At 50.4% G+C, this 137304-nt stretch overlaps 7 protein-coding genes and 1 long non-coding RNA gene across 20 annotated transcripts; 4 read left to right on the top strand and 4 right to left on the bottom strand.

Annotated features, from left to right (window-relative positions):
• Positions 1-25614: 25614 nt before the first annotated feature.
• TAFA3 (TAFA chemokine like family member 3) lies at positions 25615-41378 on the bottom strand. Of its 5 annotated transcripts, XM_088180224.1 has the most exons (7): positions 41305-41378; positions 36702-36786; positions 36508-36581; positions 36318-36414; positions 29191-29340; positions 28138-28262; positions 25615-26854 (listed from the first exon to the last, which is right to left on the bottom strand). In XM_088180224.1, exons 2-7 carry the CDS (start codon positions 36733-36735, stop codon positions 26843-26845), a joined length of 492 nt encoding a protein of 163 aa, XP_088036350.1. In that variant the 5' UTR covers positions 36736-36786; positions 41305-41378; the 3' UTR covers positions 25615-26842. The 5 variants fall into 5 exon arrangements, with proteins under 5 accessions (XP_088036350.1, XP_088036349.1, XP_014748744.1 ...); XM_088180223.1 differs by having other exon boundaries at positions 36318-36581; positions 41305-41369; XM_014893258.2 differs by lacking the exon at positions 36508-36581 and having other exon boundaries at positions 36318-36436; positions 41305-41360.
• Positions 41379-46985: 5607 nt separating this feature from the next.
• Positions 46986-55611, top strand: PPM1J (protein phosphatase, Mg2+/Mn2+ dependent 1J). Its single transcript, XM_014893267.1, has 10 exons — positions 46986-47251; positions 48587-48713; positions 49186-49509; positions 49842-49954; positions 51201-51285; positions 52813-52931; positions 53108-53171; positions 53339-53446; positions 53589-53740; positions 54003-55611. Exons 1-10 carry the CDS (start codon positions 46986-46988, stop codon positions 54148-54150), a joined length of 1506 nt encoding a protein of 501 aa, XP_014748753.1. The 3' UTR covers positions 54151-55611.
• Positions 55612-57069: 1458 nt separating this feature from the next.
• On the top strand, positions 57070-65855 carry RHOC (ras homolog family member C). Of its 4 annotated transcripts, none has more exons than XM_014893450.2 (6): positions 57070-57167; positions 58390-58462; positions 63996-64153; positions 64405-64525; positions 64812-64942; positions 65084-65855. In XM_014893450.2, the coding sequence occupies exons 2-6, from the start codon at positions 58456-58458 to the stop codon at positions 65255-65257; spliced, it is 591 nt and encodes a 196-aa protein (XP_014748936.1). In that variant the 5' UTR covers positions 57070-57167; positions 58390-58455; the 3' UTR covers positions 65258-65855. The 4 variants fall into 4 exon arrangements, with proteins under 4 accessions (XP_014748936.1, XP_014748935.1, XP_088036724.1 ...); XM_014893449.2 differs by having other exon boundaries at positions 58390-58656; XM_088180598.1 differs by lacking the exon at positions 58390-58462 and having other exon boundaries at positions 57092-57167.
• Positions 65856-66227: 372 nt separating this feature from the next.
• MOV10 (Mov10 RNA helicase) lies at positions 66228-72909 on the bottom strand. 3 transcript variants are annotated; one of them, XM_014893453.2, is made up of 22 exons: positions 72708-72909; positions 71915-72008; positions 71686-71819; positions 71366-71604; positions 70963-71203; positions 70659-70778; positions 70428-70581; positions 70185-70339; positions 69889-70065; positions 69666-69813; positions 69411-69572; positions 69213-69316; positions 68886-68983; positions 68678-68797; positions 68488-68590; positions 68177-68300; positions 67906-68097; positions 67691-67765; positions 67444-67569; positions 67179-67267; positions 66934-67055; positions 66228-66711 (listed from the first exon to the last, which is right to left on the bottom strand). In XM_014893453.2, the coding sequence occupies exons 1-21, from the start codon at positions 72839-72841 to the stop codon at positions 66941-66943; spliced, it is 2904 nt and encodes a 967-aa protein (XP_014748939.2). In that variant the 5' UTR covers positions 72842-72909; the 3' UTR covers positions 66228-66711; positions 66934-66940. The 3 variants fall into 3 exon arrangements, with proteins under 3 accessions (XP_014748939.2, XP_088036722.1, XP_014748941.2); XM_088180596.1 differs by having other exon boundaries at positions 66608-66746; XM_014893455.2 differs by having other exon boundaries at positions 66632-66770.
• A 1390-nt stretch (positions 72910-74299) lies between these two features.
• On the bottom strand, positions 74300-85351 carry CAPZA1 (capping actin protein of muscle Z-line subunit alpha 1). The gene is made up of 10 exons (XM_014893446.2): positions 85026-85351; positions 80817-80880; positions 80508-80559; positions 79614-79677; positions 78108-78314; positions 77639-77718; positions 77145-77223; positions 76590-76661; positions 75951-76013; positions 74300-75357 (listed from the first exon to the last, which is right to left on the bottom strand). Exons 1-10 carry the CDS (start codon positions 85176-85178, stop codon positions 75217-75219), a joined length of 975 nt encoding a protein of 324 aa, XP_014748932.2. The 5' UTR covers positions 85179-85351; the 3' UTR covers positions 74300-75216.
• Positions 85352-85632: 281 nt separating this feature from the next.
• On the top strand, positions 85633-107292 carry ST7L (suppression of tumorigenicity 7 like). Of its 2 annotated transcripts, XM_014893443.2 has the most exons (16): positions 85633-85839; positions 87172-87254; positions 88196-88355; positions 88858-88912; positions 89437-89552; positions 91433-91511; positions 92325-92479; positions 92603-92700; positions 93116-93230; positions 94970-95042; positions 95712-95814; positions 98939-99089; positions 99226-99318; positions 101557-101696; positions 106466-106533; positions 106762-107292. In XM_014893443.2, exons 1-15 carry the CDS (start codon positions 85653-85655, stop codon positions 106517-106519), a joined length of 1662 nt encoding a protein of 553 aa, XP_014748929.2. In that variant the 5' UTR covers positions 85633-85652; the 3' UTR covers positions 106520-106533; positions 106762-107292. The 2 variants fall into 2 exon arrangements, with proteins under 2 accessions (XP_014748929.2, XP_088036316.1); XM_088180190.1 differs by lacking the exons at positions 106466-106533; positions 106762-107292 and adding an exon at positions 101822-101981.
• Positions 107293-114578: 7286 nt separating this feature from the next.
• WNT2B (Wnt family member 2B) lies at positions 114579-130127 on the bottom strand. 2 transcript variants are annotated; one of them, XM_014893451.2, is made up of 5 exons: positions 129868-130127; positions 118816-119036; positions 117027-117304; positions 116387-116651; positions 114579-115606 (listed from the first exon to the last, which is right to left on the bottom strand). In XM_014893451.2, exons 1-5 carry the CDS (start codon positions 130029-130031, stop codon positions 115377-115379), a joined length of 1158 nt encoding a protein of 385 aa, XP_014748937.1. In that variant the 5' UTR covers positions 130032-130127; the 3' UTR covers positions 114579-115376. The 2 variants fall into 2 exon arrangements, with proteins under 2 accessions (XP_014748937.1, XP_088036406.1); XM_088180280.1 differs by lacking the exon at positions 129868-130127 and adding an exon at positions 119993-120105.
• A 749-nt stretch (positions 130128-130876) lies between these two features.
• On the top strand, positions 130877-135513 carry LOC148220957 (uncharacterized). 2 transcript variants are annotated; one of them, XR_015808734.1, is made up of 3 exons: positions 130877-131256; positions 132317-132473; positions 133703-135513. It is a non-coding gene; the product is annotated as an uncharacterized LOC148220957 (long non-coding RNA). The 2 variants fall into 2 exon arrangements; XR_015808733.1 differs by having other exon boundaries at positions 132314-132473.
• The last annotated feature ends 1791 nt before the right edge of the window (positions 135514-137304 follow it).

The raw sequence follows: 137304 nt of genomic DNA, 5'->3' as shown, positions 1-137304 counted from the left end.
ACAAACCCACCACTAAAAAGAGAACAATCCAATATTTTTTCTCACCATGTTAAGCCAATTAGCCAGTGGCTATGGAGCAGAAGGGATTTTTCTTATTGGCTACTCATCAGCAGGGGAAAGGAAAGTTTCAGGGAAGAGCATCTATCTCTTCAGAGACCTTTCTTGTAAGATTGAGCCATTTCTCCAGTCTCTCAGTTCTGCCCTGGCTATCCTTTTCAATTTAGCCGTGGGGGTTTCCACTGTTTTTACTTCTTCAGCTTCCTGCACTTCTGCAGTGTTTTCATGCTGATGATGGCACCAGGCTTGGTCACCTCCTGTTTCTGCACCCAGTGGAAGGAAGGGGAAGAGTGAGAGGACCGAGACACCTAAACTCACAATTCTTGGACTGTCCCGGTCTCAGAGCTTGACGTGTTCCCAGCTGGTGATGCAGCAGGTCACAGCACCCTCCTGCAGGTCCAACAGCCTCCACTGCTCCTGCTCCAGAGCTGCTCCAGACATCAGCTCTCTATGTCCTAGATTTAAACAAATTACATTTCCACCTGTCCAGGAGATCACAACAATATGCATGGGATGAATCCCGCTTACCTCAGCACTGGAATTAAGGAGCAGAAATGTGATTGTTCGCCACAGGAAAGAAGTTCAGAAAGCTGCATATTACACATTGTCATGTTATACATGATGGCTTTGCACTGCAGTCCTTGGAGGTTGTAATGAATAAAATCTTGACAACATTTTCTCCTGCATTAATCATTTTAAGCTGATCCTACAGGATACAAGGGCAAATTAAATTCTATTTGCAATTTCATGCATGGTGCCCGGCACGGCCAATGCCTGAGCCAGCAGTTTTTCAGTAAGACAAGCGTGTAAGCTGCAATTATGCAGTTACTTTCTCCCATGTGCCAACTCTCTTATTACTGACAAATTCATAAATGAAAATGTATGATTGGTATTAAACTCACCTTCAAGGACGGAGCAAATTAAAATTAATAGTTTATAAGACTGTATTTGAAGAAAAACACTACTTTTAATGGTTAAAATGATAAATGGAGCACGTGCCTTTACACACTGCAGGCACCAGGAGGTTCTGATTCCAGCCTGCTGGAACCACCACCCAGTCTCACACCTGCAAATAAGCACAGGCATACCTGGCTGCAATGGGATGGTTATACCCTGTCCTGAGGTGGTGGAGCCTGGCTATGGAGCCCTTTGATGGGAAAGGGGAAATGACTAAACTGACAGAGAACAGATTTAGATTGGATATTAGCAAGAAATTCTTCCTGTGATAGTGCTGAGGCCCTGGCACAGAGTTCCCAGAGAAGTTGCCCCATCCATGGAAGTTTCCAAGGCCAGGCTGGGCAGGGCTTGGAACAGCCTGTTCTTTTGGAAGCTGTCCCTGCCCATGGCAGAGATGATTTTTAAGATCCCTTCCATCCAAACCATTCCATGATTTAATGATTACCATGCCCTGACAATATTAGTCATCTCTGGAGAGGGCAGGAAAGGAGCCAGATAACAAACCTTCATCTATGGGAAATGCCTTAAACTTCCCTTGAGAGGAAATAAATTCCTGCCTAAGTACTCCCCAACCAACCAGCCCTGGGGTCTTCTGTCCCTCTCCATGGCACAGCATATGCTGATAATGCTCTGTGCACAAGTTCAAAGCTGTTTCCTGCTTCATTTGTAAGGAGCCTTGTCTTAATCAGGTTAGAACATAATATGCTTTTAGTCTTCTGGAGGGGAAACTTACACTTTTCTTCAAAGCAGTTTTCTCTGATAACTTAAAATCTTCTCCCCTCTGCCATTCTTCTCCTTTGGTGTTATTTCCCCACTGGGAGGAAGTGAGTTTTGTGAAGTTATTGTGTAGAATACCATCTACCAGACTCCTCTGCTTTGGTCTTTCTCAGAGCCCCAAGAACACCTGGGGCCCAAAGCACTGGAGCACATTCCACTCGGGATAATGCAGCTCCTGCCCCACTTCTCATGACAGCCCCCCTTCTTCCCTCCTTCCCATTCCCATGGAGGACTGTTGCCTCTCCATTATCTTAGATTAAGGAACTCATTACCTGAGACTGCAAAAAGTTTAGCAAGACCAAGGAAAAATCAGGCATCAGTACAGAGGACAAGGAAGCCTGGAAACAAAAAGAGGGCAGGCGTAGATTGGATATTAGGAAGAAATTCTCTACTGGAAAACATTGCCCAGATCAGCTGTGGCTGCCCCATCCTAGGAAGTGTCCAAGGCCAGGTTGGACAGGGCTTTGAGCAACCTGAGACAGTGGAAGGTTGAAATAAGATGAGCTTTATGTCAGCGGGTGGGAAAAAGATGGTCTTGAAGATCTCGTCCCACCCAAACCATTCTGCCAAAATGTGAAACCTGGGCTCTTACAGTGCTTGCCAGCCCCTCACATCCTTTGCTCACCTCTGCTTCTCCCTCCCTCTCTCTGCTCTGTGTGTCGTATTTATCACTGTAATTAGGTCAGCCAGCTCTGCCGTGCAGTCAGGAGGGATGTGCCTGAGAGATTTTCTGTGTGACCCAGCAGCAGGGTGTTAGCAGGAGCCTGGTGCCACTGGCATTGTCACACACCCCATAGCAGCTCTGTGAGACCCATCCTGCCCAGACAGCCTGCGAGAGCAGCCATGACTATCAGATCCCTCGGCAGGGAAGCCAGCAGCATGTGGTGGTCCCATGAAGCCCCCAGGATGCTGGGCTGGAATCTCGGTGGCACAGACTCATCCCAGGGCTCCCGTCCCCGGTGTCCACTCGCCCCGTGGGCTCTGTGGTGGCAAGCAGCAGCCCTCCTGCTTCTGGGGCTTTGTGAGGCACATGAAATCCTAAATGTGGCCTCAGGCACCCTGAGAGGGAACACATCGGGGCTGACAGCAAGTGTGCAACAGGCTGAACCCTCTGCAACAAAGCGTTGTGCCCCACTCTGCGGGTCCGAGTAAAGCTGTGAGCTCCCTGCTGCAGCTGCTCGCCTCTCAAATTTGCCTGACCCTGGAAACACAGTCCTGATTCAAGTATTGACAGGAGGAAGTGGAATCAATCAGCAACTGGCAGACCAGGACCAGCTCTGCATTAAGTAGAAGGTGCTGAGCTGCAACAGGTTCCTCAGGTGACATTTAATGGTGTTTGTACAGGAGCAGAAGTGACCCCCGGCTCAGTGGTGGCAACAATTAGCACCGAGCACACCACAGCATGAACGATTTTAATGTCAAATAAAGTCTCCTGGTCTTCAGCATCCCAGCAAAAAGCTGAGTTTCATTTTTCAAGGATGAGGAAGGTCCCGTTCTCGGGGCTCTGGAGGGCAGCTCTGTGTAGATCAGGCAGGGTGGTTGCTCTTGGCTGTCACCCTGCAGCAGCTTCCCCTGGCTCCTGGCACAACTAGGGGCAGAATTTCTCATGTGCTTTTAGGGAACAGCAGCCAAACCTTGCAATGGAGGGAGAAGGGCCAAGGGCTTCACTGAGGGAGATGTTGGGGAAAGCGGGTTCCCTCCAGCAAAGCAGGGTGAGATGTGGGCATTTCAAGGCTGCACTCGGTCCAACTCCATACTTGCAGGTAATAATGGGGTTCTTTTCCCCTCACTGCCCTCACCAGTGCCCCAGCTGTGTGTGCACAGGATCAACCAGTCCAGACTGGGCTCCAGATTCAGCCGGGGGTGCGAGTGAGAGTGGCTTGGCCCCCCTCCTGCCTGGCACACTGCTACTGAAAAATGTAGAAGCAGTGTTAGAGGAGCATCAAAGGGACCAGAAGGGATTGTTAACCCACATCAGAGATGGAGACCCAAGCAAGAGGCTTGGTGGGGGCAGCGAACACCACGGCAGCCAGATCAAAGGGAATAAAACACCAAGGTGTGCAGTATTTCTCTGACAGTCAGACAGATAACTAAGAGAGCTTCAAAGGAATCTTCTGCACTCGTGACTGAGCTCCTAACCCTGCTTGATGAGCCCGTTGCTTCCTACCTTCCTGTCTCTGCTCCACACAGAAGCAATAATCATGGAATCACAGAATGCCAGAATGGTTTGTGTTGGAATGGACCTGAGGCTTGACCCAATCCTGCCCTGGGCAGGGACACCTTCCACTGTCCCAGGCTGCTCCAAGCCCCCTCCATCCTGGCCTGGGACACTTCCAAGGATGGGGCAGCCACAGCTTCTCTGGGCACCCTGTGCCAGGGCTTCACCACTCTCGAAGGGAAGAATTTCTTCCTAAATAACCTAAAAATGGGTAAATACTTGATGGGAAACACCATCTGAGGTTTTGCCTTCACTGTATATTCATTTCCCTTGCATGGTCCAGGGGTCTCAGGCCCAGAGAGAAGGTGATGTTCCAGGCCCCTGTGGCAGAGCATTCCCAGTTGCCCGAGCCTGGCATGTCTTGCCTTTCTCTTTCCCTGCTGTCTGTGGCTTTAAGCTGATTCTCTTTGAGACTACTGTGACTCCCTGGGCAAACTGTCCTCTCAAGTGTCATATTAAAGGAGCTATTAAAAGACTTCCAGAAGTGTAAGTTTTCACACTCCTGTTACCTCCAGCGTCTGCCAGCAGTGGCACCAAGAGCTAATTAACAGCCCCTGTTACCAACATATGAAACTCATTATTTGCAAGCAACCTCTTTCCTTTTCCCAAGGTATGTTCAGAAAATGACACATCTTGTCATGAGTTAAACCCCATTTTCTAGGTATTTTGAGAAAGCACCATGGGTTTCATTCCTTGGGAAATGGGGGTTTTGCCATTTAGGAGCTTAAGTGGCCCTTTTGATCCCTTTCCCAAATACTGATTCTGTACCTTGAGCCTATGGCTGCTTCCCAAATAACAATCCCCTGATCCAGGGAGAAAAGCTCCAAGGGTGCAGAAGCCTCCTGTGGGGTGGGATCATCCATCAGTGTTGGAGCACTAGGGCTCATGCCTACCTTGGCAGTGGATGAACCTTCCCAACACACATAATCTGTTGGGGCCTCAAAATGAACCAAATGATCAGCATCACTGAGAAACAGCTCTTGCTCATCTTCTTCTTGTTTTGGTGGCATTATGAGGCAGAGATGACACAGCTCAAACAGTTTCCTTTTAATTCCAATAGCTTCATTTCCTCTGTTCTCATGGGGCAGTCACACATCCACCAGAACCAGGGGTGGAGGTGTGACTCCCTTTGGAGGTATTTTGCTGATTTTTGGACATTCTTCCTGTCAAGGAAGCTGCAGCAGAAAGCCCAGGGCTGCTGTTGAGGAGGGGAGGCAAGTCTTTCATCTAAACAGAAAATTCAGAAAATAAGCAGGGAAAGAGCTTGGCTTAAAAACTCTGAGCAAACTGCAAATTATTCTGTTTAGAAGAAATGAGCCTGTTGGAAATTTCCACTTGGACAGTTTGGTTTTGAGTGTTGGCCGATCAAAAGCTGCTTGTCCTTCATGGCTGGAGGCAATGGAGTGGCAGAAGCAATTCCCAGGCTCTGTGGGGTCCCTGGGCTGGTTATTTGCCTGGTGGCTTTAACAAGAGCTCGCTCAGGCTTATCTGTGATTATTTGGTCTTTAGACTAGTGATGGTGAAAATGAAATCACAGCACAGACAGACTGAGCTTCCTTTGCTCAGCAGACCTACAGCCCTCTCCCTGCTGGGCCACCAGAGCACAGAATGGTCCATTTAACACTGGAACCCAAGCCAAACAGGAAGAAATTTATCCATGGCATTTTTGCAGCTTTTGTTTGGAATCTGCAGGGGGAATTCAATGCAAATGTGCCTGGTTTGGCTCTTCCTAACTCTTGGATTTCTTTGAGTAAGAGAAAGGGAGCAGCAGAGCTTCAGGCAGATGATGTGGCTTCTGGTGTCCTCTAAAAACCAGGAGTAAATTCCTGGAAAAAATTTCCCTTGAAATGTGACACAAAAGCAGACAGTGGAACAAACAGGCTGCTCCTCAGCTCATGGGCTTACTGCTCTAATTCAGCACCACTGGTGGCACAGGGTTCACATCTCCCCTGACCTGGGTGATTTCCCATCCTGGCAGGGCTTTGGGACCTGATCCTGCAGGTTAGTGTGTGCTCCATTCAGCAAGAGGCTCCCTTAGAGTCTCCTGCCCTACAAGCTCTTGTTCTCACTACAACACTGAGGATTGTTTTCCTGATTTTTTTCCTCTTTGTTCATTTTCTCATTAATTCTCCAGTGCGTTTGAGGCACATTTGCATTTGCAGCATTTATGCCCCATCCCTGGAAGCACTCAAGGCCAGGCTGGATGGAGTTTGGGGCAACCTGGTCTAATGGAAGGTGTCCCTGCCCTTGGCATGGGGTGGAACAAGATGAACTTTAAGGTCCCTTCCAACCCAATCCACTTTGTGATTCTGTGACTCCTCTTGCCTGGCTGTTCCACTGTCTGACCAGGCTGCCTTAGGCTTGCCTGGAGGCTCCTCAGAAAATCTCAGCAAAGGACTTTGGCACCAATTTATTTCCTTGCTGATTTAGGCTTAGGAATGTGTATTGTCACCTCAGTTGTTTCACATCCTTTATGGTTTGGCAGTGCAGCTTCGTCCCCTGACGAACACACAACAGCAAAGGTGAAGAGCCTGGGAGGGTGAGGCAGTTAAAGGCTTAGAAGGTGACATTCATCAAAAAAGGTCTAGAATAAGCATTTCCTCCAAGCAAAGGGGGCAGTATCCCCGCTCAACCAGCACAGGAGGGAAATAGGAATGGTCATAAATGCACTGGTGGTTCAAAGTATCCTGATGGACCAAAATATTTTAGTTTTGTGGGTAAACATGTCACTTCCAGAACAAGGTTAGAGTGTTCAGCCCTGTGGAGTGGCAGCCAGCTGGTGTTTGAAGTTCTGTACATTTGCATTATAAAGGATCAGATTCAGATGTAAATTATATCTCTTGTTTCAAGAGAAGTTTTAAGCAAGTGAAAATTGTCCTTTGAAGAGCTGATTCCTGTGATAACAGACCTGCACCACACTTGTGAGGAGCTCACTCCCTTGGCAGAGCAGGGATGGCAGAGGGGTGCATGATGTGCCCCCGAGAGCTGGGGTACAAGTAAAACCAAAATCTCTTGCCAAGAGCCACAGCAAGGTAGGAACAGCAGCAGAGCAGGATGGATGGAGCTCACCTGGCACTGCTGGGCTCTGTGAAAACCTCCCGTTTGCTGCAGCCTTGGCATTAAAAGCTATAGAAGTCCAGTGCTGCCCTCATCTGCTTGAGGGACAGAGAAAACTCACTGTCATCATCCCAGGGACTCGCACAGTAATTTCCCAGCTACATCATTTTCCTGAGCCTGCCCGTGCCCATTGCCCGTCACAGGTGTGGTCAGGAGGAGGCAGAGGGCAAGGAGACCCCAGCTCTGCAGTCACTCCTCATTTCTCCACTTGGGCAGCATGCAGTGGAGCAGACCTCTCCCCAGGTGGAAAAGAGAGAAAAAAATGAAGATAGATGCTGTGGAGCTGGGGCTGCAAACAAATCCTTTGCTACCAAACAATTCTCTTGATATGGGTGTGCCCAGAGCTGTAACCCCAGCTCGGCTCTCCTCGTGCCCTTCAGTGCCCCTCACCTGGCTCCCTTTGCTCCCTGTGCCCCTCACCTGGCTCTCTTTGCTCCCTGTGCCCTCCTGTGCCCCTCACCTGGCTCCCTTTGCTCCCTGTGCCCCTCACCTGGCTCCCTTTGCTCCCTGTGCCCTGGCACCCAGCCCTGCTCTCACCCAGAGCCTCTGGCAGCTCTGCCAGCCTGTCTGGAGCAGCTCCTGGGAGCCAAGTCCAGGCACTGGCACTGCCCACTCTGAGGTGTAGCTGTGCCTGTGGAGCTCCAGCTGTTGTACCACAGCTGGAATGAGAGCTTTTCCTGTGTCCATGGGGAAATGAAGGAATGGTTTCCAGCCTGGGAGCCACAATCTGTCGTGTACGTATTTTTGTTGTCCCCTCCGAACATATTTAGAGGATTAGAGAAAACCCACATCATACAAGGGATTTAAAGGTTATTAAGGGAGAAATGCATTTTTCAGCACCTGCTGCCTGGAAAGTGTGCAGCCAAGTGCTTTAAATACCATGGTGCTATTATTCATAGGAAATGCTTTTCTTTTATTTTTTTCTATCCCATTTTTTCCAGTGTAGCTGTAGTCATCACTCAGCCTTATAACTATAATGGATGGTTGCTAGAAGCTTTCCAAACAAGGCAGCACAATAAGATACAGACAGTTAACCTACATCAATTCTCTAAGGAAATTTCATGTTGAGCCCTTTAATTCGCTCCTTTTGAAATTATTCTGATCAGTCAGTGCATAGGGCACTGCTGTAGGGAAAAGATTGAACCTGGCACAAAGTGGAACGAGATTTGAAATAATAAAAATAAAGAAAAAACACAGAAGAGAGATTCAGGTACACTTCCAAAATTCTAATGAGCTCATTTGCAGAGCTAAAAATTTCTCAGGGACTCCAGTTGATTCAAAGAGAAATGTATTTAATTTAAAACAACTCACTTCAGGGAGATCTGCACTGGGATGAAATGTATTAAATAATTGATCAACCGGGGAATAAGACAGAAGGGGGAAAAAGAAACAAAAAAAGAAGGAAAGTAAGATACCTGGATGGTGTGTGACCTGGAAACGAAAGACACTCTGCCCAGGGGGTGGGTGACACATCGAAGGGGTGACAGGATTCCCAGGGCCACCACACTGTCCCCAAGGCTTGGTGGCACCAGCCAAACCAGGGACACATCTCTGTGCCCCTCCAGCTCTTCACCTCATCCCACTGGAGTAACACGAGCTTTATTATATTTCCTTTCAGTCCCAAAGTCACATCGAGACCCTGTGTGGCCTCTGCTGTGGGGTTGGTTTCCTTTCTGCTTCACTGGGTGTTTTACAAAGAGCTCAAAATGAAACAAATATACTTCACCCCTTCTCCTCAGCAGCTCTAAGTCAAATCTAAATTACGATGGAGCTGATATGAAAACACACACACTGATAATTTTTCTGCAGTGGCTCACATTTGGATTTAAAATGGAAATGCACATTTAGTGCTTGGCTGTGGCACTGCTGTGCATGCAAACAGCAATTAAAACCTTCTGCCAAATGCCATAAATCCACCAGTGACAGAGTAAATGCTGTTAAAGATGGAAAATGAAAAGGAACTGCAGCTCATTTGCATTTTGTAAGAGTAATTTTGTTCAGGCTACAGTTGTTCTGAATGAAATTTAACTTCTAAGTACTGTTTCCCTGCACTGAGGCCAGTGTGTGGGTGCAGGAGGCTCCAGAGCACAGATGGGCTGCTCTGGAGCAGGGATGTGCAGAGCAGCAGGCGTTGGGGACCATCAGCCCAGCCTGGCTGGCCACCAAACACTCCCTCCCTCTCTGCAGGGAAGTTCTGAGCAGCCCCATCCTTCCTCCTCGACAGCACTGCCTCTCTGCACACCCTTTCCATGATTTTTATTTAGGAGATTCCCCTTATTAGCCAAAGCAGGAGGTGGCACAGCCTTACAGACAGTATTCTTGCTGCCAGCAGCAGGGAGCTGGTGCATTAATACTTGATGGAGTTCAGATCCATCTCTTTTTGCTGCAGACTTTGCCCACTCCTTGTTGGGGAGCCTCCAGACAGATGGGCTGGAGAGAGCCTGTGTGAGTGTTTGCTGATGACAGGAGCAAAAAAAGGAGCAAAGCAGATGGGTGCCCTTATAACCTCAAATAATTAAATTACAGGCATAAATGTAATTCTTATCCATTTAATTTACTCTTGACTGTGATATTCCTGCTCCATAAAACTGAATGAGGGAAACTGTGATGCACCTTGGATCATGGCTCTCCCCAGCAATGACCTCTGCATAAATCACAAATAAATGCTGCTTGCTTGAAGAAAATGAACTCAAATTGTATAGCTTATAAGGATGGGAACAGGCAGAGATGGAAGTGGATGTATCATTTTATTCATCTTAATAGCAGATGATGAAGCCAGTTTTTAATCAATAGGTAGAGGAACCAAGAGGACAAGGGGGAATAGCTTCATATTGACAGAGAGCAGGTTTAGATTAGATATTAGGAACAAGTTCATGCCTGTGAAGGTGGTGAGGCCCCGGCTGCCCCATCCTTGCCAGTGCCAAGGCCAGGCTGGATGGGGCTTGGAGCAGCCTGGGACAGTGGGAGGGGTCTCTGGGCACGGCAGAGGGTGGGATGACCTGGCCTTTAAGGTTCATTCCAACCCAAACCATCCTGGGATTCTGTGGTAGTGGCTGTCCCTTTATCAATAGGCCAAGAAAAATCCATAGATCAACCCTCTCCTGCCTCCTCTCTTTCTGTTTACTGCACCACCCTGGATTATTTTCTTTTATACGTCATTAGGACATATTAAATATGCAAAATTGTAAAGAGCACAAAAAGATTTTTGAAGATTTGTTCTTCTGCCTTTGTTCTGAGAGTGCTGATGCCAGAGATTCCCAGCAATGTTTGCTTTTTCTCCACAACACATCACTGTCAACACTGACATCACTGATGTTTGGGACATCAGTTGTGCTCCTCAAGAATGCAAAAGTGTTTTATGTTAAAAACCGCAAGAGCTTTGTTTCATTTTCCCTTTCTTTCCAGATCCTATATAAAGAGAACCATTTTGTTTTCTCTCAATCAAATGCCCAGGAGTATTTCAGCTCTCCAAGATATCTCAATTATCCAGCAAGCATTGGTGCTCCTCAGCAAAGGGTAAAACAGAGGGTTAAAAGGTCAGAAACATAACTGTCAAAAACAGGGACTTAGGACAATTCCTGAAACACCAATTATTTTTATCCTACAAGGATGTGCATATGTGGCATCATTCAACAAGTGAGCTAAACCCTTGGGGTGTAAAGCACACATTAAAATACAGGACTAAAGTCAAAGTGACAAATTAAAGGAGATTATTTCCATAAGTGTGAATGTGAATTTTTTGTCCTTTTCTTGCACGAATATTTTTATATTCCTCTTCACACACCCAATTTCCATGGCAAGCTAATTCTTGTAATTGCAACCAATTTTTTTGTATGTAAATTTAATGAAACTGTTTTCAATGTTTAAACCAGCTCATTAGAAGGTTTTATCTTTGTGAAAAGGAAAAAAAAAAAACTAAAAAACCGTGCAGAGACTGAAACCCTGAGGGGATGAGCCTCTATGGATCAGTCTGAAGCCAAGGGTGCATTTCATCTCCAGGGGCTGAGGGGTCCCTGGGCTGGGGATGCTGGGGAGGCCATGGCACTGCTGCTGCAAGGAGGGAACTGCAGGGAGAGGGCACTGAGGGACAGGGGTCCCACCCCGGGGTCTGTCTGGGCTTGGAAATGTCCCCAGGCACCCGAACATCTCTGTCAGGCTGTCCCCAGGGAGAGGGGCTGGCGAACAAAGCTCGTAACAGAGGGATAATGAGCAATGAACTGGGGACTACATCTAGGCTGGAAATCACAAAACTGTTTCTGAGCTTGTAGCAGGGTGGGTCTAGGCTGTAAAATCCTTCCAAGAACAGTGGGGAAGAAATCCACCCTACTTCTCCTACTCTGAGGTTTGATGAGTTTCCACAGACACCTGCAGGGAGCAGCGCTGATGGTGGCACAGGGCTGGGCTTTCCGAGCATCCCCAGCTCGGAGCAATCAGAGGTGGGCACAAAGCAGGCATGTCACCCTGGGCACCTGTGCCACCCAGAGCAGGTGTGTGTGTCACCCTGGGCACCTGTGCCACCCAGAGCAGGTGTGTGTGTCACCCTGGGCACCCTGGGCACCTGTGCCACCCAGAGCAGGCATGTCACCTAAAGCCTGGCTGGAGTGTGACAGGAATGTCCAAGCCCTGCAGGCTGCGAGGGGATGATGACCTGGGCACTGCCAGGGCAGCTCTGGGCTCTGCTTTGTAGCAGGGTCAGGAGGGAGAGGTTCCAGGGAACGCTGAGGAAGCTGATCCACATCCTCTGCTGAACGGGACTGCACTGCTCAGCATGGGGAGAAGACAAAAAATAATCCCAATAATTCACAAAAAAACAACAAAATAAAAATCAAAACCAAAACCAAAACTACCACCACCACCAAAAAACCAAACCAAAGAACAGAAGAAAGACAGACAGGGACAAACGAAAATCTTCTTGCACTCTCTAGAAACACCAGCAGAAGGAACCCTGTGCAGAGCACTGTGCACTGTGATCCCTCCTGGGGCCAAACGCATCTCTTGGAAAAATTACTGACTACATGGAAGTGGACTAACAAGAGGCAGGCAGCATCAATGAAAGCAGTTAACTGCTTATTTTGCTTTCCTTTGCCTGATCCCTGGTGATTTTCTCACCACTGAATAATTCAACAGCCACTGACACATGAGTAACATCTCCTGATTTGCATTGAGCATCATTCATTAGGGAGAGGAAGAAAACCTCATCTATCTGCCAGCTAACACCCCCAAGGCCAGGTTGGACAGGGCTTGGAGCACCCTGGGATAGTGGGAGATGTCTCTGCCCATGGCAGGGGGGTAGAACTGGGTAAGCTTTAAGGGCCCTTCTCTTGCAAGCCATTCCATGATTTGATGATAATGCTGGCTCCGTTTCTGGTCCAGGACCTGGCAGCACAACACATCCTTCTGTGGGCAGGAGGGGAGCACCATGTCCTGATCCCAGGGAGTCCCCACCCCATGGAGAGAATTTTGGGACTTCCACCCCATCCAGTGCTGGCCACATGTGGCCACCATGGCAGGGATGGGAGCCCACCTCTCCAAATCCTCTTTATTTCCAGCATCAGCCTTTTGGTGTTTTAAATCACTGAGTGCTGATAATCAGATTTACTGATGGAGCTTCACTGTCTCAGAGGCTCAGCTAATCCCTTTTAATCCTTTTCTTAAACTCTTTCTTACAAGTGCTTACAACAGACTTTATCTTTCAGCTTTGCATTAAATTTTGGTTTCCAAATATGGTTTGTTTTCAAGCAAGCATGTAGCTCTACTCGTCATTTCTAAATGGCTGAAGTGGAACATATTAGACATGCTTTTCAATTATTCCACTGCTCTCCCAGCTCATGTACCATCCTGAAAAATGCATCCAAACATACCAAAGGGGCTGGGAGAGACATGGACATGGAGTTTGGCAGCAGCTTTGCCTTGCTAAGGAGTATGTGCCAGCATCTGCCCAGCATGGTGCCAGGGCGTGTCCAGGTTCCAGGCTGACAGAAGGAAGAGTTTTTAGCTCCCTTTAGGTTTTTAGGGATCATTTTTAGGAAAGATTGCTGGTATGTGCTGTGTGATGCACTGTCAGGATTGAGGCTCAGCAGTCCCATGGCTTCTTTTGTTCCTTCCCATAATCTCCCAAATGGAAAAAAAATTCAATTTTTAACCTGTGACCAATACTGGTGAGGTCAAGGGGAGGAACCGCCTCTTGCCTTCCCACCAGCAGCAGATGCTCCTCATGCCTGAGCAGTGACCTTTACAAGTGAGGTTTAGATTGGATATCAGGGAAAACTCCTTTGCTGGAAGGGTGGTCAAGCATTGGAACAGGCTGACCAGGGAAGTGGTGGAATCACCATTCCTGAAAGTGTTCAAAAAACATGTAGATGTGATGTTGAGGGACACGATTTAATGGTAGAACTGACAGTGCTGGGTTAATGCTGGACTCGATGATCCTAGAGGACTTTTCCAGCCTTAATGATTCCATGGTTCTAAGTTAAAGGTAATTTAGAAACTAGTGGACAAAAATAAATCACCCATTTCCTTTTTTTTTTTTTCTTTTGAGTAGGCGCTACAATAATTTCAACAAGAGATGAGATGTTCTCCTGTGAACACCTCCTCATTGCATTCCAACTCCAGTGCCCAGGCACCTTTTGGGATGGCTGCAATTATATAAAAGCCCAGCCTGAGTCACACCAATTAATCTCTGCATCCGCAGCCCCACTCACTCCTCTTGCCTCTCCTGCATGTGGGCTTCCAATCACCCAGCTCAACCTGTTCCCATAGAAACTGAGCAGCACATCACTGCACAGTCAGGCTGCTAGGGCTTTTTAAGTTCTCATCAGATCTTTATTCCACCCCTCAGAAAGCCAAGCTGTTTGCTGTGGCTGGGGACAGCCACTCTGCCTTGGCTGCCAGCGGAAAATGGGACTCAGCAGCCAATGGTCCCATGCCAGCACCTGGGAAGCTCAGGAGCTGCAGTCTGCTGCCAGTATTTCCATCTCATTAATCTATTCCAGCTGAAGATGAGGCAAGAAAGAGAGGAGATAAGAGAAGGTAAAGCCAGGGATGTTTTCTTGCTATTGGCACCAATATTGGTTCCTTTACCAGTATGTTAAAAACTATTTTCATTATCTGCTATGAAGATCTTTAAGGTCCTTTCCAAGCAAAACCATCTATGATCCTATGATTGTAAAACTAGCAAAATTGCACGTCCTCTTCCATCTCAGCCTGTTCCATGACTGTGTCCAGTCTCTGTCAGGTATGGGCTGAGTGCCAGCTCTTGGAGCAGCAGGAAGATTGGGGCACTTTAGTCTTTCTGCATCCCATCACTTCCAGAGCATCCCACAAGGGCTTGAACCAGGCTTGGCCAGCAGCAGCAGCAGCTTCCTGGTGTTTCTCAGGTGGGGGTTCCAAAGGGCTTTGGAGAAAGGAGGTGATGGCCACTCACCAAGCCCTTCACCCAGGGAAATTGAGTTTAAGGCCTCCAGTTAGGGTGACAAGTTATTGGGAGCAAAGTTCTTTGAAAGGTGCTTCTGAAAAAGCACTGTCTCTGGGTTCCAGGGGATCCCTCTACATAAAGCTGGGCAGAATCACCCCAAAAATCCCACTCCACTTGGGAGAGCAGCAAGAAACCAGCAAGTCTCAGAGCTGCATCTGATACAAAACCTTAGATCTTCTGCCTGGAGTTTTGGTTTTCCATCTGAAGCGGCTAATAAAAATATTTACTAGCAATTTTCCCCATTCTATTAATGACAGCACTTTGTGCAGGCTGAATTTCTTAAGGAAATACTTTAAAATTTTACTTTACATGTTCAAATAATCTCCAATGCTTTTATTTATTTATTTATTTTCCCCCAGGAGTGGAACTCCTGCACATCTGGATTTGCTTATAGTTTGATTAGATCTGCTTATAGTTTGCAACTAGTTTGATTAGATTTTACATTTCCATTTGTAATTTATGGTAAATTTCCTACAGATTCATTAAAAAACCTATCCTTTAAATACGTCCTGAATAATCTCTTCTATGCATTTTATATATAGAACAAAAGAGAGGTGATTCTGTATTCTAAAGGGACATCTACTGATAAGAACACGTTGCATTTGTAGCAGTTTAAATGCAGGATGTAGAAAACGTCTATCTCATTGGGATTTTAAATCCCCCTAAAATGCATTTCAAGGAGTCAATCAGTATTAAGTCAATCTACAAGAATTGCTTTAATAAATCTAGAGGTGTCAGACTCTAAGTGAATTGCACATTAAATAAAATCTGATTCTTCATTGAATGTATTGATTATTATCATTAAGAGCAGATCTGCTACTCTTGGTGAGCAGGGGGCTGGCAGAACGACAGCAGCACTGCTGAGCTCCAGAGAAAGGATGTTTTGTGTGCAGCCTGGGAAGTACCACAGACCCCAGAATAGTTCGGGTAGGGAGGATCCTTAAAAATCACCTGGTTCCACCCCCTGCCCTGGGCAGGGACACTTCCACTAGAGCTCCAAGCCTTGCCCAGCCTGATCTGATCTGAAGGTCAGCTCCATGCACATCTTGTGGATGAGAGCTCAGGGGTAAAGCAGGAGCTCATGGCTGGGATGGGGATGGCTCACACCTCTGCTCTGGACACAACACCGTGCCCTGCACTCACCTGAACCACTGAGCCATGACTCTGGCAAGTTCTTAGTTCATTGCCTGCACACAGATGATTGCAAAACAAAATGTTCAACCCACTGCCCTTGCATTTTCTTTAACTCCTTTAATCAGTTCAGGACAGATATTCCATAATATACATTCTCGCCAAAAGTGTGGATTTGATGCAAAACAAACGATTCCAATGTCTGATTTATAAGGCATGTGAAGTTTCTCACTGAAAAAAAAAAGAGATGATGAATTTCTCAGGTGTCTCACTGATTTATTTGCCATGTGGCAATTGATTAGTCATGTCAGCAACTTCATAAGTAACACAATTAATTCTGAAGTTATCCTCAAGTTATCTAAGTCCTGTGTCCCTGATGAATATGTGATGGGTCTGAGTTATAGGTCGTCTCTGAACTTGACTGACTCGAAATAAGTCACCAAGCTGAGTCGTAAATCACAAGAGATGGATCTGAGTACATCGCTGAGTCACAAGCAGGTTAGATCACACACAGGCTGCTGAGGTGGCCTCTGCTCTGTCTCATGGTTTGGGAGTCGATGTCAAAGTGTAAATGTGGGATGCCAATGTCAAACTGCACCTCCCCTGGGGACACGCAGCCAGGACGCTCCTGTCACACACAGGAGCACGCTGGAATCAGCACTGGTATCTCCTCCCTGCAGAGGCAGAGCTCCAGGTGTGCCCCACATCTCCTCCTGAGGTACTGACTCCACAGCGAGCCTAACTGGTGCTGGCAGATATTGCAGATTATTAATTAAGATGTCATTTACAGGCTCACTGGGTGACCTTAATTAAGCTATAAAATGGCAAACGCTAATAAGACAGATCATATTCCTGTGGGGGGTGAATCAAGCACATTAACCTCCTGGTGAGGAATTCTTTCTTCATCTGACAGACATTAGAGACCTCACAGCTTGGTGCAAGGCGTCCTCAGGGTCCCTGCTGGGCTCTTCATGGGACACATTCCTCCTGCCCAGCCCTGGTTCCTCCCGTGGAGCACAACTTGGTGCTGAACTCCTGCAGACTTCACACAGGCACAAGGACGGTCCTTGGAGCTTTCCTCAGGGCATCAGACTCTGCTTTCCAGGAGCATCACCATGGGGTTCCTTTCTCCTTGCCCTTCTCCTTCTGAGGATCTTCTCCCTTTTCTGTTTGTTACACAGACTGAGGTGGAGATCGCCGGAAACTCCGAGGATGTACATGAAGCTCTTCTGTTTGTTTTCCTTCCTGTGCATCGCTCCAATGCTGTTACACTAAACACTCATTTCATATTCCCAGGAGGTGAGAGAGATGCCATGAGAGACACATTTACATCTGTAAACTGCAATCAAAACTAATTAAACGCAACACAAATACCGATTAATAGAAGAGGGAACCTGATGTCAAGTCCCATGGCCTCATCCCAAATAACAGTGGCTTCTTTTTTAAGACACAGATTTGCTTGTTTTCTTTAATTCTCAACATCTGGTGGCACATCTCCAGCTCCTGGCTCCAAGGCAGCTGTACTGCATTTGGAAGTGATACAGGGAAGATCATTTGACAGCCAGAGCTCTGCCTGAAAACCAGCTTCTCTTTAAAAACTCACCACTGGGACACTATAATATGACATAAGCTCCATCCTTGTGCTCATTTTCGCACCAGGCCACTGGTTTGATTTTATTTCATTAAAGCTGAATTTATTCCAGCAAAGCAGTTAAAATATTAATTAATAGCCTTGCTGCCTTGAAGAGTCCTAGATTTTCCTCCAGGCATCAGCTTTCCAGATGAGGTCTGAAATGGAATAGGTGCTAACAGCAGAGATGAAGGGGCAGAAACAGCTCACACTGGAGTGAGTGGCCACACCAGCACCTCAGCAGCAGCCCTGCAGTGAGCACAAGCAGCAGGAAAAACCCCCTGCACGTGGACTCAGGAAAAGCACAGAGCATGCCACTTGTTAAATACGTGTGGAGCACTGAGGGGAGCTGGGGGGAATGGTACTCCAGGGGAAAAAAGCCAGTTTGTTTAAAAAGCAAATTATTGATTATTGCAGAGACAAAGCAAGCAGAATCGCTGGGTGGGGCATGAGTGATGGACATTTCAAGGAATATTGATTTGGATTGACTTGGCATCAATCGTCAGCTGTGTCCTGGCAACCACAGACCCTCACACCCAAGGATGGGAGTCAGGGAGCAGCAGCCTGGGGCAGGACACAGGCAGGGACAGGGGTACCAGCACCGGGATCCTCAGCGCTCCCCTCTCAGTCCCAGGGGAGGCAGATTAGTTCTCTTTCATTCCCAGCATCTGATGGCACATTTCCAAGTCCTTGCTCCAAGGCAGGGGTGTGCCACAGACAAGCAATTAATGTCAGGGAAGAGCCGCTCTCACACCGGCTCGTCTGGCTTTTCCCTTCACAATGAGTCTTTATGGGACAGCGCCTGACAGTCGCTATTGTCACACCACAGTTTTTCCACGGCTAAAGGCTACTTTCTCCCCGACAGCCAGTGGGGATTTTATTGTTTAAATAGTGTGAAATCCTTCTTTATGAGGCCACTTGCCTTGGTCTACAAGAACGGCCTTTTGCAGCATCCAACGCTCCCTCATTAACCCCAGTACTATTTTTTAGAGAGACAGCCTGTCCTCCCCTGCCCCACCATCTCACTCCACAGGTGCTGCTCTTGAGGATTTAAAGATAAAGTGAGGGATGCTGCAGATGAGGATTTCCAGGCACTGTAGCCACAGGTCGTTAATCTTCCCATTTCTTGCACAGGATTTAAAAAACATTTCCTGGTGGAAATGAGAGGTTTGCTCTGCTTGCATTTCTTGGGCTCTGCTGTGCAAGGTTTCCGATTCAAATTGGAGGCAGAAAAGCCAAACCCAAATATTAACCAAATATTGACCAGACCCCCAGGGTGCTACAGCTCACTCTTGCCTTTTCCCGGGAACGATATCAGCTCGAGAAGGGCAGAGATGGGGCTGAAGTGGGAGGCCTTTCTGCCCAGGGCTATCCCTGTGCAGGGCAGACACTTGGGTGGGCAAAGCTCTGAGCTCTCCTTGCCATCAGCCCATTCCAGTCTCCCACATTGGGTGCTTCAGACACCCTGCACGGCAAGGGCTCACGGTGATCGCTGGCAGTCTGATCACATAACGTTGACATTCCACCTCAAGCTCAATTTATTAACCCGTTGTTCCTTTCAAACAAAATATCACATTGCTTAATTATGTCTTGGCTGACCATTTGCAAATGCCAGGTATGGAGAACACGACACCATTGCCTTTTGCCAAACACTGGAATCAGGATCTGTGTCACCCTCTGACAGGAGTAGGGTAAAACTGCATTAATCAAATTGTGAATCAGTCACAAAAATTAAGGAGTAATTTGTCAAAGTCGTGTCTGGGCTCAATAACCATTTGGAGATGACTAAGTAATTAATCAATAATGTGTTCTCACCTTTTCATTTCCCCGGGTTCCTGTGACTTGCACAGCAGAATGACTGGGAAATAACGGGCTGGGCTGTGTGGTGGCTTCAGAAATGCAGGTTGGCGTTTACAGGGGAGTGCATCCAGTCCCACCTTCCTTCCTGGGTGGCACCCTGCAGCCCAGGGGACCTCACAGCCATGGGTGCTGATGCACAGAAGCCCGTGTCAGGCCACATGCCATCAAACAGAGGCCAAGGCATGAGCAGAGGGGTGGAAAGCCTTGCCTAGTGCTTGTGTTCCCAGCCAGACTCCTGGATGGAATCCTGCCCAAATCCTCTGGCAGGATGCTTCACCTCAGAGCTAGACAGAAGCTGCAATTCCTCAATCAAAACCAGGCTTTTAACCTCAAGGCTCAGCCCATAATTTAGATAACTGTTTACCAGAGATCCCGCTAGTCTAATTTCTTCTTTCTTAATGTTTCTGAAAAAACACCCTCTAATGCAACCCCAGAATAACCCATCATTGCAATGAAAAAATTTACCCACGAGACTAAGTTGCTACTTCTTCAATGCTGTAAAAATGATAATTTGATTTAAAAAATGGTCAGATTTGCAGTACCACAAGGCTTTCCAACTCAGAATCAATTGCTTTACATCTACTGCTCAATGTTGGATTTACTGAACGCGTTGTTGAACTCACTGAAAGCTGTGTAAGTAATATTAAGTAATTAGTGAGATTAATGCTGTTGCAGAGCTATAACCTGGGCAGAGTCAAGATTATTTAGAGTTAATTATCTTCTGCCTGCTTAAATGATTTATATTCTTATTTCCCTGTTATGTAAGAGCAGAGAACCTGAAGGAAGATTGCTATCCTGATGATTCACGTGGGGAGGGTGTTTCAGAAAGACACCCTTCACCAGGCAGTCACTATCTCATTCTCTTCCTCCTCTTCCTCTTTGTCCTCCTCCAGGTCAGGTCAGTTAATTTTGTGTGTCCAGAGCCCAGTGCTCAGGCCCATGATCCATCTGCATCCTGAATGGCTCAGGCACCTCTGTGTCCACTGCAAAGCCAAAATTCTCTTCAAAGCCAAAATATTCTCAACTGGACTCATGGATTCAGCATACTGTTTGGCCCGGAGGGTGGATTCAGCAATTTATGCATGATCCTGGTTTTCTAATCAAAATTTCATTATTATGACTGATTGCAAAAGTTTTCCTATTTTACATTTTGTCTTTGCAGGGAATTTTAAACACTAATTTTGTCCCTTGGTGCTGGTGTATGTAAAAATCCTGCTGATCCATATTCATGTCCTCCCAGCCTTGCAGCTCCTGCACAGTTTTCACAATTCATAGGATAAAGTCCTTACAGAACTGAGTACCCACAATATTTATTATTGTTGTTAATGAACATGGTCTCAGCCCCTGTAATAATCACAGGATTCCCAGTGTATTTAAGTATTATTGTATTTAAATAATTGATTGACTTAGAGCTCATTAATATGACTGCATCCAAGAGTGTTTAATAGGATCATTACTTAATCCTGGCTCCGTGCACTATATCACATTACCAATAAATCAATTATGCATCTCTCTGCCTGTAGGATCTCACTGCTGGTGGCTCAGAGGACCAGGCTGGGCTGGGAGCATGGCAGAGAAGGTGACACAATGGCCAGCCCTGCTCCACAGGACTCCAGGCACAGCTGGCTCCTGACACACGTGGGGAAGCTGAGACCAGAGTAAAGCACATTATTAGAAGGAAATGGAGCATGTGTTAATTTGTCTATGTTTTCAATTAGCAGGCATTTATTAGGAATGTCTGACTTGCTCATATCCAGGTCATATATAATATGCCAATATATTAACCTCCAGTGCCACTGACGTGCACAGGAAAAATTCAAACCACAATTCACAGGGATTTTACACACTGCCCAAGGCACCTCTCAGCACTGGCAGCTGGAGGCACCACTGGTTGCCACCACAGCATCCATCACCCTGACAATGGAGAGAGGCTGGGGCTCCTGACTCTGGGGCTCTGGGTCCAACAGCAGAGGACTGGGACCCCTGTGAGACTGGGAACAGGGGACTGAGATGCCCATGAGACAGAGAAGAGGGGATTGAAACTATCCTGTGATGGGGAGCAGGGGGTTGGGACCCCTCTGAGACAGGGAGCAGGGTATTGGGAATCCTGTGAAACAGGAAACAGTGGATCAGGACCCCCATGACACAGGAAGCAGGGGATGCTGAATGGGTCAGGAGAGCCAGTGCTAGATCACAGACCGAATGCTCCTGCAAATGTCAACAAAATCATACACATATTTTCATTTCTACCTATTTGACCCATTAACTAACTGCAAAATTTCTCAGTAATCCCTAGCAGATGAGCATCAGAGCAGACCTAAGGTCCAGACTAATCCCTTTATTATGAAGCAATGCTACGGAAATTGAATACCAGCAGTAAGTCGGGAGATTAACAAGCTGGGAAATGCACAAATTAAATTGCATCCTCCCTCTCTGCTCTGCCCCAGCCAATGGCTCTTTTTCTGCTGTGGCCACTGCAGCTGCCCCAGCAGGAAAACAAGGCTAGAAATCCCTTTATAAAAACGAGCCTCTATTTAATCCCTGATCTAGGCAGTAAGCAGAGTCTGCCCAGGATGAACCCATGTCCGTGCAGTCCCTCATGTCCATGTGCCCTTCTCCTGGGGAGGGGAGAGCATGATTCTAGGATTCTAGGATTCTATGAGTCAATGATTCTATGATTGATTCTAGGATTCTATGAGTCAATGATTCTATGGTTCTATGACCTGGCTTTGCCAAGCATACAGGGATCCAGACGTGGAGGTGGACGTATGGTGCTTGGGACTCCTGAGTTTTCCTGCCAGCTTGGGGTGGGAGTCAGGCATGGGGTTTTGCCTGCAGTAAGATGTGACATGGGCACAGGTCCATGGTGCAGTGCCACCTCTGCAGCTCTCCCCAGGCTGTCCCGTGTCACCTGCCTCAGTGTGGCACAGACAGACCCACCCTGGACAGAAGAAATTACACAGCAGCAGAATCGTGGAACCCTGGAATGGTTTGGATTGGAAAGAACCTTAAACATCACCTTGTTCTGCTCCTGCCATGGGCAGGGACACCTTCTACAAGACCAGGTTGCTTCAAGGCCCATCCAATATGGCCTAGAACAATTCCAGGGATGGCAGAGTCTCAGCTTCTCTGGGCAACCTGTGCCAGTGTCTCACCATGCTGTTAAGCAGTGACTGTTCCAGGGCCAGAGGGATCCATGAGTTCTGCATGGAAGGCTGTGCCACAGCCTCTGGAGAGGGCTGGGATCTCCCAGGCAGGTGGCAGCAAGGGCCAGCATCCCTCCTCAACACCAGGCAAATGCTGGGGTTCTGTGCAGGGCCAGGAACGGGACTCAATGATCCTCGTGGGTCCCTTCCAGCTGAGGATATTCTGTGATTCTGTGATCCCCAGGGATCCTCCTGGGGCCTGTCAGGAGTCAGCCTGCCTGCAGGAGGGCCAGCTCTGCCCTGACCCAGCAGCATGGTTTCTGCCTTTATTGCACTGTAGCATCTGAATGAATATTTTATTCATTCCCTTAAGAACATCTCCACAAATGCACATTTGAATAAAACATGAGGATGCATTTTTGGAAGAGCCATCTAATGCTTCAAACAGCCCCATCACAGTGTATTAACCAGAGAAAAAAAACTGTGCTGTTGTGTTTTTATCTTGTGATTCTAATGGAGTCCCATGGCATACAAGGCAATGGGGAAGGTGCCCATGGCCCCATGTCCCTACAGCCACATGAGGCCACATCCTGGCACTGGGGGCTGTGGCTGCTGTTAGCTTCTGTCCTGAGTGCTGGAGGGATAGGGCAGCATGTCTGAATGCTGAAGCCATTTGTTTCACATCCCCAAAACAGGGATATATCTACTTACAAACAAGCCAGAGAGGAGGGAAAAAAAAAAAAAAAAAAAAAGAAGAAGAAGAAGAAGAAAAAGAAGTAGAGTTTCTTAGTGAAAGGTATTGGCAAAGTAGAAAAAAACCTGACCCACATGCTCATGTCCAAACACACGAGTGCCAGAACAGGCACATGCACCTGCCACCTCTGTGAATCCTGTAAGCTGCCCCAGACAGATTCTGCTTCTCATCAGTTAAGCCAATTCCAGGTTTCTCTATTCCTGAGCACAGCAGGGAGATGCACAGGGATGTTTTTGCATAGCTGAGGTGATTCTAACAAAAATCTTTGCACTTCAGGAAAAGATGATTCTTTTCTTGTTTGAATTCATTGAAAAGCAGCAATAAAGCAAATGGGCAGAGAGGAGCAAGCAGGACAATGGCAGGAGGGTGGAGGGGGCAGAGGTTGTAGGGAATGGGAGCCAATTAAGCCTAGAGAAGGGGAAATTTAGCACAGTTAAAGAAAATGCTCCTACAGCCCTAAACAGGACTTCAGGCCATCAGTGCAAGAGGCCACAGACAGTAGGGTCCCTGTGAGATGCCATAGGAACAACACCTGCAAAATCAGAAGGCTTGGCACGAGTTAGAGCAGCAAAGCATGAGGAAAAGGGAGCCAGCTTTGGGGGAGGAGGACAGACCAGATGTGGCCTGAATGCACCATGGCTGGGTGAAGGAAAGGGCCAAATCACCAAAAGTGTGACCCTTGGAAACATCACCTGCTCCTACAATGACACAGAGTCCACCACCCAGGGGAGCACAGCAGCCCCAACCTGGACAAGGTGAGGTCCCTGTGAACAGCATTCCTTGGAAAACTCCTATTCTGGAATGGCTTGGCATCACTGCTGACAGGTAACACTGATTTATGAAGTAGAAATAAATGAGCCTGCTCTGCAATTTCACCTAATTTTGTCTCCCATTTCAACTTGCCATCTTTCAGCATAATGCTGGGTGGTTAATTATGTTTCCATCTTATTTCTCTGATAATACTGCACCTTGTACTGCTCAAAGGGTTTCATTTTACCTTTCATTTCACCTCCTAGCACAGCTCTAAATTTAGTCAACTTGTAATTTGGGGGTATTTTATGCATTATGCTTTTAGTATTTGTAGGTAAAATGGAATCCTTGTCTTTTAATTCTCTCTCTAATAATTCTCCACCAAATCTTAATACAAAAGACTTCTTTTTTCCCCGAAGACTAATTGAATGGGATGTAATTATAATACCCAGGGAGATGATATCGAAAGTACATTAACTGTGACAGTTTCCTCTAACTAATCACCCCCCGGGCAACTTCAAATCTTGTCTGTGCAAGCTCCCAGTCAGCTGCTGCACAGATGTGCCAAGAGGGGACTCGGCACAAGACTTCCCCACCAAGATGGGGACTTGGGCAGGGTGGATGTGGGACCCTGGTGTGAGACCCTGGGATTTCCAAGCTGCTGATGCAGCTGCAGGGTCTGAATTGCCCTTCAGGGACCAGCAGTGTGCTCACGTGTAGAGAAGGAATTGGGGTGTCCGAGGTGGCTGGGGACCGTGCAGGTGGCATTGTCCCACTGAGGCAGCGAAGAGACAGGGAGCAAAGTCCTTGCCTCAGCCCAGAGATGTTCCCATCGCCATCACCCTCTTCCTTGGTTTATCACTCCCGCTAAAACTGTCTGCTTGGCCAAAGGAAAGCATTGAAAATACTCCAGTGAGTGGAAGAAGGGCAGAGGGCCAGGAGCTGTGGCAGGAGCATCCTTCTCTGGCTACTCAGGAGTCAGAAATAACACCAGCAGTCCTGCAGGCTGCAGCGTTTTCCTTGGAAACACTTCTATCTGCCAGGAGAGGAGCAGCAATTTGCAATATTTGTGTACTCTGATGGTGTGATAGCAGCGAGGTCAGTACTCAGCAGAGACACCAAGGGGCTATTTCCTCACTAAACTGTGCACTGCAGTAAATGAAAAATAAGCTTCAAGGGTGCCTATTATGCAGACAATAAAATGTTTTTATATCAATGTAGGTGTCAACCCCAACACTTCTGCAGAGTGGATCCCTCACATTATGAGCCAACTACGAAAATGCTCAGCCAAGCAGGGATGTTCCCATCTACATCCTGGTGTTTGCTACTGGAAATAAGAGATTCCCACTCTGCATTCGACAGCCTGGGTTCTCAGAGGGGACAGGAGCCCAGGTGGGGACCTAACAATCACAGTCTGGCCTTTGCTAGGGGTAGCAGCTGTGGGGACATGGCACTGCAGCAGTGGGAGCTGCCACACAAAGGTGGAGGGATAGGACAAGAGAAAAGCATCCAGTAGAAATTAATGCACTTTTCTGTAGAAATTAATGCACTTTTCTTTAGGATCACTATGAGATAATCAGCCTTTGCTGGCCACAACAGGCTTTCAGCTCTGGTCCCAAGCCACCACTGAACAAGCTGGTTGGGATTGGAATGGCCAGGGCGGAGTCCCCAGCCCCTTCACCTCAGATTCAGCAGCACGAGAAACACTCCCAGAGCCTCCCCTTGCTGCTGAGTGAAAAGATCTTCTGCAGAGATTAAAATTAATTTATTATTTCACAGTCTGGTATTTACATCACATCTGGAGAAGATATTACATACCCCATTACAAAAACGTCTCAGTAATGAGTCCTGTGGTGGGAGCCAGGGCAGGGGGCAGCAGGCAGCAAATGCCAGCGACCCCCTCCCTGCCATGGCCCCCACATCATCTCCAGCCCCTCCTGCACATCCCCTGCAGGGTCCCAGAGCAGTCCCAGAGCAGGGCTGGAGACGTTGGTCCCACAGCCCCAGGGTCCCAAGCACTCTGACATCGGGGGCACGGAGCATCCTGCCCCACCTTGAGCTGCTGCACCACAAGAAATTGTGTGTCCTGGAGAAGGTCACGAGCTCAGGGCCAGGAGGTGGTACATTTTTCTTTATTTTGTATTACTGCAACAAAATCTAGCTCAGTCTGAGGCTCTGTCTGGGCATCTGCATGCCCCAGACAGAGAGATCCCCTCACACAACTCTGAAATTTAACTGAAACACAAGCAGAAACTCAGTGCCTGGGACTTGCATGGTGGAAAACATCGAATTTGAAACCTTATTAATGCAATTACTGAGGAAGGAGAAACCAGCAGCATGTGCCATGGAGACATCTCACCATCCCTGGGGCCAACAGGGTGTCAGACACCCTCTGAGCACGCTGCCACATGTGCACAGCAGGAAGGCTGTGGGCAGGGAAAGCCCAGTGCTCCCAGGGCAGAGCAGCCCCCAGTGACTCAGGATCAGGCTGGAGCCAGCAGCCACATGGGGAAGGATTTCACATAACCATTGACTTCCTGATTCCTGATTGCAACTTGGATTCAGCATCTCAGGAGATAGGGAAAGGCGACTCACAGCAATGATTTCAGCTATTCAGATTAAAGCCCCTTTGGGGGGCCTGCTGCCTGTCTGTCTCTGTATTGTCAGCAGCTCTCTGGGAGTATTTTATGTAGGAGGATTGGAAAACGAGCCCCTTTCTTGGTGAATGTGTCCACAGAAAAGGAGGAAACCGTGGAGTGACGGGGTTCTGGCAGCTGCACTGGGGTCCCTGCCTGCAGCCTCCAGGGAAGCTGGGGCTCAGCAGATGCTCCTCTCCAGCAGCTGTCACAGTCCTGCTGACGGGTGCAGGATGGTAGCCCTGGAGCATCCCACCTCTGCAGGCACTGGGCCACATCCTGGAGCACCAGGACCCAGGCCCAGGCTGGCCAGCCAGGGCTGCTCTGCACAGAGGCTATCGAGTGACCTGCAGGGGAGAGGAGAAGTTATCCAGGGCATCCAGCTGATCTCCATCCATGAATTATCAGCAAATAGGTGCCAATAAGATTTGCTCTTCACTTTCATTTAATGGAGTGGCCATTCCAAAGGTCACCTTATGGATGGTTTGTGATTTCTGTGCCCTGGCTGCAGCTCCCATTGAGGTCTATCTGCATAGGGGACTGGGATGCAAATTCACCCTTTGGCACCATTCCAAAGTCACTAAAGTCACCCAAAATTACCAGAAGTCCTTTTGAAAACATGGGTCAGTGTTTCCAAACTGCCACCTCCCTAAGGAGGGCATGGCACCCAAAAGGAGGTTGGCCATGGAGGGGTCTGCTGGATGAGGCAGGAGAGCAGAAGCTCCTGAGTCTGAGTCTTACTCCCGTTCCACATGGGTCCCAGTGAAAATTCAAGACAGCAAAGCCAGAGCAGAGGCTTTGGGCTGAGTTAGTAGCTGGAGGAAATCAACCAAACAACACTAAAAGGGGAAAAAGACAACCAGCTCAATGTAATGCTGCAGTCACTGGTCAGTGATGGATGCTCAGGGCAGGAGGAACCTTTTTGGATGTCCACAAAAACACTTCAGCATGAAAATGCTTTCTGTGCACAAAAATAATAGCGGCAATGAAAAAAAATCCCAACATTGCTTAGTACAATAATTTTGTGGTGGGGGATGTGGGGCGAGGAAAATGAAAGCATAAGGAATAATTACACTCAACAGTATGAACAATGATTACAAAATTATGCAACTGATTAACCGTGGCATATATGTAATTACTAATGAGTTTGATAAAATTTTAATTACACCTTGTTCTTTGGGGCATTCAGCAAGCCATGAAAATAATTGTGTAGTGCTCTGTCACAAACGATTGCCTCAGAGGGGTAACGGGGACACATTCAGGAATGGGGTGGGAAGGGCAACCTACTGCCCCTGGGAAGCAACCTGGACACCCTGGGAGCGTTGGGATGTTACAGAGACACACCTGGGATGTCTGCTCAGGGGTTCAGCCACCCAAAAGAATTATCAATTGGAAAAGCTGTGGGATCCACTCAGGGTTGTGGCACACCTGGCAGCCCCTCCAGCACCAGTGACAAATGCACAGCCCAGACCCTCTGCTCTGCTTCAGTGAGTCCTTATCAAACAGTGTGTGCCCTGAAGGAGCTGGGGCTCTCTCCTTCCCCACAGAACTGTGGGTGCACTCCTGGGTTTGCTTCCCCCAGACTGGGGAAGGCACAGCTGGGCTCCCCCATCACCTGCCAGGGACGTACCTTGGTCGTCTTCACTTTGTTGCCACTGCTGCAGCTCCATCCCGAGAGGTCAGGCAGCACTTTGCATTCCTCCCCTTCGAGACACGGCTCCATCTGGCACCACCACTTCTGCAGCACGATGGAGGCTGGGGAGAGGAGGGGATCAGCAGCCAGGCTGTGCCATCAGAACACACAGCCCCTCTCTCCAGCACAGCTCACATCAAGGAGCCCTGGCCAAGGAGCTGCTCGTCACCTGCCTGCTCTCACCTGACTCCCCTGCTCTACCTGCCTCCAGAACACCCTGTTTTCTCTCACTACCCCAGGAAAAAAGAGCCCAATGTCCTCGCTCCCAGCAAGAGCAGTGCTGTTCAATAACCTGTGTCAGGCTCCACTTACAGAGCAAAGGGATTGCCTCCTACCACTCTGCTTGTTTAGGGTCTTGTGATTCATGCCTCCAGTTTGGGCAACCAGAGGGGGCTCTCTTATATTTGGGAACGATATGACCTGAGCAGCTGGGGACAACATGAGCCTTTCCTGACAATTCATTCTGGCATTACTTAGTCTGCACAGAACTGCAGCCCCAGGGCATTGGCTGCCAAGCAAATCAATACCATGCTGGCAGGGGCTGGCAGTGCTCCCGATGGCTCTCTGGTCATGGCACGTGATGGCATTCAATAAAACATACACAGTTTGAGTTTTGCTTGGTGCCCCTCACAGGAAAGGTGCTGCATGGCTGCAAACACATCCCTGCTTCCAGCTGTGGCAGCAGGGTGAGGAGACGTGCAGGGATCCATGCTGCAGACCTGACCCCAGCACAGTGATGCTGGAACCCCAGTGACTCCCCCACAGCACATAGCCCAGGGCTGCTCAGAGTGGAGTATCACAGCCACACCAACTGTGTGAGTATCCACAGCATCCCCCAAATGTGCCCCCTTCCCCACTGCCATGCTGCAGGATCCCTGGGCAGGTCTCCTGTGTTAATGCCAGGGGCATGGACACCCCACACCAGTTGTACTGGATGCAAAGATGAGGCCAGGGACTGAAAAGGACGGGGTTGCACCATGAGGCACTCACCGTCCACGCAGGAGGGAGCTGCCCGTGTTGTCCCTGCCACCTGTCCCGGGAAACAGGAGCATTTCACCGTCTGCGAGCGCTCCTCGATCTTGTTCTTGTTGCAGCACCGGTGAGCCGCGATGACTTCACACGTGCCGGGCTCCACTTGCACTGCAGGAGGAGAAACAGCCCCTGTCAGACCCCAGAGACCTGAGGCCATGTGCTGCCCAGTGCCTTGAGAACACACCCTAGAACACCTCCTGCCCACTGCCCTGGGCACGCTTGAGCTGTGCCAAGGCACCAGCAGAGCCCGGGGTGTCCCAGCCTCGGGAATCATCTCCAGGGCTGCTGGTGACATACAGGTGTCTGGGCTCAGCATCTTCCCAGCCCACCTGTAAGGAAAACTCCTGGCTCCTGCTCCTAATAACCCTCACACCCATCCCACCCTCCAAAATTCATCCCCTCTTGCTCACAGCCAAGAGCTTTATTGAAACTAATGAGCACATTAACTAATTGCAGCTGATAACGAGGTGCACTTTGCTACAAAAGGGGATGGTGCATTGTGCTGCTTTTGGCTTCAATTAGAGCACCATCACCTCCAACCCCAGCTACAGCCAATGAATGCCTCCACCTCACCACCACCCACTCTCTGCCTGGAGAAGGAAGGATCAGGATGGGTTTCCACCCTGCAGTGGCAGAGAAATGTCATGGTGTTCATCAGCAATCCAAGCTGCTCTGCTGCTCCCCCTCCCAGCACCATTAAAATATTAAGGAAAATAGAAAACTACTGTGTTGGCTGATCACCTCTGGGATCAGAGTTTAGAGCTGGTTAGCATCTCAAATCAGTGTTTCGGCTGGGTAATGGCCCACACAAGCACAATACAAATCAGCCAAAAAGGGCTGAGAGACTTCATTCCCATGACCCCAGAGATCCCTGCAGGTCCTGCTTAATGAGCACTGGAGGAGCAGTGCAGAGCCACACACGGCCATGCCCTGGGTCCCGTGGGTCACCAGGAACAGCAAACAGGAAAGAGCTATTCCCTAGCACACAGGAACCAACAGGGCAGAGGACAGGGAAGCTGCATTCCTGCAGTGTGGCATCCCAAAACAATATGCAGGAAAGCAGGTGTCAGGGCATCCATCCCTTGGCTCGGGACACCTCCCACACTCCGGAGTGCAGGCACGGCCCCCCAGGAGCTGCAGGCAGAGGGAAGGTTTGGAAGGAGGTGCAAGCAGGCCATGCAGGGCCGCGTGGAGTGATGTGTGCTGCTGCAGGGAGCTGTGAACACGAGCCCACGCTCTGCCCTCTCCCAGCACATCAGGCTCCAGCAGCTGCTCCGACCCACCCTGCGTTTATCCCATCCTGGCCCCTCCCAGCTCTGCCTCAGCCCCGTCACCGCTGGAGCGTCCTGCTGGGGATGCCATCCACCCCCAGTGCCACAAGGTCAGGGGGACCAGGGGACCTTGGCAGGTCCCCACCTGCTCAACAGTGCCACAAACACTGCCCGGCTTTGGCAACGCAGCCGCCTCGCCTCTCCGAGGAAAGCAGAGGGAAATGGGCTCTCTCCCCCACTGCTGGGGGAAATCCTTTTGTCTTGCAGACATTTTTTCACATCGCTGCTCAGAAATGCTTGTCTAAGTGTACACGGCCGGCTTGTGGCAGCGGGGCACGGCTGTACCAGCTTCCAGCCAAAGCACTCTGTGCCTGCCCTCCTGCTCCCCCGGGTCTGACAGGAGACAGAGCAGGATGTGAGGAGCTGCTCCAGGACACAGCCCTGTGCCCTGCACCCCCACACACGGGCACGATGGGCTGTGCAATCACCATGTCTTTAATTTACTTTATTTATTGCTATTTCATGGTCAGTTTCTTTTAATGAACCCTTACTTTCATTTCTGTCCATAATAATTACACAATTATTATATGGAATATTTTGTAATAGCATCTCTGGCCACAGATTTTATCTTCCATTTGAAATGCCATAGTAATTCAGCTTTAATAATGAATTCCATTCTTTTTGTATAAAGAAATGGTAGACTTCAGTAAAAGTGAAAAGAAAAGCAACTCTTTGCAGAACAAACATGACTCTTTTGCCCTTTCTTTATGCTTCATGAGATTTTTTTAAAGAATTTGAGGAAGAAGTAGATATCCTTGGCTTTGGCTGCCTGTGAGCCCACATTCCTGCCACACTGTGGTCCAGGACCACAAGGAGTCACTCTTCCATCCCGTGCAGCTCACCAGGGAATTTTACACCCTCAAGCCTCAGTGTTAACAAGTAGTTATGGTTTTGACTCATTTTCAGAAAAGCTTCATTAGCAGAGCTCTTCCCGGGAGGGCTGCCCAGGCAACCCCTCGGCTCCCTTGCATTCCTGCTCTCCGGCTGCTCATTTTCAGCTAATTTTAAAAGGTTCAGCCGAGGGAGAGCCAGGCAGAACTGAGAAATCGCTCATTACAACCATGCTATAGCAGTTTGCTAACGTGTCAAAGCCCTTTTAATTTGCTCCGAAAGGTGCAGCTCAGAGATAAAGAGAAATTTGACTCCCTCTGCCTTACTGCAGCTGGCTGAGCGTGGGACACTGCGCTGCTGGACCTGCAGCCTCAGAGTCCCTGCCCAGGAAGAGCTGTGGGACAGGTACCCCAGTGCCCCGGCACAGCCACACAGCCCCTGGCACAGCCACACAGCCCTGGCACAGCCACACAGCCCCTGGAACAACCACACAGCCCCCGACACAGCCACACAGCCCCCGACACAGCCACACAGCCCTGGAACAACCACACAGCCCCTGGAACAACCACACAGCCCCTGGAACAACCACACAGCCCTGGCACAGCCACACAGCCCCTGAACAACCACACAGCCCTGGCACAGCCACACAGCCCCTGGAACAGCCACACAGCCCCTGGAACAGCCACACAGCCCCTGAACAACCACACAGCCCCCGACACAGCCACACAGCCCCTGGCACAGCCACACAGCCCCTGGCACAGCCACACAGCCCTGGCACAGCCACACAGCCCCTGGAACAACCACACAGCCCCTGGAACAACCACACAGCCCCCGACACAGCCACACAGCCCCTGAACAACCACACAGCCCTGGCACAGCCACACAGCCCTGACACAGCCACACAGCCCCCGACACAGCCACACAGCCCCTGGCACAGCCACACAGCCCCCGACACAGCCACACAGCCCCTGAACAACCACACAGCCCCTGGCACAGCCACACAGCCCCTGGAACAACCACACAGCCCCCGACACAGCCACACAGCCCCTGAACAACCACACAGCCCCTGGCACAGCCACACAGCCCTGACACAGCCACACAGCCCCTGGCACAGCCACACAGCCCCTGGCACAGCCACACAGCCCCCGACACAGCCACACAGCCCCCGACACAGCCACACAGCCCCCGACACAGCCACACAGCCACACAGCCAGGGCTCTATTGATGACAGAGCTGAAGGAGCAGCATGCAGCCCCAGGACCCATCCTGCTCTCAGGCCACAAAATATTTCCATTTGCCTAAAGATCTTAGACCTGTAGAATCAGAGACTGGTTTGGATTGGAAAGGACCTTAAAAATCACTTTATTCCATGCCCTGCCATGGGCAGGCACCTTCCACTAGACCAGGTTACCCCAAGCCCCATTCAGCCCAGCCTTGGACACATCCAGGGATGTGCTCAAGGGCAACCTGTGCCAGGGCCTCTCCACTCTCACAGGGAAGAATTTCTTCTGAACATCTAATCAAAACCTGTCTCCTCCCACGTTAAAACCATTCCCCATTGCATTGTCTTGTGACCATCTGGCACCCTGCCCTAGGACACGATGCCACTGGAGATTTGCCCCCTCCAGGTGCCAGCCCCAGCCCTGCAGCAGGACACAGTGCATCCCCTTCCCAGGCCATGGCACTGGGCAGAGGTGGCATGCCCATAGGGACGGCAAGGGCCACCCCAGCTGCCATAAAGTACCTCAGGTCAGGCACACCAGGGTCGCTTGTCTTCCTGCAGGTGATGTGAACCATGCCAGACCCCAGCGCTCCGTGAGCACGGGAGTTTGGGGGATGTAACTCAGAGCAAAGAAATCCCTGTGCCTCAGACATGGTGATTCCCAGGAGGTCACTGCTGTTTCCTCGCTGCAGAGGAGATGAGCATGCCCATGAGGATCCAGCAGGAGAGCTTTCATGTCCCACTCCTGGGAAATGCGAGCAGAGAGGCTGAGCCCTCGTGCAGTGCGAGCAACGAGCTCCAGAGCTCCCTGCAGCTGCTCCTCCTTTCGCTGAGCAGCAGGCAACTTGGAACAAAATGCATATCAGATGGATGGTGTGTTTAACACCGACAGCAGGAAACCTCCCGGGAGCCTGGGATAAGTTCCAGAGCTTCTGGCATGCTTCTCCCTCCCATTTAACTGGTATTTCCCCACTGGAACCCTTTTTAAAAAGACACAGCTTATCTCGTGGAGCCATAAAAGAATTTTAAGAGCAAAAGGCTTTTGAATCCTGCATGCAAAAATAAAATAAGAATGCTGTCCTACTCTGGTTGACCTTTAAATGAGCAGCAGAACATGGGTTTTTTATGGCATAACCTGAAATGACACATTTTGAGTGTCTCAGGGAGCGTGGGCACAACTCCACATGTTCAGTGTAAAATACTGCTTGCTGGTGGAGAGCTACAAAATGAAGAGAAGCTGGATGCATGTAAGTGCCAGGCAATGCCCAGAGAACCTCGTTTTCCAAAATAAAAAATCCCAGCTGATTTAACTCTCTTTTACTTCTGCTTCAGGTTGAGTGATGAACAAAGATAAAGGCAAAGACAGCCCTTTGATAATCAGTATTAGAAGATGCTGGGGCCACCTTGGTGGGAGTTGGATCCAGATATTCCAGCCTTGTTCATCATGAAGACCTCACCATGTTATACAGGGGATTAAACTGCTGGTGAATCATTTGTCAGCAAGGAGTCTCCTATTCTGTTCCCAAATGACTGTGCTTGATTCATGTGGCTCTTTAAATCCAACCACATTCTGCAGGAAGCAGCACTTTCCTTGGACAGAGCAGCATCTCCACGTGCTGGATGGGCACAAGGGATCTCAGGCACACACTATGATTTGTGTGCAGTGCCAGGAGTTGGACTTAATGATCCTTGTGGGTCTCCTCCAACTCGAGATACTCTGTAATTCTATTATCAGATCTGGTTGCCACAGTCAGATGTGTCCCTGGACAGCAAACAGAGGGTTTGCATGTGGACTCTCTCTTCAAGAAATTTGTAAGTTTGAGGTCACAATTAAAGATCTTTCTCTGCTGTTGATAATTTTTAGGTGGTTTTACCTGTGAATAAACACAATTCTTTAACGGGAGGAAAGCTCTGGATGAATCTGTCCCTCAGCATCTCTGATTCTGGGGGTCTCAGGAGTCAGTGACACAGTTATCCCTGTTCAACTCCACGCAGAAACATAACTGCAGCTTCCTCAGACATAAATGTCACTGCCACTGAGAATGCAGCATTATGAAAGCAGCATTAGGAAAGCAGTATGATTATGCAGCATTTTGTTTCAAGCCTAACCTTCACTGAAAACTGTCCCAAATGCAGCAACAACAGAGCAGACAACAGGAGAGTAAAGGCCATGGCTCAGCAAGCCTAGAGCTCATCTTGCTGCACTCCCTGCCATTACCAGGGCCACCTTCCACTAGAGCAGGCTGCTCAGAGCTTTGTCCAACCCGGCCTTGGGCACTTCCAAGGCTGGGGTATCCAGGGCTAGGACAAGGGAAAGGCAGGTAGCTGCTGACTGACTGGGTGAGGGAGTCACTCCAGAAGATGCGTTTTGGTTTTAAGCAATGCTGGTGGGGATTACAGGATTAGAACTGCTTTAACTGTCAGGCAAAATTGACAGAAATAGGACAGGGTCAGGTGTGGGGTCAATCCAGAGCATGAATTGTTTCAAATTAACCCATAAATTCCCTTTCCAAGCAGAGGCACGTGGAGCAGACAGCAGGTGCCCCAGGAGCTGAGCGTTTGCCTGTGCTGTCAGGTGCACAGCTCTGCCAGTAACACCAGTACCACCAGCAACACCAGCATCCAGCTCCCCATATTTCCTCCTACCATGCTCCAAGGAGCCCCCAGCCCTGGGTCCCCCCACTGGCCCATCAGGCTCCTGTGTGAGGGAGGATGGGCACAAAGACCTGAGCACAACTTCTCAGATGCTTCTCTACTCCAGACACAAACTTCAATCATGGCTCACATAACCCCTCCAAAAAAATCACACTCATGCCACAAATTCCAATGCTCAGAGAGGAAATCTCAAATTCACAGCTGGTAATAACAAATGAACATCTCAGACCCACAGTGATGTTTTCCAGCAAGACTTTCAGTTCTACATCACTTTACATTTGTTCCATCTTTCTAGATGATCTTTGCAACCAGGAGATAACAATTTTTATTTCTAATATAAACCTGGAGAGTGTCCACCACATAACAAGTGGGGTTTGTGATACTCATAGTAACTCAGGTGGAAAGATTTACATCCACTACTCGCAGACCAAGAATTACTGCAACAATAGATTCACAGATGTATCAGATGGATATGGATCATTATATGTGTCTCAGATTTTGTACAGACATGAAGAAATTCCTTCTTTAACTCCTCAGACCATCCCAAGTCACCAAGCCACGGGTTTGAAATGCCCCATGATGAGTATTCACAACTCTTCAAGGAGCAGCTTTACAGCCCTATGGCTGCACGTTCCTGCCCGTCTGGAAGCAGCAGCCCCGGGAGTTTCCTGCACACGTGGACACTGCAAATGCCCATCCAACAGCTGGCACAGTGGCACAGCGTTGGTGCCTCTTGGTGTCGGTTTGCTGGATGCTGCCCCACACATTTGGCACACTCATCCTTGCTGCCCAGACGCCAGAAACAGGGATGGACACTGAGCTCCCTGGGGCTGTCAGTATTTGGTCCCAGAGAGACGCCCACCACAGCCTGGAACTCCTCCTCCTCCCACCAAGAAATGTGACACAGAACTGCCCCAAGCATCTCATCCTCACGTAACCCCCGCCCCAGGCATCCCCCAAAGTGAAGACCCCAAAGGACTGCCATTATCATGGGGACCCAGATGATTGCACAAGCATGTGACACATGCAGGATCTTGCTCCCCTACCTGAATGGCTTCTGTGATGATGTGTGGAGGCCAGCGTCAGTCGTCCCCACAGCGTGGTAAGGCAGAGACTGAGCACCAAAACCCATTTGCTCAGGCTCTGTATATCTCTCTCACTCATTCTACCAAAAAGAAGAAGAGATATGTGGAGGAAGAGGGACTGAGGAGGGCTGGGAGGTGCAGATCCACTCACCAATGCTCCTGCACGCAGTGGTATGACTCCTGAACGTTGTGAGGACTGGGGTGTCCTGGCTGTGGGACATGGCCCTGGGAGATGAAGTGATTCACCCACCACCCTCAGATGACCTCAGACTTCAGCAGAAGCAGGCCATCTCAGCAGGACAGAAAGAGATCCCACCAGCAGTAGTAGAGGTGAGTGATGGTTACCTTTTACTGGGGATTCACGCTCACATCTGTGCATCTGCCAACCTCAGGTGGGTCAGGTCTTTGCGAGGAGCAGACATCAGCACATCTGAAAGGAGAAAAATGACATGGGCAGTGATACCTGCCACCAGTGTGAGCCACTGTGTCCCTGGGAGTGGCTGGGGACACCTGGGAATCCCACCAGCCCAATTCAGGACACAGTCTCAGGTGCATGAGCATGTGCCCATCCCACCACTGAAACTTCTCCTGGAGCTCAGCCCATAACCCTGCTCACCCTTTTGAACAGCAGGACCTGCAGAGCTGCTCCTGATCTTCACTGCTGAGAGCACAAAATCAGGTCCTTTATAGTAGGTTATTAAAGCAGATGACAACACTAAATGCACACCCAGTGTGTGTGGGAAGAGCCAGGGTAGATCAGCAGCGAGTCATTTCAGGTTCTGCCTTCTCTGTGCTGTTATTGACCTTGTGTCACTGAGGTCCCTTGCAGGGTTTGGCATTTGCAAACCACTTGCTGACAAACAGAAGGATGGGCTGATCCGGCTGGATGTCCTGGAGCCAGCACCCCAAGGAAACCAAGGAACGGGGCAGCTGATTGCCAGTGGGATACACAGAGCCCATGGCAGTGCCAGGACCTGCCAGGACCTGCCAGGACCTGCCAGGACCTGCAGTCCGCTCTCCCAGTGTGTCACCTTCTTCTGGGGCTGTTTCTCCTTCTAGCACAGAAGCCAAGTTCGTGCAACTCAAAAGTGCATCGGCTACCCCTGGACACACCAAAAACCTCTCTGGACACCACACTGGCATCACTCCCACTCCAGGCAGCACGTGCTGGGAAGAAGCCCAAGTTTTACATCATTTAGAGCCCCTAAGGAGAAATGTAAATCCTAAAAGATTTTGTGTTTAAGTGCTGAGTTCCTTCAATATGTTCTTTTCACTATTTAGAGCCACAGCCCTTCAGGTGGGAGCAGCTCCGGCGCTCAACAGGCAGCAGCACCAACAGCAACGTCCCCACTTGGCACCTGCCAAGGGACATGGTGACCTCCCAGCCTCCACTATCACCTCTGGGGTCTAACCAGGTCCAGCAAACAACCATTTCCCCTATAAAATTTTAGTGCTGGACCATAACTTACTAACACGAGGCCACAAAGCCGAGTGGCAATGATGCTGAGGCTGGGGAGTGCTGCCAGGACCAGCAGCAGGTGCCAGGGGCACCCCTGCCCTGTGCCAACCTTGCACTCAGAATCCCCTCCACAGGCAGTGCAGAGTTCCAGCAGTGCACTGGACAAACCCACACCTCTCAGAGAATAAACCTTCACTTTTTAACTGTGTTTGAAAATTCTATCTGCTCTGAACCACAAGACAGTGAAACCACAGACTCCTCTAATGAAGATTCAGGACACAATATGCTAACATTTTTAATCAAAACAAAGTGATATGAAGTGGTAGAAAGGACATTTCTTGTTTTGAAGCATTTAAAAAAGAATTTTCCTGTTTTAAACTGACATTTCAAAATGAAAAGTGTTTCATTCCAAAGTGGTGATTTAAAGTGATATTTTGCACTTTGATTCTCCCATCTGGAAAACAAAAATCAGAAAATGCCATCAAAAGTGTTGACATTTGCCCAGGAAAAAAACAAAGGTATATTGACAAACCCGCATATTTTATGCTAAAAATAATTTAGAGTAAGGAAATACTTCTAATTAATGCTGTGGGATGGTCAGCTTGGCCAGGAACAGACTGAAGAGTGGCTGGCAGCATCCCACTTGCTGTCCTGACTCCATCCTTGCCCACTGGGTGATGAGGAGCTGCTCCTGCTCCAGCCCCTCCATTGCCAGAAAGAATCCAGTATGGCTCAATGTGCAGGAAAACCCCTGCTCCTCGAGGTGTGAGACTCTCCTCTGCAAATCCATATTTAGGTGATCTCTGGTGCTGCAGCAGAATATGCTCTGCATGAGGCTTCTCAGGGGAGCATCATACAAGAGCCAGTACTGTTGGACTCCCGTTGGAGACGTGACAGCCCACTGTGTAAATACTGATGTCAGCTTAAAACATGCACTATTTGCTCAATGACAAAGCAAACAGCTCTCTCAGAGCTGCTCAGTCCTTCACCCGAATCCAGAGTCAGGGCTGCATCCAGCTGGGAGTGGGGCACGTGTCCTGCTCCTGGGCCACCCCTGCCCCTCCAGGCAGGAGCTGTGTCCCAGCTGGACAAGCTGTGCCCATGATGGGCACATCAGGCAGCCCAGATGTGAGGACAGCAGACACAATGCTAGTGCAATTTTTGCAACAGTGAGTCCCCAATGCCAAGGAACCTCCCATGTGCCTTCCAGCAGAGCAGCCAGGTCCCCATCAGGAGAGCCTGGTTTCCTGGCTGTTGCTCCATGCCAGGGCACAGCCCAGCTCCAGGCACCAGCCCGAGCCCCAGAGCACACACCAGAGTCCCTCTGGAGGAGCCCATCTCCATGTGAGTTTCCAGGAGACATCCCTAAACCTCTCAGGTGGACCAAAAACCAAGCACTGCACTGGCTGCTCCATCCACAGAGGACAGCAACACGCTCCCAGTCCAAAATATATTTAGCTGAGAAAGGCTTGAGCTGTTTGCTATAGCCAAGGAAGCATAAATAAATTACCATGTTATCAATAATGCAATCCACACTGTCCATGCCACCATCCAAAAGGAAACCACTGAGCTGAGCAGGAACCATGCTGGTGGCCAGAAGAGCACGTGTGGTTCAGGGGAGCACGAGGACAAGGTGCCTCCCGGTGCTCCATGCTGGCAGAGGCACTCAGAGCTCCCACTCATTCCCAAACTCCCATTAGAAAAAACAGCTCCGCAGAAATTGCTGTTTTGACAGTTACCAACCTCCAGTGTCGTGAGATTACAACTACAAATGTTTGGTCTGAATTGAGATTTTTCAGCCTGGAACGTCAGTGAAATGAAGAGTGGTATTCTGGCATGTCAAAACACTTAATTTTGATTGAAAATCTCGGTATTCTCCATTCTGTTATGTGCTGTTTGGAATTTTGTGGATTTATTCACTAACATTTTTAGCTGCTTTTGGCTTTTGGGTCCTGAAGGAACTGTCAGGTTCCCCAATCTCTCAGACTATCAACTTCAGTTGCAACCAGTGTCCTTTTGCATACTTCATTTTAGCTCTTAATCAAGACATAGCCACGGTGGTCCAGGCCCAGATGTGCTCATGAGGGCGGCATGAAGGATGTGCCCTCTGACCAGAGAGGTGGACTGGGAGCACAGAGAAACACAAAGGACTCCTTCCCCCAAGCGTGCTCTTTCTTCTTCTTCTCTACACTGGTTTATTTCCAGCTTCTTGCTCATTCCTCCAGCATCTGCAGCATTTCCTTCCCAACCAAGATGAGCAGGAGAGTCTTTAATTCCACCAAGCATGGGCCTGTTCCTGCTCACTCACAGGTGGAACCCACCACCACACTGCCATTGGCATTTTGAAGGTCAGCTCTGCCAGCAGTCCAAACCTCAGCCTCATCCAGTGCCAGGATTGTTTCCTCAAGGGATACAACATCTCACCTGTGCAGGCTCTTTGCTGGGGTGTGAGTGTCCCAGCACAGGTGAGCTCTTCCAGGTAAAGGGCACCCAAACACTGAACAGCCCCCCAGGGCTCTCAGAAGCGATGGCTGATGAGCAGCAGGAGCCTCCTGCTTCCCTGCCTTGGCACCCACGGCACTGACAAACTCGTGACTCCAGAATGGGACTGATACAGCTCACAGTCTCCTCTGGGCCACCGAGCCTCTACTGGCGGTGATGGGGACATCTGACCCCTGCTCATCCTGGGCCCCCCGAGCCACCCCAGCGAGGCACTGGCTCTCAGCGCCACTGCCCTACTCCAGCCTGGTGCTGGCCAGAGGCAAACCCATCCTGGCTGGAGGAGCTACAGCAGAGAGGGAGGAAGCAGAGGGAGATTAAAGCTCCCATCCCATCCTGTCCTGCTCAAAGCTTTGGCTGCAGGGACAGCTTGTGCTGAAGGCAGCCGCAGCTGGGGTCCATGGCCCCTTCCAGAGCAAAGGAGCATCCTTGGCTGCAAAAACTGGAATCTCTCCAGCACAGCTTCACCTCCCAGATAGGAGAGTAGCTTCGCAGTGCTGGCAAAACAGCATCCGTGACGAGCCCACTCCCGGAGCCAGTGGCCGGACAGGGCCCCAGCGGGTCCGCATCCCCGCACAGCCCCGGGGCGGGCAGGGACCGCGGGCGCCGCTGCTGTCGGACTCGCCGGTAACGGGCGCAGGGCAGAGCTGGCCCCGAGAAACTCACCGCAGGGCCCTCCCGAGCCCCGCAGCGGCACCGGGGAGCCCCGGAGGGCGACAGGGGACCGGGACGCGCGGGGACCGGGCAGCGACGTGCGGCGGCCGGGCGGAGCCGGGAGCGCCGGTCCCCACGGCGGAGCCCCGGACCGGCACCCGGAGCCGCCGGTGCTCGCTCGCACTCCGATCCCGGCCGCTCCCCGACCCCGGCTGCCCGGCCCTCGTCGGGACTCAGCGTCCCCTCGGAGCGGCGCCGGGCCGGCGCTCGGTACCGCCACGGGAGTCGCCCCGGGGGTTCCTTCTCGTTTCCCCCCGGCAAAGTTTCCGCACGTACCTGCCAGAGGCCTCGGTGCGGCCGGGGGCCGACGCTGCCCATGGCCGGGGGCCGCTCCGCTCCGCCGGTCAGCGCCGCCTCCGCGGGCCGCAGCCGCCGGGGGCCGCGGGCATCGCCGGGCGGCAGCGCGGGGCTGGGCGGGGGCGGCAGCGCGGAGCCGAGCGGAGCCCGGCGGAGCCGGTGCCGGCACGAAGGGGCGCAGCGCCGCCTGCTGCTGCTGCCACGGCCCGGGGACCGGCCCCGCGATCCCCGGCTGGCACCGGCACCGGCTGCTGCCACGGCCCGGGGACCGGCACCGACACCGGCACCGGCTGCTGCCACCGCCCGGGGACCAGCCCCGCGATCCCGGGCTGGCACCGGCACCGACACTGGCACCGACACCGACACCGACACCGGCTGCGCACCGAGCCGCCGCCGCCGCCGCCGCCCGCGAGGGCGCTGCCCCGCCCCGGTCAGCCCCGGTGCCCGTCAAGGCGGTCGGGGAGGAGGAATGGGCAGAGAGAATTTACCGGAAAATTACTTACACATGTAAACCCTTTCTCTCCTGCCTTCCCCCACCCCTCCAAAAAAAAAAAAAAAAAAAAAAATAGGGAGTGGGGTGATGGCCCCGCGAGCTCGGAGGGATATGGAATGGTGATGGGATGGACGGACGGACGGACAGACAGACAGACAGACTGATTGCTGGCCCTGGCATTCTCCTCCTCCGAGGATGAACCTGGTAAGAGCTAATTTACCCAAAAATTAATTTCCCCCACCAAAGAAGGTGTGATGGTTCCTCAAGCACGGAGGGGTGCTGAATGGTGTGGGGATGGACAGACAGACAGATGGACCCACTCTTGCAGCCCTCTTCTCCAAACGTGAGCCTGTCTTTGGTGTCAAACCACCAAAACTCAGCTTTCCTGAAACTGAAATAGCGTCACCAGCCTGGATCGGGCCCTGCAGGAGACTTTCCCTGCCACAAGGAATTCCAACACCTGGGACCACAACACCAACCTGGACCAGTTCTTCCCCCAAGGCAGCTCCAGGCTTGCGCAGAAAACCTCTCCTGGTGCCCCCAGGACACAGCTTGCATGGCTCCTCTTGTAACAGGCAGCAACCAGCTTTAAAACACCAACAGACAGCAAGAGCCAAGGTTGAATTTTCACATTGTTGCCACGAATTAGACCTGCAACCTCAGCAGAGCTGAGAGGCTGAAGTTACATGCACCCATTTGCATTGCTCTGCTGAAATTCTCTGGCACATGGACGAAAGCCTTTGGTTTCTGAAGGCAGCTCACTGCTTTCTCCTGGACCTTCCAGCCCACTGCTCAGCTGGAAGTGTGCAATCATTTCCAAGACCAAGCTGAGTTACAGGTGAACAGCAGCTGTCCAGACAAATCACATGGGGATTTTTTGCAGTTCCCAGATTTCCCAGCCATTTGCTTCCCATGGGATCCCCAAAGCCTTTCCATCCTCTCTCCCTTCCCCAGAAAGCAGCCCTTGGGAAGGGCACTGCTGCGAGCCCCAGCCAAGGGCCCCAGCCAAGGTGCCCTGAGGTGGCCCACCTGCTCCTGTGGGACCACAGCCCCCAAAATGCACGCAGGTAGCCAGGGGAGAGTGGGCCCTGAGTAGAACAAGTTACTTTGCTATTTTGTCCTAGGAAACCCGAGTTCCTTTTCTCCCTTTATAGAGTCAAAATTGCCATATGTTAAATTCCAATTAGTTAGACTTGGTTACTCAAAAGAAAAAGGACAAGCTCTACAAGATTAACCCAAACCCCAGTAATAAGATATTAAGGAAATACAAGTATCTCATTCTTCAGATCAGAGGGTTTTAATAATAATGACAAAAATCAATATGAAACTAAATTAAATCTGCTGTTTATATTCATCAGGTAATTTGATCAAGAGCCTGCCAATGCAGGTCTCTAGTGCTATGATAAGTAAATACAAACATACTTCTTTCAGATCACAAAGTTTTAGTGGAATGATCAAGAGCAAACGAAATCAAAGCTATTTTCCACACCAGCCAAATTCCAATTAAATCAGGCCAGATTATTTAATATGGAAGCCTACAAAACTCCAGCTCTTTATTGATGTAATGATACAGAAATATAAACTTGTTGCTTTCCGGATCACAGCATTTAAATGCCGGGGAGGAATTAAGACTTCAGTAAAACTGATTTAATTTAAATTCTGCTGGAAGTGAACGCAGTAATTCCTTCTCATCATCATCCTGACTTCTAATTGAGTGTCCAGCAGCAGCCTTCAGCCTTGCCCTCTTCCCTGGCTGTGACTCCTGTGACCTGCCCAAGGAAACCCTTCCAACATTTCCTGATGTATCCTTAGTGATAAATCCTGTTCCTATGTAAGAAATTTGTCACATCCCTGGAATCCTTCTGTACCTTCCAGGTGAGCAACCAGCTTTTTTTCTTTTTCAGGAGGAAAACTCATGGATTGAAGCTTGGGCTACAAGAAGGGTTAGGGGCAAATGTTTATGCAGAGGCAGACAGACATGGCAGAAGACTTCAAATGCTCAGTATGATCAACTTATCTGCAGCTGCTGAAAGGCAGAAGGGTAAAATTATTTTATTAAAACTGGAAATTATTTTATTAAAACTGGAAAAAGCAGAACTCCTGACATTTTATTCCTGGGGAAGATTTATCCCACCCTGTTTTCAGTGGATCACTGAATTAAGATTGAAGTTGATTTATCCTCTTCATCTGAGGAGGCCCCAGTGCCTCCAGGCTATCTCTGAGGATTTTGTTCCCTTTTCAGCAGGTTTTGCTGACAACAGGGAATTTCAGTGCAGATTCCCAGCCTGTCAAAACAGCAGTCCAGGGAGAGGATCTCTGGAAAGCCTGGGCACTGCTGCAAAAGCAGGGAGAAGTCCTGCTCCCTGCATCCTCTGGAATGAGGGTCTGAGCTTCCAAATTGAAAAGTAAATTTCCCATACGCTCCATAAATTCCAGTGAGTGTTTTTGTTATACATTTATTATTCTTCTCCTGTATTTCTGCTGTCAGGTAATATTAAATGAGACCAGGAGGCTCCTGAAGACTTTAAGAGCAAATTGCGAATGAAGATCCCTTGGGAGATATGAAAATGGTATGGAAAATTTTGAAGCAGCAGAGGGGGAAAAGCCAAGTGACCCAAGGAGGTTAATGTGCCCCCTTCTCCCCTCCCCTTTGCAGGAGGGAGAGGAAAGGGTAACACCCTCTGGGAGTCTGCACCAAATCCAGGTCATCTGCTCTGCCAAACACGGATGTGCTCACCTGCAGGGAGGTCACAGACATACCCAGAGCAGCAACGCCCCAAAGGCTTCTCTGCACTCCAGCAGAAACAGACAGGGAATAAAGATGTGTGTTTGCACTCAAATTATTCCTTCAAAGAAATAACAATAAATGCTGAACTTCCCAATTACAGGGGATACACAAAGCTTGGAAACCATTAAGAAGCGCTTCTTCTGCTGATGAATTATCCAGAGTGCACAGAGCTATTTGCTGAGCTTCACTGTATTATGCTAATTATAAATTAATATATTACTCATTACACAGTCAGGCTCTACAGTCAACTAATGCAGTGCTGCAGCCTGTTTTAAAACATCCTCTGGTACTTTTATGATCTAGATGCTTAATTGACTTCTGTTCTGGCTTAAATGCCACCAACATGTCATTCTTTCACAAAGAAATATAACTGGCTCCATCCTACCTCCTCTGGAGCTCAGCAACATAGATGAAAGATGAAACTTAGAAAGGCTTTTTCAATGCTGAGCAGCTGCATGAGAAATTAACTAAAATAGCATAATTTAGGATGAATTGCTGTGTTACTAATTTTTAAATCACTGTTTATCATGGCAGCAGGCTGGAGTGCTTTGCCTGAAGCTGTGCCCATGGAAGGTGAGAACCTGACACCCCTATGCTCAGAGAGGACACTTTGGGTGAGATGGGGAGACAGGGAAGCCATGAGCATCCCAGGCAGGACTCCCAGAGGGATGGGAAGAGCGAAGGGCAGAGCTGCTGGCATCCGAAGTGGCTGTTTACCAGTGCTGGCCTCCCCCGAGCCATTAGTCTGACTCAGTCTACAGCACCTGCATCCCCAGGCCTTGTGCCAGGCAACCCTGTGAAGAGGAACATCAGCCTGTTAGATAAGGAGAAAACTTCACATGGATCCGTCTGGCAGGATGAATAGGGGGAAATGGAGCCCTCTTTCTTGGAAAACAGTCTTTAGCACCACGTTGTTTCAGGGAGCATTCCTGCAGGAACGTGTTTATTTGTCAGACCATTCTTTCCATGCCGCGCTCAGCATAACGGAAATAACAAATATCAAGCAGGGTCACAGAAGTCAGTCTGGAAATTGCCATTTCCTTCTTTCCAAGGAAAGCATCCTGGTGACTCAGCAGTGCGGGGCAGACTGGCAGTCCCACAGCAGGGAGACATTCTCTGGAGAATTGTCAGCCTTAATAACATGATGATATTGCACTCAGAAAATCTAAGAGCACCCCATGTGTGATCAGCAGGTAGACAGGGATGCTGTGAGGGGAAAGCATCAGGAGCTGAGGAGAGGACCCGTGAATGCTGGAGAGGAGCTAGAGGGGTGCTGGCCTCAGGCTGGAAGGGTTGGTTTGGAAGGGACCTTACAGATCACCTATTTCCAACCCCTCAGAAAGGACCTTAAGGATAACCTGGTTCCAACCCCCCGCCGTGGGCAGGGATGCTGCCCAGTAGATCAGATCCTGAAGGGTACTGAATGAGCTTTAAAGTGTACTGAAGACCTTAAATCTTGGGATTAGAAGGTGGGAATACAGGTACCACTGAGGCACTTCTATACCGTGATCCTAATAACCTGGTACAGTTTGAAGATCTCTGGCTGAAGATGGCTAAAGCCTGGACGGCTTCTCAGTGCTGCTTCTGCTTGAAACTTACAACGCAAAAGGCCCGTGTTGAAGGAATCAGAGGTTCCTCTGTGAAATTGAGGCACTGGGGCACATAAAGTTTTAGAAACAGCCTCAATTTCCCCTTACAGTAGGCAAGTACCGTGCTTTTTCATCTTTTTTTTTTGCTGTCACAGGAGCCCAGAGGCAGGGAGGTGCTGAGGTTAGGCCGTGCAAGCGATGGTGTTTACGGCAACTTTTCCCCTCTCAGCCAGGGAGGATGTGTTGCTCTGATCAGCTAAATCCGCATCCTGCTCCCGCTGGAGCGCAGCATCCTGGGTGAGAGGGGGGGAGAGGTTCGGCTTCCAGCCCTCCACGGCCCGTCCTTGCTCCTCCGCAGGCTGCTGGTTATTAATAGCCCGGACCGTGGGCTGAGGGGTGCGGGAGGGGTGACAAAGCGCCTGGAGCTGGACGGGAATGTTGTCCCGAAGTCGGTGGCTCTGCTGGAGCCTTGGGACGATGCAGTAGGGAAACTCACCTGTCGGAAAGATTTTCCCAGAGCATTTTCTGCGCCGGGATGGCTCCACCCGGCTGCGGGATCGCGGCGGGGGTTGGTGAGCCGGGAGTTCGTTCTCCGCCGGCTGCGGGACAGCGGCGGGCGATGCGCGAACGCGCTGCGGCGCTCAGCGGCCGCGCCTGGCACCCCCCCATCCTCACCGCACCGCACCGCGGCGGGGCGGGAGGCGGGGCGGGGCGGCGAGCTCGGCTCGGCTCGGCTCGGCTCAGTTTGGCTCCGTTCGGTTTGGCCGGGCTCGGTTTGGCCGGGCTCGGGATGCTGCTGCGGGTGCGCGCTGCCGTGGCGCAGCTGGCGGCGGGGCTGGGGGCGCAGCCCCCCGCAGAACCCCGGGGCGGCGGGGCCGGAGCCGGGGCCGGAGCCCGGGCCGGCCGGGGATCGCCGCCGCCAGCCGCGTTCTGCCGGCCGGCCTTCCTGCAGCTCACCCCCGAGGAGCTGCGCCGCGCCGATGACCACACGGGGCGGGCGGTGCAGAGCCCCCGCGACAGCCGCGGCCGCCTGCCCTGGAGCACGGGATACGCAGAGTGAGCGGGAGCGGGGCCGGGAGCGGGGCCGGGAGCGGGGCCAGGAACGGGGCAGGAACGGGCCAGGAACAGGGCAGGAACGGGGCAGGAGCGGGCCAGGAACGGGGCAGGAGCGGGGCAGGAGCGGGGCGGAGGGTCGCAGCCTGGGGAGGGCAGGATGGCACCGCCCGGCGCTGAGCGGGGACCTTGGGGACGAAAGTGGGTCGCGGCGGGCGGTGAGCTGCGTCTGTCCCTTTTCCAGCAGCAGCAGCAGCAGGGAGGAGCGGGCCCAGTGGATGCCCGTGATGAGAGAGCATCAGGGGCTGTGCTCTTACCTATCCCCGAGGGGTTTAGGCTCTTCTGTACGTTTTGTTTTCTGCGCTTTCTGCACAAAACCCGCTGTCACCGATGGGTACCAAGGGCGAAGGAGCTGAGGCACCTCTGGCAGGACTCGGGGGGAGCAGGGAGCTGGGGCTTTCTTGGGAGTGAGACTGCTTGAGACTTCCCCTTCAAGGACCTGATTGTCTTCTTTCACTAGCTGCGAGTTTCAGCCCTAACTGAAAGCGGGCAGGAATGGTCAGACTTTGAGGGCTTTTGCTGCTTAGTGCTGTCAGCCCATTCCCGCATCCCCTCCTCGAGCTGATCTTCCCGATATCACAGAGAGCTTTATGAGTTGTTGATTTGCCCCTGGGGCAAGATAGTGGGGTAGTACATAGGGTGAAAAAAATCTCCTTTTCGGTGCCCCAAGAGTTCTTTCTGCAAACCACTTGGAAAGTCTGCCCAAAAAAAAAATCACCCTGCTGTGTACAGCTTCTTCCTGTGAGCGAGCAGGTTCTGCAATCTAGACCTGAAATCTGCTGTGTCAGCACAGGCTGGGAAAAGTCAGCGTGAATCTTTTTGCAAAGTTCTGCCGGTTTCATCATCGTCACCTTCTCCCCTCCTTCCTTGAGCCCCCTGCTCCCCCCAAGAGGTGATGGGACATGGGTGAGGCTATGATTCTCTGTGTCCCCCGGGGGTGTATTTTTGAGGCTGATGCAGATTTGGGGGCAATTATTCTGCCTGTAGCAGTGCTAGGGACCTTCAGCAAACCCAGTTTATTTCTGGTCACCTCCCTTGGTAGGTCTGTGGACAACTGCTCCCCCCTGGGCCCAGCTGTGGGTGGGACTCAATGCTGCTCAAACCTGCACAACTGGTCTGGAACACCTGGGACAGGACAGGAGCACCTGTGCAGGGCATCTCTGGGGACATGGGGACGTGAGTGGAGGGTTGAGGGTGGGGGGAAGAGGTGCTGCGAGATGGCTTTGCTAGAACATGATGTGAAAGAAAGGACCTTTACACCTTTTTTCCTCCTGGCAGGGTGATAAATGCAGGGAAGAGCCAGCACAATGAGGACCAGGCATGCTGTGAGGTGGTGTTTGTGGAGCAGAGGCCCAGCCCAAGGGGCTGGCTGTCGTCCAGGGAAGGCAGCGGGGAGCTGGATGGGGTGAGAGCTGCAGTGGTTCACAAGCAGGGACACGACAGAAGATGCCCAGCAGCAGGGCATGTGATGGGACACGTGGCAATGTGTGCACACTGGGGATTCCCTTGGTTCTGGCCCTTCTCTCTACCTGCTCCTACCATCCTCCATCCCCGTGTGACTACCCCAGGGCTGGCTGGCCCAGGGAGACCAGTGGCCCACGTGCCCTGGGAGGCTGCAGAGGTGGCTGCTGTGCTGGTGCTGTGGTTCCTCCCCTTTGGAGGCCGCTGGAGGCACGAGGTGTCTGACACAGGGCTGGGCTGCAGCCGGGGATCAGCTGTGTCCTGACACCCTTGGTCAGCTCCAACATTGCTCCTGCCTGCACCGAGACCTGTGAGACCCGTGTCACTGTCCTCAGCTGGTGGCCCCAGCTGCTCTGAATTCCCCATCCCATCTGCTTCCTTGTAGGCTCATTTAAGCTTCCCTCTTCTTCCTGCAGGGCAGAAAAGGTTTTTATTTCCACTACTGGGCCTTGTTTGATGGCCATGCAGGCAGTGGTGCTGCTGTCATGGCATCTGAGAGGCTCCACCTGCACATCTGTGAGCAGCTCCGGGACCTGGTGGAGATCCTGCAGGACCCCTCCCCACCTCCCATCTGCCTCCCACACGACACAAAGACCAGTCCTGCAGATCCAACCCAGGTGTCCTACACAGAGGACCATGGGGAGGTCCCGAACGATGCAGTGCCACGGTTTCACCTGGAGAAAGCAGTGTCCCATGAGAGCCTGGTGATCGGTGCCATTGAGAACGCCTTTAAGCACATGGTGAGGATGCTGTGCCTGCAGGATCACCTAGGCCATCCCCTGGGAGCACCTCTTTGCTGTCTGTGTCTGCATCAGCTTGACCCCACTGGCAAAAGGCAGCTCTGCAGCAAGGAGGGGACTGCAGGGAGGGCTCCAAGCATGATGATCTCAGAGAGGGCTCTGTGATGCTTCACAAGACCCCTGGCCCCCCAAGCCCTACAGCCACTTCATGGCTGTGTGGGGAAGGATGCCCTGGCTCGCCACTGCTTCCCACCTGGAGCCGAGGTGCTGCTGGAGCAGCCAGGTGCTCTTTGGGGCTGCCCACCTAGCCTGCAGCCTCTCTGTCTCCCCAGGACGACCAGATCGAGCGGGAGCGGGCGTCCCAGCACCTCGCCGGGGGGTGCTGTGCCCTGGCTGCCATCTACCTCATGGGCAAGTTCTACGTGGCCAACGCTGGTGACAGCAGGTACAGCCCCACAGGGCAGCCCTCACCTTTTGCTCAGTGACTGGGGACACCCCAGTGGGTGGTGCCAGAGGGATGGGTGGTGAGGAACACCCAGCTCCAGCCCTGTCTAAGGGAGGGTGAAGGTGGCAGAACTGGGCAGAATCATCCCCTGCCTGCTCCGTGCCCCGGGGACAATGTACCCTGCTGTGATCTCTGTGTTTGCCAGGTGCACACATGGGCTGCGATAGAATTGCCTCCCAAAATCTGGGTTGTGCTCCCTTCCTTCCTAACAAAATCCTCTCTGCTACTCAGATGGCTCTGGATCACACCCCAGCCCCTGCTGCTGGCACTGGCCTGGGCTGCAGGTTGGAGAGGGAAAATTGTGCTCAGCAAAGCTTTCAAAACTGTGCAAGACATCATTTTAGAGTACACTTCATACCAGTGACCTGTTTCATGAGAAGGACACAAATCTGTGCTGACAAGTGCAGTGGGAGCTTGGAGCCCAAGAATTTAAATTGCCACGTGTGTTTCCAGGGGTGGGCTAATGAACCTGCACATGTGTGTGCCCACACCCCCAGGCAATGGCAGAAGGGCAGGTCCACCTTACACTAAAGGTGACACTGCAGGTGAAGCTGGTTTGAGCTGCCCTGTATTTATCATTGGATCAAAGAATGGTTTGGGTAGGAAAGGTCCTTAAAGCTCATCTTGTTCCCCCCCTGCCATTTGCAGACACATTCCAGCCTGGTCTTACATCACTGGAAGAGACTGACAGCACCAGTGTTGGAGATCCTTGGGCCTACCAGGATCATCTCATAATCAGACCTTTATATTTTTTGAGACATCAAACTCTAAGAGCAGCCCCAGCAGCAAGTGACAGTGCTGGTGTGGGATGGGCACGTGCACCTGTGTCCTGCTACAGGCAATTTCTGCCCCTGCTGTGTGCAGCTCCCCTCTGAAGGAGGGTGACCCACCTTTGTGCTGCTCCTTTGATAACCATATCCTGTCCTTTCATTTGGTCTGCTTCATTCCCCTCTGTCTCATGCTTGTCTCCCATTTCCCCTTCCTTCCTGCCCCTCTCCTGCACAGCAGGGAGGTATGCTGTGCCCTGCCCAGGGGGGCAGTGAATCCAGGAAGCAGCCCCCACCTCAGGGGGAGCACCCCCGGAAAAAGGGTGGGCAGCAGAGGGGAATCAGCCCTGGAGATCCAGGCTCAGCTCCTCCACCAAGTCTCCTTCTCTCTAATCTCATCCTTCCATGTCTCATTGCAGGGCCATTATCATCCGTAATGGGGAAATCATTCCAATGTCCAGGGAGTTTACTCCAGAGACAGAGAGGCAGAGGCTGCAATTTTTAGTAAGAAAGACCTTTCTTCTAACCTCATTCCTGCTGAAACACCTCCTGGCCTCTTCCCAGTCCCCCGTGCTGCCTGCTGGGCTGCTGCCCTGGTGGGGTTCTGGACCCAAGGGCAGCCCCATGGCTAGACCCTGCTGCTGGCACTTGTCCATCCCAGACTGCTGCCTGGGATGGGAAGAGGCACTGAGATGCAGAGAGCTGGCATGGGGGCATTTTGTGTGTGGCAGAGCCCTGCTGTGGGCTCAGTGTGAGGGTCTGTGACTGCGAGCCTGGCACAGACAGGACATGGAGAGCCCAGGCTTTTGGCATGGGGCTGGATTGACACGTTTGCATGGAGCCAGTTTGGTCCATCTTGTCCTGTTGCTGTTCAGGGAGCAGGGAGCATCCCCTGCCTGGGCTGCTGTGACCTGGAGGAGTGCAGCTCTCCATCCACCGTGCTCCCTTTCAGAGTTGCTGCAGTGCCCCTGCTGAGTCCTAGTTTCTTCCCTGGCTGCTCCCTGGAGAGTCAGAGCTGATGTGTGCCAACGGGCTTCTGAATTTTACCCTGAATGCTCCCTGTTCCTCTCCTGGATGAACCCCCTGGTGCCACCCAGGGAGACTCTTTGAGGTTATAAAGACCTCTCTGAGGGCAGCACAGGGGAGGAGGAGTTTGTATTGGAGAAGGTCTTGCTGGATGAAATTTCCTGGCTTGCAATGTACTTGGAAAAACACTGAGGCGTTTTTCCTTGAATCTATTTTGGAATGACCGAGAGGAGGAAACTGCTGTGATCAGAATCCTCTTCAGCTGGCTGTGAGGGGCGGGGCACAGGCTGGGGACAGGCACACGCTGCTCTGCCACATGATGCTGAGCCTGAGCTCAGGGCTCCCCCAGAGTGGGCTGGGGGTCTCCGTGCCTCTGCACCAACCCCCTGCCACCCCATCTTCCCAAGGGATCTCCTTTTCTCTTCCTGCTTTTCTTTCCCCTTCAGCACTTTCCAACACTCCCTGTTCCTGGTCCCCTCCACACTGTGCTCCATGAGGGCTTGGGGCTGCCCTGGGTAGGGCTCTGTGCTGCTGCTCATCCCTTGTCACACTCACAGCTGGGACACTGTTTCAGAAAAGACCCATCACTCTTTTCCTTGGGTGAGTGCCATACCCTGCACTGAGCCTGGGATCCTGGGAGGTTTGCAGCTATGACTCCTTCTGGGTAAATTCCAGCTTCTCCTGGAATTTTCTGGGGTTTGACTGTTTGATCCATTTTTGGAGATCGTTATTTCCCCAAAACCCTCTTTGCAAAACCTTCAACTTCTTGCTATGTGCTGGCATGGCTGTCCTCAGCTCCAGTTTCCCCTCTGGCTTAGCACAGGTGGATGGTTTGAAGCTGCTTTACCAGCACCTATTCAAGTGGCTCCAGAGCAGCCAGTGTTATCCCTCCACGGAATGTTGTAGCCAAAGTCCTGGTGGGTGGTGGATCCTGATCTGGGCAGGGCTGGATCCACAGATCTTGCCCTCCCAGCCCTGTGGCTGAGCTGAACCTTCTTCCTGCAGGCATTGCTAAGGCCCGAGCTGCTGGGGAAGGAGTTCACCCACCTGGAGTTCCCCCGCAGGATCCAGCCCAAGGAGCTGGGGAAGAAGATGCTCTACAGGGACCAGAACATGAATGGCTGGTAATCCCCAACCCGCTGGTGGCACTGGGGTCCTGCTGTGGTGGCTGCTCCTCTCTGGCATCCCATCCCACGGGGCAGGGGGCTCTGGCACACTGGGTACCCAGGTCCCAAGTAGGCAGCAGAGCTGCTGGAAGCCTTCACCTGCTGACACCTTGTCTCTGGCTTATTTTAACCAGGGCTTACAAAAAGATAGAAGAGGATGACCTGAAGTTTCCACTTATCTTTGGGGAAGGCAAAAAGGTAAAGTATTGTGATAGAAGTTTGGCAGAGGTTGTTTCATGCCTGCTCTCACTGTTTTGGGTGATTTCGGCCCATTTTTGGTAGTGTTGTCATCACCAGTTCTCAGCTGGGAATGGAGCTGGGGATAAAGCTGCTTACAGTTCTCTTTTGATTCCATCACTGTCCAGGCTCGGATGATGGCCACAATTGGGGTCACGAGAGGCCTGGGAGACCATGACCTCAAGGTGTTCAGCTCCAACATCCACATCAAGCCTTTCCTGTCCTGCTTCCCAGAGGTGAGCCTGGCTTCCAGCTGCTTCCCCCCAGGGGTTCCTGCAGTGGCCGGAGCCACCTGGCAGGACCAGATCCACGATCTGCCCAGGGCAGCAGGAGCCTTCCCCGCCTCTCACCCTTGCATCTTGCCGTGTTGCCTGCCAGGTCAGGGTTTATGACCTCACGCAGTATGAGCACTGCCCTGACGATGTCCTGGTGCTGGGCACCGACGGGCTCTGGGATGTCACCAATGACAAGGAGGTGGCTGCTGTGGTGATGGAGGTGCTGACGAGCTATGAGCCCAACGACCCGTGCAGGTGAGCTGCAGGTGGGCAGGGGTATGGGCATATCGTGCACTCCACCACCTCCCCTTGGCTGGCTCCTCAGAGCAGTGTTGTGGCCACACGTCCCTCTGGGCTCTGCAGCGTGCATTGCTCTCCTGGATGTGCATATCTGAGCCTGGATCTCTCCAAGGGACTCTTTCCTGTACTTCTAGCTGCTCTAGCTTCTCCCTCCTTGCCAGGATGCTGCATCAGAGGTCTGGGATCACTGCTGAGCCGTTCTCTGCTGTGCCTCCAGGTACACCATGGTGGCCCAGGAGCTGGTGGTGCGCTCACGGGGGGTACTGAAGGAGCGAGGCTGGCGGCTGGCCAACGACAAGCTGGGCTCTGGTGATGACATCTCTGTCTTCGTGATCCCCCTGGGTGGCCCCGGCAACTACACGTGATGCTGAATGAGCCTGGGGCAGTGGGTCTCACCTTGCCTGGATGGAGACGAGTGGGACACTGTCGCTGCCTCAGGGCCACCCCTCCTCTAGGCACTTGTTTTTTGAGCCAACTGCAAGAAGAGTAAGAAACCTGGACCCTCAGTCTGTGCCCCTGTCCAGAGCATCCCCCTCCACCTGCTTGCATCCCAGTCCCAGGTGGACACGGAGAGGCCTTGGATAGAGAGTGAACACTGGGGTTGAGGGATGTTTTTATGCTGCTACTTTCTCAATGCTGTGAGAAGCCTGAAGGCTCCTGGGCTCCTCAGCATATCCTTTGCCTCTTGCCATCGCTGTGTTGACTGCAGTCCTGTGTGGCAGCCATGGGGCTGCTGGGGTACTCATACCTGCTGCAGTCACCCCCAACTCCTGCCCTGTGATGCTTTGGCCAGTGATACTGAAGCTGCTGCTGGAGCTGGGAGCTGGGGTTCACACAGGGTGTGACTGGGAGTAAAGTCCCACAGATAGCTGGGCAATGCTCAGCTTGGCACAAGTCCAGTTGTGGCCCCACAATGGTCATCCCAGCCTTGTGCTCCCAATTTTCAGCCCCTCACACCTTCATTCTGTTGTGGACCTTGTCTCAGTCTCCAGTCTAGGAGACTGGAGCAGTGACCCAGCTCTGCTGTGCACCCAGAGCCCTGAGGAGGGATAAGCCATTGCACTGGCACTGGCTGTGCCCCAGGTTCTACCCCATCCTCTCATGCCTTGGATCACTGCAGTGCTTCTGGAGCCAATTATTTATTAACTGGAGAGCTGAGCTGGAAGATGTCTAAATCCTTTCTTGGTATGGAGTCTATGAATGTATGTCTATATTTTCGAGTGGTTCTGAGTTAGCAGCCTCACACAGAGCAGCCCTATTCAGGTGAGCTTAACAGCTTAACTGCACTGGATCTGCTTAACAGGGCTGGGAACCCACAGTAAAAGCAGCTTGGTGTGACCAGGGCAGGGAAAGACAGTGCCCACATTCTCCTTAGTGATCTCAGAACTGGTGCAGAGGGGAGCTGGAGCAGTTGATCTCTGCACAGGATTTTTGCATCACATCTCTGACCTGGAGCATCCATTTCCCAGACTTCTGCAGAGTGTTGCATCCTCCTAAACTGTGAGGGATTGTCCCATCCTGACAGTATGGGATGGGGAGAGCTGGGCCATGGTCTCTCGTTTGGGAAAGGCTCCGTGGCACCAGTAGTTTGTGTCCTGTCACTAGGTGCAGCCAGCTCTTGTCAAGTGTCACCTCTGGTGAAGGTTGTTTGTCTCCTGTAATCAGTGAGATGTAAATAAACTGGGTACACATAATGGAAAATGAAAGTTATGCACGAGGTTTGAACCTGTTGGCATCTATGCTGAAGGGAGCAGGGAGTGGTGCTGGAGCTGAGAGCTTGTCCTTGTGTAGCACTGTGTGTTTAAATAAAGATTTTGCCACTCGTAGTCCTACTTCAGTCTTCCTCTGCAGAGCTCCTGCAAAGAAGACTTACTGAAAAGCCAATTAGTTCTGATTAATTTATGTAGGCAGGCAAACAGGCCTGTGCAGAGCCATGTGAGCTGCTGTCCATCTGCCCTGCACTGGTGAGAGCCCGTGGAGTATCCATCCGTGGGCACTGGGAGCCACTGGTGTGCTGCCAGCCTCAGCTTGGCGCTGCCTGGGGCTCTTGGAGCCCTGGCTCTGGCTGGGGGGCAGCAGCAACGGCCTCTGGTGGGAACAGGAACATGACTCACGGAGTGCAAGGGAGAAAAGGCAAATGGTTTTCCTGCCTGTGGGGAGAGAGTGGGGCAGGCTGTGGCTCTGAGGAATGTGGCTATCCCAGGGAATGTGGCTGTCCCAGGCACCCAAGCAGCAGCTACCTCTGCCTCAAGGGTGGGCTGCCTGCTGGAAGCATCCCTGCTGTCCCACGTCCCTCTGATGGCCATCTGGTACCCCGATACTCCTGGTGCTCTCTTCACACTTGTTTGCACAGCCCTGTTGCCCTAGCACATTCCTTTTCATGCTGGTGGCTGAGAACTGGCTCTGCTTTTCCAGGTCACTGCCCGGCTGTTGGATAAGGCAAGGAGGCAGAGGCTGCTGCATTTAAAGCTTCCTCTGTGGTTCCCTTTTTTACTAAGGAAACATTTCCTTTGGAACAAACTCCTGGCCTGGGGCTTGATAAATTAAGAAAAATTGTCTGCAAGCCCTTAAAATAGCAGCGGTTTATGAGCCTGGGTCTGGGCCAGGCTCCTGGGGCTGCCTTTCCCTGGCTGAGGGACAGGAGCTCTGCCCTGCAGCTGGATGTCCTGGGGACAGCGGCCGCCTGGTCCTCCCTGCCGCCTGCCTGTGCTGGGCACGGCGAGCCGGAGCCCACCAGTGGCTCTGGGGTCACACCACGTCTGCCAGTGCCCTTGTGCAGGGGACCCTGGCGTGTCCTCAGCCCCCTCTGTGTCTGTCTTGGCTGCCGCTCTAACCTGGCACGGGCGGTTTGAGGGAGCTGGGATCGCCCCCTCCCCACCTGGTCTCGGGAACCTGAACCGGTGGAACGCCCCGGGGGCGTCCGGGGGCTCCGCGGGGAAACACCGGGGGGGTCCCGGGAGTCCCGGAGCCGGGCGGGGGCAGCGCTGGGACGGGCTCGGCTCCGCACGGCCCGGCACGGCTCGGCACGGCTCGGCACGGCTCCGCACGGCTCGGCACGGCTCGGCACGGCCCGGCACGGCTCGGCACAGCCCGGCACGGCTCGGCACGGCCCGGTACAGCCCGGCACGGCTCGGCACGGCTCCGCACGGCTCGGCACAGCCCGGCACAGCCTCGCACGGCTCCGCACGGCTCGGCACGGCCCGGTACAGCCCGGCACGGCTCCGCACGGCTCGGCACAGCCCGGTACAGCCCCACGCCCCCGCTCCGCCCTCGGCACGGCCCCGCTCGGGGCGGTGCCCGGAGCCGCGCGGCGGGGCCGGGGCTGAGCGGGCTCCGGAGAGCGCAGCGGGCTCGGGAGCGGGACGGGGCACGGCGGAGAGAGGTGCGGGGAGATGTGCGGGGAGATGTGCGGGGAGCGGGGAGAGGTGCGGAGTCTGGGGGAGCCGAGCGGGGCGGGGGCACCGCCGGGGACGCGGGGGACTGGCGTCCGTGCTGGAGGGGGGACACTGCTGGGGTGGGTGGTACTGGTGAGGAGTGGGGCCAGAGCTGGGATCTGGGGGAGCTGAGGTCTGGATTACCGCTTGTATTTGGGTCTAAGTTACTGGTGGAGTCTGGAGAAACAGGGCTTTGTTGTTACTAGTAGTGCTTGGGGGAACTGGGACCAGGGTTTACGCGTAGGGTTTGGAGGGATTGAGATCTGGGGTTAGTAGTGTGATGTGGGGTTACTGGTTCTGGTAAGGTGTGGGGTTCCTGGGCTGTGGGGTCAGTGCAGGGTGGGGAATGGGTCCGGCCGGGCTGCTGGGTGGGGTGGGTGTGGTGAGGGATGGGTCAGCTGCGCCTCAGTTACTGCAAGTTGTCACCCTTGGGCTGCGGGTCCCAACTCACAGTTGTCTCCCAGGCAGTGTCTGACCTGGGATGAGAGCCTGGGGGCTGCTGCCCCATCCCTCATCCCTCCCCACAGCCCCCACTCCAGCAGTGTCCCCATGTACAGCCCTGCTCATGGAGTGGCTGCTCTCTGTTTTCTTCAGAAAAAGGAAAAAAAGTTCCCTTTCCTTACTGCTGAGCTCATTCTTAAACATTTATATTAGGGGGGCTTTCGGGGAGGGGAAATAATTGTGTAATGTCTTAGGAGCAGGGGAGCATTCCAAAAGCATGACTGCGTGGCCTTTTCCAGCACTAGCAGTCTGGCAGCCAAGTCTCTCAGTGGCCGCCAAGCTCCCTAAAGCCAGCCCAGCCTCTCAACCCCCCCGGGAGAACCGGACTGTGATCCCTGGGCTGTGGGGTGGGCTGGGAGCAGGGGCCAGGCTGAGCCCCCCGAGCTGACATCCCCAGGAAAATGTTCCAGTCGGGAAACTGGGCACTGGCAGTAGTGGATTGGCTGGCTGGCTGTCTGTCATGGGGACCAGTTGCATTTTGTTTCTATTTTGCCGAGTGCTCTTGGTATCCAAACAGTTTTAGTTTACGTCCAGCTCCTCCTCCTCAGCTCAGGTAGAGACTCTGCATGAGATTTTGTGGACTTTCTCTTGCATCCAGGTTCCTGACAGCTACAGCTTCTCCAGGGAAAACATACGTAGAAAATAAGTCAAGTCACTGTCTTCCAACAGGTTATCAGGAGCGTTTAACCAGGCTCACCTCCCAACTTGCCGTTTGCACTGGAGAGGCGTGTTGACATGAAAAGTAAGGAATTGTATTAGCAAATATCGATCGGCGCTGGGGCAGGCAGGCGTTGCACAAGTAGAGGCATCTGCAGACATTGTGGCATGTTCTTTGGAGCTTTCAGCAAGACACTTGTGCTACCGTGAGGCTGGGAAGGCTGTCACTACTGCAGGAGGTAAAATAAGAACATGGCATGATGTCCTTTGGAAAAGGAGGTAAGGGCAGGCAGCTTTTCCCACAATGCTCAAACACTTGTGGTTTGAGCTTTGTTTAAGCTTTCAAATTCTTCTGTTCCAAGTTCCTTTCTCTGTTTTGCTTGTGGATGGTTTTTGTGGGATTTAGCAATGGAAACCAGCCAGCCTGGACACTCTGCTCCGGGTCTGGGTCTGGACAGTTGCCCTTTGCCATTGGAGTGTGTGTTGAGCCCAGCCTGCCTGGTTGTGCCCAGAGAATATCTCCAAAAATATGGGGAAGGTCTAAACTCGGGCACTGGGTTGAGCTCCTATTTGGAGGATCACTTGCTGTTTGGATGTATGAGGTCTGAGGAAGGTTTCAGGCAGCTCCCTCAGTGGTGGCACAGGCGTTTCCCTGGTGCTGGGTGGTTGTGGCAGCAGAGGCAGGCGAGGCTGGGGGCACTGGGCAGTGGTGGGTGAGGTCAGCCCTGGGTGTTGGCGAGGGCTGCTGGCCTGGGCAGGGCTGAGGGTCAGGGTCGGGACTGGAGTGCACAAACTGCACAGCCTAGGGCTGCATGGGCAGGAAATTACAGCTGCTGCTTTGCCAAAGCCAGCACCACTTGGATGGTCTCGAGCTGCAGTCTGCCCAGGAGCCCCAGCTCTGCCCTGCCCATTGCATTTCCCCTTAGCATCGCTGTTTGCTTCCAGCCCTTTTTGGAATTTTTTTCTGCCTTTCAACCTTAATGACTCTGTGATTCTGCAGTGAGAGTCCCTCTGGTGCTTGCAGCAGCAGCTGAGACACTTGTCCTGTCCTACCTTGGCCATGGATTTGGTGTCTCAGCAAATGAAATTCCCCTCAGTGGGCATTCCTGTGGGGTTTTAATTTGGAAGTTTACTTACTTTATCATTGTACCAGTGAGTCCAAACTGCTAAAACCGTTTCTGTATGGTCACACCGGCCCCACAGCACTGGGGGTATCCCTGTGGGGAGGTGTCCCTGCCAAGGGGCTGCTCGCAGCACAGCTCTTTCCCCCCCAGCCCTACCCAGATTTCAGAGCTGTGCCTCTGGCCAGGGCTGTGATCCCTGGTGTGACCGGTCTGACCGGGGTGGGGCCGTCAGCAGTGCTTGGGAATTCCTGCTTTAGAACAAAACCCCTCTGTTACCTCTAGGAAGTCGAGTCTGGCCAAGGAGGTTCATTGAAAGATTTCTGTCCCTGGTTGGAGTCCTTCAAAGCATTAACATCTTTCTCTGCTATTCCTGAGTCCCCGTAGCAGACACTGGATGATGGACACATCCTGCTTCCAGAGGAATTCCCCATATCCTGCTCAGCAGGAACTTCACAATTTGAGGCACAAAGCTGGGAGAGACCAGCAACACAAGGGCTGCCCTGGAGCCTGGCTGATTTTATGGTGATGGCTTTAGAATAGTTGCTTGGAAAGTAGAACGGAGCAATTTGGGGTCATGTTGCAGCTTTTTGGTGAGGTGAAGGAGATGCTTGCTCAGGATGCTGGCAGTGATGGCACAGATTAAACCCACAGCCATCCCCATGTGGGCCCAGGCTGCAGCAGCAGCAGGTGCAGCCCTGTGGGGTTTGGCAGTGGGAAATGCTGGCACACAGTTGCTGCTCCCTTTTGTTATCTCCATGGATGAGCAGGAGGCATCTCCAGCGGGGCCCTGCGAGTGCTGCTCACACCCCAGAGCTGCCAGTTTGGATTGCCAGCTGGGCTGGGCAGCACTGGCTGTAATTTGGGGTGGTTGCTACTTGGCAGGGTTTAAAATCTCAGTTTCCATGTCTGTCGTGGATGACTCTGTGCTTTTAATCATTTGGCCTGATGGCAGTTGTAGTAAAGCTGCCCTCAGATTATCATAGAATCCCAAAGTGTTTTGGGTTGGAAGGGACCTTAAAGCTGATTTTGTTCCACCCCTGCCCTGGGCAGGAACCTCTTCCACTGTCCCAGGCTGCTCCAAGCCCCATCCAATCTGGCCTTGACACTTCCAAAGATGGGGCAGTCACAGCTTCTCTGGCACCTTGTGCCAGGGCCTCACCATCCTCTCGGAATAATTTCTTCTGGAAGGGGCTCTGAGGTCTCCCCAGAGAACACTCCCAGCTCTCCCAGGCTGGCTGCAGAGAAAGGGGCTCCAGCTCCACGACCTGGCTCCAGCAGCTCTGTGTTCTCCCTGTGCTGGGCCCCAGGGCTGGGGGCAGCTCTGCAGGTGAGGTCTCACCTGAGACAGGGTGCAGAATCCCTGCACAGGGGCAGAATCCCCCCCTGCCCTGCTGCCCACGCTGGGGGATCAGCCCAGCACAGGGGGGTTCTGGGCTGCTGTGCCATGTCGAGCTTCTCATCCACCAGCACCCCCAAGTCCTTCCTCTCGGGGCTGCTCTCACTTAATTCTTCTGCATTTGTACTTGGGATTGCCCTGTTAGTCTTCATGAAATTGTCTTCATGTTTTCCACTCTTTTTATCTGCTCATGATCTGGCAACTGTGCAAAGAATCCTTGTCCCAGGGACTGGCCTCATCCTGCTGAGCAACAGAGCATCCCCTGGCAAAGAAGCTCATCTCTCCTGGAACAGAGAGCTGCTGGCATCTGGAATTGGTGCTGTGCCAGCTGCTGGGTCCAGGGCACAGGTGGGGGCAAGCAGCAGACCCCTAGGGCTCACAGCTCTTCCAGCCTCCTTGCCCTGCTCACCATTGCACGCCAGCTCTGCATTAGTAATGGGCTATTTCTGGATGGCTCTCCTGAGTAATGGAATGAATTGTGCTGAGATTTTGGGTGGGGACAGTGGCTCTGCCCTCTGAGTCACCACTCGGCACCACGCCGGGTCAGGGAGGACGCTGGGGGCCGTGGGAAGGAGCTCTGGGTGCAGGGACTGTGCCCAGCCTGGGGCCTCTGCCGTCCCCCTGGCAGGGCAGGGAGGGCAGGGCAGCGTCCGGGCAGGAGCAGTGCCACTCGGGCTGGTTTTGGTTTGTCTGCAGATCGGGCACGGGCAGACCCCGGTGTCCCTCTGGGAGTGGGTGTTTGTGTCCTTGGGCATCTGCTGCTCCTTGGCTGCAGGTGTTGTCATCTCGTGGTGCTGTGGGTCAGATACTGGCACGGCCCAAACCGCCTTTCCTCTTGGAGATACGGAGTCACAAAGCAGCAGATCATGTTTTCTGTGGGCAAAGAAGCTTTGTGTCCAAGTTAACAAGTTTTTTTCTCCCTGAGCTCTCATTTTTCTGTGCTGTGGAGAGAGGACGAGCCTTTGGTCAGAGAGGAAGGATGGTTTGCAGCAGGGTCTGGAATTGTGCATCTTGGAGGTCTTTTCTAGCCTTAATGGTTCTGTGGGACTGTGGGTTTGCCTGGCCCAGCTGGGACGGGCAGGAGCAGCAGGGCATGGGGAATAGGGACAGGAGCTGTTTCCCTGCCCATGCTCAGCATTTGCCGCCCTAAAAAGTGCTCTTAGTCCCTAAAATGGGCAACTTTGAAGCACCTTTTTTTTTTTTCACTGACTTCAGTGCTGCACAAATGTTCTCACCTTCCTGTAGACACGCTGCTCCACTGGGATGTGTGCCTGACACCAGGGATCCCAGCTGAGGAACGTCACATCCTCCCAGATGCAGCCCTTGATTCTCACTCTTCTCACCTTACAAGTGCCAGCTTGCTATTTTTATTAACAGCTCCAGAGCACTCAGCAGCCATGAACTCAGCTTGTGAGCCAAAATGCTTGGAGCCTACAAAGATCCATGGATACAGCAGGGTCTGGTCTGGGGATGGGTGAAAACTGTCTCTGTCTTTGGGCAGTTTGATTTGTGAAACTGGGGTGGTTCCCTGGGGTTTGTGTGACCTGCCAGGCATGTGAATGAGACAAGCAGGTCTGCAGCCTGGCTTTGGAATGTGAGTCAGCCATTCAGGCTCATTTCTTAATCCTTCACTTGCAGCTAATTATGATGCAGCTGGACTCCTCTTTTACCCTTTTCCTCCCTTTTCTGTTGGCACAGGGTGAGGGTGGGATCACTGGGGCAGGGACAGATTCCTGGCCTTTCTTAAGGCTCAGTATGAATGCCATGGTTAAAGGCCAGGCTTGTGATATTCTGGCCTTCCCAAGGTGATCCCAGTGATCCTGGAGTGATCCCAGCATGATCCAATCCCACTGCTTTCAGCTCAGTGCATCAACTTTGGTGTGTGCGTCCTTCCCCAGCATGGATGGCTCCTTCCCGTCCTGCTGCCTGGGCAGAGGGTTTGGAGAGGGATGCAGCTGAGGGGGAAAGCATGGAACATCCTTGCCTTCAGGAAAGGTTTCTTGTTCACCTGTAATTTCCCCCAGAGGAGTGTGAATTTTCAGGGATTAAACCCTGACATGACAGCCTGTGTCATTGCCAGGATCTCTGCAGGAACAGGGAACTGATGATGTACTGAGAGCATGCAAGGAGTGGGTCAGGCTCTTTGTACTGGGAATCTGGGGCTGGAAAAGACATTTTGGTCACAAGGCTGGGGAGGGATGTGATCCCACCATGGCTGATTTTCTCATGGCTCATTGAGAAGCTGTGCCAGGCATTTTGTGGCATTGTCCTGGCTGGTTCCCAGGCTCAGCTGTAAACCCCTTTTGAAAGTGAGGGATGCAAAGGCGTAGTTTTCCTTGCAGAACTGCATGGTTTTCCCTTGAGGCAGAAAGCCTCCTGCTTTGTGGGGGGGTTTCAGCTCTGTTTGCTGAGTGATGACTGGCAGCTTCTCCCTGTGCCAGTGCCAGTGTCGGCTCTCTTGGTTCCGTGGCAAAGGCTCCTTTTTCAGACAGGCTGGGATGGGGCCAGCCCGGTGCTGGCTGCCAGGCACACACATCCTGCTTGCCCAGACCTCCAAGAGCTTGGCTTGGCGTGTTCCAGCTGCTGATCAGATTATTTGGGGTCTGGTGAGTGTGCTGGGGTGAAACCCAGAGCACAGTTTCTGCCCTGAAGAATTTATGGTTTAAAATAAACCCAGCATGCGCGTGCAACTCTGAGGTTGTCTAAAATCCTGGTTACCTGGGTGGTAAAGCAAAGCCAGGGAGGGTTGGATGTCTGGGGAAGGCAGAGTGGTTTGTCACCTCCCACGAGGTCCCTGCCTGCAGCCACCAGCACTGACCACATCTGGGACAGTTCTCCCAGCCACAGCAGCAGTGCTGGGTGTAAATGGTTCCAGTCAGGCCAGATCTTGTGGTGCCCATGTGCTGATGTGTGTGGGAGCTGGAGGGGTGTGTGGCAGAGGGCTGGGGGAGCCTCTGTCCTGTCTGTCACTCACAGTGAGATGTGCCCAGGTGCTTGTGTCTGGTATCTCCCAGGCTGTTGTGCACAGGAATTTGGGAGGCCAGGAGCATGAGCTGCCCCTGCTGCTCTATCCTGCTCACCTGCTCGTGTCCCCACAGCGATGGCAGCCATCAGGAAGAAGCTGGTGATTGTGGGAGACGGTGCCTGTGGAAAGACGTGTCTGCTGATTGTGTTTAGCAAAGATCAGTTCCCTGAGGTCTACGTGCCCACCGTGTTTGAGAACTACATTGCTGACATAGAGGTGGATGGGAAGCAGGTAAGGGCCGTGCCCATTCCCATCCCCTGGCTCTGTGGTGCCATGCTGGCAGTGCCACCCCCCAGTGCTGCCAGGATTGCTCTGTGTGCTCGGGTGCAGCTGCAGTGCACTGAGGAGCCCCATGGCTCCAGCATTTCTGGGTCACCCTGAACCTGCCCCAGTTTGAGGAAGAGCACAGCTATAGCTGAGGAAGATCAATCTGTCACTCCTGGCCTGCAGAGCCACTGAGCCATGTCCTTCTCCACTGTCAGGTTGAGCTGGCCCTGTGGGACACAGCAGGACAGGAGGACTATGACAGGCTGCGGCCGCTCTCGTACCCGGACACGGACGTGATCCTCATGTGCTTTTCCATCGACAGCCCAGATAGCCTCGGTAGGGACCTGGGGCTCCCGCAGGACTCGGTGCTGCTGCTGCTGAACCCCCTGGCGTCTGCCTGGCGTCATGCTGCCCCTCGAGGATGCCAGAACCTTCCCTTCATCCCCTGACTGTGTGTGCACTTCAGGGACATGCTGGCAACCTGCTAGCTGGGTGGAGGTGGGAGAGGAGGATGCTGTGGGGTGAGCTCTCCCTGCTCCTGCGAAAAGCTTGGGGCTGGTTGCTGTGAGGACGCTGTGGGGTAGCAGCCCCTCAGCTCATAGGATTCCATGTGTGCTCGTAGAGAACATCCCTGAGAAGTGGACGCCGGAGGTGAAGCACTTCTGCCCCAGTGTGCCCATCATCCTGGTGGGGAACAAGAAGGACCTGCGGAACGACGAGCACACGCGGCGGGAGCTGGCCAAGATGAAGCAGGTGGGGACAGCCCTGGGTCCCCCCAGGCAGCAAAGCCACCTCTGCCCACACCAGATCCTGGCTGGAAGGGCTGCATGCCCCAAGGGCAGTTGCTGCTGTGTTCTGGCAATGTTTCCAAACGCTGTTTTTACTGCTTCCTAGGAGCCGGTGAAGCCAGAGGAGGGGAGGGACATGGCCAACAGGATCAATGCCTTTGGCTACCTCGAGTGCTCGGCCAAGACGAAGGAGGGGGTGCGGGAGGTGTTCGAGATGGCCACGCGGGCTGGCCTGCAGGTGCGCAAGAACAAGAAGCGCAGGGGCTGCCCGCTGCTGTGAGCGGCCCCGGCCCTGCCCGGGAGGGAGTGCAGCCACACAGCCCGGGCAGGACCTCGTGGTGCCACTACCTGCCCCGAACCCTTTGCACCAGAGCTGCCAGCCACGCTCACAGGGTGTCCCTGCGGCGTCCCGGGGCCACGAGGGGCCAGTGCCTTCAGAACCTGCTGCTCTCCGTGGGCTGGGTGTTTGTGTCGCTCCCCGTGCTGCCCTGGTTTGTACTGAGCTCCCTGGTTTTGCCTTTCCCGTGGGCATTGCTGTGGTGTTTGCTCTCCTTCCTCAGCTCTGGGCAGGTGCCACAGAAGCCAGAGGTGCTGGTCACGGCTCGTGTGTGGGCTGTGCCAGGCCCTCGGTGTGCTGTGCCCGCTCTCCTTGGCCGTGCAGGCAGCACACAGCAGTGTTACAGACTTGCCCAGGCAGGCTCAGCCCTGCCTGTGAGCAGAGCTGGCTCAGCCGCTGCCAGGAGCTCTCCTCCCGGGCCGTGTGCCCAGCTCTGCCCGTGCCGCCGCCTTCGAGTCTGCCTCGGTCATGGACTTGGCAGCACTAAACCCAACTGCATAATTGGGAGAATAAATGCAAACCGGTATTTTAGTAATTGTAACTTTGCCTGTGTGGTATTCTTCTTCTGGCTCTCCTTTGTGCCCCTCGCTGCTCCAGGCTCCTGCCTGGGGCTTGGGGCCTTGTGCTGCAGGGTGGGGACTTGCGTGGCCCCCAGCCCCTCTGCCCTCAGCTGCTGCTGGAGGATCAGGGCTCAGTACCCGCTGCTTGCAACAGAGCCAGGATGCAGTTTACATGGGAAGGGCCAGGCAGGAGCTTCCCAGCTATACCCAGGCCCTGGGTGATGGGCACTGCCATCCCTGCTGGAGCCATCGTGCCTCTGGAGCAGGTCAGAGCAGGGCTGCAGCGAGCCTCATGCTGCTCTGAAGCCCTGTCTGTGTAAACAAGGCCCGCCTAGCACTCAACAATACACTGCTTTTCTCTAAACATTTATTCCAGGGAAATAGAGTGCCTGCACAGCCATGCCAGCTCTCAGGCCAGGCAGCTGCCCAGTGGAGAGCTGAGCCAGCCTGTCCCAGGCCAGGTCTTTGCCTTCCCCAGTCACCCATCACAGCAGCAGTGAGCTCCCCTGTGCACCCAATGGTGCTCTCAGAGGCCAGAGCCTCCAGGCTTAAGCCTTTCACTGAATGGTGCGACTGGTCACAGAGAACTGTTTTGCCACAGCTGTGTCAAAAAATGATTAAAATGGAGAGTTGTCCCAGTCTGATGCTGGTGTGGGCTTCGTGACTGGCAGCAAAGGCAGGCAACAACTTCTGGTCTGGTGGGTTCAGCCCCATCTCCACAGGGATGGTTGGAGCACCCCAGGACTGAGACAGAAAGAGCAGGAGCTGCTGCAGGCCAGGGACAGGTTGAGGGGATGCAGCTTCATGGGGCTTCTCCTCCCTTCCTACGTGTGTTTCCTGCAGAGAAACCTCATGACAGAGCTGGCCCCTGACTTCGAGATGGAGACATGCAAGCCCTAAGCAAAAACTTGCTGTAAGCCCTGTTGCATTTGGGGCAGGAGAAGCCTCCCAGTGCCCCAGCTGTAACCCTGGCCCTGCTGCTGCCCCGGGGTGCTGGCATGGCATGACCAGCACCCTGCAGCTGTCGGGGCCCCACTGGCAGCACCCAGCTCTGCCCACCTGGGTACTAAACACTGAGCTGCAGCATGCTGAGCTCCTCGGTGATTCTGTCCTCAGCTGTGCTCTCATCCTTGTAGGGGTATCCTGTGTAGCCACCCTGTTCCTGGCAGTACCTGAGGAACCTGCAGGTGCAGAGGCAGGGGGGTACGAGGGGGCACCAGGCATGGCCAGGCACCAAATGCTGGCAGCAGGAGAGGGCAGGGGCTGGTGAGCACTGCCTGTGCCAGGGGCCAGGAGCAGCTCACCTGTGCCAGTGCTGGTCCTTGCTGAGCACAGTCGGATTACCCACCACGATCAGCAGAGCCTTGGCCCTGGTGATGGCCACGTTAAACCTCTGAAGAAGACAAGCAAGAGGGCTTTACCTGGCCACCACACCTGTCGTCACCTCGCGGCCCCTCCTGGGTGCAGGCAGCTCCTGAGCACCCAGAGCAGCTCTACAGACTGTGAGGACCAGAGGGAAGAAGGGGATGCCAAGGAAGAAGGGTGTGTGTGCTCGGGGCAAGGCGGTACCTTGGGGTTCTTGAGGAAGCCCAGCCTGAAGGTCTGGTCGAACTGGAGGTACGTGCTGCAGCTGCGCACGGTGGAGATGAGGATCACTTGCCGCTCCTGGCCCTGGAACTCCTCCACAGAGCCCACCTGGGGCAGGGACACAGGTGAGGGGCCAGAAGGTGAGCCCCCGGGGCTGGGGCTGGGGCTGGCAGGGCTCCCTCCTCCTGGGGCGGGGTGTGCTCCTCTCTCCTCCATGCCCAGGACATACCTTCAAGTGGCTGATGGCCGGCAGCTTGCGCAGATCGGGATCCAGGGAGGTGATGGCTTTCCGGATCTTTTCCACCTGAGTGGAGGCATGTGGCAAATTCCAGCCACCACAGGGCCATCCTTGTGCCAGCCCTGAGGCGGCCCATCCATCCCAGTGTTCCCTGTCCCTCGGGGAAGTCTCTGCCTATGCTCTGCCTGCAGAGCTGAGTCCCTCACCTGCTTCCTGTAGGGAGAAATGATGCCGATCTCCTTGGGGGACACAGCGGGGCAGCTCCCCTTGCCCTGGCTCAGCAGCAACTTCTTGAGGTAGTGGACCACGACCTCAATTTCGGCAGTGTTGAAGAATGAGGGGCTCTTGGCCTCTCTCTGGTCTTCCCCACAAACCCCATGGAAGATGATGGGGAAGCCCTGGGGATGGAGAACATTTGGTTCTGCTCTGCCTTTGCCTGGGGGATCCCCCTGGGTCAATCCCTCCTGCGCCCCTCACTTTTTTGGGAAGCTCCTCCCAGGTGCAATACAGATTCTGGATGTCACGCCCATCTCTCTTGCACACCTTCAGCTCATTGTCATAGAAGAGCTCGTTGGGAATCCTGAGAATGGCCTCGTGGGACCTGGCAGAGGCAGGACAGTGCCCAGGGTGGGTGCCATGTGGGTCCAGAACCCTCTCAGGCACCGTGCACCCAGGACAGCAGGTGCACTCCAGCCTCCCACACTGGCTGGGGCACCATGAGGCTCTGGGAGACAGATCCTGGAGAGCCATGCTCACCAATCCCTGCCCGGCTCCATCCCTGTCCCCACCTGTAGTTCCAGAGCAGCTTGGTGATGAACTGTGGGTTGTATCCTCCACTCGACTTCTTGTACAGGGGGTTGTGCAGCATCAGCCTCTCCAGCAGCGAGGTGCCTGTGCCCAGTGACATCCTGTGGCTCCCCACAAGGCCACTCAGCCCTGTGGGGTGCCTGCAGCACTCCCAGCTCCCTCCCTACTCACCCAAACCATGCTGGATGGCCAGTGGTGAGGTCAGGACAGGGCCCAGCTGCTTGGGGTCTCCTGCCAGCACCAGCTGCCCCCCATTGGGGTTGGTCTTCTGATCCATGGGAGCCAGGAGCCCTGGGAACAGGGAGAGCTCAGTGGGGAATAGGAGGGAGCCCAGGCCATGTAGAGATGCTGGTCCTTGAGACAGGAGCTGAGCACTCACCTGCGATGGCCACCACGCTCTCCGGCTCTACCGCACGGCCACACTCGTCGATGAAGACGTGGGAGAAAAACCCAGGGGGGAAGTTGGCTGACACCAGCCTGGAGGAGAGGGAGTGAGGCTGTCTCAGCATCCTGCCCCACCTGGCCATCCTTCCTCTCCTACCCTTCATCCTCATCCTCCCATAGAGGAGGGATTTCCCCTCTTGCTGCCTGCCCTCTTCCAACCCGTCCCTGCTGAATCCCAGAGGGACTGCCTTCACGGCCTGGCTGCAAGGCAGCCCTGGGTCCACCTGCCACGGATGCTGGGGACAATCCCAGCTCCTCTGACCTTCCTGCTGTCACCAGTGTAGTGATGATAATCCGGTACTGCTTCAGGCTCTCCTTGCTTGGGTAGACGTAGCTGCTCTGCTCCTCATCCCAGTTGCAGCAGGGCTGGAGCACAGGTATTGGGTGAGGTCCCACTATCCTGGGGGATGCCAGCCCAGATGTGCTGGCAGGATTTCAGGGTGGAGGGGCAGGGACCTACCATGATATCGGTGGGCACTTCCCTGTAGTTCCGGGAGCTGGCGATGAGCCTGTAGACGTTCTCAGGGGCGATGTCCTTGATGAGACACTGGCACAGCAGGTCTGTGGCACTGTTGGAGGGGGCACAGACCAAGATACGGGCATTCTTGAAGCACGTCCACACCTAGGTGGGAGGAGGAGGAGGTGACAGCATTGAGCCCCACGGATGAGAGTGGGCAGCAATGCTCAGGGCTGGATTTGGGCACTGGCCACTCACCTGCTTGATGGCCTCCACCATAGTGACCGTCTTGCCAGTGCCAGGGGGACCAAAGATGAGGTATGGGGCTGGTCGGGACATCCCGGTGACAATGTGGGTCACGGCTTTGCACTGCTCCTCGTTGGTCTCCAGCTCACGGTTAAACCACCTGTGGGAGCAGAGGCTGTGCTGCTGGAGCCCCATCGCTTCCAGCCCCTCCCACCCTGCGGAACCGGGCACTCACCGGGGCTGGAAGGGGCCTGGGAAGAGGGACTGGTGGCAGGAGGCAGAGGGGAAGAGGAGGCTGAACAAGCTGTGGCGCATGGCCAGGACTGCAGCCCGATGCTGGACCTGCAGTGGCAGCCGGCTGAAGGTGAAGGTCACATCGAACTTCAGGTTTTTCACAAACTTCTTCTGCAGCCTAGGAAGAACAGTGTGAGCAGTGCATGGGACACTCTCTCATGCTCTCCTGGCCCTTTCCAACCCGCTCCTGGCCTTTGACATCTCCGAGAAAGTCTGCTGGGACCAGACATCACTCACTTGGAGGAGAAGCCCAGCCTGACCTTCTCCAGTTCCACGCTGTGCACGTATCCCTTGTAGCGCACGAGAGGGGAGTGGTCCCGCTCGCTGCTCAGGTGGGCAAAGAGGTGATCCCCTCTCAGCAGGGACGGGCGGTTCTCGGCCACGCCAGGCACCTGTGCCAAAGGGCCAGCGTGATGCCAGGCACTCTGGGAGTGCAGGTGTTGTGCCAGCACCCCTCCCAGCCCTCACCCCCCTACGCACATCGAGAACCAGCAGCCCCCTGTCCTGCACCATGGTCACATCCTGCATGTCGTAGCGCCGGATGTCCACCTCCATCTGGATCTCCTCCAGGTGCAGCAGCTGCTGGAATTTCTGGTGGTAGTTCTCAGGCTGCAGAGGTGCTTCCAGCAGCGAGCTGAGGGCAGCAGCAATGTCAGTGTGTCCCAGGGACAGTCTGGCACTCAAGGAACAGCCTCAGCCCTTGGCACTCACCGCATGGCAGCCCAGCTGGAGCTGGCACTGTTGGGTCCGAGCAGGATCGTGTCCTTGAGTCTCTGCGGATACTGGTAAGTGCCCAGAGGGATTTCCCTCTCCAGTTCGTTTTTCAGGGAGCTGGGTGGAGGGGACAGCAGTGATGCAGGGAGTACATAGTGTCCTCAACCCCACTGTCACCAGCCATCACACAGGGTTGAAGCACTGTCCTGTGATGCTCAGTCAAGGAGATGAACCTTGTCCTGGCTGGAGAACAGGCTGGGCCCCTCTGCTCAGGATGGCAGCAGGCGACTTCACCACATACCTGTCAGGGGGGATGCCATCCTCGGTGACGACTGTGACAAGGTGCTGGAGGCTGGCTGTGTAAGGCTGGAAAAGTGCTGAGGGCCCCAGGTCCTTGGCCAGCTGGCTCTCAGCAACGGCAGCCACATAGCGTGAGATGCTGAAGGGCTCGTCTGGCTCCTTGGTGAACTCAAAGAACACCACAGCACTGAAGTGCCCATTGCAGGTGGTGAGGCACTGCACCTGGATGGGGTATATGCCACCTGCGTGGTGAAGTGATGAGATTGGGTCCTGCATCATCTCTGTAGGGCAGGGCACAGGGCAGGGGGTGGGATGGGATGGGATGGGATGGGATGGGATGGGATGGGATGGGATGGGATGGGATGGGATGGGATGGGATGGGATGGGATGGGATGGGATGCTACCTGGGTGTAACAGCAGGGACTGGCCCTTCACTGCCCCCTGCTCATCGGTGAAGGAGAGCTCCTGTGACTGCTGGCGTGGCTGGAACCGCTGCAGTGTCACCACCTCGGTCCCACGGTTCTGCACCAGGACAGTGACTGTGCGGGGCTCACCTGGCACCACTGGGAAGCGGATATTCCCATCGCCTTGGTCATAGTCTGAGACGATCTCTATCCCGTGCTTCCCACGAATGAGCTCAGCCCTGTGGGGAGGGAGGGTCAGGCTTTCCCAGCCGGGTGGGGGCTCCCGGGGCCATGCCAAGGCAGGCTGCTGCCGGTCATACCACTGCTTGGCATAGATCTGGGGCATTTGTGGAGCGGAGCTGAGCTGCTGTCCTGAGGCAGACGTGGACACGGATGTCTGTGCTTTCCTTCTGGGTCTCCGGTACTGGTCTGCCACCACCACACGCCTCTTCACCTGCAAGGAGCAGCCAGAGTCAGCGCGGCCCCGGGATGCTGCAGGGGGCTCCTGAGGAGCCAGTCCCAGGGGGCACTGCCCCAGCACGAACTCACCTTGAATTTCACCACCTCTCCGCGCACCTGAACCTGATGGGTTGTCCTTAGTGCATACAGGATGCTAGAAAAACTGGGTGTCTTTTCATCAGTCCTGCAGAGCCAGGGGAGAGGGTTTGTGTGGGAGAGCGTGGCTCGGCTGCCATGGGCACAGGCAGCTGAGGTGAGGCAAGCAGGACGATGAAGCAGGACACTGAGGCTGTGGTGAGGGGGTTCTCAGCAGGTCCCCTCTGCTCCAGGAGAGGAAGAAGGACTTGGGCTTCCTACTGGCCTGTGCAAATCTTACATCCCTGCTGGCTGCTCCAGCAATTCCGTGCTGTGCCATTGTTGTTCCAGCTATGCCACAGCCATTCCAGCTCTCCCTGCCTCACTGCCTGGCCCTGACAGCCATGCAGTCCCTGTCCATGCCAGTGCCCAGGAGCTGAGCTGGCACAGATGGTGGCTCTGCTAAGGCACAGCCACTGTGCTCCCAGCAGCGATGACTCCCCAGGTACCTCCTCCCAGTCCCACCAAGGCACTAAGCCCTGGCTTTGCCAATCATTAACAGTGGTCATATTGCACGAAGACCAGTGAAATTGGCGTCAGCAGGGTGAGGTGGGGAGTATGGTGGGCAGTGGGTGTCCGAAGCGACCCCCAGGCAGCTGCTGGGGGCCCATGGAGCTGGGGATCATCCCAGCAAGGCTTTGGTGAGACAGACAAGTTTGGGGACCCCAGTGATGCTGCTGGGGACCAGTGATGCTGGCCAGGGGTCTGTCCCTGGTGATGCTGCCCGGGTCTGGCCGAGGGCTCTCACCTGCCCCGGAACTCCTGGTTGTAGATGGTCCGCAGCGTTTCCCGCAGGCTCTCCCGCTCCCGGTCCGTGTCCCGCAGGAACTGCACGAATTGACACCCCCAAAAATTGGCCTCCGCCACGGTGAACTTTGGCATGGTTGAGCCGAGCCCTGTCGAGCCGCAATGGTGCCGCGTCGAGGAGTGCCAGGTTAAGTCGGGCTGGGCTGGGCAGGGCTGGGCTGGGCTCGCAGGGAGAAACGAAAGCGAAAGGGGAGCGGCTGCGGGGCCAGCCCGGCACGGGGGGGGGGGGGGGGGGATCCTGGGGCTGCGGGTGGAGATAGCGGAGCTGCAGAGCAGGCTGGTGGGGGAGAAGGGCCAGGAGACGGGCAGGGAACGAGGCAGTCTAAAGGATGATTAGCTGAAGATTTGGAGAAGGACAAAGTGATAGAAACGCTCTTAAGGCTGGAGCACTGGCGGTGAACTGCCTCCAGCGGAACCCAGGAGCAGGAGACTAGCCTTGAGGCAGATAAAGGCTGAGTTGAGTGCAGAGTCTTATCTTGGGTCCTGCTTCAGCTTCACATTCTTGGAATTGCTGCAGCGATTTCCTGGATCCAGGACCGAAGCCCACAGCACCTGAGGCACACACAACTTTCAAATCCCCTGGGTGCTGCTGCAGGGAAGACCCTCGGATCAAACTGTCCATGAGCAGCTCCGTGCACAGCACTGTGCAAACCCCCCAAAAGCCCTGCTTTGTCCCGTGTAGGACACGAGCAGGAGTGTCTGAGGTAGGTGTTACAGTAAGACACCGAGGATGAGTGGAATTACCTCCTTGCTGCCTTTTTTCCAGGGTGAGGAGCTGCATTAAAGCTGTGATTTTTAAATTTTAATTTGGAAGCTCAGCTCTCCAGTTCCCATGTCTGATGCGCCCATACCAGGGTGGGAGCATCACCCATGGGTTAGGCCACCCCTGCCTAATCACGGAACTGTTAAGGTTGGAAAAGACCTTTGAGATCATTAAAGTCCAACCGTGAACCCAGCACCACCACCGTGTTCACCACTCAACCATGTCCTCAAGTGCCACATTCACATTTTTAAACACTTTCGGGGATGGTGACTCCAACACTTCCTAGCCTTAAGGAATTAACAGGAGTGAGACCATGAAAGAACAGACACAAATGCTTTAAACAAAGACTGCTGTATTTGCACTAGACTAGTTGATACAGAGGATGCCTGAGGGATGAATTCAGCAGCAAATATAAATATATTTTATTTAGATAAAACTCACAAAGGATAAACACTTATTTTGGGGTGTTACTGTGCAAAACCTGAAGTGTAATGTGCAGGCAACCACCCCCTTTCTTCCCAACCTTTTTTCCTTTGTGTATTTATAAACAAGAAGACATGAGCCAGTTTAAAAACCAGAATGTGCAAGGCGCCCAGTGATAACCAAGTGCAAACAAAGCAAAGGGAGTTCACCAAAGGAGGTTCACTTTGTAGTGAATCCATGTTCCAAGATCTGAGAAAGGCATATGTGTATCTCTTCATCCTCCCCTTCAGAGAAAATGTTATGACTGCTAATTTTGATGTTAGAGGGGGAAAACAGTAACACAGAGCAAGGATGTAGAAGAGATTTATTCCAAAATCCCCTCTAAGCATGACAAGAAACTGTCCACAACTGAGACAAATGGAAAGGATTTTTTCTTTTACTTTGGTGCAAGTTTATTTATTTTGTACACTATCCATCCATACACCTGTGATACAAATCTATGAACCTGCCACAAAGCATTAAAGCACAACATACCTATTATTCTGTAGACATTTGCATTTTTAATCACCACCCAGCCCTTGTGGATCAGCAGTGACTCATCTTGCAGTTCTGTAAAAATGCAGATGTCTGGTAACCGTACGTACACGAGAGAGGGGAGAACAAAGATGTTCACTTTTAGGGAACATGGCTCAAGTCTTCAGATTAAAAAAAAGTTACATCCCTGGAAGAGCTGGGCAGTAGGGAATTCTGTAAAGGATCCTGTAAACTCTTTTTCTACAGTAAAATCTAAGCCTGCAGGCATCTGCTTTGTGGAGGTTGGGAATAAGGATACACGAGGACTCACTGTCTTGCACTTACTGTGTCCTGCAGCGCTGTGAGCTCTTGGCAGGTTTGACAAACTCACTGGATACCTGGAGTGCTAGATACAGGTGAAGGGAACGCTCTGCACCCTCTCCTGGGGTAATAGTAGGGCTTTTCCAGCTAGGAAGTTTTCCAGCCAGAGACTGAAAACAGCTATACTTCTGAGCCATGAATGGCTGAATTTAAATGACCTATTAAATGCAGCTACAACAGGAAATTTATGTGGCAGGAAACACAAAACACAAAGACAACTACTTGTTCCACGGTTCCCTCCCAGGCTAGAAAACCTGTTAACTTTGAAAGCCCTAAAAAATGCTGCTCTGGTTTAGAAACCATCTACTTGGCATAGGACCACATTTGTCTTTTTGCACACGAATGTTTCATACACCTCCTTGTTTCTGCATTAAGCATTCTGCATTTCTTTGCCAATCTTGTAGCTGAGGATTTTGTTCCAGTCAATCTTGGTGCGGGTGACGGGCAGCTGCCGGCGTAAGGCTTTGAAAGTGGTGTCTGACATAGTCTGGTAGTTTTCACTGATTGCTGTCTGCAAGGGCAAGCAGATTTGGTAAGGGCACTCATAAAACACTTTGAGAAAGCTCAGTTTAGTGTTAAAGCCACAAACTCCTTTCTGTAAGGTGTAAGGCACACTACTAACTAAATGAATAATGCAGTCATCAGTGTGTGTGTACAAGTCAAAGGCCTTCTATTCACCTCCCCTGTAATGCAGCAGCTTCTCCTTAGGTCTTGCACCGACTTAGCTCTTTCCAATCTCCTTGCATGCAGCCTGGGACAATGTAAAAGCTGTTGCACAAGTTTTCTCCTCAGTATTTTTAACTGTCACAGAGGAAAACGCATCGACTCACCCACTCCCCTCCCATGCTTGTTCCAGGTATCATTTGTAATCCTTTTAGAAAAACATACAGCAAACCTGATAGTTAATTACAACACAGCTTTGTAACTTTACAGCTTTATAACTATATTGTTTAAACAAATATTACTGCCCTTTTCTAAGTAATTCTTATGGTCAAGACCAGATTCAGCCAGGTACAGAACCAGAGGTCAGTTTTCCATGTTTCTATTAACTGCAAATGGAGACTGATACGATTCTATGGTTTATTTAACTACCACTGATCTTACCTGGTACTCGTTTTCTGCATTTTCTATGATTTTAATAAACTCCTTAGCAGTTTGGACATCACTCTGCAAAGGAGAAAAAAAATGTTTGTACGTTTAAGAGCAACTTATATGAGCTACATCATAGATTTCTTCTCAAATGATAGGCTGAGTACAGATGAAATAGGCAACATCATCAGCTTGTGCCTCGTGGTTGTAGCTGGGTTCCTTTCGCTTACTACATACTGAGTAGAGCTCGTGCTCCAAACTGGAACAGGGCTGCACCCTAGTGAGCAAAAAGGAACTTTCATGGTAAAATGAGTCACTTTGCAGCTGTTGCTCCCTCTACCATACTAGAGGGTTTCTTCATTTCCCTTAGTGTATGTCCCTTACTGTTCTTTCCCTTGCACACAGATAGAAAAGCATATTCTGTCCTCTTTAACCCAAACTTCCAGGAGAAACTTTCCAATAGAGACTTTCCAATAAGACTGAATTTTAAGCAATTGGGGATCTGGGATTCCTATGTGACTCTAAACATCACATTGACTGTTCACCGTAAAATTGCTTTGAAGTTAAGAGAGTGCTGTCATAGCAGTGTATGCTTCATGATCTGTTTAAGGAATAAAACAGTTGCTTATCATAAAGATCTTTTGGCATACTTACTGACACCTGTACAGAGTCCTGAATGTCTTTGTGACTAACCAGCTGGACGTTGCCATCTTCATAGTAATGGACCTGGACAAAAGGACAGAATGCAGGTTTTATCATGACCACTCACTCCAGAATTCCTGGGCCCCCAAACGGCTCAACAGAGCATCATGCCAGTCTTCTCTGCTTATATGGAGACTAGAAGCAGGATGGAGTTTCTAAAAGGTTTCATTCTTTGTCAAGACTGTTCAAGATTATGTTAATCAGTAAACGCCTAGAGCTGAGCTAAGAGAAATCATAAAATACTCAAGGAAGAGGTTTTAGCCCTATAAAATGAAGCAAAGTGGAGGCCTATAGGGTAATGCTACATAATAAATCACAGGCCAGATCTGAAACTATTCCTGAAATACTAGATTCAAGAATTTATTTCTTGAATTGTTATGCTTAATAACAGCCTGACTTGAGAAGGACATCTCTGCTGCATTTCAGCATCTCATTCTGAGCCAAATGCATTTGTGTAAGAGAAGCACAATGCAGCTTCTCTGATTGCTGCCAGGAAAAATAACTCACCTGGATTTTGAGCACTGCAGCCACTTGAGCTGTTGGTGGTGTGATGGTAAACTTCCATTCTGATCTCCAACGCCCGTTCCTAGAAGCAATCAAAGCATGAAAGGCTATTTCCAAGAAGTATTATTTTCCAGGAAAAAGAACCAAATTAACAAGCAAATTGTTTTATCACCAACACCACATGGGATTTAGTGATTTAATGGCATGGAGTTAAATTTCTGCAGCCCAGCTGAATACAACACAGCTTCAGCACAAAGAAGCTCCAGAGATGTAAAGGAGAATCTACCCAGCTCTGCTAATGCCTTTTCCTCTGGATAGGTCACAGAAAGAGCTTTGCTAAGTGCCAAGGGGGCTGCAAGGAAAACAGACTACAGAAGGAAAAGAACTTATTGGGAAGCCCAAAACTCCCTGTCCTTCAGACCGTGTCAGAACTAGAGGATGGTTGGTTTGAGGAATCAGGCAAAGGAAGAAAACACACTGTGTTGAAATAGTCTTACCAGAAGTTTTTGGGCTGAAACTGGTGGCTCTCAATACAGGCAATAATTGTCTGCTGTCCATCTATAGATTTACCATAAACCTGTATTTAGAAAAAGAGTTAAAAAGGCCCAGGAGCTAAGGAAAGCCATTCTTAACATCTGTTCTTGGCAGCAGGGTGCAGGCTGCTGTGGTGGCACCTCACTGGGAACAAGCACCACAAGTTACATTGTCCAACACCTCCCCTGGCAGGCATTTCATTAGCAGTAGGTGTGAAGGTGCTTGGCAGTCATGCCTATGAAAAGGTCTAATCCATCTTTACCTCTGTGTGCATACCAAAATAGGTGCACCCTCTTTGGAACAGGTCATTCCAAAGTGAGCCAAAATGCCAGTGAGGATGGAGAACTGCAAGAGCTGTGCCCAGCAGAGTCTGCTCTAGGTGTGACTGACTCAGAGGAACACACTTGCAGGGAAACAAGACGGATACTCAACAGTGCAGAAGCCGTTGGGGTAATGATCTTTGACGTAGGCTCTCAGTGCACTGTCACAGGCATCTCTCCATTGCTTCAGAGCCGACTCCGTGTCCTCGGGCTGTGGATCACTTGCTTCTTTCCTTAAGTGATCAAACTTAAAAGAAAGCTTGTTTCTTGGGTCTAAAAATCTGCCATTGCCCAGATCCCCATGTTCTGTGATTAAGACCTATAAAAGAAGTTGAAATGATGATACATTTAGACAGCTATAGATGTGTTTTTCCCTACTTGCATATCAGTGTTACAGTAGGTTCTTTCACTGAGCTATAAGATCACATAAAGAGAACCAAGTATTTTCAGTAATAATTTAAATTACTAGTTGTTGTGAGGCTGAAGGTAACTCTCTGCTCTCCACAGTAATACTGCACTTAGACTTTTGTCCCAGAAAAGGCTGAACTCTAATAATGTATATACTTGGCTTAAAATTTGGTATCCTTATGACAGAAGCAGGTTGCTTTGCCTTTACAGTTATTTTACTTGTTTCCCTTCTTAGTTTCTAAAGGGGACAGAGACTTTTACTCTGGAATCTACCATTTATTGCCATGCTCCATGTTGCAAGAGCTCTGCTGCTGGGCAAGTATGGTACATAGATGTGACTACTTCTAAAATACACCAAATAAAGCAGACAGCAAATCAGCATTACACATTCCCTTCCTTTTTCCTTTTCACCTTAATTCTCTGGCTTCCCAAATACTGACTTTATTGGGGTGGGTTTTTTTTCTTTTGCAGGTTGTACTGTAACTTTCTCATCAAAGCTATTTCTATGAATACCTCTCTTAATACATGGCTTCCATAAACATATCTGGAACACCAGAAAAGCTGGGTCAGAGCTTGGATCAGAGAACAGAGCAGATGGCCAGGCAGCTTTCTGGCTTCTCTACTACTTCCTGTTTGTTCTAAAAAAAGGTTAAAAAATAAAACTGAAAAGACTTGTTTTGCTGGCATAGACTGGATAATATTAGGTATAATCACTACACCAAATCAATGAGTTGGTATCAACAAAGATAAGTTTGTTTTTAGGGTAGCTGGGAATGGATTAAAATTGCAGAAAATAAACCAAACAAACTATTAAGAATCTACTATCAATTGTCAGTAGGAACTGTAAGCAAGTAGCAACATAAGGATTTGTAAGTGAGCTTTAAATAGACAGTAATCTTTAATCATTCATACTCTTAAGTAAAATTCCAGTGACTTCAGCAAGGAGCTTTAAGGAACACTGGATTGGATTTATTAAGCAGTACGACACAGAACTTAAAGAGAATATCTTGCTTATGCTCTGTTCTTATAGAAGAACGTTTGTCATGACAATGATATGTGGGGGAAGGAGCAGGGGTGGTACCTTGTGAGCAGAATGAGTGAGTCAGCTGATGGTGATGACTTGTGAGCCAACATCCTGACAAAACCACATTTTTATTGCTTTTTCACAGTGCAGTAATATAAAGCTCAGGTGTACAAAGTCTCCCCTTACCTGATCATCGTACCCTTCTATCTTCACCGGGGTGAACTGATCCATGTTGTACTGTGCAAATGCACTGGTGAGGATCAAAAGAACACCAACTTTAGCTGAACGTGTTATTTTAACTCAAGAGTAAGTGTGCTGTGTGATTATATTACAGCAAACACCAACTTAATCAGGCAAATAATACACACAGGCACTGTTAAAGGATTTTCCAATCCTTTTACTGTAGATAGTTATAAACCCCAGGTCTAAAAGCAGGGTTGTTTAGTGATAACCAGGAAAATACAGAGTTCAAAAGTAGAACACCAGGTAGCCAGGAGAAATGAGAGCAAGCCAAGGCAAAACAGGAACACCCCAGCTACCATTCAGACAGCAGCAAGGCAAACAAATGAATAGATGAATATTTACAACAATTTTCTTATGTAAAGACTTGCTGACTGACACATCACCTAGCTTGAAATAGATCTTAGCATCAAAAAGCTTGTATGTGTAATCTTTAAGCACCTTCTGATGAGGCTGTGGAAGTAAACAACCGATTTTGAAAACTTTTTACTGAGGGCAGTTCTTTTTTTAGACTTAGGCTATGGATTAATCAACATTTCAGGCTTCACTTACTTTATAAATCATGATTCAACACGATCAGACATTCCTGCTGCTGCAGAGTTAAACTCTGCTTTGGCACAGTGCCTTCCTGTCAGTTTTATACAGCACAAATTCCAATTTAGGGCTTTTAATGAGAATCATCCACACCTTTCATTATATATTTTGTTAGGTGGAGTAAGAAATTACAGAAGATTGCTCTGAATACAGAAAATGGTTTTCTTTGTCACAGAATGATGGGTATAAGAAAACAGAAGTATCTCTGATGGTAATTTAACTTGTGCTTGAAATCTTAGTACTTACTGTGCTGCTCCTTCCCTGAGAAGATTGTCATTGTTAAGCAATAACCGGACATCTGGAGAAGAAAGGGTTCAGGTGTGTTACTGGATTTTTTAATCAAATGTTTCTCTTAATGCACTTTATTTTCAACTGTACAAATGCAAACATTAAAACTATTAAATAATTTCTTTAAGCAGAAGTAGTCCAGAAGGACTGCATGCTTTCCCAGGCCACTCAACCTTAAAAGCAGTATGGTGTGACACAACCTAAGATTTTTACAATAGATAAAACATGAAAAAAACACCATAGATCATTTTTTCCTTAATTGCTTACCATTGAATACTTCATTGAACTCTCCAGGGGGTGCATGAGTGATGAATTTTGCAGCTATACGCACCTGCAACAAAGCAGAAAAGTAATTAAAGACAAAAGACAATTTACTGAGGTCATACATATTGAAGCAATTCACCAACAAAACCAACTCTGAAGCTACAGAAAGTGGCAGATTTAGGGAGAAATGTAGGCATGCATTGTCAAGACAGAAATAGTCTCCTAAGACTGTTCAAAGCAAGGCTGGACAGGGCTTGCAGGAGCAGGCTGGTCTACTGGAAAGTGTCCTTGCCCATGGCAAGGGGTGGAACTGGATGATCTTCAAGGTCCCTTTCAACCCAAACCATTCTGGGATTCTGTGAAGGCACGTGGAACTGTGATGGTGAAGGCATCAATAACTGAAAAGGCCAACCCTCAATGTCCAGAAACTCTGAATTGGAAAAGAAAAACCCCATGTCTTCTAAAAGTGTAATAAAATTGACACATGTTCTGAAATCCAATATATGTGTCTTGCACTGTTAGAATTTAGGTGGTCCAGGTATTGATTCTGTTGGAGTTAGGAAGAGTTTATGGTTTTCATTATCAAATCTTTTATGGCTTTTACAGGACCAAAGGGAATAGAAAGATCTTGGAAGAAATGAAAGAGGAAATGTCACAAAATTAAACCTCTCCCTTAGAATAATAAAAATGTCCCATTTCCTCTGATAAGCCCAGCTAACAAAGCTGACCAATGAGCCTCTCTGGTCTAACAAGACATTTATTGGAAGTGACTGCAGAATTGCTCATTACAACTCTGATTGCTTTCTACTTCTCATTTTGAGCAGTAAAACAAAGAAATGTGGATATATATCCAACTGCTTCACCTGAGTTATCACCAGAGCTGGAAATAACTCACTTCTCTCAACAGTCTTCCCTGTTTTAATTAGAAATTGTTTGTATTGTTTTTCACATAATTATTTAAAGCAAGCCATGAAAAGAAATAAACACTTTTCCAAACTTAAGGTAATTGCCTTATTTCAGCAGGATCAAGTAACAATTCTGCCTTAACTGGATTGAGCTTCAGATAAAAATAGATTGTCTTCCAAATCAGCAATGATTTCAAAAAAATAGATATGCATTCTTTTTGCCTCAAGTAATTAAGTAATACGAAGAAAACATTAAAAAGACAGTATCTTGTGTAATTGATACGATGCAAGACATAAAACCATTTTCTCTTAATCTTCTGGTTTTAGGTTGGTAAGTAGAGAGCAGTTCTAAAAATTGAACTGTTAAACTGTTTGAAAACTTTCACTATTTAAAGAGCTGTAATTAGGACTGATTGGTGCCACAATACTGTTGAATTTCACTGTCAGAAATTTGGGCGGTGATGAAGAGCCTGGCAGTTTAGAGACCCTGCTGCTCAATATCCTCAGGGGACTTTGCTCAGAGTCCTGCCCAAAAGGCTGAAAGGTTTCTGAAAGGACACCGTGTGCTTTTGGGAGCAAGCACAGCTGACAGCACAGCAGCAACAGCACCGTGCTAAAGCTCTCCCAGGTACCGACCACTACTGCTGGGAGGACAGCACTGGAACACTCCCTGCAAATTAATTAACAGATTCTCTTTTAAAACGGGCTTCAGATGGCAAAACAAAGCCTCTAAAAAGCTATAAAATTGAATCTCTTATAAATTTATGCAATGATGTTGAGGCTGCAGAACATGAAACCCTTGTAAAAGGGGTCACTGTTTTAGTAGGCTGAACTTTAGATCAGTGGATTCTCATAAGGAAATCCTTATGGGAAAAACAAACAACAAACAGAAAAACACCCCAAGCGTTATGTGAGAGATTTTTAAAGTCTTCAACAAATTCTCTCACTTAGAAAGAGGAACAAAAGTAAATCAACACAGAAAGGCCTCTGTACTTCAATCAAATGTTATTACAAACCCAGTTGTGAACTAAGCAAAGGCTGCAAGTGGAAAGTGTTAATTTGGCTAATCATCCATTGCTCTGCCTCTCACAGATCAATAAAATACAAAACATTTCAGTCAAACTATTGAAATCATGAGTGCAGGAAATAGGCTGAGGAGTGATTAATTTGAAATATCAAGCATGTGAATGGTTGTTGGCCTTCAGAACTGGTTTCTTGGAGGCCAAGATGTCAGGATGTTTCTGTCAGGTGTCAAGATGCTTCTCTGCAGAAACACCAAAATAGGACTTTGGGCAGCTTGCTCCATTTCCTGGCCCGTGGAGCCATTTCAGGTGCCATTTCAGCTCTGCAGCATCAACTTCCTGCTTCTAAAATGGGGAAAGTGTCTGAGGGGAAGGGAAGCTGCTCAGCCGTCAGTTTCAACTGGTAAAACAGCAGCAGAATGAACTTCAGCAAAACAGGGAAGATTTCAGATGAACTTAAAAGAAAATCACAGAATCAGAGACTGGTTGGGTTGGAAGGGACCTTAAAATCCATCCAGTGCCACCCCCTGTCATGCCCAGGAACACTTTCCACTGTCCCAGGCTGCTCCAGCCCCAGTGTCCAGCCTGGCCTTGGGCACTGCCAGGGATCCAGGGGCAGCCACAGCTGCTCTGGGCACCCTGTGCCAGGGCCTCAGCACCCTCACAGCCAAGAATTCCTTCCCAAAATCCCATCTACCCCTGCCCTCTGGCAGTGGGAAGCCATTCCTCCTGGTCCTGTCACTCCACGCCCTTGTCCCCAGTCCCTCCCCAGCTCTCCTGGTGCCCCTTTAGGTGCTGGAAAGGAATTTAAGGTCTCCTTGGAGCCTTCTCTTCTCTGGACTGGACACCCCCAGCTCTCCCAGCCTGTCTGAGAAATTAATCTCGTACCTAAAATACACCCATAGAGAATAAAGGAGTGAAGCTTGGAGGATGGAATAAATTAATTTTGTAGCTCCATTGATGTTTTTGGGTTTTTCATTTACTTAAAAGTACCGGTAAACTCAGACTTTAAAATTTAACATACATAAAATTCTAGACTCATCTGAATAGTCACATACTACAGTAAATCTTTGCTGCATGTTTCTCTTTCAGATCCTCCCTTAAGGTTATCCTTCTCTGCCTGTGTGAGGCATGGAGTTAGGTGAAATGGAATGTTCTAAAGGCCATATAAATTCTGCTCTGGAATACTTATTTCAAACAACATCACCTAAAATACTGACTAATGGATGAATTGCACCTCTAAAGCTCTGCTTGTTTCATAAATGATGTCACTCAACCTGAAATTGCAGTTTAAAAGAAAAATTAAAGCAACCCCTGGACTTGTAAGATCCTTGAAGATCCATGAGCCTGAATAACTCCTCCAGAATGTTAAGAAACAAAGCAAACACAAAGTGTAACACTTCTTTGAGGTAAGGAAGAGTAAGAGTATTTTTAAACCACTGTGTGTAGACAATGGTGTATTACCTGGCAGAGAACTTGCAGTCTGTAACTTGCCCACATTGCTACACAAGAGGAACAAACTGCTCATTTTCCCCTTTCCTAAAATAATTATGACTCTATTTGTTCCTACTTAGTCCTTCCCATCCAGTATAATTTGTAGGATCTACATCAAAGCTCCTGTCAGCAGCTGGGGTGAGCAGAAAACCGACAACACGCTCAGATGGTATTTAGGAAGTGAAGAGGTTGCAGAGCACCTTATAGACACCCTGGTTACTTTGCTTATTTGGGAAAAGCACCGCTGAAAACACATTTTCGCAAAATCATTTTGGTTGGAAAAGACCTTCAAGATCACCAAGTGATCCACCTGTGACTGACTCCCACCTTGTCAACAAGACCAGGGCACTGGGTGCCACGTCCAGTCCTTCCTTGGCCATGCCCAGGGATGGGGACTCTAGCACCTCCCTGGGCAGCCCCTTGCAAGGTCTAATTGCCCTTTCTGTTAAGAAACTCCTCCTGATGTCCAACTACACCTCCCCTGGTTTAGTTTGAGACTATGTCCATTTTCGTGCACAATGGCTGGCCGAGACGCCTCAGCTGCACCGAGGCAATGAGGAAATCGGAAGGCAATGAGGAAATCGGAAGGCAAAATGCTACTCTGGTAAGGAACAGCCGGTTCTTCAGCCGGGCGGCGGCGGCCCGGTGGTGTCGGGGGCCCGCCCGCCCCGAGGCGCTCGCAGACCGGCACACCAGCACCAGGCGAGCTTGCCCGCATCTCCCCACCCACGGCCTTCCCAGGGGCAGCGGCACCAACCCACAGCGAAGGGGCGGCCACCCCCTTCCTTTACCTTCTCCTCATCCGACACCCGCTCCTCCAGGTCCGCCATCTTGGCAGCTGTGTGCCCGGCCCGCGCAGTGCATGCCGGGAGCGCCGGGCGGTGTCCCGAAAGCGCTGGTGGCGCCATCTTAGCTGTGGGCAGACACGGCGTGGCCGCCATCATAGGAACGGGCGCGTTCTCGCGGGACCGGCTGACAGAATCGCCGCCTCCCGGAGCCGTCGGAGCTCCCGGTCATCGCGTGGGATATGCTCGGGCGGAGCAGCGGTGATGGACTCGACGAGCAGGCTGCTGGAGGGGCCCTGCCCTGGTCGTGCCGGCCCTGTCCCGGCGTGCCCGTGGGCTGAGACGGCTGGGAGCTGTAGACCGGAAGCGCATCCGCCGCCATCTTAGCTGCGGGCAGACGCGATGCTGCCACCATCATAGGAACGGGCAGGTTCTTCGCTACCGGGAACACGGCGGTGGCGAACCTGCCGCGTCCCGGAGCCTCCGGGAACCCCGGCTGTGATGTGGTGGACGATCGGTCCGGGATTCGCCCTGGAGCAGCGGTGACGGGGTGGGTGAACGGGCTACCCGCGCTAGCGGAGCCCCGCCCCGGTGCTTGTCCCTCCCCTGTCCCGGCGTGCCCCGTCGGCGGTGATGGCGGAGGGCAGCGGCAGCGGTGGGAGCGGCCGAGGGCCGCCCTCGGCTTTGCGGCGTTGGGAGCAGCTGCGGCGGCGGGCTGCGACGCCCTGGGCCCGCGGGCTCCTGGCCGTGGCCGCCGGGCTCGGGCTCCTGTACGCGGTGCTGCGGGTGCCGGTGCGGCTCCGGGACGGCCTGGCGGCCGGTGAGGGCGGCAGGGGCGGATGGCGCCGGGGGGAGGCGGCCCCTGCCTGTGGAGCCGGGCGTGCGGCATCCTGGGCTGTATCGGGAATCGTATCCAGCGGGAGCGGGGCAGCGCTTGTCCCGCTGTGCCGGCTGCTGCCGGCGGCTCCGCAGTGTCCAGCTCTGGGACCCTCCGTTCAGCAGCAGCGCTGCAGGGCTGGAGCGTTCCAGAGAAGGAGACGGAGCTGGGGAAGGCCTGGGGCACCAGGAGGGCTGGGGGAGCTGGGGCGACTTAGCCTGGGGAAAAGGAGGCTCAGGGGGGATCTTCTCGCTCTTTCCGACTCCCTGACAGGAAGGGACAGCCAGGAGGGATTAGGCTGTGCTCCCAGGCAACAGGGACAGGGCAAAAGGAAACGACTTCCAGCTGTGCCAGGGGAAGTTCAGGTCGAACATCGGCAGGAATTTCTTCCTGAGAAAGGTGGTCAGGCGTTGGAACGAGCAGTCCTGGGAGGTGGTGGAGTCTCTACCCCTCGTGGTACGCAGGGAACAGCTGGACCTGGCACTCAGTGCTCTGGTCTTCTTGTCAAGGTGGGGATTGGTCACAGGTTGGACTTGATAAGGTCTTTTCGAAACTAATTGATGTTCTGATTCTGTGAGTCTGTCCCAGCAGTGCCTATGGGCTGGTTGTGCATCCCACCTTTGCTCTGTGACACACTGAGCTCGTCACCTAACCCCAGGGTTAGGGACACGGCTGGGGACTGGGCAGTCCCGGGCAGCTGAAAGCAGCCAGGGCACTGCCCCGTGCTCCCACCTGGAGGTCTGTCAGTCTGTCCTCTGCAGCCCTGCCCTGGCCACCACTGTCCGTGTCCAGCCTGTGCTGGTGGCAGGTGACGAGGCTGATGTGCAGTTTGAGTCCAGACCATGGCCAGAGCACCACTAGATAATTGCATTCCCTGCATTGTGCTCTCCATAGCAGGAGGGAGAGGTCTATGGAAAATCTATGTTAGCACTGAATATAAATTTACATTAAAACAGGATGATTTTGTCTTAATTTGAAATAATACATTACATTGGTTTGTTATGGTCCTCCAGCCACTGTAGGGGTGAAACCATAAGATGCTTTGTCTAGAAATGTACAGCCTTTTTTTTTTTGGTTGGATGTAAAATTTGACTGTCACAGGTCAGTACAAACAAAATAATACGTGGTGATGATTTCCCTAACAGTGCAGCATTATAAAGCTACTAGGTTTATAGTCTACTATATATTTGCATGCTATTTGGCATTCTTTAATGGACAAGCTATTTTTGTTTTTAGTTCTACTTACTAAGTCTTTGGTTTTGTTTCTCTTAACAGCGACTGTGTTCTTAAGCACTTTGACTCCAAAATTCTACTTTGCCCTTACAGTAACTTCATCTTTTATATCTGGACTGATATTTGTAAGTAGTCCACTTTTTTTTTTTTCTTTTTTAAACTTTAGCACCTCTCAGATCACTTTGAGGGGTATAGGGGATGAATATCAGACTCTAGAGGGTGCCTTTGTGCTGGGAAGGAACTTCTCTGATGTATCATTGCAACTCCTTTGCTGTGTGTGTTGTATGTTCTCACTCACACTGTATGAGCGAGAAAATAACTTGCACAGAATGCCAGAATGGTTTGACTCGGCTCCAGGCACTCCCTTGGGTCCTGTCACTGGTCACCAGAGAGGAGAGACCAGTACCTGATCCAGGCACAGGATCCACATTGGTCTAAGGCTGACAGTTTGGTGTAGTCCTTGAGGGCTTGTGATATGCAGGCATTTTTAATGGCTTCAAAAAGAGATGGTAATATTTTTGGCCCAAAATTTCTGCTAAGTGTCTGTCATTGCTGTTAACTCTTTGTTAGCCTCTCTCTTTCTGGTTAGCAGAACATCTCAGTTTAATGGGCCATTTTGTCCTTTATTCTTTTAGATTAGATTATTTTTGTGAAATGAAAAAACTACACCTGTGTTGAGTACTACAAATTTGGTTTACAGGTAGGGCTACAGCTTGAATTATCCTCACCAGAAAAAGAGCATATAATGTTTTTTTGCCTCTGTTCCCAGTTTTTCTATACAGAAACTTCTGAAATGGTTTATGAGTTACCCTAGTGACCAGGGCAGGGAGGAGAATAACATTTGACTAAAATTTTGCAGGTTGTTTCCAATCTCTTTCACGTTCTGTGAGTGATCCTGCATGACAAGACAGGCCAAACCAGATCGTTTGTGTTACTCTGTATGGACATAAGTCCCATCCCTGCTCATTTCTAAGGGGATGTACTCACTGTGATCACTCTTCACCCCTCATGTTTTCTGGGAGGTGTCACCTAAGGGAGTTCCTGGTGCTTTTTTCTCCGGTGACAGGTGTTTGAGTGGTGGCACTTCCGAAAATACGGCACGTCCTTCATCGAGCAGGTTTCTGTGAGCCATCTGAGGCCCCTCATCGGGGGTGCAGAGAGCAGCCCCCCAGCTCCAGCAGCTTTCTCGGCAGGGGACAATGAGAGCAGCAGGCAGAGCATGCCAGGTGATTCTCGTGTGTCCCAGCACCTTTCCTTAAGCTTCAAGGTGGCTTTTAATGGCTTTGCCTCTGCATTAGTGCTTCTAAAATATGGGCAAAGCCTACATCTTACAGTGTTTTGTTAGTAGTGGTAAAAATAAACTAAATAATAATACTTTTTTACTCTAAACCATTCATTGTTAAAGATACGATTTAACAAATGTTAAACAGTTAGCTAAAAGCATTTCAGTAACATTAGTTATTGACTGTTCTAAATATGTGCAAGGTAAATACTGCATGAGTGTACATGCATTGCTTAATCTTCCCACCCTGTGCTTTTGTACCTCAGAAATGTTGGGGAGCAAAGATACTTACGGAATAACAGAAGTTTAAGAAGATGATGATTGCATAATAATAAAATTAAAGCAGCTTTTGAAAGCAGAACTGCTTTTGATTTGCTGCATTTTAACTTCAAGGTATCATTTCCCGTGCTTTTAATTTAAAAAGTACTTTTTCTTTAATTCCTCAGAGTGCAAAGTGTGGCGAAATCCTCTCAATCTTTTCAGAGGGGCAGAGTATAGCAGGTATTAATTATCTTGCTTTCCACTGCATATTTTTAAATTTAATCGGGGGCATGCACATGACTTCTTCACAGAGCTTGCACTGGTAATGTCAGGAGACAGCTGGAGACCTGCAAGATTATAGGGGTGATTGATACCAATCCTGTTTAAAAGGCACCAAGCCAAGCTTTGGTAGTTTCAATGTTAAGAACAAAAATATTACTATAACATCTGGGCTTTTTGAGAGTAAAGTAGGAAAAAAGCTTTATTCAGAGGCTGAGACAGTGATTCTCAATCTAAATTCTCTTTTATTAAACTATGTTGTAAGTCTCCTAGTGTTACTTCATGGGAAAAACTGCTTTCTAGGAAGCCAGTTCCCAAGTAGTTTCAAACTTTACAAATTATTGAACAGTAGTACTTGAAACTTTGCATTGGTAGCTTTAGTATTTTATTACAGATTGTCTACACTAGGCACATCAGCTATCCCCTTGGTATCAGCATTGCTAATTTCTAGGAATGCCTCTCAGTGAAATTTCTGCTGTTTTTAGGTACATGTGGGTGACTGGGAAGGAGCCTCTTACTTACTATGACATGAATTTGTCTGCTCAAGATCATCAGACGCTTTTCACATGTGACACGGATGCCCTTCGGCCCTCAGACACAGGTACTGCTGTCTGTGCAAGGTGTGGCACTGTTGGCCACTGGCAGGTGTGTGCTTTTGCTGAACTACAAAGGGAGTGCAAGTTACCCTGTCAAATGTTCTGTCAAACTGTATCCTTCCTCAACTACTGAAGAGGTTTAATAGATGAGAGTGGTTTGGGTTGGGAGGAGCCTTAAAGCCTAAGTTCCACCCCTGCCATGGGCAAGGACACCTTCCACTGTCCCAGGCTGCTCCAAGCCCCCTCCAACCTGGCCTTGAAACTTAGTGTTTACTGAAATTTAGTGGAAAGATGTTGTTTTATGCTGTGTATTCTCTACAACTTTAGTGGTGTCAGGGTCCTGACATTTTTTAAGATCTCACACATTTCAAATAATTAACACAATATTGAAAACCTGGATTATATTCTCAACAGCCAAAATGTGGTCTCATTGAAACCTTAGTAATGAATAGTGCAGTCTCCAGTTTTTTTTCCTTGTGTTCCACATGTTTAGTGCAGAAAATGTTCTTTACCTGGTTATTGTCAGTGTGGGTGTGAATTATTGTCAATTTGTCACATTCCGGAGGTGTTCCTTGTCAGCTGGCTGTGACATGTTTGATATGAAAGATGTGTTTTTATTTCACAAAAGGGAGTGAATTGTCTCGCTTGCTGAGCCAAGACTAATATTTTGTTTCCAGAAGAAAAGTCAAATATTTTTCCACGTTATTCTTGTTGGACAGCAGGAGGTTTTGTTCCAAAAGAAACATGTATAGATTCTTCAGTTTTCTTATCGTCCTTGAGATAGGCCAGATATGGAACTCCATGAATGTAAGGTTTTGGAGTTCTTTCAGAACTGGTTTTTAATGTGAAAGTTAATAATCCTGCATAGAAAATGGTAGCTCTGAGAGTGTTGTTTTCCTAGAAGTTGGTTTTCACTTTGTGTTTTCCAGTTTTACCAAATGGAAGCATGGTGGGGAGGGATTTGGAGTCATTGCATTGAAATAATTTTGAATTCAAGTTGTAGTTCAAAGGACACTTCTGAATAGATTTCATCCTTTTTACTTGTTCCCTAGAACACTTTCTAATAAGCTGATAAATGTTTATCTTGACTTGGCTTTGCCATGTGGTCCCACTCAAATGTGCTTTGTAAATCTAAAAATAAATTGTTAACCCTTTGTGATCTGACAGTTGTAAAAAAATAATCATAGAACAGAATGCCAGGATGGTTTGGGTTGGAATGAACCTTAAAGCTCATCCAGCTCCACCCCTGCCATGAGCAGGGACATCTCCCACTGTCCCAGGCTGCTCTAAGCCCTGTCCATCCTGGCCTTGGACACTTCCAGGGATCCAGGGGCAGCCACAGCTGCTCTGGACAACTTAATATTGAAGTACAAAACTCTACCTGTGAAAGACACCACTTACTCCATCACTGTTTTCTTTGAAGTTCTGTTTGAAAGCTTAAATTAAAGTTCAGTGCAGGTCTATGCAAGAACCTGTGTTTAACAATTGCTCCTGCCAAGCTTTCAACAAATCTTGGGAAATGTTTCCAAAAATCTGTAGCAATTTAGAAATTGTACATCTGTCTGGTTGTGTAAGCTGTGTCTGTGCTCCTTGTAGGAGTTCTGAAATGGTCAGTGAGGAATCTTCCTGCTGATGTTGCTTTCTTAAACTAAATTTGGGGTGTAAAGAGCTGTCGCAACAATTTGATGCTTGTGGTGGGAACAGGCTGAATTTAAAACACTTATTTGTTCTTCCTTACAAAAATCGTACAGCAAACAGGAATTTTCAGACTGGAAGGGAACGTTAATTAGAGCTGGCTCCCAGCAGCCAGTGTTGGCTCCAGTGGCTCCCAGGTCTGTCACAGGTGTCCTTGTCCCTCAGCAGCCTTTCCATGTTTTTTGTACAGTCATGCAGAAAGCGTGGAGGGAGAGGAACCCACAAGCCCGGATTAAAGCAGCACACCAAGCCCTGGAGTTGAACAATGAGTAAGTTCATCAATTCAGTTGCTGTATTTCTAGTGTGAAGGATTAAGTGGAAGGATATTGAGCACACTATCAGTTTCTTCATCTAGTGATTCACTTTTAGCAAAGTTCTGAATGCTTAAGGGGGACTCTTAGCACTGGGAGTTGCATATGGGGTTGTAAATATTCCTGAAGTATTGAACTGTCCTACTAAAAACATCTTTTGTTCTGCTTTTTTCCTTAAATCATTGTATTAGTGTTATTAGAAATCTTATTCAGGTATGGAGTGGTCTGAATTGGATATAAGATCATGTATTTCAGAGGTGGCATTGTGGTAGAACTGTATTTGGAATTCACAGATGCCACTCCTGTAAAGGATTTAAGAATACTCTGTAGCATAAACCAAAGAATTTCACCCACAACTCTAATCTGCTTTGTTATGTTGTCTTGTTATTTTTGTGTAAGATGTTTAAAAACCTCCTGGTTTTGAAAAAGCAAACCAAACAAAAAAAAAAAAAAAACACCTTTCCAGAAAATTAAAGACCATTTTTACAGTTTCAAGGAAAATAATTTAACTTGCTTTAACAATTTTTTCCTTTGCTGTTTCTCCAAATGGGAGGGATGTGTGTGGTTTTTTTCTGTAAAAAAATGGAAAAGGTTTCTTTTTTCCTGTAACTTCCCCCTTTGAACTCAAGTCAGTATTTTGGAATTTTAATATTGTCAATGCCTACATCTTATACATAAGTGAATCCTGCCCGTTTCTAATACTTCTAACACTTACTAAAAATACTAAACTTTCTCCCTCAAAAGAACTAGTAGGTTTTTCTCTTATTTCAGTTGTGCTACTGCATATGTCCTCCTGGCTGAGGAAGAAGCAACAACTATTGTGGATGCTGAGAAATACTTCAAGCAGGCTCTGAAAGCAGGAGAAATGATTTACAGAAAATCTCAGAACTGCCATTCCCAGAGCCCCCAGCACGAAGCACAGCTGAGTAAGGACTTTGAATCACATGAACTTGTGGGTTTGTGTGAGCAGAAATGTAAAACTAAAGTTATAATTAGGAGAGGTAAGGATTGAAACTGATAGACTAATATTTTTTTGTCTTTGTAATCAGGAAGAGACACCAATGTATTGGTGTATGTGAAAAGGAGGTTAGCTATGTGTGCCAGGAAACTTGGAAGAATACGAGAAGCAGTGAAAATGATGAGAGATGTAAGTAAAAGTAAAAAAACTGAGTTAACCATTGTTTTCAGTCACATTGTCCTAATTGATGGTTTTAAGTTAATTTCTAGGCATCATAATTAATAGAATTATTTTCCCATTAGATTTGCACATCATGATTAAATGGGGCTTTGGGTAGCCTGGTCTAGCAGGAGGTGTCCCTGCCCTTCTGCTATGGCAGGGGCTTGGAACAAGATGTGCTTTGCTTCCAACCCAAACCATTCTGTGATTTTATGAAATGCACTTCTTTTCATGCTGCTTCCATGCCAGTTTCTGACACTCTGAGACAATAGAACATCAAAAAATCCTGGATTGTTGTACTGATTTCTATTAAGTATTAAAGTGATTCAATAATAATTGCAATTGCAGTTCTGTCTGTAATTTATTTATCTTTACTGATTTGCAGTTGATGAAAGAGTTTCCACTTCTCAGTATGCTGAACATCCATGAAAACCTCCTGGAGGCCCTTCTGGAGTTACAGGCTTATGCAGATGTCCAGGCAGTTTTAGCCAAGTATGATGGTAAGTGTTGCCTGTTGGAAGACGTGGGTGTTTTGGAGCAGGAGTATAAATGGGCTGGGCAAGGGATGTCTGTGCACAGGCAGGAGTGTACCCATGACCTCAGCAAGGTGAGCAGGTTCCCTTCATCAGTAACAAACAGGTGCTTGTGGAGTGCAGGTCAAGTTCTCCTTTTGACTGCTGAGCTCAAATTTAGGCAAACTAAATTGCATATGAATTACTTCCTATGTTTTTAAGTTACTTCTAATCTGTAAAGAAATCCTTGCTTCAATTCAAGGATTATTTTAATTAATCTCTTCTACATCCCTGCATATGCCTAAATTCATCAGCCTTTTTCAGCCAGCACATAGCCCTGTAAGTAATTGATGTAAATTAGCTGGAAAAGGTAGTTTTCCTTTTTGTCATCTTCCAGGCTTGGTCTTGTGCTTCTGTAATGCTGAGGTTGCTTGTCAGAGATGAGCAGTGTGCAAACATGCAGCTGCCACAGATCAGTGGTGTGCATCAAATGGTGCAGTTTGCTTTCACTGTCTGTCTCAATTAATAGGTTTCAGATATTGTGTAAGTCTATGTAAAGATTAATAAAATCCATACTAATTTTTTATTGCCCTCCATTTTGCCACCTAGACAGTGCCCACTTCCTGAGAGTACAGAGGGCTGCTGTCAGAGCAGGGCCTTAAATCACCTTGGAATGGAGGGACATGGCAGCATTTTATGGCAGTTTACTCTCAGGAGTGCTCAGTTCTCTCCTATGTCAATTCTTTATTGTCTTAGGGAATCAAAGGTATATTTTTGCCCAAATCCTGTGCCACTTCTACATGGCCAGCCTAGCACCCAGCTCTCATTCCTTGATGCTCTTCTACATGGATTCCTTTTAATTTATGAAAACCATTTGCACTTTGCTCAGTGCTTCTTTCTGTTAAGACCGGAATTGTGACACTTTCTTAAGAAAGCATTGCTGATTTTTTTCCTCAGCCTCTGGAAAAATGAGTATAAGCTTCAAACTCTTTGCAACACCCCTGTGTTTTGCTTGACACAACAGCCAGACTTGTAGTAAGTGATGGACAGGCCCAGGACGGGATTTACAAAAAAAGCAAGAACCATCTGACTATACACAACGTGGTACTTGGGAATTAGACCCCAGACTTTGTCTGCTTTTAAAGTAAACTTGCACTGTGGAGTGCTAACCTTCTAATCTGTAATTGTCAGCTCAGACTTGGCTTCAGATATTCCACAAAGCTACAACTAATAGAATTTTCCCCTGTGGAGCTGCAGAACGGAAATTGAGTTTTTGTTAAAATTCATCTACCTGTCTGTAATGTAATTTTTTGTGGTCAGCTTCTGGTCAGTCTCTCAGTATTGTATAAAACTGTGTTAATGCACAGTTGCAAAATTAAGTCAAGATTAGAAGCTTACTTTAAAACTTTGTGGGTTAATACAGGAAATCCATTCTGTTCTTAAGTGTATTTATATGTGCATTTCTCTTTGGATTCAGTTTCAGTGTATTGGTACATTTAGAAACAAAAAATAATTCTATCACCTGAACACTACTTGGAGTTTTCAATCTGAGACTGACTGGTGACTGTGCAAAGAAATTCAGAGTTTCTAATCACAGCTGCAATGTTCCAGATGTTACATTCATTGTCTCCCATACCCAAGAAAAAGTCTTTAACTCAAGGGATGTGTGTTTAAAATGTTTGTATTGCCTTAGAATCTTACAGCTTAATTATTTTATTTTATCACAGATATCAGTCTTCCCAAGTCAGCAGCAATATGTTACACAGCAGCTCTGCTAAAAGCCAGAGCTGTTTCAGAAAGGTAAGCAAGGACATGTGTGAAAACAATGGTTTGTTGCTAATCTTGGGTTTTGATAAGATATGAAGGGAGAAGGTCTAAACCTTTACGTTTTAAAATTACTTCTGATCTTTAAAGAAATCTTTGCTTTGATTAAAGGATTATTTTAATTTTTGAGTCTTTTTTACATCCCTGTTTGTGCCTAAATCCATAGCAGTAACATTTCTAAGAGCAAGTTGAGTGTATTTATACACTTGTGTGTGTAATAAAACACCATTTAAAATTACTTTTAAGCATCCATAAAGTTAGTACAGATGAGGATGTTTTTCACAAGCCCGTGTATTGGCCAAGTGCTTTTGTATAAATTCTATTTTCAGTGTTTGCTTGGGGTTTGTTTTTTGGGGTGGGTGCAGGATATTTGTGGTGGCTGCTGCTGACATTTCACTGTGGTCTGAGCCCAGCTCCCAGCAGGTGATGCTGGAACAGGGAGCTGACAGGAATTTTCATGTCATATGGGCATGGATAACAGTCAAGATACCTGACTAACAAGAACCTTTTTCTCCTAGAAGAGTTTGATTATCTTTCTTGATAAATTAGCCAATTTTTAACCAACTCCAAGCTTGCAGTGCAAATAAACACTTGGTTAGAATTTATTATTTATTACTTTTGTTCAAGGTGGGTTTTTCTCCTCAGGTTCTCCCCAGAAACTGCCTCCAAAAGAGGGCTTAGTACAGCAGAAATTAGTGCCGTGGAAGCAATTCACAGAGCTGTGGAATTTAACCCTCATGTTCCAAAGGTAAGAGTATTCTATTTCCTATTGGACCACTTGTACTGTGGGCCAATGTATTCTGAAAAATATCATATTATTATTTTAATTTTATTATTGGAGCCTTTCCAGCCCCATGTTTTCTTGATTTTGGTTATAACTCCAGCCATGGAGTTGGTAAAAACATCATTAGTATTTATATCATAAATGTATTGTGGCCAGATTATTTTTTTAAATAATAGCTGCTGTTCAAACAGGGGTTTTTGCACAAAAATTTAAACTTGGAATTTCCTAACTCATTGGAAAATCCAGTAATGTATTACTGAAGGCCCTTTACTCTCAATAAGGATGGACAGTAATAAATATAAATGTAGATATTTAAAGTAATAAAATAATCACAGAATGGTTTGTGTTGGAAGAGACCTTAAAGATATCTCATTCCAGCACCCTGCTTCCAAGTTCCTGAAGCCAAATTAAGTTCCCCAAGCAATGATCACTCCAGTATTCCAAACCCCTCTGTTCTGCTGGGCTTTCAACCATGGCTCCATGGTTATTGAAAGATTTGCAGTCACTTATTTTCTTCATCCACGTGTAAACAAGATAAGGAGTCTGTCACCACAGGGTGTAATTTAATGTCTGCCATTAAATGGCATCAAAACACAGATTCCACAGAGCACTGGGTGAAAATAAAATCTTGCATGGCTTTTTCCTGTACTGGTGCTGCTGTCAGTGTGAAAGCTGGAAGCAGGCTTGGCTCAGTGCAGGGTCTAATCCTCTGCAAATGGTGCTGGAGCCCCAGTGGCTGCTGCTGGGGAGGCTGGAATGATCCCTGTCCTGTCTGCCTGTCCAGTCCAATAGAATGTGCACTGAGGAAGCTAATTGCTGGGAGAAATTGCTGCTTGCTTGCATGACTGATCAAGAGCCTAGCAAGTTCATTTCAGACAGTCTCAGACAGATTTTTCTTTAGCCTCTGCCTTTAGGGGCAGAAGATTATAATGCATTATCATTATCTAAAAGTTCTTTTGTTTTGGGTATCCTCCAGTTGTTTCTGGAGCCTCATATACCTTTTTAAAGAAGTTAGAGATCGTGTCAAACAGGCTGGTGTTAAAGTATGGTCTGTAGTTCTGCAGACAAATGCAGGAGCTGATTCCAGGTTTCAGTAACTTGATTTTCTCTTCTAATGGTACATCTGTCCATTCTACATGGGATTTTTATTACAATATTGCCTTGAGGCACCAGTTGGTTAGATGACAGAGCAGAATTTACTGGTGCAGGCTGTTTAGAACTCAGATGTGTGTGGTCAAAACAAACAAGTGAATAAGGGCAGAGAAGTGAAGCAACTTGCCCCATGGATCACAGAGGGGGAAGAAAATCTGATCTTTGAATTTCCACTCTGTTCTGTCCCATAGACTAAAAATGAGTATGTAAAGCAGGAAGTCCCTGTGTTCACACATCTGATGAAAGTGATTGTACGTAACGTTTTGCATAAGGAAAATAAAATAAGGTTTGTTTCTCTTTGTTCTGCTTTTACAAGGCTGGGGTTTGTTTGGAAAGTTAGAACCAGCTAGAAAAGTGGTCCTCTTAAGCCATTTCAAGTTAGAAGTCTGTAACTACATTTTTGTACTTCATGAAACAACCTTTTGCAGTCATCTTCTGAATATCTTCGAGATTTTCATTGTGTATAAAGACTTCAAAACCTTCTGTTCAGTACTGAGATACCTTCAGTACTGACACCTTGCCTGTTTTATGCTTAACCGTGGATGTGAAAACCTGCCAGACAGGAATTTTTCTGTTTATGTGGTAACATGGGCTCAGAGAGAGCCAAAGCCTGGAGCTGAGCACTGGTGTGTTGTGGCAATACTTGCAGTGGGGCTTCAGCACCACTGCTGGGTTTGTATTCCCAGTTAGCATAATGGAAAAGTGGGCACTGTGGAGAGCATGAGGAGTCAGGTCAGGGGTCAGATATTTGAGACCATTTTCCCACAGCAGTGCTGTGTGAATGATCCTTTACTGTGTTAAAAAAAAAAAAAAAAATTGAAGAGGCTTAGAGGGGATTAGCAAGAATATTACCCTCCGGAGTGCAGGCCCAAGGCACTGAGAGAAGAACCTAGCCAGGCAGCAAATGTGCTTTATTTGGCTGGGGCACAACCCCATCTACATTCCTTGAAGAGTCTGAATGGGAAAAGTTAAGTCCTCAAACTGGATTAGTAAATAATCTCATAGTTTGTGGCATCTGCTGAAATAAATCGGTGAGGTTGCTGCATTCTTACACTTTGGGGGACACTGCAAGGAATTGCCAGCTACATGATCAAAGACCTGGATTAACTTGGGCTCTTATTGAATGAGACACTGTATGGCAGGAGAGGACAGCTCACAGGTAAATAGTAGAGCTGAAACTGTCATTTCATTCTTGTAAAAAGTAGTCATCTGTTTTAAAAAGCTAAGTTCAAATGAATACCTGACTTTTTTTAACCCGGTACATTAAAAAAAGGCATGTTTTGTGTTGCAAAGAAATAGGAAATGATTAATTCTTGTGTTCTTTGACCCCTCTGAGCATCAGATTTTCTGCTGATGGAGGGAGAGGGTGGAAATTGAAAAAAATCTGAAATCAAAGATACTTTGTGGTAGCCCAGTAAGACCACATTAAAAGAAGATTTTCCTGGGTTTGGTTTATTATTCTTCTTTTGGTTAGCACACTGACACTTTCAGATTTGCTGCTCATACTTCAGAGGTAACAAGTCCTCAACTGCCTACATTGAAACTTTCAGTGATGAGCAAACTTTCAGTAATGAGCAAAAATACTGTTGGTTTGGGTTTTTTTATCAGCCTAAATTTGTCCCTCATTGGTGTTGCACCTGCAGCATTATACTTAATGTCTGTTCCACAAGAATGTATTTTTATTTTCTCTTACTGAAGCTGTATGTTGTTTCTTGATTTTTTATTTTTTTTTGTGTGTGTGAAAGCCTAATTTAAGAGTCATGCACACAGGAGTGTGTTTTGGTGCTTTTCATTCCTCACTTAGTGCAGCCTGGCTACTGTGTGCTAGAAGCTCAGTTCTACACTCAATTATGTCTAAAATGACCACTTACATTTCACAATCAGAGATTTTGGAACATTCCCTGTAACCAGGTGTACTTCCCATTTTTTCTTTCAGTATTTACTAGAAATGAAAAGCCTAGTGCTGCCTCCAGAGCACATTCTGAAGCGAGGGGACAGTGAGGCAGTAGCCTATGCTTTTTTTCACCTCCAGCACTGGAAGAGGATAGAAGGGGCTCTAAATCTGCTGCACTGCACATGGGAAGGCAGTAAGTGTCTACTTTTATTTTTTTCTGTACAGAAGACTGGTCTCTGCCTTTACCCCCTCCAGCGTGGTTGGTTCTCTTTGTGAGAAGCTGGTTGCCTGATTAGCTACAGATCTAATGTCACTCATCCTTTTTGCAGCATTTAGGATGATCCCATACCCATTAGAGAAAGGACATCTTTTCTATCCCTACCCAAGCTGCACAGAAACAGCAGACAGAGAGCTGTTGCCAAGTAAGTGGTTTCTAAGCAGTAATGATAATAAAACACAGGCTAAGGACATATTCAGTTTGTGGTATTCTGTATTTACCTTAGTGTGATTTTTTTAGTTTGAGCTTCCTGTGAAGGGGATTCAGCTATTTGTTGATGTCCCTCCCAGCAGATCCTGAAGCACTTGATGTGTGTGTGTGGTAAATGTCAGCTTGATGCTGTAATAGCCTAAGTCCTTCAGAGATGAAATCTGTGTGTGGTACATTCAGGCTGAGGCTGGCCAACCTTGAGAACAACAAAGCTGACTGTTTGTTAAAAATTGCTTTTAAAAGAATTCATGGATTTGACTGCTGTTGTAGCAAGGAGTCAATCCATGGTTCCTTATCCAGTAAAACCCCTCTGATCTTACAGAGAATCTTTGGTTATTGTAGCTCCATAGAACATGCATTGCTTTCTATCATTAATTCAATGACCTGTATTTATCTGCTGGCTGCCTCCTGGAACTTTTTATACATGTATTTCTATGGATTTATACTAATATTTGATACTGAAAAGTCTTATCCAGCTGCTCTTTGCTTCAAGGTTACTTTATGCAATGATGAGCCTACATGTTCTTTCCTTTGGGCAAGACAAATAAACTATATCATTACTGTGTACTCGTGATATTTAGGAAAATAGCATTAATTTAGATTAGAATTGACCTGTTAGTTATACATCTTAATTGAATTCCTTTGGGGTTAAACTTCTATATCTTGAAGAAACACAATTCCCCTGGGACTGGAGAGGGCTACTGCAAAAGCACCAGCAGAGACCACAGCTGTGGAAAGGAAAACTGCACAGACGTGTTTCTATTTAAAAGCCTGAAGTTATATTTAAAATGTGTAATTTAAATTTGCCCCCAGACTGCTTTAAATTACTCATTTCTCACTTATGCAGGATATTGCACAAGGAATTCCTTGGTTAGCAACTAACCCTAAATTGTAGACTTCCCAGCATAATTAAACACCAACACATGCAGATATTTCAACGGGATCACTCACGCATTCCTGTTATGTTTTAAATATAAAACTACCTATAAATAAAATCATCTTAACACTTTTATTGCAGCACTTCCTCGAGAAATCTTGACGCTCAATTTTTAAAAATGTATCTATTTAAATAATGTTGACCAAATCAATGATTCTAAAAACCTGGATTGTTCTGATGAGTAACACTTTTCAAATGAAAAGCCCAGGGCACTTTTGCTGGGTTTACTCTTTTAATGGTGCCTTAGTGTGCAAGCATTCAGAAGCAGTAACTGGAAGGGTAAAGTGTCTTTTTCCTCTACAGACTGCAGTTTATGAAAGAATGCAATTGTATTTTCTCATTTAACAAAAAGAAGGCTCATTTATAATTTTAGGTTTTAGTTAGATTTTTAAAACAGCTTGTCAAGAAGGGCAGTCCTTTTATAGTTACTTATGTCTATAGAAACTCTTATTTTTCTCCATTTAAAAGTCTTTTCAAATCATTGGATAGAAATCAGGGCTGCAGGTATCCAGAGGCAGTAAGTAATTGCAAATACACCCAGCAGGTCCTCAGGAGTGACCAGTAGTAGAGCAGTGAGTGCTGAAAGCTCCACATGGCACCCTTAGCCTGGCTAATCACCTGCTTTGGATTTTGTTACCAGAGATTGGAAATTGCAAGGAGCTGCTACATACAGAATTTATAACCCAGTCCTGGCACTGTTTTCCTTGAGGTCTGCTCTGTCAGCTGCTCTGAACAGATTTACTGTAGTCTGCAACCAGAAGTCTTCAAGAAGTACGAAGAAAAAGATGTGTGTACAACATGCTGGTTGTTTTGTACTTGCTCAGCTTCTTACAGGGTGTAGCAACAGGATAAGGGCTCCAGAGAGTTGAAAAAACCAGAATTGTTTTAGTTGGTTTGGGTAATTTTGACAACTTGTGAACTTCACAGGTGTTCCCTCTGTCCTGGTAGAAAAGTAGGTACCAAAAACTGAGCCTGATGAAATGCTTCAGAAATAAAGCCCATGGAAGTGAAAGAGTGAGAAGAGAATATTAATGATGAAAACAAATATGTAAAGACTATTAATAATGAAAACAAGCATGTTCTGTAGGGAACAAATTTTTGAGAAGTACTGGAAGCTAAGATGTGCTACAGGAGTCTTTCCTTCTGAAAGTCCAGAAATGAGTTACAAGTCCATAAATTATTCAGAAAGCAGTCCTTGATTATCAAATGTCAACATTCTTCATTTTTTCCTTTCAGCATTTCACGAAGTCTCCGTTTACCCCCAGAAGGAACTTCCCTTTTTCATCCATTTCACAGCAGGCCTGTGTTCCTTTTCAGCCATGCTGGCCCTCCTTACCCACCAGTTCCCTGAGCTGATGGTCATTTTTGCAAAAGCAGTAAGTACTGTCTCTATCATGGGGTTTGCTAAGCTATCTCTTGGATTTTTAGGAATTTTGAGATCCAGGGTGGAGTAGCCTTCTGTGCTTGTCTCTTTTCTCCCTCTCTGCCCTGCTCTTTTTAGGGTTTCTTTCCCTTACTTAGCAGTTAGCATCTGCTGTCTGTAGCCTTGTCATCTTTCCCTGGATTCTGGGAGCTGAGGAGCCAAGTGCATAGGCAGCTTCTCAAAGGACTCCAAGCAGTAAGTTTGGCCTTTATTGAACTGTGGATCTTGGGCAGTAGAGCAGAGTAGCAAGTAAAGAGCTCTGAAGGGAATCGTTTATTCTGGCTTTGCTAGTCAAAATAGAGGGTAAAGGACATTTGCATCCTGGCTGGCTTAAAGCAACAGGTAATGGAGAGCCAGGAGGAAAACCCTTCTTTTTCGAGAGCACTTTGTTCCCCAAAGTGTTGGTTTTACTAGTGAGCCCAGTCTAGTGTTTAAGTCATGCAGGTCTGAGAGTGAGGCCTCATTTCCACACAGTGGTGTTGATCTTTATGCTGAAAAATGTAGTTGGACATGCTGGTGACAAATTTCAGTTCTGCTCATAATTGGCTGAGTTCATAATAACGAGGGGCTATCTGCTTGATTAACTCTGTAAGGGCTGCATTAACAAAGTTGTATGATTTCCAAAGAGATACAAGGTCAAATGTTATGCTAACAAAGAATTGCTTGGTGAAGTTCCCTCTGCTGGGTTTCTTGAACCAAAAAAGAGAAAAGACTTTGTACAATTGAGTTGACTTTACAGTTGGGATGTCCGGTGACATGTCCAAGTGTGGGGAAAAAACCTCCCAGGGTTTAGTCATTTGGCAGTGTGTTTATTTAGTTTATTTTCTTTAGGAAAAGATGGATAGTGTCTGTTCAGCTGAAAAGAGATGATCAAGAAGAGTTGCCACAGCATTCCCCCAACCATATCAGTGGCAGCAGGCACAGACAGAGGGGCCCTTGACACTCTTGTGTGGCAGTTTGTTATCAGCAAAAGTTGAAATTGTGTGCTGAGATCATCAGGCAAGAAGGGGATTACTCTCTTGAGATTGACAGCTGAGAAGAAAATACCAAATTCCAGTATTCTGCTATTTTATCTAGAATTAATATTGACTCTCACTCATAAACTAATGATAAAAATTCTTCCATATTTTACTTATTAGATGATTGTATTTATGATTCCATTCCTGATGTTTTCAGAGGGATTCAGAGAACTTGTAAGAAATTATACTCAACATCAAAGTTACATTTTTGGTTTTATTGCTCACAGCAGGGGTGTTGTATTGCAATGAGATTACTTTTAAGGTCCCTTCCAACCCAAACCATTCTGTGATTCTGAGTTTTAGTTAATAGATTGCTTCAATAGTTTTAACTACAGATAATGCTGTGATGGCTGCTAACACTTTATACATACTCTCTTGTCTTCTGGGGGTCTGTAGTAGTAACATCTACTTGAATTTTTGTACCAAAAATGGAAGATTATTTTCTGTTTAATGATACCAGCCTTTCCACTCAAGCATACTTTAATAAAGCAATTACTATTTGCTACATTGAGCATTATATCTTCAAGTAATTCCTGTGCTTGAAGCCTTTAAAATTATTTTTCCTATGTATTTTGTTAGTTCAAGTATTTTTCATCTTACTGTTCTTTAACTTATTAAATAGAGTAATTTGAGATAATAAAGTTCTAGCTGGTCTATCTAGAGTGCTTTGACCGTAGATAAAAGCAGTGCAAAATGTATTTTCAACTCTTGAATTTCCAAGAAACCTAGAACACAGTTTTAGGAATGACAATTCAAAAGTGTTGTGTGTATGGATTTTTTCACTGTAAATCTCCAAGCAGTGACTCTTTAGATTACATTTCAGTTACTTCTTAATCAAACTTTTTTTTCCCAGCAGTTGAATCCACAGCAAGCTGAACGCCTCAGAAGGGTTTTAAGAAGTTGAATACCTTTCTATGGACTTGTAAAGTCTGAGTTTACATATTTTCATTTGTTAGTGCTTGAGTTTGTTTCCTCCATAATAAATCATAGGGTAAACCTTGGCAAATTGCTAAAAATATTCCAAGTGGCCAAAAATCACAAGGAAGCATTTACTGGTTCCAATGTATACAGTGTGACACAGCATCAGCAGGGCTGGAGAGCTGGCACCAGGAGCTGCTCCTGCCCCGTGCAGGGACCTGGGGAGTGACACCACTGGGATTTGAGTGTGCTACAGCCCCAGGGATTTGAGTGTGCTACAGCCCCGGGGATTTGAGTGTGCTACAGCCCCGGGGATTTGAGTGTGCTACAGCCCCAGGGATTTGAGTGTGCTACAGCCCCGGGGATTTGAGTGTGCTACAGCCCCGGGGATTTGAGTGTGCTACAGCCCCGGGGATTTGAGTGTGCTACAGCCCCGGGGATTTGAGTGTGCTACAGCCCCGGGGATTTGAGTGTGCTACAGCCCCGGGGATTTGAGTGTGCTACAGCCCCGGGGATTTGAGTGTGCTACAGCCCCGGGGATTTGAGTGTGCTACAGCCCCGGGGATTTGAGTGTGCTACAGCCCCGGGGATTTGAGTGTGCTACAGCCCCGGGGGGCTGGAGGTCTTGGGGGCTGCTGCTGGCAGAGCCTTGAGCATTTCCAGATGTGTTAGAGCTCATCAAAGTGCCCAGAGAAGCTGTGGCTGCTGAATCCCTGAAGTGTCCAAGGTCAGGCTGGATGTGGCTTGGAGCACCTTGAGACAGTGCAGGGTGTCCCTGACCTTGACAGGGTGTTGCAATTAGGTGAATTTGAGGTTCCTTCCAATCCAAACTGTTCTAGGATTCCATGCTAACCATTTTAGGATCCCATGCTAACTGGGTGAGTTGGTGCTGGTGAGGACAGTGAACAGGCAGTGGCAGAGGATCCACAGGAGCTGCAGTACTGGTGCTCCCTGGGCCTTGCTGTTTGTTTCATCCAGATTCCTGATTTCTTGGAGAACCACACTGTTCCTGATCATCACACAGCTCTGTTTCTGGAGTAGCTGCTGTTCAGATTCTTCACAGTAAGCAACAGAAGGGACAGAAATCACAATCTGAGCAGCTCTCTGAGCAAACTGAAAAACACTGCTAGATAAAAGAACTCCTGTCAAAATTGCAGACAAAAGGGTCTGATTATTTTTTCATTCAGGATGAATTCTTATTGTTTAATAATTACGTAGATGGAGGACTGGATGGACGTGTATCATCTTGCAAAAGTGAGTTTGCACAATTCCTTCTGTAATACAAAGACACCAAGAAGTCTGCAAGAACAGCAGTGATACAGAGTGATAGCAGGACTGTAAACAGATCTCACTGAGCATACCTTCATAGAATCATGGAATGGTTTGGATGGGAAGGGACCTTAAGGCTCATCCTATTCCACCTCCTGCCATGGGCAGGGACCCCTCCCACTATCCCAGGGTGCTCCAAGCCCCATCCAGCCTGGCCTTGGGCACTTGCAAGCATGGGGCAGCCACAGCTGCTCTGGACAATTCCAAGCAGATCAATCCCTTTTTTTACATTGGAACCTTATGTTACTGGAATAGACCAGTGTAAATTGTTATTAAAGTACTGAAAAAACAGTGCAGCAGTGTTCATGCTGTATCCTACTGAAAACAGCTTTCTTTTTCAGGCAATTGGACAAAATCCTAAGACAGTCCCTGTTCCAAAGTGGTTTTATACTTTCACAACAAAGAAAGGAGTCATGGGACTTAAATTAAAAATTGGCTAATTTTTGTGATTGCAAGATTAGGAGAAAACATTTTTCATTGTGGCTGTTCCTTAGCTCCCTGTTGGAGGATTCCTTGCCATTTTGTCCGTGGCAGCCATCTAGGGGCAGAAAATAGGGCAAAGCAGAGCCATGTCTGGCACGTCCTGTTTTGTGTGACACTCTGCTTTACTTTAAGAACAAATCCCCCTACCACTTTCCCCAAAGCTCATTAAGTGAGACTGGAGAATTAACTTTTTAGCCAGCTGCTGAACTTTTCATATTTATAAACACTTGAGTCCTTTGCTTATCTAAGAGAAAATGTGTATAGTTTGGAGATGTGCACTTCCCTGCCAATGTGTAATGAGTGGTTCTACACTTGGTAGGGAAAAAAAAGCCTGAAGTTTCCTGTCAGAGCTGAGTGTCGATGCCAAGGGCAAAGGTTTCTTGCCTTGCTAATCTACATCTTAACTCATGCACTTAATGTGAAGGTGCCACACGCAAATAGGCAGGGAAGAAGCCCACTGCAAGGAAAAGCTCCTACACTGCTGTGAATGTTATGTTTTAAAAGCCTTTTTAATGTAATATTTGAGGTTATGATAGAAGCCAGGAGGGCCAAAGTAAAACTTTCAAAGTAAGTAAGTCCTGTTGTTGCTAACTCGTGAAATGAGGGTTTGCACAAGGATAACCTGAGTGCCAGCAGAATATCTGGGGGATGGGTTGAGAAGGTGCAGGGGAGTTTGCACGATTTGTTTTAGCCTCATCTTACTTCTGGAACTGTTTAGATGGCATCTAGAATATGGATCCCGTCTGGAAGCACATTGGTCTTGGTGGATGGGCTGTTCACTTTGAGTTGGTGACCTGTAAATAATCTGTGCCTGAATATTGAAAAAATGAGGTGATCTTTAAGGTCCTTTGCACCCTAAACAGTTGTGTGATTCTCTGAAAATGCACTCCCTGGTGTGTTGAGCCCTGAAGGCCCCGTGCTGGGGCAGTTATGGGATGGAGGATTGCCATGCTAACCCTGTGCTTGTGCCCAGGTGCTGCGGGTGCTGTGGCCAGTGAGTGCTCCCAGCGTTCTGGCCTCCAGCTGAATGGACTGCACTGGGTGAGTGGGCAAGGCTGGAACTGGGGCTTCCTGAGGGCTTTTCTTCTGTGTCTTCATTAACATCTCATGCTTAAAACAGGCCTGTTTCATGGCATCAGCAGTGAAGGGATTGGAATTCTGATGCCCTGAGGGCAAGACACAGGGTGCTTTTCATTCATACCTTGAGTCTGCAGAGGGAAGTTGTTTTGGAAACTGAGCTGATTTATTGTTGTGTTCTCTTTCTTCCAGTGCTTCGGGACTCTTCCTTTACCCTTCACTATAGAACACATGAGGACCTGCTGCTGTCCAGCCCCTGGCATCAGCTCACTCTAGTGTGACTGGAGTGTATTTTCCATGATTAGTTTGATTTTATTGTCATGAGCCTCACTTGGTGGTTGGCTGACCCCCAGCTGTGGGAGCCAAGGAAGAAATCTGGGCTCTTCAAACTGATATCCTTGACAGGCTTCCATGTTGATGGTGCTTAACATGTGAATTTCTTCTTTGGCCTTAATCTGTAATCATCTAAGAAAATAGTTCTTGCTGAGCAATAGTTTATTGCTCTCTAAATCACTTGGACAACTGGAAGCTCATACTTCCTCTGTAAGAAAGGAGAATACACAAACTGAGCAGGTGTTTGGAGTATTGATGCTTCCTTCTGAGCTGCAGATGCACCAGATACTTGGCTTAGATTTAATTTTATAAGCCTTTTTCAAAATATTTGTTAACAGCAAAGTATGGTTCTGCTTTCTTTATTAAAAGGTTGCTACTTAACACATTGAATTTGTTGACTTCTTAAGTGTGTGTTTAATATAGATTATAATGTGCAAACAAAGATTTGTTTCTTCTCTATCTTACGAGCTTGCATTGCTCAAGGAGATGGTAAACTCCTTTGCTTGATGTTACTTCTTTAGATTTAATTGTCCATCTTTTACTCTTCAAGACAAAACATTTTGAAAGACAGGAGGGCTTCTGAAACTGCCCAAAGTGTTGTGATATCTGCATGGGAGTCCACTGGGGACCTGAACTTTCAAGTGTTAGTCCAAAGTAGTGTCACTGTTGATAGGAAGACTGGAAGAGAATGGAGAGGTGGAAAACTCGTAAGGATTTGCTTCACATACAGACCAGCCCTGAGGGTTTGTTTACTGCAGAGCTGAAAAGATGCTTGTGGCAGCCACGTGGTTGGAGGTGATTGGTGTGACTCCCCTTTCCACTCTCCCATTAGAGCAAAAGTCTTTTTCCCACACAGGTCTGCTGCTTGGCATGGGGGAAGCAGTCATGTCAGCCCAGGCTTCTTAGAAGGGGAAGTGATAAAAATAGTTCAGCCTTGTGGATAAATGCTAATTCTGAGCACATGAAAACCCATCATCTTACTTTTTGCAGATAAGCACATACACTTACCCCTAAGAACTGGGGAGATTTTTACACGTTTGATCTCCACTATCTTTGTGAATGTTTGTGACATTGATGGCTTCTTCTAGAGGTGGTGTTAATAAATCCAGTTTCTGAATCCTGCATGGAAGAAGCTTGCTGTAGCCTGCTGTGTTCTCTGAAACAATCCCTGCATCAGTCATTTGAATTGACTTAAAATACCTCCTTATACAAAAGATCAAGAATTAATTATTTTTCTTTTTTCTAATTTTCAAATCATTCTTAACCTTGTAAACCAAGTTCTATGAAACAGAAAGTCACCTCTGCATCTTATCTAAGTGTAGTTTATTTGTAACTCTGAAGGGAAACACACTTGTTTAGGTAGAAATGCCATTGTTTGCTCTCCACTGTATATTTCTATTGACTGGACTTAAATCCAGGTTAACTGTTTGAATTCACCAGGAAATCAAAAGGGAAGCCCTACAGAAAGATACTACCAGTGTTTTTAGAGTTACCCAACTACCAGAATGTAATTTTCTCAACTTTCTTTCCAGTTGGTCATTGGTGCTGTTTCTCACTTTGGAATCAGTGGGGTGATTAATAGGCCTGTTGTGTTCATGTGATTTCACTTCATGGTCTGCAGGGGCCCATAAGGTAACCAGCCTAATGCTTTTTAAAGTTGAACCTTTTCCAGCAGTTGTGTGGGGTTATAAATGAAGCTCTGCCTCCCATGTATCATCCCAAGAGCTGCTTTCTCTCACTGTCCTCCCCTGACATAACAGTAACAGAAAGGGGATGGGCTTGTTCTGAAAGGAGAGCTGGCAGCAGGCTGTGTAATGAAAATCTTCCTGTCTCTAGAAGTGCCAGCGATTCTTGAGGAAGAAGTGCTCTCTGGGATTTTCCAGCAGCATTGTCCATCTTTCAGGGAGTGTTGCTTTGCCACGTAGGAGCAGGGACTTACACCTGACCTGTACCTTAGTAATACCATATCAGTTATGTTGTGTGTGTATATACACATATATATTTTTGGTTTGTTGGGTTGTTTTGGGTGCTTGCACTGTCCCACATGTCACGACAGGTTGGTTCTTGATCAGGATGTCCAGGAAGAGAATGTAGCTGCATTTCTTCCTGCCAACCTCTGATTTCTGCAGGGGTATTTTCCAAAAAAGACAGGAAGGGTGGGAAAGGGGGAAGTGTTACCACAGTAAAACTATTAAATTAAGCAACTGAATTCTTGTGTGAATTTGCCTTGTCTTACCACTGACTTGAATGAAAAGTGTCTAAAGATCTTTAATTCAGGAGTTTATTGCATGTGCGTCTGGAGAGATGACACAAATGTAATTTAACACATTACTGAAACAGCTCCTAATGCTGTGTGCCTGGAAGTGTGTGCACGTTGATGCTTATGTGCTATTGGATTTCATGTGGCTACTGAAGTTGGAGCATTTTAATGTAGGGTGCCATGGTGGTACAGTGGGTGCTAGAGCAAAACTTCCCACTGGCTATTGGCACTGTTAGAATAATAAAACCCTCACAGCAGAGGTGAGGCAGTTTACACTCATAAATATTTCAGGGTAATGAGGTCTGTTCATTGCAACCCTGGTTGATGTGGACTATAAATCACATCAGAATTCTGAGGAATAATCTCTGGCAGATATTTACCATGCTGGGAGCCCTTCATTTTTGAAATTTGGATAGATGCCTGTAAGTAGCTATTATGCATGTATGTATGTGGCAAAAGGACTTTCCATGCTGTCAGACACCTTGGTCACTGAGGTTATGGGGACAAATTCATATGGAGATGGCCCTGGGGTGGTTCTCCATCCAGATTTGTCACAGGCCAGTTCCCTTCCTGTATCTCTCCAGCACTGGCCAGGCATGTTTATTCCCTGCTCCTCATCCTGGAATTGTTGTGAGGGTGCCAAGCCCCATAGATCCATGACTCTGAGCAAGGCAGGGTGTAAAGGTCATAGTTGAGTCCATTAATAACAAGGTGCAAACGGCTGGTTTATATGTAATGTGAAGCTTTTTACTTATTTCATTTTTGCACTTTGGGGGCTCTGTTTGCTTATGGAGCACTTGGTGTCTGGTACCTATTTAGCCTGAGAGAGGCAATTGGGTTCCTTCAGGCCTTCAGAGGAATGCAGAAAATTGTTCTCTGGTGTTGTAATTCTGCTGGGATAACTGGAGCTTATTTGTCTCACTGCTTATTAAATGCATACTTGTCTAGAGGTCCTCTTTTTTTTTTCTTTTTCTCTTTTTTTCTTGAGAAGCGTTGGGTGAATCCCAAGGACCACAAGTGAGAGGAAGATTCCAGGAGGAGGGGGAGAGGGAAGTGCCTGCACCTTTCCAGAAGCTGCATCATCCACCTCCAGTGCCAGCACAATGAAGAGGTTAAATATGAGAGCAGACTCCCTTAGGGAAGGAGATGCATGTATGGGGCTCGGCCAGATGTAAATTAATATTGCCCTTCCCCCTCTCAGAGATGAGCCAGTGAGGGAGCAGCAGTGCCAAACACCAGTTTGGGATGGGTGTGTGTTGGAGGCTGTGCTGGGGTGTCTGCACGGGCACACCTGAGCTGTTCTGTGCTGTGCAGAGGGCACAGGGCAGGGGGGCTCCTGGAGTCACACAATATCCAGAGCTGAAGGGACCTGCAGAGATCAACTGCAGCTCCTGGCTGTGCTCAGACACCCCTGTGATCCCACCCTGTGCCTGAGGAGTGTTGTCCAAACACTCCTGGAGCTCTGGCAGCCAAGGGGCCTTGACCATTCCCTGGTGACCCTGTTCAGTACCTAACCACCCTTTTCCTGATACCCAGTCTAAACCTCCAGCATTCATCCTCCACCAGTTTCTGAGCAGTGCCCAGCTTGCCCTGTTTTGCTGTTAAAAGGGACAGACTTCTCTTGTCTGCATTTAGTTAGATGGCTGCAGGTGGTGTATGAGCTGTTGGCACCTGCTTTTGGGTCAAAAGTCTCTACAGGATGTCAGGATGACAGTAGCAATCACAGTGGGCTTCTGTGTTCTCTGTGCTCTGAATTCACCCATTTTACACTAAAGGTGGATAAAGAGTAAAGGCAGCTGCAGTTTGCAGCTCTGTCTCCTGGCTGCCTCCTCCCTGTCTGGAGCCTCCTTGGCTGGGTGTGCTCTGCACGCCCCAGCCCTTACTGGAGGGACAAGACCATGAGCAGGGATGCTGCTCATGTGCTTGGAATTTTCCTCATTTCCAGCCTTGACTGCTGTTGTGTGCTCTTTGGTGGGATCTTCAGTGAGTGTGGTCATTGGGGAGAGCGAGATAACACACCCTTGCTTACAGCATCAGTGAGGGTGCATCCACCACGATGAGTGTGTTCCTCCTCTGGGATCTCCCCCTTTGGTTATTTCTGGCCAGCAACATTTTCCTTTTGCTCTGGGTGCACTGAGTTGTGCAATCACAGCACGGCCTCGTCGGCTGGACCCTTGTCTAACAACCTCTTGATTTCTTTGCTAATTTGGCTATGGGCTTTCATCAGTTATAAAACAGTGACACAGTGTGTGACTATTGCATTCTCCTGCCTTGACTCACGGGCTGTGATTCCAGAGCAGTGACCCCCCTGCTGCTTGCTGGAGCAGCCCTCTGTGACTCGGCTTCGGGGATATGGGGTGTGAAAGCTTGCACACACATCTTGACAGGCTGTGTGAATGTTTGTCCAAAATCTGCCCCTGTGGGCCGGGCCTGTTAAAGCAGGTGATCCCCCATGGATTACCTGAGCAAAGCTGTCTGTGCCTTTATGAACCCAGTGGAGAACAGAAAAGGCCCATGGGGAGACAGGAGGTGTTGGGATTGGGATGTATCTTGGCAATGCATTCACCTGCAGTGCTGAGCTCAAGAACTTGGGGATCTTGCCATTACCTCCATCCCAAAAAATGGTGGCGACACCTGAGCTAAGGCCTGTTCTCACCCACACAGAGAAAATCAGAATCATAGAATCTCCTGGACTGTGGAAGAGACCCACAAGGAGCATTTGGATGTCAAGTCCAGTGCCTGGCCCTGCACATGATTCCATGTTTCCAGTGGTTTCTAACTCCTCCTGTGTGTGCTGTCCAGCTGCCAGAGAAGGTAATATATTCAGAAGCTCATTAAGCAAGCAATTCTGCACCTTGTCCTTCAGTGCAGACATGCTTTTCACTGGAAGATATTTAGAAGATGAACTTCTCCACATTTAGGCAGATTACTTAAGAGGGGCTTGTGAGAGGGACTAGTGCTCCCTGATGAGACTGGAGGCTTCAGAAATGTTTTGAGATGGGAAACAGCTGCTTGCCAAGGACGAGTGTGCTGAGGGGAGCTTCTGTGGGGCTCATCTGCAGCAGGGCACTGACCACTCTGAATTTCCTTCAGCTCACAGTGGGACCTTGTCTTGTACAAGCACTGGGAGTCTGCTCTGGCTGACCAGTGTATTTCTGTTGCAGTGGTGTGGTTTTCTACTAATTGCCTGTTAATAAATGAGTGTAGCCTTGCATAGTCCTTTGCAGAAGAAACTGTGCAGGTGCACTTGAGCTCGATGGGCTGTTTCCATGGCTGCTTCTCCAGGTACTTCTGTAGTACCTGCACTTGATTCCAAGTATTTTTACTCCTCTTATTTACTGCAGTGACAGAGGAATGCAGCTGCACAGGTGGGCCTGGCAGGACTAGGGAGGGTTCCTGTCTCAGCTGTGGTTACTCTACAGAGCACTGGAGGCATCCAATTCCAGCATCTCAGTGATGAAACCAGAAAGGGGGGAAGCCAATAAACCCAAGACAACCTGTCCTCAGGAGTTTCCCTCTTTGTTTTAAAATATGAACATCTGCATTCAAGGGGAGGGTATATTTAGGCAGCAGCCATTGATTAAGGTGTCATTCATCAAGTGGGCCCACAGAACTCCTACAGACACCCCCAGGGGTCCTGTGCAAAAGAAGAAGTGTTTGTTGACAGCTGACCCCGGGTCCCCAGGCACTGAGTCCCTCCCAGCCCGAGGAGTGTGTCCAGCTCTGGGAGGGAGGCTTGGATTGATGGCTGAGGGAATTTTTTTCAAGTCTGCCGTAAATAGTGAGTAGGTGGAGCAGTAATGGAGGTGAATGAGAGGCTCTTCCCCGTTGATTAGCCTGTGCTGACGGATGCTGCTCTGGCTTGGGATGCCTTTGGCCTGCTCAGAAATTGTCTGTCCCTGAAATTCAGAGTGTCTTGAAAGACCAGAAGTCTCCTCGATAAACACGAGCTCCAGTGCAAGAGCAGGGAAGGTGCTGCACAGCCCTCTCATGCTGTCAGTGAATTGGTTTAATTCTGAAAGAAACAGGTTAGGCAGTGGGGAGGTGGGATTCCTGTAATTCTCTTAAGAACTCCATTAAGATGTCACCTTTTGGCTTGGCTGTGGCTTTGCAGCAGCTCTGCTGAAGGTCCTTTTTCTGCATGAGCACTCTCATGTTTGGCATGGAGGAAGGTGCTTAATCCAGCCCATGGCAGGCTCTTTTAATTCTTTGAGCAGTTCCCCCATCAAAGCTGGTTTCAAAGTGGATTTCTCTTCCTACTTAAACTATTATTTCCTAGGGCCATTGAGTAAAATCCCTATTCAGAGATGCTCTTGGTGCAGTAGCCGTTGGGTGGCTTAGGACCAGAATAATCTTCTTTGCCTTAATCCCATCCTGCTCCTTTGACCTTCCTGCAGACTTTGCTCTTGTTGCCTGCTCAGCTCCCTCTTGCCCACACATCTCACTGCTTCCAGGAGAAAGCCCCAGCTCCTTGGAGACCTCTGAGATGCCCTCTGGCAGCAGTAAAGCAGATCCCAGCAAAAAAGTATTTGCAGGTGACTGTCCCTGTTGACTTGGCCTTTCTTATCGTTGTAAGTTTGGAACCTCCATGAAAACTTCCTTAGCACAATGCTGAGCAGTATTAGGAACATGAACCCCATTAGTCCTGGCTCAGGGAGGAGGCACAGCCTGCCTGGGGCAATGTGCAGCCTAGCTCTGGCAGGGGAAATGCAGGAGCACCCTCAGCCTCAGGAATTACAATGATTAAGACAATTTTTCTTTTTTACTTGGGTCAGCTTAGTTTCCACGTTCAACTGTTACACATTGCATTTCTTTGTGTGGATTGGGACCATTTGACCAGACTCTATTAAATATCTGTACACTAAATTAAGCTTTTCTGTAATGTCTGCTTGCTCAATTGGTGGAGAAAAGAGGAAATTTGGAGAGATGAGGGGTAGATCCCTGTAACCTATCCTCCAGCAGCTCTGCAGCTGCCTTCCCCTCCTCTCATCAGCTTCAATTTTAGTTGATTGTGTTTCAAGTGTTTGGGGTTTTTTAATGGGAAAGGTTTGGAAGTTTATCTAGCATCTCCTGCTCGACCCAGTGCTGTAGAACCAGGGAATGGTTTGGCTGGTACAGGACTTTAAAACTCACCTTGTTCCACCTCCTGCCGTGGGCAGGGATACCTTCCACTCGACCAGGTTGGGCCAAGCCCTGTCCAACCTGGCCTTGAACACTTTTGGGGATGGGGCGTCCACATGTCCTGAAGTGTGATGCTGCTGAGAAAGGATTCCCCTGGGGCTTTGGATGATCAACTCTGGAGGAAGCTTTGGGACAGCAGGAGCTGCAGACAGCGAGGAAGAGAAACGCTGTGGGCTGGTTCCTGCTCTGAGGACATGCCCAACTGAGTGTGTAGGAATTCAAAAAGCAAAGGACATGATTTTCTGATACAGGTTTATAATGAATTTTGACTTAAAATAATAAGCAGTATACACAACAGACACGTGAGTTGTACAGAGATGCTGCTGTATCATTAACTTCAGAACCTACCAGTAAGTTCACAGGTTTCACTTGCTCTCTCAAGCCCCTTATGTCCACCAGCATCCAGAGGTGGCCTTTGTCTCTGTGCAGTCCTTCAGGGTTCAGCTCCAAGTTACAGCTCCACCTGCTCTCTGTGCTGGGGACACAGGGACAAGCCTCGTGCAGAGGTGACTCTTTCTCAGTGGGGTTAATGAGATGTGCCAGGTCTGCTCGAGGGAAACACAGGTATCATGGAACTGTCTCACAGATTCACAACACCCTTCCTCTGGCCTGGCAGAAAAGAAAAAGCAAGAATGCTTTTGCAAGAGTGGATTATTCTGAACTAGTGTTTTTCACTGGTGAAGCTTTACTGTAAGGTCGATTCTCTGGGCAGGTGCAGGATTCCTCAGCCATCACGTCCTGGCACTCACTCCTCCGAGCCTGTGCCGGTTGCACCGTCCCTTTGCAGGTTCAGTTTAAGCAAGGGTCGCAGCCTCCTGCTAGGTCGGGGATTAGTTTTGCTGAGCACATCGAAGGGCCCACAGTACCTCCTGGGAACTGTAGTCCTTTCCCTAGTGCTTTGTAGAATTAATTAAATAAAAGCCATGCAGTTGAACTACAGCTCCCAGAACATCGTGGCCCTCAGGGCACAGGGGTTTAAAAAAAAATTGCAAGGGGGGTGGCAGTGGCTTCTTCCCTCAGCGCTCCCGTCTCATCAGGTCTGGTCCAGCCACTCGGCCCGTTTGGGTGCTTTGCACGTGTGCACATCCACAGTGTCCTGGCACTCCTTGCAGCGCACAGCGCAGCACCAGTGGAACTTGCACTCGCACTTGGTGACGCGGGTGACGCGCGTGGTGTCGTAGCCGCGGCCGCAGCACATCACCTCGCAGCCGTCCGTGCCCCGCGACGCCTTGCTGCACACGCGGCCGGCCGTGCCCAGGGAGCCTGCGGGGAGGAACAGCACCTCAGCGGCTTGTTCTCCATCGGGATCAGCGCTTCCCTGCCCCACCACCCGCAGGGCTTACAGGTGAGATGGGACCTCCATCGGCAGGGGGGACCTTGGTGCCACTGCTTTAGTGGGGAAAGCCCTTGTTCCTGTCACAGCACTGCTCCTGTCACAGCACGTGCTGCAGTGGGGTCCCCAAAGGCACCACTTCAAACCCTGCACTTGCTGTGCTTTATGGACAGGGGATGCCACAAGCCTGGCCAGGGATGCAGCTTTGGTGTCTCTCATGTCCCTCATGATGGAGGGCTGGAATGAGATGATCCCAAAACATTCTGGGTTTCTATGACAACCTGCATGGCCCCCTTCCCACACCCACAGCTAGAGCTTTGTTGGCTGCTGCCAGAGCATAAGAGCAGTAGGAGATAGGGATGGGCTCTCTGCAGCCCCTCTGTGCACGGAACAGGCTCTTTGGTGCCTTTTCAAAGGAGCTTTGCTCTGCAGAAGATGGGCTCTGAGGGGTCATAACATCCACTTCTGTGATGACCAGAAACCTGAGAGGTTTGGGGCCTTAGTGTAAAGCCTGGGGGTTTGGACAAATGCAGTCCTGCCTGTGCAGGGCTGGGGTGCTATGGGGACTCTGGGTCTGGGTAACCTCCTCGCCAAAGACTGGGGCTGTGTGGGGGAGCTGAGCCCCCAGACTGGGCTAGCTGGGAGCTGTGGGCCTGTTGGGAAGGGAGGAAGAAATGGTTTTGGGTGATGACCAGAGCTCTGGGTTTTACCTGCTGACTTGTCCATCACGCAGTAATCAGGTGAGTTCTCAAAATACACCAGATCTGTTTTTGTGGGCTTCCTGAAGTTCTTGTTGGCCACTGTGAAGCCAGTGCCATCCTGATTCATCGTCACCTGGATGGCCCCATTGTATTTCTTCCTTAGGTAATCCCCTGTTTTTCGAAAATCTGACATTGCCAGCCAACAAGTCCTTAGTGTGCAGGAGCCGCTGACCCCGTGGCATTTGCACTCCAGCTTCAGGAAGCGCTTCACAGCCTGTGGGAAGAGGGATGGGAAAGGACCAGTGGGCACCCTGGGCATCAGATACTGCACCAGTGTCTACTCATTCCTGGTGCAGCTTACCAGCCCTTGGCTGTGCGGGATGGGGCTGGGTATGGACCAACATCAGCGAGGACACAGGAGACCAAGGTGAGCGAGGTCCTGCCATCCCCAGGGGACCATTCCCTAGGGCAGAGCGTGCAGGGGAGCACTGGGAAGGCAGGGCAGCCTCCAGCCTTACCCACAGCAGGAACTGCCCTCCCAAGTTGCCCAAGGTCCCGTTTCTGTGGCCAAGCTGTTCTGGCTGCCCAGTCCCGTGCTGAAGGTGCCGGGGGACGGGCGAGCTGGGCTCTGCTCAGGGGCTGCACTCACCATCCTCCCGCAGCGGTTGTTGTGCAGGTTCATCAGTGCCCGGGCATCCTTCACTTTTTTCTCCTTGGCATCCACAAAGGCTTTGGCAAAGCGGATCCCGTAGTTGATGTTGTCGCTGCAGCCGCCCCAGTCGAACTCCCCGCGCTCGTCCTTGGAGCGGCCCCTCTTGAGCGGGTCACAGCTGCACACCTTGAGGTCCCCTTGGCTGCAGGCCCGGGTGATGGCATAGACCACCCCGGCCGAGGAGATGGCGTACACAAAGGCGGCCTCCCTGCTGCCTGCCGGGGAGAGGGACAGGGATCAGGGATGGGGACTGAGCGTGCCAGGCTGTGCCAAGTGCCTGCAGCCCAGGAAGAACCAGGGCATGGGGAGCGAGACCATCCTGTAAGTGAGCAAGCCAAGCCCAGCCATCTCTGCTGACCACAGTGTCCAGCCTCAGCTTCCCTGGAGCCCTTCAGAGTAATTGCAATGCTCAGGGTACATGCCCGGGCTGCAGAGACCAGATCCCTCCCACCAGGGCCACTCTCCTCCCTCCTGGTGCTGTGCAGAGCACGGGGACAGCCCCAGCCCTGCCAGGCTCGGCTCTCCCCACACAGCACAGCTTGCTGCCTGCTATTTTATGTCTCTGGTTCAAGTTCGCAGCTGTTTTTATAATGTTGTAAAAGAAGCTGCAAATCAAAACCATGTTAGTCTTCATTTCGAGAGCCTTTGAAAGCAACTTCAAAGGCTGCAGAGCTCTCTTTGGGCCTCGCAGGATGGGGCTGTGGCGAGGAGCTTTCATCATTCCCCGTGCTTTGCCAGGAGAGGATGCGAGCAGGAGAAAAGGTGCCGTGATGGGAGCAGAGAGGCTGAGCAGGCAGGCTGCAGCATGGCAGGGTGAATGCTGCATTCAGCATTCCAGTCCCCTTCCCTCCAGTCAGGTCGGCCTTCTGGCTCGTGGCTCTGGTGCTTGTCCACCCACGGGCAGCTGCCCCATCCCCCTGGCACTCGCAGCAAGCCCCCACTCACCGGCTCCTTCACGTGTGCTCCATACGAGCTGCGGGTGGAAAGACTCTTCCAGCCGCTTTGGATTTGGAGGCCACGTGGCTGGATGCTCCCGGCACGTCATGGGATGCAGCAGCAGCATCTGTCCTGCAGTGCTGCTGCCTGTGCTGGGGCTTGCAGGGCCTGTTTGCTCCCAGAGCACTCCCGGGGCAGCTGCAGCCCACGATGCTGCTCCTGCTCTGGGACCACCCCATCCCTGTCCCCGCGTGCCTTTCCTCTTTGTTCCTTGGGTGCATTTCTTGGCTGCATCCCTGCTTGTGTTGTATCTGTCTCTCACCTGGAGTGGGAAGGTCTCTCCCAGTCCTTTCTGCAGGGCTGGCACCTGCCCCAGAGCCACGGTCCTGCTCCACCTCGGAGCCTGAAGCAAGGACTGGAGCTGCATCTGTGCCTTGCCTCCCTTGCCATGCGAGGGAACAGCCAGTTCCCACGTGAATTGCTGAGTCCTGGCCAACCCTGCTCTCCAAATATTTATATATCCCATTACTGTTTACATATGAGCCTGTTCTCTGGAGGTGTCTCCTCCTTCCCCCTTCTCCCCCAGTGCTCCCCCTGCTCCATCTCATCTGGTGCAGCTATTCCAAACGCAGTGCTCTGCTCCCATTACTACTTGATTAATTTACAAGGAAAGGCAAAGCTCTCCTCAGGGAGTAATCCAAGCCACCAGGCATGGCAGCCCAGTGGGAGGAGAGACTCTCCCAGGAAGACAAGGCCCATGGTGGTGGGAAGGGAACAGGGCAGGACCTACTTCTCAGCATGACCCGGCCGAAGACAGTGTGGTCCCGGTCCAGGGTGCTGCAGTTCCAGCGGTGGTGCCGGAATTGGTGCTGGCACTCCCGGATCCACTCCTTGGCTCCCTCCCCAACCGACTGCATGATGTCAGGGTACCTCTGGCAGAGCTGTCGCTGCTTGTTCACCAGCCCAGGGATGTTGTCACAGATCACCCTCGCCCCCAGGGCCCCGATGTACCTGCAAGAGAGAACGGAACCACTTACTGCCCTGCCTGCAGAGGGGAGCCACAGAACCACTGAATATCCTGAGTGGGATGGCACCCACAGGGATCATCGAGTCCAACTCCTGGCCCCGCACAGGACACCCCCAAAATCCCACCCTGTGACTGAGAGCATTGTCTAAACACTTGTTGAGCTCTGGTAGCCTTGGGGCCGTGACCACTGCACTGGGGAGCCTGTTCAGTGAAAGAAAGGAAAGAGGGAAAGCAGAGAGCAGAGGTCAGAGCTCCACTACCCCTCAGGAGGAAGCTGCAGACCCCAGTGAGGTCTGACCTCAGTCTCCTCCTCTCCAGCTGAACAAACCAAGTGACTCCAGGTCCTCACCCTGCTTGGTGGGTCTTACATTGAAGTCTAGCTTTCCCTCTTTCCTTTCTAGCTGTGTCAGAGCTGCTGCAGGCTCTGCCCAGAGCATCTCTACACAACGTGCCCCCTGCAGCATCCCCTTGGCATGGAGCTGCCTGGCAGCTCAGACAGGCAGGACACAGGGACAGGGCACAGGGACAGGGCACAAGTGAGCCATCACAGAGCAAGCCGAGCTGTTCTCAGCGTGTGCAAGGCTGCAGGAAGGAGCAGGGAGTGTGTGGAGCCCGTCCCCCCCAGCAGACAGTCAGCTCTGAGCCATGGGATGTCTCCCATAAGCCTGGGCTGTGTCAACTCCTGGGGCAGCAGCAGAGGAACTTGCTGATGTGCAAAACCTCCCTCCCAGCCTCTTCCCAACACGCCAGCCCCGCGCTGTCGCGCTGCTGAGCACAGCAGGATGGAGCCCGGCCCAGCCCCGGGCGGCTCGGGCAGGCTCTGCCCCGTCTCCTGCTGCATTTGTCGGGAATGTCCGTGGCACAGACACCTGTGGCGTGCACAGGTGAGGGAGGACGAGGAGCAGGCTTCACCTCTTGGTGCAGCACTCCTTACTCACACCGTTATCCCCCAGCTGTCGATTCCTCTCAGTGCATCTCCTGAACATTATTCTCGTGCCCTGAAGCTCCACAGCTGTAGAACAGAGCTGTGGCTCCTGTATCCCGGTCCCCTCCCTGCAGCAGTGGGGAGAGAGCAGGGACTCGGAGCAGAAAGGCAACAGCAGCCTGCCAGAGCCTGGCTGAGCCCCATGGGCAGCTTTCCACCGCCACGGGGGAGGGACCGAGCTCTGCCCCGCGCTCTCACACCATCCCGGACAATGGCAGCAACGTGGAATTTTCCATCCCAGTCAGCTCCCGCCTGCAGCACCCGCTCACCCCTCTGGCTGCTTGTGCTTGAGCATGATTTTTGCCACAGAGCACGGAGCTGGGATTCTGGCTGGAAGGGATGAGGTTTGGGTGATATTCAGATTTTTTTTTCTAAGCTCCAAACTGGAAGCAAAGACCTTCCTTCAATAATAATAGAAAGCAATAACTTGGACAATATTTCATTGTCTGTCTCTGGACATGTTCTCTCAGTTCTCTCAATCCACTCCAGAGAGAGCTCCCAGGCTCAGGAAAGCCCTGCGAGCACAGAAAGCAATGGGATCTGTTCCCTCTTTTAAAATATTTTGTTTAAATGCTGGCAGAAGCACAAGTTCATCTCGGGCTGGAGCTGAGGATAATAAACCCAGCTCCCCATGGCTTTGCAAGCCCAGACTCCAAGGGGCAGTGAGCATTATTGTCACAGGCACACTCACCAGCCTTTCATCCTGAAGCAGAGGAACGCAGAAGTAGCAGAAGCTGTTTGGGAAAGAAAAGCCAACAGGAGCTCCTCGAGCACTGCTGACTGTGGATGTTTCAGTGCCTTGCTCGTACCAGACTGTGAGAGCAGCCCCAGACTGTGAGTGCAGCCTGTTCCTTCCCTTGGGGCCAGGCCAGGGCACAGGGGCATCGAGTGAGGCTGCAGAGTTCCTACAGGGAAGCATGGTCAGGTCCCCAGCCCTGAATTCATCCTGCCCAGCAGGGATGGCCATGGCTGGCTTATCCCTGCCCGTGCAGGCCAGAGCAGTGAGGAGATGCTGGCAGGCTGCAGGAGGGAGGTTTCAGAAGCAGCCAAAGCTCCCCTTTGCTGGAGAAAAGTATTGCTGGGGAAGCTGGAAAAGATAAAATGTTCTCTGATGAGCCACCTCACCAGGGACCTCGTGGGGCTGGGGGCCTGATGTCCAGTCACAGCAGTGGAGTGGGCTGGGACACAGCAGCTGGCAGCAGAGCTGCCTCCCGGACTGGAGAGTGATGGATAAAGCACTAACACCATCCCCTGGGAGACGGAGATCAAGGGAAACCCTCCAGACAAGATAAACACTAGGCACTCCCTTGTTCACACTGGAAGCTAATTACTTCTCCTTAATTCTCCTGCCAAATACCCAGATCAGAGCAAACATTATCAGCTGGAGAAAGTGGAAGGAGAGCAGTGAGAAGGACACCAACTCCTGCAGCAGCACCCAGAACTGCCAGGGTCAGTGCCTGCATCTCCCTGTGCCCGTGGCAGCAGATTTACAACAGTACCTACAGCATTCCACCAGAGTTCATGTACTGAAATCTAACACACAACTGAAGGGAAAATTCCTCCCATGTCCTGGAAAGGCTGTGGTGATCTCGGCAAAGACAAATGCTCCCACTTGGTGAGAAATGCTCCGGTTGGGTTCAGTTACTCTGAAATGGAGCAAGACGAGGAACATCAAAAAATTCTGCCAAGCAGAGTTTTGGAAAAGAAAAAACCCAAACATTTGTTTTGGATAGATGAAAGCATCCCTTCTAATTTTATTTCTCAAAATCTGTGACATTTTAACTACACTGCAGTGGGAAAGACAATGGATATTCTGAGAAGTCCCCAGCTGCCTTATCAGAACTTTGTTTTCAAACAAATGAAGCTGTGCTGGAAATGGGACACTGTGCTGGACTCTGGGGGAATCTGCATTTTTCCAGCTTAAAAAAACCCCACAAAACCCAAGCCCTGAGTTTGGAAAAGTCTGTGAGACAAAACTTCTGATGCTGGAGGCTACTCAGGCCTGGACTTCAGGGCTGGGAGGAGAGAGGCAGAAGCAGGAGCCCGCAGTGAGGAGGAGCTGGGAGGCAGGGAAGAAGGGAGTGGATAATGAAGTGCATGTGGGGATGAAAATCCCCCACCCCGCCCAACGGGATTCCAGCTGCTGCTGCCTCCTGAGGGTGCAGAAAGCCCTGGCATCGCCCTTGGCCAAGGGCAGAACTGTTTGTCCAGCTTGGTGAGGGGCTGGCACAATCCCTGTGCGCCCCCCGGGCTGCAGGATGCCGCAGGGTCACCTCCTGCTGATCAGCGAGCAATTCCAAGCCCATTTCCCCCGAGCTCACTGCCAGGAGCTGGGTGCTGCGGATCCGTGTGCTGCATCCCCTCCCTCCCTCCCTCCCTTCTCCCGGGGCAGCCACAGCACAGGATGGAGACTTCATGCTCCAAGGGCAGGTGCTTTTGGAGCCGGCGGGGCCAAGCCCTCGTCTGTCCCTGGATTGCAGGGATGCGTCCAGAGGCTGCTCCAGCATCGGCGAGGCACGGGGGAACAGGAGACACCCGTCATGTGCTGCCTTCCAAGCTGCTGTCCCTGCGGAGAGCCTGCTGACTTTGGCTCTTGTAAACAAGGAGAAACCCAAATTGCTTCTAAGATAAACACGCAAATCAGAGGCAGACGCATCTATCGGCTTGGCAGCGAGCAGGCTGTGCTGAGCACGGCTCGGTGCTGGACGGCTCCTGCTCCCGTGCTCCACAGAGCCCGAGCTGCTCGCAGCTCTCCGGGGCTGCGCTGCTCCCTGCATGCGCGTCAGGTGGGAAAAGTCTCTCGGAAAATGAGGTTCTGAAGAAGGGAATTAATTTAATGGGAATTCATAAAATTACATGGAATGAGGAACTGTCCCGTGGCTCTTCCATAATACCAAGGTCTTCCTGCAAAACAAGTGAGTGAACTAATTCAGTTTCCGATGAAATTTATACTGGACGCTGCTTTAGCTAAGACTTCATTTTTCAGCATTTCATAAGGCATTGGAAAACCTATTTGAACAGGACTTGATTTTAAAAGGGAAATCTTTGGAATTGCCATTCTCAGACAAATCCACATTTTAGTGGTCTGAATTAAAACAGCTGCTTGAAACATCATAAATTCCCTTTGTGGGTTGCAGCAATACCATTAAAGGCACGGTTTTAAATCAGACTGATAGAAGCTAAGCTAACTAAAATCAGTGTCACAGCTTTACATGGGAGAAGGAGGTTTGTGCAAGCAGCTCTGGTGATGCAGTGGAGCAGGACCCAGGTGTGAGGGAGCTCAGGGGGCCCAGGACTGGTCCCTGACACACAAAGAACCACTGCATGAGGCTTCCTCACTCGTTAATGTCCCTTACTAATGTAGAGAGAGTCTGTGGGTGAAAACTCGAGGATGCCAAAACTTTGCCAGCAGTTTGTACCTCCTTGTTTGGTGGCAGAGCTGGCTGGGAAGAGGAGCATGGGTGGACACAGAGCCCAGGGTCGGGAGGAGTTCTGGCCAAACTCAGCACTGAGTCCCTTCAGCAAAAGGCTTTGAGGGGGAGAGATGCTCCTTCACCTCAAAGGGTCTCAGCAATGGCAGCAGGCTCGGCTCTGACAGCCCTGGCCATGAGTTTTCAGCTGGAGAATTTACCTTTCCTGGCACAGCTACTCCCTACCAAGTGTGGGGTGTGCCCAGATGGGGAATGGCAACCTGGAATCCCTGGGGCCCCAGCCCAGGCTGCTCCCAGGGGTTCTGCACAGCCTCTGCTTCTCAGGTCTGAAAAGAGCTCTGAGGCTGAGAGGAGAACATGGTCTGGCTTCTTGGTGGCATCAGAGGCTGTTGGAGTCCATCCCCTGGGAAGTGACTCAGCTCCCCATTGCTCTGTAACAGCTTTGCCAGTCCTGAAGGATCAGCTTGGGAGCCAAACTATCCTGGCTCCTGGTCTCTTCCCATCCCACTGAGTCCTCACGAAATCTGCATTTTGGAGGGAGGCTGGAAAGCCACAGGCAGCTGTTAGAGACAGCTAGTGCAGATAGGATCAAATCCAACATCCCTGCCTCTTTGCTGCTACAGAGCAAATTCCATCATGCCTGGCAGCATTTCACCTCCTCGAGTTCTTTGCATACTTCCCAAGGATGCTGCACCTTCCTTCCTCTGCTCTCCCTGCTGTGGCAGACAATTTACAGCCAACTGCCAAGCACTTTGGGTTGCAAGGTGCTATAAACATCTGAGATATTATTTTAGTATTACAAACCCTGAGTATTTTATTAAGCCCCACTGGGAACAGGGCCATCCTGGCCTGCTGGAATTGTTAACGCCTTTGAGTGATTAATAGTCCTAATTTCCTCACTTAGAGCCAGTACTCTGCATGTTGAGAGTCTTAGTCTCACTTCAATAATTTTTAATATCATAATGCTGAGCCACTACCAGTGTCACTCAAGGGACATGTTTTTCATTTTCTGCACCAGTGTCTTTCTCTTTCTTGTGCATCCCTCTTTTAAAGTTGTCTGCCTTCAGATCCTGGTCAGAGTCCCCTGTCTGTGGTTTTCCTGCACCCCGTGCAGTCATTGGGATGTTTCTGCGAGTTTCTGAAGTTCCTGTGAGGAGGACTGAAACGCTGTGGTCCTGGGGAGATGCAGCAGATGGGTGCTGTAGTCTGCTGTCCCCCGGGCAGATGTGGGAAGCTTTTCATAACAGCAACTTGAAAACTGAGGTCTGAAAACTTGGGTCAGTGCTGGGTGAAAGCTGTTCCTCAGGGACATCGGTGGTGGTGCATAAATACAAAACAATTGCTCACTAAAAATACGCCATAGTGACAATGGCTTTGTCCTTAACAATCAATTCCTTTCTCCCCAGATGTCAAAGTCCTTTGCTAAAAGGTGGGGAGGTAAGACAGCCTCTGGTAATAAAGCTGGATGTACAATTCTCTTTTCCATGGCACATCCTGTGTGTTGGCTGTGAGCTGCTCCAAGAAGAAGCTTTGTTTCCATGGGCTCTGGCCCAGCACAGATCTCCTCATGGCACTGCTGAAATCACTTTTGGTAAGAGTAAAAGCTAATGAGTTTGGAAGAACAGAAGGATTTTTTGCTTCTGCATTTCTTTCTAAGAAAGATTTCCCATAGGTGAAAGTGACCCTAATGAAAAATGGACTAAGCTGCACAGTTAGGATTATTCTAACGGCGCAGAGTGACTGAGAGAACCCATCTGTTCCATCCACCCCAACCAAGAACACCAGGGCTGCTGCAAAGGCCACGGGGTTCATTCTCCATCAGCCTGACATTACTTTAAAACTTATTTTTCACAGCATGGCTGCCTGGACAGCCGGAGCAGCCGAGCGCCTCAGGATAAAGACTTCCTGGTCACTGACCTCGTGCTTTTATTGCCATGCAAAGTGCTCAGCAGCCGCGGGGCCGGCACCCGGGGATCTCCGTGTCCCCAGCGCTGCACGTCCGAGCTCCGCTCCTGGAACTCTGTCCCCTGTCCCTGCCCGTGGCAGAGGGGCTGGAACTGGCTCCTTTAGGGTCCCTTCCAACCCATTCTGTGATTCTGTGCCTCTGTATCTGGCCTGCAGCAGTGCCAGGACAGAAAGGGTGATGCTGCTCGGCAGCAGGAGCACGGGTGGCCGAGGCAATGGCTCATCCACGGCTCAGGATGGGATCACAGCCATGGACACACCATCCCCAGAGTCCCCTCACAGCCTGAGGGACCCTCTGCTGGCAGAGCCCTCCGGGGGCTGCTCTGGGTCTGCCCAGCTCAGACTGGCACGGAGGGGAGGAGCGGCACCCCCAGGGTTGCAGGGCAGGCTGTGGAGCTCCTCCGTGCAGCTGTCTTCCCCTTGGCTTAATTTCAAACATTCCTATTTATGCTATTTCCCCTCCCACACACCTTAGCGTGACGCCTGCTTAAATGAGCCTCTCTCCTGTATCCTGTATCCACACACACGTGTGGCTCCATTTTTCCATCACTCCTTGTCCCTGGACCAGGAGCAGCCCTGGTGTCACACTGGCAAATCCTGGAGAGGATCACCGGTGGGAGCACAGCCAACAATCCATCGTGGGGGGAACGTCCCTTTCTCCACCTGCAGTGGGGGAGTCCTTGCCAAACCCTTGGCCAGAGCCCGGCACCACGTCCAGGGGTTGCTCTGGCACAGAGGGAGCCCTGGGCACTCCTGCTTCATCCTCTGCCCTTGGCATGTTTTCCCTGCCCATAAACACGCTCCTGGCCGAGGGAGGGAGCTGGACCCTGATGGCTGCCTGGCTCTGGACTGGTCATTCCTCAAAATCCCCACATGGGCACCACAGCCCAGGGTGCAGCAGCTCTCCCGGAGCCCCCATATCCTGACAGCACCATGGGCAGCCCCATGTGCTTGCCAGGCTCCCACAGCCTCTCCAACCCACACCCAAACTTGCGATTCTCTTCCTTCCACAGATTTGTTTTATCTCTTTGGGAGCCTGATGCCTCCCATCTGTTCCAATGCCAGATGAAATTAAATATTTGTAGTTTCCAAGGGCTGTGGTTAGCAATAAACAAGTTAGCTAACAAGGATTTGGTGTGCTGGGGACCTGGGGGGGGTCTGTGTGGGTCGCAGGAGGGTGGGTGTGTGTGAGGGTGGGATGCAAGGGGGCATCCAGAGCTTTGTGCACATTTTCCTTTAACCAAAACTTTAATTTCAGAATGGCTTTCCACACCAGAACAGCTCGCCAGGCTCTCAATAGCGACTAAACTCTACTTAGTTATTTACAGCAAGTTTGTTTATTGCACAGTTTATGTTTATAAGCAACATTTGTCTAATCTCCCAAATCTTTCCAAAGGAATTTCGGAGGCCGCTTTCGGGGCCGGGCGGGCTCGGGGCACAGCCCTGCCAGCCGTCATCCCCGGACCGTGCTGCTCTCCCTGCCGAGCGCACGCAAGTGTAAACGGGATTTAGGGATTTTCCCGTTGCATTCCTGCTTAATTTCTGTCTGTGTTTCAGCTGGTATTTTGTTGCTAAGTAACACTTTGGAGTTTGGAAGGATTTCTGCAAGGGTGCTGCTCCCCACAGCCACCCCGCTGTCACTGCTAGTCACGGTGGCCTCGGAGCCCGGCCACAAGCACGCTGGCCAAAACCACGGTGTCCCCAACCTGTCCCCTGTGCCCGTGCTCCGAGCACGTGCACACACCCACCCACAGCCACTCTTTTGGACGCCAAAGTTCACCAATTCCTGGCGTTTATGTGAGGCGGTTGGGCCACGCCTGACGTCACTGAAAATTAATAATTTGCAGTTGTTTAGAAGAAACATTTGGTTGATATTTCCTTTCCATGTACTGTGATCAGAGGGGACCCAGTTTTTCCTATTAAACTACTTAAAAAGTTGACTCTGAAAATGAGAAGCATTTCCTCTAGTTCCACAAGTTTATTGTGTGTGAATCCCTAGAAGAATTTGGCAATAATAATTAAAATAAGGAACGATGATGCACCACCAAATGTATTTACTGTAATATCAGTGGTGCTAAAGATGTGCTTGGAAACCTATGCAAATTACTGAATAACTTTTTTCCCAAACCACAGCTGCTTGAAACCATTTTCAGTAAAACACAATTTCATCTAAACACGCTATTTTATCAGGACCGACACGTCCAGCACAACAGCGCTCGGTTCAATTTAGGCTTTTCTTAGGAATGCTCTGCTTTCCAGAGGAGAAAGTTCAATTGAAAGTGTGACTCTTAAGAGTTTAATATATTCCATTTCTAATTGTTTTTGTTTTTAGAGTCACGTATTTGAGGTCCTTGGGACCAATGCTGCTTGGCAGGAACGTCCCAAGGCGTCGTGCCTGGCTGCGCCGTGGCCGTGGGGCTGCCCTGCCCTGCTCTCCTCTCCCTCGAGCCGCCAGCCTGCAAGCTGAGAACACAAACTGCTGTGGGAGCTAAATCCAGCTTCCTCCAAACAAGCCACAGCTACCGAGGCTTAAAACGTGGCTGGTTTTCCTCCCGCTTGCTGGGAAGCGACACGCACTTGGAATGAGGGCAGACCGCGGCGGAGCTGCTGTGGGGAGCAGTGGGGTACGACAGCGCGGAAATGGTGGCTTTAACACTCCTCCTAAAGAAGGAATTTTCACCCTTCAGGCAGCATCCACGTGTGTTACCAGAACTGCCCGTCTCCGAGCAGAGATGCTGTGACTGCTCCATTCCTCCTTTTTTCCCAGCCATGTTACCCATGCACCCACTCCTCAGCTCTAACCAACCTCTCTTTGTCCAGCCTCCTCGATAATGGGAATAATCCAACTTCTCCACTGTCCCTTCCTTCCTTCCTTCCTTCCTCAGCTTTTCACATTTTAGCAACCTCACCTTGCCCACAGAAGCCGTCCTGCCTTCACCTGCCCTGTCGGGTCGGGGCAGAGCTGGCTCTGGAAGCCAGGCCAGTGCTTGTATCAACCTGAGACTCCCCAGCACTGACTCATTTTCTCTCCCAGTGATTCCAGTTCCCCTCAGCTGACCAGGCTTCGAGAAAGCTCCTCTGGGCACGGCTGTGAACAGCTTTTCTCTTTCTACTTTCCATTTGCCCCTCAAAGCATTTTCTGGTCTATTGAAGAAGTTGTTTTTGTGCTTGGTTGCCACCAGCTGCTCTCGCAGCGTGTGCCCTGGGCTCCCGGTTCCCTCCTAGCCCCACATTTTTCCCACCCGCCTTCTCACCCTGCAATCGCTCTTCTAGGGATGCCAGCCCTGCCAGGGCTGCCACACGCCCAGACGTGCTCTCAAACACCGGGAATACTTGCGCTATCTGCGTGACTATTAAGTGGTCCGGCCCCTTACAGAGTGCTCCACGGTAGCTGAGAATTTCCAGAAACTACCGTTTTCTTTCAGTGGCAGATGTGTTGAACTTGATTAAGTTTTGTCTCATCCACTGTGATCTGTTAACGATGATGAGATTGGCATGGGAAACGCTGTTTTCCACAAGATTAGAGAGGACTTTTATAGGGTGGGGGACACTGAGAACTTTTCTGCAGCCAACTTTTTTTTTTTTTTTTTTTCCCAGTGTTGCTGAACTACTGAAACAGCACAGGGTCGCTTGGAAAACTTCTCTATCCTTGTTTACTGTCATTCTGCATAGATGAATTTTCATTGTTACAGGAACCGGGGCAGGAGGAGGCTAATTTCCAGAAGGTTTTTGTTATGGTGTCGTTTCTGTCTGTTACAAAGCCTCATCTTATCTAAAGGAAGGGGGACATCGACTTCTTCGCTTCCCAGGAGCAAACTAAAATAACTGTACGGGCAACACGGCAGCCCGCAGGGACGGGAGCTCCGGCGGGACCAGGGTGGATCAGGGGATCCAAGCTGCTGCCGTTTCCCCGGTCCAAGCCGTTCCGAGGGGCTCGTCCTGCTCTCAGAGCTCTGGCTGTCAGAGCTGTCGCAGCGCACGGGGTTCGGCTCCCCGGCAGAACCGGAGCTCCCGGCGGGGAGTCCCAGCCCCAAGGAAGGAGCGGCGGCATTTTCGGGGCGCGGGGTGCCCGTGACCAGCGCGGCGAGAGGGAAAGCCTCGGTACCGGCCCCGGGGCGGTTCCTCTCGGCCGCTCCGCTCTGGGAGCCCGCAGGTGGAGCCCGCACAGCCCCGGCCGGTCCCGCACGTCGGGCGCTGGGCGCCGGCTCCGGCACTGCGGGGCTCTCTGCGCTCCCGCCGGCGCTGCCCCGACCCCTAGTCGTTCTTTCGCGTCCCCATCCCCATCCACGTCCGCACCCTGATCCCGTTCTCATCCCCGTCCATCCCCGTTCTCATCCCCGTCTCCATCCCCGTCCCCGTCCCTCGACCGCGCCCGGCGCAGCTCCCGCCCGCGGGGGCCCGGGGACCGTCGGGGCCGTGCGGGGCCTCACTCACCACCACGAGGAGTCGGCGCGGGGCGTCAGGGCGAGCAGGAGGAGGACGAGGGGAAGGCAAAGCCGGGGGGCCGCGCCCGCCGTCCGAGGGAAGGCTCCGCACTCCGCACGCCCGGGGGCCACGGCAATCCCAGGAGACGCTTCCAGGCGGTTTGGGCTGAGCATATCTCTCCGGGGCGGGGTCCAGACGGAGAAATGACCGGGGAAGGGGGTCCTGCCCGCGCTCCCCTCGGGGCACTGCCCGTCACGGCCCCGCGGCGCGTCCGCCGGCTCCGCGCTGCTGAGCGAGCCCCGGCTGGGCCCCCGCGCCCGGGCTCATGCTGCTGTGCGGGGAGGGGGGGGGGGGGGGCTCCCCGGGGGCTGCGGGGCGCTCAGCGGGGCCCGCACCCCCCGAGCGGCGCGGGGCGGGCGGCGGGGCCGGGCCGGGCCATGGAGGTCCTTGCGCGGAGGGCGAGGGCGCTCTGGGGATGGGAGCGCGGGGGCCGCGGCCAAATATTGCCGGCGCCCGGCGAGCTGCGGGCTCTCATTGGGCAGAGTCAGAGACGCGGAGCCGCCGCTCCGGCCGGACCGACCCCCGCCTCCCCGAGGGCACGTCGGACAGCCCCCTCCGGGCTCCTGCCCCCTCCGGGCTCCTGCCCCCTCCGGGCTCCTGCCCCCGCCGGGCTCCTGCCCCCGCCGCCGCCGCCCCGCACCGGGGCCGCTCCCACCGCGGGGATGCGCAGCGGAGCCGCCGCTCGCGGCCGCCCCGTCGGGCCCCGCCCGGGGCAGAGGCTCAGCGGGATGCGGGATGCGGGATGCGGGATGCGGGATGCGGGATGCGGGGGCCGGGGCCGGCTCCGCCCGCGCTCGCCCCCGCCAGGTGTCACTGCTGGGTGGGAAAGCGCAGGGCGAGCCGCGCTCCGCGGGGCTCCGGGGGCTCCGCGGGCTCCGTGCCCGCCCCGGGCGGGCAGCGCACGCAGATCGGCCGGCCGGGAGCTGGCGGCTCCGGTGCGGGGCGGCCGGGAGGGTCCCACCACGGGGCGGAAGAGCTGCAGACCCCACAGGTGCCCGAGGACCTGCGGGCAGCGGTCTGGGGGACAGGGACGCAGTGGGAATACACATTCCCTGGGACGGAGATGGCAGCAGCAAGAGCCGCCATGGGGTACCGGTGCCCAAGCTCAGTACAGCCCTTCGCACTGATTTGGCGAGGGCTCTCCCTTCTCTCTTTTCACAGGTGTGTCTCTCACCTGTGGCTGTGGGACAGGGAGAGCTGGTTCATGAGCTGCCCTGGGCTCGGCTTTCCTTCCTTCATTGCCCTAAAACTGGTGACTGACAGCTGGTGCAGACCAACCTTGCCTGGCAGTTCCCTCTTCCCCATGAGGTCCCTGGCTGGTCCTTCCACACCATGGAGGTGAGCAGGCATTTTGGTAACCTCTCATTGTCAGCACTTTTGTGATATACCTGATTAATTACTGGGATTGTAAACCCCGTTATCCACCAAAGTCCTTTCCACATAGCCAGAGCCCTCAGCCACCCCCTCCCCTCCAGCCAGCTCAGCTCATTCTGCTCTTTCCTTCCTATTCCTGTTGTGCAGATCACAGAGCGACTTCCCCAGCTTGGCAGAAACAGGGGCTAGAAGCTCACACACGGTTATAATCCAATTATACTTCAGAAAACTGCACTGACAGAAAGCTGGGGCTGGTGGGGTGCTGTCCTTTTGTCCAAGAGCCCACACAGAATATTGCATTACAGCTTATTCCCAAAGTGGTGGCACTGAAAAGGCTGATATTTATAGCCTATAGAAGGATGTGAATTTGTTTAGAAGACCCATCACAGTGGGCAGAATGCTGGAGGCTCTGCTGTGGCCGTTTTTTGGGCTTTTCTCTGTTACTGGGCTGTTTTTACACAAAGACAGGAGCCTCAATACTCTGTACCCTGTTCTTACGGGGAGAGAAAGGGAGGAGGTGGCAAGCACGATGTTCATGTGAGTGTGGGGCTGAGAACTCTGGCTCGGGGTGAAGCTCAGGATGAGAACAAGGGGCAGCAGTGCGGGCAGCAGTGCCAGTCCTGGGAGGGGATGGGTGTCTGCAGGAGGGATCACAGCTGAATTTTGGTGTTGAAGTGAAATGCTCAGGCTGGGCATCAGAGCTTTGCATCCAGGATACTGAACTTCTCTGTCAGCCTGGTGGCTTATTTGATGCTCCTCTCCATAAAACCCAACTGACAGCCCACGGAGTGCCCTGGGTTTGTTCGAGGCTCTCCCTGCATTGGCCAGTGAAGAGGCCAGGGCAGCTCTCACTCCTCCAACTGGGCAAATCTCGTGTTTGATCTTCCATTCAAATTAGCAGTGCTCAGGGTGTCTGGGTGCTTCGTCCACATGAGCTGTGGTGAGTAAATAAACAAGGCTCTGCTTTCAAAGGCTTTCACAATTCGTTAACTTCAAAGGAACTGGCTCTCTATTTTCTTAGCAGGTCGGTCATTCCACAGACTTACTCTGGGCGTGAAGGTGGTGACTGGTCATGCCAGGGAGCAGGGGCAGCTGCTGCAGGGCCCAGTGTCACACACAGAGCTGTGGAGAGAGGCAGAGGAGCAGTCCATGGCCGTGTAATGCCTAAGGAGGAGAACAGGGTAAGTAAATGCATGGGCAAGACTGGTTTGTAGCATTCCCTGCCCCAAAGAGCTGCTCTGTCCAGCCTGCAGTGTGCTCGAGGCACCCTCAGACAGGGTTTGCAGATGTGCTGGGTACCAGATCCAGCCCTGCTCTGCAGAACTCACCCCATCTTTGCATGGAGAGGAAGGCAGTGTGATCTCCCCTGCCCCTGCCCTCTCCAGCTGTCTGCCCTGCTGCGGCGCTGGATTTTGGGTTCCCCTTGGATAGTGCAGGCACAGGTGCTGGGGCTGTGCCTGGCACTCAGACTGAGCAGAGGTGGCAGAGGGTTTGCTGGGCACTGCCAGGGAGCCTTGCATCATCACAGCCACCCCAAACCCCAGGGGAAAAATCTGGGATAGCCCTCAGTGCCAGGCTGGCTCACCTCATGGGAAACCCTTTTCCTGAGGGAACAGAGACCTATTATAGACAGATTTATTGGGAGCTTATTTGGGGGTTGATAATGCAGCTCAACCAAGCTCCTGGCCTTGTGGAGAAGGCACTGGTGAGGGGCTGTGTGCTACTGGGACTGAGGCCTCCATCGAGCTCGTTTCCATTCCAGCCACAGCACAGCAGGGGACACGGAGCTGGACATTGTCACTGCTCAGTGCAGTGGCACCACTGGAGCCCCAGGAGAGAGGTGGGCTTGGGGCAGGCAGTCCTGCTCCATGCTGGGGCATCTGCTGCTGGAAGAGCTGGCCCTGCACCCCCACATTCCCCAGATTGTGCCAAGGAGGATGCTCAGGAGCAGTTCCAGCTGTCTGGAGACAGGATAGGGGTTCCTTTCTGGGGCAGGTAAGGGGTTCCTTGCTGAGGGACAGCACCAGGACATGAGGGCCATGGGAGCCCAGGGCCCCCTGAAGTTGTGCCTGGTTCAGCAAAGGTGAGCACATGGTTAGTGTTGAGTCCTGGTGGCTCCAGCACTTGGCTGGGGTAGAAGGTCTTTTATCCCCCAGAAGGACACGGCTCCCAAAGGCTGTGCAGCCCCTGTTAGCCCCTGGCTATCTCCCCAGGCTCTGAGAGGTTAAGAATGCATTTTGGATAGATACAAATAACCAGAGCAATGAATTGACCCTTCAGTGTGGCCCCCACCTCCATAGAAACAGAAGCCAAACAAACAGGCACAAGGCAGCCCTGTTAGCAGAGTGACAGCATGTGCTTAGTTAGTCTATCCCCTGCTTCCAGTGTTAATTGCTTTGTTCCTTCTCAGATTAATTGATGAATTGCTGTGTGGACATGCAGTGCCTCGCCGTGCAGCCCTGTGGTGTGTGTAACCCTTTGCTATCTGGCACAGACGTTGTGGGGACATCCTCCCCTCTCGGCTGGAGCTGAGCAGCTCCTGCCTGGTAAACGTGGGAAGGGGATCAGGCTCGACTGCAAGCAGGAGTAAAGGTCAAACAGGGAAATTAAAACCCTGATGTCAGACCTGGATTTCCAACCAGGAGCTTTTGTGTCTTCCTGAACTGGTTTCCCATCATGAGATCCATCCCATGCTGTGGCATCAGCTTGGACCTGGCTCCATCCCTCCCTCCCTTGCCCACCAGACCCACAGGCTTCTCTTGGAGCAGCTCAGTGTCCCGAGCACCCAGGTTCAGATGGATGGCTGCAAATCCAGCTGTGTTAGTCATAGAAGTCACCGAAGGCCAGAAATGGTGCAATAACACCTAAAAATACCCACAGTGTGCCGAGCAGCTCCGGTTTCCATCATCCTGCAGAGGCATCTGTGTATTGTGTGTGCGGGAGAGCCGGGGAGGAACCGGCCATAAATCCACAAATCCACAAATCCTGCGCTCCTGGCCCGGCTGTCATCGGCAGATCCGACGGGCTGACACTTGACAGGCCTGTGGAAAAACACGGGGTGACATCACACAGAGACACCAGCCCACTGATTAATCTCCCAGGTCAGTGGCTGCTTTATTTATAACCAGGGAAGGGTTTGAGGTGGGTTTTTAAGGAGTGGAGCAGCACGGGCTGCCTGCTCCCCCTTCCCTGGCACACCTCTGCCTGCCCTGGACACTGCTGGAGCAGCTGGGATGGGGCTCAGGGACACCAAAACCGAGCCTAAACCAGCACTGGAGCCCAGCTCCCACTGGATTCTAACTGTTTTCTTTGCTCCTGGAGTTTCTGCTTACCCTCCCCAGCAGAAACAACTCAGCTCCCCCCAGAACACAGCACATCAAACTTGAAGTGTTTTGTGAAACTCTGTCCAGCCTTGGAGGAAAGGGAAGGTGGTCTTCAGGACAAAAACATCTTATTTCTTCAATTTCAAGACAACATTTCCCATTTCCAATGGCTATTTGTTCTGTGGATTTTAACATTTTCACTCTGCTTTATAACACAAACCAAAATTACAGTTAAAATAATGTATTTTGAGTTTATCAGTTTGAAGCATTTCAAGCCATCCATTTCTCAAGGTTTTATTTTACAGATAACCTGGAAAGCTTTGGGGTGGGTGATTCTGAATTGGAACAGAAACAGGTTTCAAAATGTTTTGCAAAGGCAGAACTTCATCCCTGTTGCCAAGTGGGAAGTGGCCAAGGGAGAAAAAAAAAAAACCCTATCAGGTTTATCTCTTGCATTGTTTCTAAGTGGAGAATTTTCCCCGTGATTAATGAAAATGGGGAAATAGGGCCAAATCCTGCACATGCTTTGACCGCAGAGCTTGTACAAACACGCTGGTTGGGCTTTGGCTGCAGTGACCAGGTTTAATTAGCTCTCTCCTATCTGGGGATGCGGGCTGCTGCTGTCAGTGCACGGGGGGATTTATGTTTCCTTTTCCTCAGGAATATGATCAGTGTCTGAGTATTAAGAATAATCATTTCACTAATGTAAGGCAAATTTCTTATCCTGCACTGCTGATAGTGAGGGGCACGCTGTGAGCCGTGGATATTGGTGTGGTGGTTTGTAAAGATTTCCTGAAGCACAAACCTCTGCAGTGGCTCAGACGGGTGCCTGACAGTGACGAGGATTTCGTGCTGTTGTCATGAACAGCTCAGCTCCTGGACACAGGGGTCACCTTCTCCTGGCACGGGTGACCCACCCTGGCACGGGTGACCCACCCTGGCACGGGTGACCCACCCTGGCACGGGTGACCCAGCCTGGCACGGGTGACCCACCCTGGCAGGTGACCCACCCTGGCTCGGGTGACCCACCCTGGCACGGGTGACCCACCCTGGCTCAGGTGACCCACCCTGGTTCGGGTGACCCACCCTGGCTCGGGTGACCCACCCTGGCACGGGTGACCCACCCTGGCTCGGGTGACCCACGGCGTTCGTGCAGCCTCACCTCAAGTCCTGGGTGCACCTTTGAGCACCGCAGTGTAAGGAAGTTATAAAGCTGTTAGAGGATGTCCAAATGAGGGGCATGAGGATGGTGAAAGGTCTAAAGGAGCCCTACAGGGAGTGGTTGGGATTATTTGCTTTGTTCAGCCGAGCGAGGAGCTGCTCCTGGGCTGGAGCATCACTGCAGCAGTTTTAAAGTTCCCAGGGTTTTTTTCTGCCCTTTGAAGCAGGTAATGCTGTGCCCCCCCAAACCTGATCCATCCTTGCTGCCTGCTCCCTATTCAAGGCCAGTGTGGTCACTGAGTCCTGACGAATCTCCAGTGAACTGCTTGAGGTTTTGCAGCTCAGCATGGTGGGGAATTTGGAAGGAGAAAGAAGGTGGAATAAGCGGGGAAGTGCAGAGAGCCCAAGCATAACTCCAAACTAGGGCAGGAAATGCTCCACACATAGCTCTAACCTTATCATCCAGGATGGATTTTAAGTGCTTCTTCAGTGACTCATCATCCCTGAATGGGTTTGAAGGACTGTCTGCCGGAGAGGAAAGGCCAGAGAGCTCAGATCAGATAACAGGTTATTACAAAGCCCTCACCCTGCCGTGGGGCATCTGCCAGGGCAGCAGCCAGGACTGCTCAGCCCTGGGGAGGTATAAAATATGGTCTCTCAGGTGTGGTCCAGGTGGTCGGGGGGCAGAGAACAGGGCCTCTTTCTCCTCTTATTGATCATAGAATCACAGGATTGTTGGGGTTGGAAGGGGCCTTAAAGATCACCTTGTTCTGACCCCCTGCCCTGGGCAGGGACCCTTTCCACCAGACCAGGGTGCTCCATGCGTGTTCAGACTGGCTCAGAAGAATTCCAGGGATGGAGCAAGGTTCATCCTCAGTCCTGGCCAGTCTCATTCCATGGGCACTCTTGGTCCCTCTTGCCACTTTTGGAAATTTCTTGTGAAGTTCAGTGGTTCCTCGTACCCTGGCTCCCAGAGCTCAGTGAGGATGGGGGAACATGCAATCTGAAACACACATTACTGAGCAAAACCTGCTGTAAAAAGCCCTCTCTGCATTGTGCCTTACATGAAAGATACTGCTCTGGTTCAGAGGTTAACTTTTATCTTAAGCTCAGCTAGAAGCTGAAGAGTTTTAGCATTTTTTAAAATATCAGAAAAACATAAAAAAAGGACAAATTCTGATCTCTGCTATGCTGGTATTAATGGGGAGAAATTTAATGAAAGTCTGTAGAAGCTTCTGATTTACTCTTGTGTGAGATTGGATAGAAATAGCCCAAAGAATCTCATTGCTGCTGCCCAGATTCAGCTGCACAGCAGAGAGCTATTAATGCTCTGTTTTCTTGCCTTTGGTCAATACATCTTGCAAGGCAGGAGGAAGCTGGATTATGTCTGCGAGTGTCCCAATGTCATGCTATGTTGGATAATGAACTGTGGATAAATTGGATCAGCTTTTCAGTTGCCAGCCTCTCAGAAATCCAACAAGGAGTCAGGGCAGCAAGCTGTGCTTTCAGCCTTTGCTCTGATAACCTG

Source organism: Sturnus vulgaris, chromosome 29 (assembly GCF_052056855.1).
Source record: "Sturnus vulgaris isolate bStuVul1 chromosome 29, bStuVul1.hap1, whole genome shotgun sequence".
Taxonomy (NCBI): Eukaryota; Metazoa; Chordata; class Aves; order Passeriformes; family Sturnidae; genus Sturnus; species Sturnus vulgaris.
This window is presented reverse-complemented; position numbering and strand designations above follow the sequence as displayed.

Excerpts from the sequence above, each read along its gene's own strand:
- MOV10 (XM_014893453.2), bottom strand. The coding sequence starts at position 72,841 with ATGCCAAAGTTCACCGTGGCGGAGGCCAATTTTTGGGGGTGTCAATTC. Across the intron at positions 68,798-68,885 it reads GAGCGTGGTGGCCATCGCAG|GGCTCCTGGCTCCCATGGAT; the intron begins GTGAGTGCTCAG and ends CCCTGTTCCCAG. Across the intron at positions 67,570-67,690 it reads CGGCCATCAGCCACTTGAAG|GTGGGCTCTGTGGAGGAGTT; the intron begins GTATGTCCTGGG and ends TCCCTGCCCCAG.
- PPM1J (XM_014893267.1), top strand. The coding sequence starts at position 46,986 with ATGCTGCTGCGGGTGCGCGCTGCCGTGGCGCAGCTGGCGGCGGGGCTG. Across the intron at positions 51,286-52,812 it reads GGCAGAGGCTGCAATTTTTA|GCATTGCTAAGGCCCGAGCT; the intron begins GTAAGAAAGACC and ends TTCTTCCTGCAG. Across the intron at positions 53,741-54,002 it reads GAGCCCAACGACCCGTGCAG|GTACACCATGGTGGCCCAGG; the intron begins GTGAGCTGCAGG and ends CTGTGCCTCCAG.
- ST7L (XM_014893443.2), top strand. The coding sequence starts at position 85,653 with ATGGCGGAGGGCAGCGGCAGCGGTGGGAGCGGCCGAGGGCCGCCCTCG. Across the intron at positions 95,815-98,938 it reads TTAACCCTCATGTTCCAAAG|TATTTACTAGAAATGAAAAG; the intron begins GTAAGAGTATTC and ends TTTTTCTTTCAG. Across the intron at positions 99,090-99,225 it reads GCACTGCACATGGGAAGGCA|CATTTAGGATGATCCCATAC; the intron begins GTAAGTGTCTAC and ends TCCTTTTTGCAG.
- RHOC (XM_014893449.2), top strand. The coding sequence starts at position 58,635 with ATGATGTCCTTTGGAAAAGGAG. Across the intron at positions 64,526-64,811 it reads CGACAGCCCAGATAGCCTCG|AGAACATCCCTGAGAAGTGG; the intron begins GTAGGGACCTGG and ends GTGTGCTCGTAG. Across the intron at positions 64,943-65,083 it reads AGCTGGCCAAGATGAAGCAG|GAGCCGGTGAAGCCAGAGGA; the intron begins GTGGGGACAGCC and ends ACTGCTTCCTAG.
- CAPZA1 (XM_014893446.2), bottom strand. The coding sequence starts at position 85,178 with ATGATGGCGGCCACGCCGTGTCTGCCCACAGCTAAGATGGCGCCACCA. Across the intron at positions 79,678-80,507 it reads CTCAGGGAAGGAGCAGCACA|TGCATTTGCACAGTACAACA; the intron begins GTAAGTACTAAG and ends GATCCTCACCAG. Across the intron at positions 77,719-78,107 it reads ACCCCAACGGCTTCTGCACT|GTTTATGGTAAATCTATAGA; the intron begins GTTGAGTATCCG and ends TTCTAAATACAG.
- WNT2B (XM_014893451.2), bottom strand. The coding sequence starts at position 130,031 with ATGCTCAGCCCAAACCGCCTGGAAGCGTCTCCTGGGATTGCCGTGGCC. Across the intron at positions 116,652-117,026 it reads ACAACCGCTGCGGGAGGATG|GCTGTGAAGCGCTTCCTGAA; the intron begins GTGAGTGCAGCC and ends CTCTTCCCACAG. Across the intron at positions 115,607-116,386 it reads CGTGATGGACAAGTCAGCAG|GCTCCCTGGGCACGGCCGGC; the intron begins GTAAAACCCAGA and ends TCCTCCCCGCAG.
- TAFA3 (XM_088180223.1), bottom strand. The coding sequence starts at position 36,735 with ATGCACAGATGTGAGCGTGAATCCCCAGTAAAAG. Across the intron at positions 36,582-36,701 it reads GCGTGAATCCCCAGTAAAAG|GGCCATGTCCCACAGCCAGG; the intron begins GTAACCATCACT and ends TTCATCTCCCAG. Across the intron at positions 28,263-29,190 it reads AGCTCCCTCCTGCGTGGACG|CCTCCATCGTGCTGCAGAAG; the intron begins GTGAGTGCCTCA and ends TCCTCTCCCCAG.